We start from the raw sequence: 144179 nt of genomic DNA on the forward strand, positions 1-144179 counted from the left end.
ACGGCAACAAAAATAATAGGAACCAAAAAATCCCACAGATGAGAGCAGAGCTCTGGGCAGCCCGGCGCGAACAAAAAATATATTCTTTGTATTGTTTCTTTTTGTCGTTTGTGGTTTCTTGTTGTTGTTGTTTTGTTGGTTTTGTGTGTGTGTGTGTGTGTGTGTGTGTGTAGGTTTTTTTTCTTCTATTTTGTTTTTTTAAACAGCGACTCCGTTCTCCCTGTGCTGGGAGCAGCAGTCCCACCCCGGCTCCCAAACAGCGCGGGGACGTCTGAATCTTCAGTACAAAACGTCCAGCAACACCAAAGGAAAAATAAAACAACAAACAAAAAGAAACAAAAACAAACAAAAAACAAACAAACCCCCCGATATCCCCCCCCCAAAAATAAAAGTGATGCTCCCATAATGCTACAAACCCTCCACAAATTTTTCTAACGTGTCCCCGGTGGTGTCCCCGACCAGAGACAATTCGTTTGACAACGCACTCCTGTTGGGGGTGTTTAGTTGTGGAAGCATTGCACTCTGTTCCGGGTTGCCCAAGTGTCCCTGATCCATGGAGCTAGCCATAGTAACTGCGAGTCCTGGGTGGGGGGAACCAGTCTGGGGCGAGACGTGGTGCGGCGACGGCTGCGGCTGTATCCGCGGGGACGGGCTGGAATGTGGCGGCTGGGACTGGGGGCGGGGGGACTGCACGGGCGCCGGGGACCGCACCTGGTTGCTGAGGGAGGTGGCGATCTGCTGGCCGGGGAGATGAGACGCCTGCGGTTGTCCTGAGAGCATGTGCTGCTGTGGGCTCATGGGGTTGGGCTGGCCCGGGGACCCTATCTGCTGCTTCATCTGCTGCTGCTGCAGGATCCTCTGCTGCAGCGCCTGCTGAATGTTGGGAGCGCCGTCCGCCCCCAGGCCGGGCTGCCCCATCTGGTTCAGCTGTCCTATCTGAGCCATCTGTCCCATGGACCCCCCCTGTATCGATATGTGCTGCTGCATCCGCTGCTGCTGCATGGCTTGAGGGTAACCTCCCGGTCCCTGGGGCTGCTGGAACTGGTTGTGGCCGCCCATCCCTGCCGCCATGCCGGCCCCTCCTTGCTGCTGCTGCTGCTGCTGCTGCTGCTGCTGCAGTAGCTGCCTCCTCAGGATCTCTCGGTACTGCGGATGATTCATGCTCGCCATGCTAGTGTTGTGGCCGGGGTTCATGATGCTCATCGCCTGTCCCTGGGGATTCATAGCGCCTATCCCTTGCTGCTGGGGAGGAACGCTCGGTCTCTGCACTCCTGCTTGCATCGCGTTCATGTTCTGCAATCCCGGCTGAGCGTGCATGCCCGGCTGCTGCATGCCGGTCTGCGGCTGCTGCATGCCGGGCTGGGGCTGGATACCTGCTTGCGGCTGCATCCCGGGCTGGTTAGCCACGTATTTGGCCGTTCTTTGCTTTATAAAAGCTGCCATAAGCTGAGGGTTGGACTTGAGGATATTAAGAACCTGCTGCTGCTGCTGCGGAGAGCTCGGCGATTTCAAGGTCCTCAGCAAGTCCTGAAGTGCATTTGGAGGGATGCTGCGCGGCGCCTGCTGCACGCCCGGCATCCTCGGCCCCGCCACGGCCTGCGCCGTCGCCATGGGCATGACCGGCCTCGCCATGCCCGGCTGCATCGCCTGCTGCTGCGGCATCGGGGCCGACTGCCACTGCCCCGGCTGCATGGTGGACATCACGGCACCGCTGACGGGGTTGGGCCGGGGTACATTCATGCTGACTTGCGGCATCTGGTTCACCGAAGCCACCGTCGGGTTTACCAGCCCCGGGCGACCGGGAGGCAAGGCGTTGCTGATGCTGTTGACCCTGTAGAGCTGCTGCTGCTGCTGGGCGGCCTCTCTCTCGATCTGCCGCGCCGCTTCCACCGCGGCCGGCGGCGGCTGAGCCGGGGGCGGAGGTGCAGCGACCGGGTTCACGGGTTTTCCTGTTGAAACAGTGGTGGGGGGCTGAGTTCTGGAGACGCTGGGAAAGCCAGCCGGTGACATACTTACAGGGGAAGGCTGGGGCTGGGGGGGAGGCTGCGGTGTTTGCGGCGTACTTGGCTGCTGTGTGGGGGTACCGGGCGTTGCTGAGGTAGGAGAAGGCAAACTTTGCTGAGGCACGTTTCGGGTGTTCATGGTGGCCATCCTTCTGCGCATGAGCTGAGCCTGCTGCAGGCGGTGCTGGATCTGCTGCTGCCGGAGCTTGTGTTTGATGTTGAGACAGAATGGCACGGGGCATTTGTTCTCTTGGCAGTGTTTGGCATGGTAGCAGCAAAGAGCTATGAGCTGTTTGCACACTGGACAGCCGCCGTTGGTCTTGCGCTTGCAGCCCTTGGTGTGCTGCACAACCCGTTTCATCTTCTGGCAGGATGGCAAGGAGCAGTTTGCGTTGCGGCACTGACAGGCGTGGACAAGGGACTGAATGCAGCGCTGGATGCTCAGCCGCCGCGACTCCTGCGGGCTCTTGGACTGCTGCTCCCCTTGGCTGTTGCTCTCATCGTCCAGACCCAGGCCCCACTTAACCATCTTGTGGTCGTGGCTCTTAGTGTTGTAGCAGTTAATGCAGAGGTCGTAGTCCTGAAAGCAAAGAAAATCCAGAGCTCAGCTGCCTGCAAAGCGCGACCCGCGGTGCTGGGAGAGGACTGCAATGGGAGCCTGGTGTGGAAGCACACTCTGTGTTTCACTGGGCACAAACGGAGCCCAGAAGAAGCAGGACAGGACAGACACCCTGTGCTGTGAGCAGCTGCTGGTTTCCAGTTATGCCGGGTGTGCTGAAGTACAGAGGTGACTGCACAGCCTACTCAGGCCCCACAGCACAACTGTGCCTTCACTTTTAAACATCATCACTGGTTTGTGAATCTCCCCCCCCCACCCCTCTCCTTTTTGAGGATGGCAACTTTACATCTCTGGGATGTCTGCTGGAGTGGCTACACGAGGAGAGCCAGAACAGTGCAAACAACTCTACCCTAAGTGCTAAGAACTAAGGGCTTGCTCTCCATTTTAACTATTCTTGGTGTAATTACTGACTAATAACTACTGACCTGAAATGCGTTTTTTAATCCCTAAATCAGCCCTCGAAGCAAGTGCAAGTTTCATGGCAAGACAGACACTTATCTGAAAATCTGCTCAAACACCCAACCTGCCCTGCACGACCTTTTTCTGTTCTGCTGGAGAAAGATAATTCTCATTATACAGGAGCAGCCAGAAGAAACCTAATGGCCTCACTCCCTCTCCCCACTGAATTCCAGCCTTGTCTCAAGAAGCCCCGTTCAGTGCTCTCCCCAGAGGGATTAATTAAGACTCTTCACCCACGAGCCTGGCAATAACGTCCAGTGTTAAAATGAGGTTGCACTCATTCAGTTCAGCTCCAGCCAGAGGTCAGCAGCAGCCCTTTGGAGGACACCTTCCCCTCACGTCCACCCATGTAACTCCACATGTCATTGCTCTCTAATGTAGTAGAGTAGAAGTGACCTATACTGTAATAGAGCCAGACGTTACAAATACAGAGCCAGCTTAGGAAGCAATTATTTGAGTTGATACACAGGGCAACCAACCTCCAACGCTGGGCACAAGTGGCACTCAGTACCAAGCCAAGTGCCACACACAGCACGGAGCCAGCTTCTGTCGTGGCCATCCATTCTACATGGATGAGCTGGTCCTGCAGATTCCGGTTACTCTGACAGTGCCAGGCTCCACCACTCAGCCCCAAAATCCTGTCACGGTAAGCTAAAAGCCTGGCTATGCAGAGGAGCTTACTGACGTGGAGTAATTCAGCTGCAGCCACTTACTCTAGAAGGGCAGCCACCTTCCCTTGAAGCTTCACTCTGCTCGCATCAGGACAAGCCTAACTTTGAGGAAACCGGGGCAAGAATAGCAGCCCCAGGTGATACACACGTACCTCACAGACAGTGCAGTGCCACCTTGTCTCCACGTGATGCTTGCACTCATTGCAGGTATAGACGAAGCGATCCTGCCCTTGGGTGTGGAGCTCCACCAGCATGCACAGCGTGGACCACTTGGACCGGCGCAGCGAGGAGAACTCCCAGTGCTTATCTCTGGCCAAGGTGAGGAAGGCATCGCGCCCATCCATCAGATCACAGCTCAGCAGTGGGTCGGGGTCCACGATGGGAGGCAGAGTGTTAATTACAGGCCCAGCATGTAAATGAATCACAAAAAAGACCTACAGATAAACGGGGTGGGGAGAACGAGTCAGTGACGTTAGATTACCTCGCAGGAAAAGCTGCAGCAACAGAATGCTGCACCTCATCTAACTGGCTTTGTTTACAGTCATCTCTTCAGTACACTGTTACACCCAGCACAACCAAAACCTTCCCCCCCCATTTCCCAGTTCTACCACTACACCTCAACCTCCAGGAATCAAACTCTCTCTGCACGTTTTGACAGTACCTCTTTATGCTTCTCCATGGTGGCATACAGCTTCTGAGACAGATCGTTGGACACGTTTGGCATGCTGGGTTTCTTCTTGTTCGCTCTGCTGATGCTACTCTTATTCTTGTTGGTTTTTTTGTTGTTCTTTTTCTTGGCGTTTTTGCTGTCACCCTGACTTCCCTGCAAGAAACACACGGGGAAGACGTTCACCATCACGGAGCTCCCTCCCATTCAGTGCAGCTGCTGTCAGTAACAGAGCTTGGTTGCAAAGCCTGCAGATCAGCCACGCTGTGCTGAAAATATCCCACATCCCAGGAAAAAAGTCAAAACCCAAACCAGCAGGGAACAAATTTCCAGTGTGGTTTAAAAATAGTCTGGATTTTTTTTTCCAAGTACACAAACATTAAATAATCTGTGCCTTTTTTTAGTCCCTGCTCACTGTACCTCTCTTCCCTGCCTTGCACATATTTCAGAACAAAATATGGTAACAATAAAAGGGACCTTTACAAATTCTGCTATTGTGCTCTGTTGTGCATTCAGGACTTCACACACTTGCTCGGTATCTCATTAATCAGTTTAAATTGAACAGACTGAGGGCTAATGCACAGATAAGGAAACTAAAATGAATCCTTTCCCACCCTGAAGATGTGCTACTGCACATGCAACTCCAAGAAAACCCTGAACACTCGATGCCTTCACTTATGTGCAAGTTACAACACAGGCCACAGTGAGCACAGACTGAATGCTAAATACAGGCAGGGCAAAAACAGCAGCCTGTGCTATTTGGGTGACCTGGGAAAACAGAGATCAACGAGCCTGAAAAATGAAATAGAAAAGAAATAAAGAAGCCTCCTGTCCTCGTAGCAGGGTACATGCCACCCTACCTGCTATGATGCTGGTCTGTACAGTGTGAAGAACAATCCTCCCATACATACATATACAGACAGAGGAAAATGTGTATATATACACAAGAGGAAAGCTCAACACTACGTGCAGGCCAACAGTTTGATTTGCAAATGTTCTGCTCAAACAAACCAAAAAAATTCCAACTGAGGAAAGAATTGTGTGTGAGGACTGCGTGCCTCGGTGCCATCCTTCCTTCCATCCATTGGGTTTGGACACAGTGGTGGGTGACCTTGCCCAGGGCAGGGGGCTTGAAACTACGGTGATCTTTGAGGTCCTTTTCAACCCAGGCCATTCTATGATCCTATGACTCTGTATCTTTAATTTATCTTTAGCCAATCACACTATTCCAAAATGTTGAAAAGAACATTTTCTTCTTGAAAAGAAGCTCAGCTTGGTACTGTTCCACCCTGGTACCATCTCACAGATCCAGCCAAGCTTTGGCAGAGAAGCCTCCAGCACGGATGGTCAGAGGGCTCTGTGCCTTCAGAGCCTTTCCCAAGGACCCCTGTATGTCCCACCTCTCAGAACACCTATCTGCCCCTTGCAGCAGCATCACACCAATTCCTCTCCTTTCCAGGGGGCACACTTTCCTCTACAGCCATGTGGATGCACACTCAGTCCTGCCACCCCAAGCAACATCAATGCATTATGTGGAACACACAGATGCTAACGGGCAAGGCTGTGTCTTCCCACACGAGGCAGACAACTCATGTGAGTGGAACAGCTGTTTGTGACTTTTCAAAGCAACTTTTTCCTCACCCTTAGATGTATGTGTTTACACTGGTCCTCTCTCTAGAAGGACAAGCTATGATTTATTGAAAGCCAAGCCTTGCCTTGCAGCTCCTTCTGTGCAGCTGTTGGCTGAAATATTTCAACATTTTAAAGTACACTCAGAATAAAAAGGTGAAAGTCATTAGCTCTCCGGCTCCACGAAAACAGCAGCAAACTACATTAGCTTTGAAGGAGCTGCTAGGGTTTAACAGGAGCAGTTCCACACCGATCACACGCAATACATGCTGCACACAAACTGCCACAGCACATAAGCTGAGGGCAGTTTCTCCCCAGTCAAAGCTCTGTGGTTCCACCCTGGTCTTGACTTCAGATTTTCCTCTCTATTTTCAGATCATCTTGCTGTAAATCCCAAGTAAAAGGGACAATATAAAAGCACTGTGACCATCTGGTTACGGATCCAAACAAATATAAGATCACCTTTGCAAAGGTGCACACCAAGAGCTCAACCAAATGACTGCAAGCAAATGCAGCAGTCGTGGTGTGACCCTGAGTGCCTCAATACGTTTCCCAGAGAATATAAATGCTGAACTACAAAACTCACTTCAAATTCTTAGAAAATAACAACAACGCACCTGTGTATTTCTATCCAAGAAAAATATCCCAAAATACTGACAGAGGGAACCCAGATGTAAGAACGGCCTTTTCAGCTGATTAGCCAGTAGAGTGGAGAAGTGATAACTATCAGCTTTATGATCCAGGAGCAAGTACAGTGTGTGAAGGTAACCCACCTCTGTTGTTTCACTAGCTGCAGTGCTTTCTTCCTTCTTCCTTTCCTCCTCCTCCTGTTCCAACTCTTTAATGCTTTCTTCCAGCACATTGGGCCAGAAATCACCTTCAAAGTAAGGCAGCTCCTTGGCACTTGTCAGCCTGTCTTCAGTTGCTTGTTTGAAGATGTCCTGTTAAGGGTATCACATAATACCAAGAATATCCACTTAGAAGAGATGGCAGAACCAGAGATACGACCCAGTGCTACACTGAGCAGTGCTTTGTTTTTATTTTTATGGGAGTAAACCCAAGGTCTGCTCCTTGCAGGTTGGGGTATGTGTGCAGTATTCCCCAATTACAACAGCCACCCTTGTTCTACAAGTGAAGAACAAGATCCTGTTTACAACGCACTGACTGAAACCCAGAAGGAGTACACATTTCTGTCCTGGGTATTTTGGTAACACCACTGCCCAAAAGGTTCTAAGAAGATTCCTCTCCTGGTGAAATTTGGATACGGTGGTTTTGTCAGTAAGAAATTTTCTCAGGGCAGAAGCCAAGCTTAGGGAAATTTCTATCTGAAAGGCAGAACGTCCAGAAAATTGAACAGAGACACCAACTGAGAATAAGAATGCCTGCACAACACTGCCACTGCTGCACACCTGATGAGACCGTATGAGCTACCTTCAAAGGAAAAGGTGGTAAGAATTCAGCAAGCAAACAGTAGCAAACCTTGTAGTCATGAATGATTCTCTCAGCAAATGCCTTGTCCAGCATCTTCTTATACCATTCTTGTAAGCGTTTGGGCTTGGGAATTTTCTGATCGGGTGGATGGCAATGAAAAATATAGTCATCTCCTTCACTTGGGGGACAGGCCCAGATGTGCCCTGTCACATACCTGCAATTTGAGCACACAGAAGATCCTTAACGACACTGACTACCATCTTAAAAGTTAACTCAGCCAAACTGCAACGTAAATTCAGAATTCATTTTTTCCCCTTTTTAAACAAAGATGGTGAGGCAACAACCTCTGTTTGCATGAGAGATGGGCAAGAGCGTGGGATATGAGCATGAAAAGCTCTGGGGAACTGGTGACACAAAGAATGAGCCTCAACAGTGAAATGTTTAAGAATCCTTACTGACAAAACCCAAACTCTCTCCTCACTGCAGAAAAGATGTGTCAGTGGGCAGAAAGGAAAGAGTGCTTTCAGGTGCAGGCTACCTGGCATTCTGGACAAACACAATGCTAAGCAAAAAGACTGCTTGCTTTGAGAAGACTTCACTTACCCAAGTTTCTTCACGTACTCCAAATATCCAATGAGGATCTCATGATAAACTGCAGTTCGGAGACAACGGGGGCGGAAGAAATGAATACTATCTAGATACGATATGTACACACGTCTACAATAATGAGAGAAGAATGATAAAAAACATCATGTCCAGCTGAACTTCAGTGTTATCTACTGAGAACTGACTTTTACAGCAGATACATACACAGCCACGCTGAGCAAAAAAGATGATTACACATCATTTAATTGAATAAGTAAGCACCTTAACATAGTTTACATAGTTCTCACGAGTAAAAGATGGGTAATGCTTTTTGGACAGCAAGTATGTATCTCAAAAAGCAAAATTAGACAATAATAATAAGATATTGTCGATTGTTTTGCTGTGATATTTGATTTCTCCTCTGAAGTTGCCTGCAGTCATACAGCAGGACTCAGAGAATCACAGAACTGTCTGAGTTGGAAGGGATCTCTGAAGGTCACTCAGTCCAAAATCTGAACACCTCTCCCAGTCTTCTGTATTTAAAGTGAGCCTCCAGTGAATGTAGCTAAACATCCCCCATATGTATGTGTGCCCCTGACACAGAAATGAAGGAGTACCTTGTATTTGGAGGGGGGCAGTCCGAGCCATACTCCTGCACGTGCATGCCAAAGAAGCAGACATCTACTCCATCTATCTCCTCAAATGCAAACAGAGCTTTGGTACGGTAAGGGAAGGACTCCGACATCTCACCAGAATCCACAAATCTGAAGAAAAGGGTGACAGGAAGGAAGAAGAAATCAAATAAAGCCAGTCACTAAACCACTATCCTACCAGCAGAAGGAAGTTTTTTTGTTGTTTTTTTTTAAATAAAAAAACCCAACAACTTCCTCTTAGCTCATTTGAAGCATCTATACAGAAGTTAAAGTAAGGTCAAAGCAGAGCTGTATTAAAACAGAGAGCTGTCAGTGTAGGGTCTGTTGGCTGCAACACTCACGCTGTGTTAACACACGACTGGATAGGAAAGCAGTGAGTACAAGAGCACCCTCAGAAACCAGCAGCCTTTAACTACACTGCAGGGTAACAGACCGTGACGCACTGCCAGGACGTGACGCCAACGCTGCCTCTGTGAATTAAACCCAACATACTTCACAGAATAAACATTTCAAGCTCCTCATTTATTAAGTAGATTCAAAATAACTTCTGAAAACTGAAGTATTTATCAACAAAGTTGCAGGAACAGTATGGAACAGAATCCGAGCAATCTGTTCCAAACCAAACACTGAATTTGGTCACATTCTGTCTTGATTAAATATGATGAAGCTGCAGCACCATACCCAAACCCAGGACATCCCTCTGCACGCCCACCAAGCAGTTCACACACAGCTGCCATCCTCCTCCAGGTCCGCCTGCTACAAACTGCTTTTCCTTACCTTTCCTACGCTGCCCGCTCATGCAGCACTCCCAGATATTTGCAGAGGGATTTAGGTGCAAATCGCCACATTCATGCAGGAAAACATAATCGTAAACACTGAAGACTGCATTTATTGTAATTAATGAACCAACCTGGATTTCATCCCTGGTTTAACTTCCACTGTCTTATCTGAACTTGCTACCACTCTGACGAAGACCTCTCCGGCTTCAGGATGATTCTGCCGCCGCAAGAACTTGTTCACTCTATCTTCCAAATGGTTTCCTAAGCGAGTGGTCTGCAGCCCTGGAAATGAAGAGGGGGAACACAACAGCACAGACATTAATGGCTGTGAAGTGTGGGGTCAGTCACCACGTGTGTAAGGTGTCTCAGTGCTGCGATGGGTGGCACCGTGCTCTCCTCCTTTGCTTCACCTCCATACAAAAACCATCACGCTTTCATTTCTACAGCCAAAACTGAAAAAAAGCAAAGCAACCCGTGGGTTTTTAAGCAAAGCTCAAGTGTCCATACCCTCACGTGGAAATCAAAACCGCTGTAGTGGAAAAGTTACTCAGTAAGCGAGCTAACCAAGGCGGCTTCACGCAGCAGCTTGAAATTTGCGGGCTTATTTTACCAACGCTGCAAATGTTTCCTCCCAACAGAAATGCTTCCTGGCTGCTTGACAGAGATTACATCACTGTGTAGATCTGGCTCAACGCCACACCTTCACAAGCAAAGCAAAGCGAACCAAGGGAAATGAAAAGCCTTCTGGCTCCAGCGGAGATTTCGCTGCTCCTTCTTTTATTTTCAGGAGAGCTCTTAGATGGAAAAGTTACAGTAATCCGCACAGAAAGCTTCAACAGCTCTCACACAGCAGCAGAGGACTGTAAAGGTTCAAGCTGACATACTGCCCAGACGCCGTCTCCAGCTCTGCACGTGCACAACTCACTTCTGTGCATACAGCTGCTTCCCCAGCGCTGCACCACGCGACGTTTCCAAAGAAACCCACGACAGATTACAGAAATCAGCACGAGAATTTCACCTTAAACTGGAAAAGCAGAAGCAGCACACTATTTTGACTCGAAGATGAATGACTATGTCTCTTATTCTGCTGTTTGTGTGCATTTTACCAGTGAATACTTCTGCTTCGTATTACGGTGCACCTACAGAGGCTGCTGGTGCTTCCTGACTACTGAGCTCACAGAACGCTACGGAGAAACGTCTGTGCTAAAAATGGTGCCTGGGCACCAATCCTGAAAGGAGCCACACACACTCAAAGGAAGAGCTCACGTTGTAAGGAATTTATACAGCTGGATGCTTATTTTGCAGTCAGTTTACACAAGCTATTGAAGATGGCAGCCCTGTTTTACATCGTTTTACCTGCTTCCTTGTCCAGTTATAACATTGGCAGTTATACTACAGGCAGCCATGATATAATTTGAAAGAAGGCCGGAGTAAAAATATTCCCTTTACCATTTTTCTCTATGCTGGCTGGAGATACTGGGCTTTCCACGCATAACAGAAGGCCGTTACAAGGAAATTCAGACACATTCTGAAGAAATGATTTGGTTTTGTTGATACCCTCTCAAAACAAACGGGAAAACAGAAATAGCTCCATTTCAGCTAACAGGCCGGTACCATTTCAGAAAGCTCTTTTAGTTGAATCTTAATGCATTTCCTTTCTATCACCTTCCTAATGCTAAGCAACCAAAGGATAACTCCTTCCTCCTTACGCTGTAGCACATAAGGATGTGAAAAATTAAGAAAAAAAAAGGCCAAATAAGATAGATTAAAAAGGCAGCATTCAGATGATACGCACTATAAGGGATGGATCAGAACCCTGGGTATGCTGATACGTCACAACACAAGAAAGCTTTTTAAAAGCACCTGTATTTTACTCCTTAGACACATCTAGCACATGTCCTTCCAATGAAAGCTCAGAGCCCAATTCAAAAGATAGTTCAAATGTGAAAAAAGCATCCACGCCACCACTGAAGCAGCAAGCCTTCAGGCAGCCTGCTGCAAAATGTTTGCTGTTCTAGCAGTAGCAAACATCTGGGACTGGATTCCTGACTGCTCACTCAGTCCCACCTCTGGCTTTACTGGGGCTTTTTGTCAGGATGCTGCTTCAGGTGCCCTGCTGCCAGGCTATCCTTAGGCCTTGAAGCACTTCTCCATTTGCTACTGAGCAGTATTCATACATTTCCTCCGTAAGAAAAAACACTTCACAAGATAGGAATTTCAGAGCTGAACACAGCTGTGCACTGGTTTACAGGCTGTATTTACTCTGCCATCACTCAGCTTTACGCAACTTGTTGCAGTGAGGTTAAGAGAACCGCTTTCACTTAACACACATTAGGAGCAGCTTTCAGCTGATGGATGTGCTTTCCTGGCTGCCAGCAGCAATGCCATGCTTGAAAGACTGCAGAAATCCTACTGGTAACTTAGTATGGGTTTTTGCGAGGAGCAATAGAAAGGGGAAGGAAACAATGCTCCCAGATTTCACCACTCCTTTGTTTTTAGGTCAGAAGAAGACCACGTTTCGACAACAAGAAGCTGTCCTTCCCTGTTCGTGTATTTCCACCAGAGCACTGCCGAGGAAAACAGGTCCCTAGTGCTGAGCTCACCAATGGGCTACAGCTGGCAGCAGGATTCACTTCATCGTGGGAAAAAGATGAAGGCAAGGAGCAGGGAAAGGAGATCAACAAAGGGAGAAGCTTTCCATTACTTCCCCCATCCAGATGCCCCAAGAACAAAACCATCACTTTAAACTACATGCTGGTTACTCCAACTTTTTCAAGCTGTGTCACAGAAAAACTGCACGCTTGTAAGAAATTGCACATGTAAGAATTTAAATCAATACACACTGTAAAGTCAGCATGTAAAAGGAAAAGCAGCTACTTAAAATGGTTATCTACAATGACACTTTTATTTCTTTACCTCATTAATGTTCTCTTACAATCTTCATCACTCTTTAACGAGAGTAATTTTAATCTTTTCAACAATACTATTCTGCATGTGTCAGGTTACCCCAGAGACAGCTCTGATCACTGTAACCTGATAATGCTACACGAGCCGTATCCCCTCCCCATTATCCTGCTTCGAATCTCTTATTGTGTTGAAAGAGCAATCAACCACACACGATCAGATAAAAAACTTAGTTTAAGGCAAAACTGCTCCTTTTATTAGAAGGAATTTGGAAGACTCAGGCTTGCAAACTTCTAGTACAAAAAACTAACACCTAGAAATTCAAATGACTAAAGAAAAAGGGAGAAATCAAGCACAGCCATAAGTTCTCAACTTTGAAGAATTGGAAACGAACATCTGAATCACTATTTCTAAACTCAGTCATCTTCTACTCTGTGCTGTCGACACTGCATTTCCAGTGCCAGTCCCTGCTCTTTCTTATTTTTTTTGCCCTCCATGACATACAGAAGTTATCAGGTCATGCTCTCTGATGTTAAGCACATGCCATCAGTGTAAGGATTGCTAAAGAGATGGAGACAACTTGGCCCAGAAGCTTTGGGCACGCATCTTTGTGACATTTCCAGCGTGACAGTGGCTACCTGCATGATCTAGATGGAATACTATCAGTTACTTATTCCACCTGACAGTTCTCCTATCACAGTCTGCTCAAGGAGTGAGAAAAGCGCTTCAAACACATTAGTGTTTGGCACCACCACAACGCAGCTGAAGTGCAGCACAACCTGCTCCTGTGTGTTATTTCAGGGCACAAAGACGATGGTGATTTACAGTAACTTCAAAGCTACACAGAACCATGTCTAAGAATAGACAGTAAGTGCACGCAGCCTTATTCTGTTTCTTTTTTTCCCTCCCTTTTCTTTTTACCTTCTCCCTCTTGTTTCTTTTGCTTTCTTTTTTTGTCTTGGAAAAATAAGCACGCAGATGCCAAAGACCTCGGGCAGCACTAAGGCTGACAACAAACTCATATCAGGTCTTGAAAACACCGACAGCCAGCAAAGCCTCGGTGACGCTATTCCCCATTTTGCAAATGTCCCATACTACGTATCGTGACAGCAGTAGGTCTCAATCAGAAAGGTAATATATGACAAATAGATGCAAAGGAAGAAAGCCTTCGGCAGGGAAATGAAAAGAAACACACAAATGGAAACATCAAACTTACTTTTAGCACTGAACTTGTTTTCTTTGCGCGTTCTACCAGTTTTCTTCAGACAGTTGTCACAAACAAACCTGAAGAGAAAAAATAAAAGTGCCAAAAACTTGACAAATCCAACTCTGGCTACATCCAGCTCAAAGACTGAACCTGTAATTTTACCCATCAACATGGAAAATATTTTTCACTGGATTCGACCCTTCCCCTCAAGGGCCTTGAAGCCCTTCTGAGTTGGTTTAAGTCTGTCAAACAGCTACACCTGCACGTGTGCTTTTTAGTACACAAATCTACTGTCAATCAGCTCCCACTGTTCATCGCTTCGAAACCACAGAAATCTGAGTATGTAGCATGTTTGTTTCATACACTTTTTCATCTGTACATACAGAAATGAGACCACAGGTGCAAAAAAAATAATTTAGAAATGCTTTGTCCATTTGTATTCAGCTACTAAAAGACAGTGATGCATATTAAAAAGCAAATGCAGAAAATCTTAATTACTGAAACAACACCAGTCTTATCATACAAGGCTTAGGAAGCTAACAAACATCTTACCCTGAAGGCCAAATAATATCATAATGTAATACACAAATCTGGTGCATCTTCCGACCGCACTCTTTGCAGTCCACAAACCTGAGAAGAGAAAGGAATAGCCCATCACTTCTGTTGCTAGGCAGGTAATTTTCCAGAACTCAGCTGGAAGAACAACAGCCCCACCCTCCACTCCTCTTTACACGTATGTAAGACATGCAAAACCTACAGAATTTGGTAGTTACAAGCGTCAGATGTGAACTACGAGTTCTCTGTTCGAGGTGTTCAGGAAACGTTTACACGTTGCACTGAGGGACGTGGTTTAGTGGGAAATACTAGTGACAGGTGAATGGTTGGACTGGATTCCCTCAGAGGTCTTCTTCAGCCTTGCTGATTCTATGAGTCTACGATCATACGATGATCATACGATCATTCTACGAGCTCTGAGTTCTCCCAGCTTCACAGAATCCTGCTTAACAATACCTTCACAGATTGGTCAGTTGTTGCATCAACCACAAGCTGACTAAATGGTTGCTCAACTTACTGCAAATGTAAAAACGAATCATTCATGACTAACCACGCTGAGAGGGCATGTATTAACATGCCTTTGCCTGCGTGGGTCTGCCGTGGAGTTTTTTGATATATTTTTTTAAGACACTTTTGTCTGGGCTGCCAGTGTTTATGGACTCCACCGCAATGGTGAGCTCAGCAGTCTGCCTGTAAAAGGCAGAGCAGCTCTACCATGTAGCTTCAAGTATGAGAAAAGAGGATCAAACTGCCAGAGAACAAATGAGCAGGAAGATTAAGTCTTGCAGCAGCTACTTAGGGACAGCAGGAAGCGTCATGCTGCTGCTACAGAAATAACCCACGTGACGTTCCCAAGGTTAACAAACCCAAGTGAGGAGGATGCCCCTTGCAGTGGCTAAGTGCCTAGGTGAAGTGAAAAATGAGCTTCACAAGTCTAGCTAAACGGGGAGAGGAGAATGGCAAACAGCAAAGTGCTTGGGATGAAACGCTCAGTGTGATGGAGGGCCACCCTGAGCCAGGCTGCGCAGGGCAGAACACACTTCAGGAACTACTTAAAGCCAACAAGTAAGTTACAAGAAAGTAAGTTACTTCAAAACACTTGCTCACTTTGCTTCATGCAACCTTAAATTCTGTCAAGGTTTCTACCTCACTTCTTGCAGCAAGGATGTTTCTCAGTGTTCAGCATGTGTAGCCCTCTTAAATCGAAGGCTTAAACAACCCCTTCTGCTAGAAGCACCCGTATTTCCAACCTCCTTCCCTCTGGCCACTTGTTAATACCTAAATACTGAGGGGAAGAGCACAGGCACTCAAATGTAAAGATTTCTATTTCAGCCAAACAGAATTAGGAATGGCCACTGAAACAGGCTCACACTCGGGTTTTGGTACCAATGGCAGACACCACGACTGCATGTGGTGCTATGACCTCTGGAGAAAGGTTTCAATGTCTGCTTAGGCAGAGATGAGAGAAAAAGGAAGAGTTCTTTATTCCCTCTCCCATTTCTGAAGTGTTGGTTAGAGGACAAGCGAAAGCTGTGAGTGATCTTACAGCAAGAATGGCCTAGTTACTTACGGCTCAGGATCTAGCGTGTCGTTCTTCTTCTTCTCAAACTGATCTTTAGAGATGGTTCTGGAGACAAAGAGTTAACATGAAAACTCAGCAGCAACGTTTTACCACAGGCTGAGACTATATCACACTACTCAACTGCAGCGAACGAGCAAACCAAATCTGAAGGAAGTACATCAGTTTCTGTTCTCTGTTCAGAGAAAGCAATTCATTTTAAGCTACAGAAAATACTTTCCCCATTTCATTTTCTGAGGTAAACTAAAAACAAAATAATAAATAGCGTATATATGAAATTAAAATATCAAGAACAAGGGAAGGTACAGCCAGTAAAGCAGCCACCTTCTGAAGCAGCTTGTGCTGCCCATGCTTCTCATGGTGTCTTTTTTGGCTGGGGTAAAGGCAAGCCATTGGTTTCATAAAGAAAAGCTGTGCTTTGCAAGGTGAGGTGCCAGGACTGGCAGAAACCTTTCATGTGGAAAGAGTAGGGTTCAGGGACAGCCACTGCTTCCTCTTCCCCCTCAGTGTGCTGCTCAGGGCCAGCCCTGCAACCTGGGGCAGCTCTCAGGCAACACAACTGGGCACGAGTGGCACTTGCACGCTCGGCACAGGAGCAGCTGCCTATCACCAGCTACTGCAAGAATCTCCCACCAGTGAGAAAGACAGTGTTTCCCCACAGACACAATGGGCCAACTGTGCCAAACCAGCCATCAGAAATACCCACTGCCCCTCCTTTAAGAACAATAACTAAGCGTGAAGAAAAAAGAAAACTACTTACGTTTGAGGCTGGGAAGGGTCATCACCCAGGGTGACATTCTCCCCCTGGATTTCAGTGAAACACTTCTCACAGAAGTGATACCTGTCAGCAAGAAGGCCATATTTGGGTGAACTGGTCCAGCCCAACACACAGCCACCCAAGCACGGAGGCAGCAACCAGAGCAGGGCAGATCGCACGCCGAGGGGGGTTTGTTGGTTGATTGGTGGGTCAGTGTGCACAATGAGGAGGAACAGGGGACGGCAGGGTTAGAGAACAGGGGAGGGAACAAACAGCACAGACGTAAGAGGTAAGACGCAAACACCAAGACAACACAGAGCAGAAAGCCAAGGCAAAGCACAGATTAGCATTCGGTCTCATTTTATACATTTCGGCCATCATTACTAACAGAGTGGAGGGTCAGATTCCAAATTTGGGGAAGATTAATGCAGTAGCTACCAAGCGCTACCTTTACAGAGGCCTCAAATTTAAGAATTTGGATTTGATTTGCATCACTTAGGAAAAAACCCGCTCTGATTCCAGGCTCGAGACCGGCCGGGTTTCCTTCGGTTAAAAAAAGCAGCCTGTCAAGAAGCCTTAGGAACACACTTTTACAGGTTTAAGGAATTAGAAAATATGCTGAAAGCGTTTAGTGGTTGTCAGTAAAAACTATAAAAGCAGAAACACTTGGTATCAAATAAAATATATGCCTATTAAAATATTCAATTCAAAAGTTATTTGACTGTAAGAATAAATGTGACCAATTGCTCAGCTTTTATTATTTAATATAAATGAAACCAAATCCATACTCTAGACAAACATTTAACAGAAATGCAATTATGGGTCAGAGTTTCCAGCCATTTATCTATATTAATACAATATATGTATATATGTGACCAACATCAAATATTGTACATACATACAATATATTCAGTGAGTACATTAACGAAGCACAATTAAACTTCACAAATCGAATACGAGACTGGAGAGAATTTCTGGTCCCCAGACCAAGAGCCAATCCCACTACACTCAGCACAACCAATGCTTTAACAAACTCAGCTGAGTACATTGGAATGCAACTCAACAAAAATACAATCTGCATTTGAAAAAAAAATAATCTAAATTTCACAGATTTTTTTTTTAAATTATTGTTCGTTTTGTTTTTGCTACAGATGAACTGGAACCAAAGTTGTCCGGGTCATTAAAAAACAAGAGGCTAAATGTTTGGAAAGGATATGAATTCACACATGAACAAAGGTAACAAAGAGAGGCCACAGCTGTAAAATGCAGGAAGGCCACAAAGGATCATCAAAATAAGGGAGCTTTATGGAGGTTCAAGAGTAAGAGAATATAAGCAGCAATGGCAGCACAGTAAATGCAGTTTTAGTACTCAAACACTACAACTGTACAAATCAGGCATCCAACGAGACTCGGCGTCACAAGGAACCAACAACTGAAGGGATGCAGGTCAACATGGCAGCTTATCCCTTACAACGCACCCTCGTACACTTGAACTGCTTGAGCCAGGGGACACATCCCCAGGACCAAACTTCCCAGAAGCCAACCAAAGCCACTGAGCGGCCTTCCCTGAAACACACAGGTCAGAATTTCTTCCTGCGACAGAGGCTGGCCGTGACGCCATCGCCATGCACCGTAAAGCACGATGCGAACGGGACCCAGTCCTTCAGCACCCTGAGCGTTGAGGGAAGGAGTTCTGACGAGTGCCACAGCCAGGGCCGTGTTACTGCAGCACGGTTCATCTGAACCTTCCAACTCCTGCACGCCCTGCCAGCTGGCTCCAGCTCCAGGAGCCGCCCTGCTCACCAGGAATGCAGCAGCACACTCAATGCTCCTTTTACAGTGGGGCTGGGCACGCAGTGACACAAAGAGGAAGAAGGTATGGGTTTTTTCTAGTTAACGTAGCCCATACTGACACAGCCATGTAATAACCTTACCAGCAGGGCAGCTGCAGTTTTGATAGCAACCACGTGAGCTAAGATGTCTGCTCCCTGCTCGCAGCCAGCTGCACGCTAACTGCCCGTGCCTCGTCTCCTGCAGGTCAGCTCAGCTGGGATCAAACACATCATCCTATCAAGCAAAACCAAGGCTCTTGGAGCCACTAATGCAACAGAATGAGGCCAGCAGAAAAAAAAAAAGATCGGTTCTGCTCATTTGTAGTCTTTGGGCTAAGTGTTTCGCAGTGAGTACAGAGCAATTCTACAGGAGAGCTTTTCAGGTGTGGGCAGTGACACCACACCCCACTCGTGCCTATAGCCCACACTGCTCAGGTGATACAGCACCTCCCAGCCTCATTTCCGATTGCCCCATAACAGGCAGAGCTTGTCTGCTTATTACACACTGCCCATGAATTCTTTTTTCTTATTCTGTCATATCTTCCTTAATTAAAAAACCAACAAAAAAAGCCAGTGAACTCACAAACAGTAACTGACTACTTCAGGACACAAATGTGGAAGCACGGAAACACAGGAGCACCCAAACAAAGAGGTGTGTAACCACAAAAGCCCCCACGCAAGACTTCCGTTCATACTTTGTTCCATTTAAGCAATCCCAGATGCAGTTCATTACCACTGCTGCTCAGAACAACTGACATGATAACCCCAGTGCCAGGTGTGAGCCCACAGTGAGCTGTGCTGCTCCGCACTGCAGAGCTGGGCCTAGCACTAGCAAGAGTCCAGCCTTCATCCGTGGGATTAAGATGAAGAAAGAAAAGTTGAAATAGAGTGAAAATGATCAACTGAAGATCATGAATACTGGTCCATAAAATAACCGAGGTGAAATAGTACCTCTAAGTTAGTATGAATATGGAGTGCAGAAATGGAGACCAGCTCGTAATTTATTGGGTTATTTTTTTGCATGCTACTACAAATATTCACCGAACACTTCAGGAAGGACACGATATTCTGCTGTAACAGTCAGAAAGCTCATGGGAGGTGCTTAATGCAACACGTGAAAAACGAGAAGCCTTTCAAATGCAGACTGTCCAGGTGACTGATTCCCATCTATCAGAGACCAGCCACATTATGGCTCATTATCAGCATCCTAGGAAGGCTCAGTCTGTGTCAGCATGTCCATTTCCAACTGCAGTTGAAGTGCACTTGGAGAAATTTCAAGATTAGCAACTGGACTCATCTGAAATACCGTGTTTTTCAAATGGATATCCACAGAAAAAGTGTGTTCTCTGAACACCTGCTCTAACCAAGCTTCTGTGCTATGCATGCAAGCCGAACAGCTCTGTTCTAAATGATTAACTTTTAATCACTGAATTGCAGTGGCAGAGTTCATTTATTGAACGGTGCCTAATTATTCTTAGTTGTAAAAACACTGGGCTTCCAGTAAATCCAGTGCTATCTGTTCTGTACCCTGAAGAAGACAGCAACATTCAATCAACTACAGTTCTGCTGGAGTGACAGTATTATTCCATTAATCTCTTTGTTAAGAGCAAATTAATTTGTGAATTGTTGTAGGAAACCATTTGACTGTTTTAGAGTGATGGAGCTGACAAACAAGGGGTCTCTGTGATCTGATCGGCCAAACGCGCGCTTAAAAATACAGATCTTCAGAAATAGCTTGGTAAAACAAACATAAAAAAAGAACTGTCTCTTCATTTTAGCAGCCTGAAATACAAACCTCAAAGCAAACTTACAAGAAAGCCCCAAATCCTTCCACTCTTTTTCCATACGCCTGCATCCATTTCAGCTCCGTTACTGCCCAATGACACCAGGCTGAACTGCCCTTTCCCACTGCCTCTTTCCCACCTGTTACCACCACTAAACCTTATGTGAGGGCACTGCCTCACCCCTAAGAGGTAGGAAACTGCCATGGTGCACGGCTGAGCCCTGAGGAACCCACTGCTGCACCAACACAGCCTTCCACTGAGCTGATGTGATTTAACACCCCAACAGTTTGAAAGAGAAATGACTTCTCCAATTATTTTTGAAGTTGTTTTTATACACCACACTACCTGGATGTATAATATGGAAAGGATTTTAAATCCTACCACACAGCACCAGTATTTAAGGACCACAGTGACCACTTTAGTACCATCCATTTAAATGCATTTTATTGCTTTTTATTTCTCTTCAGACTGACTTCTTTGAGATTTCAGAGCAGCTGTATAAAACCTTTTATGAGAGCTTGTGAATCCACATTCCTCCATAACAATGCTATCTACATTCCACTGTAACAACGCAAACTACCTCAGCCCCAACGCCCAGTGCAAAGCAACACCTTTTCATCTCCTGCATTTGTGTTGCTCCAGCTGGGTGCCTCACACCATCTTACAACGTGTCTGGTGACATAGGGACGGCCTTCAGGGAGACTAAATACAAGCACTGACTGCCTAGATTCATTCCATAACTCTGCTCAGACAACAACCTGCTGTGCACTTCAAAGCTGGCAAGGCTTACACACTGTCAGACCTTCAGAAAGAACTCTGTAACTTTGTTTTTAAACAGATGCCACTGATTAACAATCATACTAACATAAAATCCTTATGGTAATTAAGAAAAAACTTAATGTAAAATAGTATTTTCTGATATTTTCATGGAGTCCAGGGAGTTTTTAAACAGTAACTCAAAGCTAGTTTAAAAAGAATTCGGTACTAACTGTGAAGAGAGTGACCACTAGGTTTTATTGCTGTACCATTTATTTCCAAATTCTGACAGTAATTCAGAAACAAAACTTATGTTTTTGTAATTCTCCAGACTAAGGCATAACTGACTCGGTCCCTTTTGGCACGTCTACCTTTCTACCTCCAGTATGCCCTGCTATTGGTTTTGAGGAAAATATGGAGCACTTCCACTTCAGCAGCACAGCCGAGCCAGCAGCAGGCAGCTAAGCATCGTGTCTATCTACCTGCAGTACAGCCAACTAGAGGGTCACCTGCAAAAGGACAGCATGCAAGGATAAACAACCAACTTCCCCTGACTTAGCAGGCAAAGGAAAGAGAAGGTTAATAATCCTCCTCCACATTTGCAGAGAACACAAATACTGCTTTTCTGAATACAGCAAAAGAAAAGGAAAAAAAAAAAAAGAAAACCAAGTAAAGCAGCCAAGGACTTACCTATTCTGGTAGCTGTAATAGGCAGCATCACGAGGGATAGTACACAGCTGCTTGCCGTAGCAGCACAAGGTCTGTGGAGAAAACTCATACTGCAAAAAAAATGGAGAGAAAGAAAATGTTAAGAGGTAACCTTTTATTAATTGAGTATCTATTAGGCTGAATCGAGGATATTCTAACACGCTGTTATCACGCTTTCCCAAGCTACTGTAAATACACTAGCAAAGCTCTCTTAATGGAATAACAGTGATTAACTTTATGAGATGATAGAGCTGACCTCTCTAACCACCTACTTGATTGCAATAGACACTGGAAGCAACGAATTTTAGTATTAATGTGATCAGAAAAGGTATTCTCTCTCTGAAGGAGAAAAAGACAGTAACAGAAAAGCAGCAAGAAGGGTATCATCTACTGCTTTATTTTTTTCCAGCTCTCAGTGTGGTGATGAGAAGTCAGACTCTTACAAGCCCTTTTCCTTATTTCAATTAGAAAAGCAAAGAGTCTGCACAAAGCACACACTGCCTCTGTTCAATCAAGCAAAGCTCTCTGCAAAAACACGACTCTGACCGAGCCCCTGGAGCACATACCTTGCGCCCACAACAGTAGCCAAGGGATTGCATAACGGGATCAATTTCTTGTTCAAACACCTCCGCGAGTTTAGTGCAAAACTTATAGACCCTGGAAGTCTTGCGATTGTACAGCCAGGCGTTGTTGAACATCAGCCACACATCGTCCACGTACTGCCAGGGCTCCTGGTACTGCCCCGTGTCTAATTTACGTTTGATGGTTGAAAGGTCCATGGGATTCTTCACGATGTCAAAGTAGTCCTTCAAACAAACACACGCGATTTTTTTTTAAGATATCAACTGTTCACACTGTGTTGTGCAGAAATGATGAAATGTTTACATGAGCAAAGGCAAAGTATTAGAGCAGCCCGTTGTGTTTCAGTGCCAACTCACCGGAATCCCTAGGAGCTGTGGGTCCACAGGCTGCCTGAACGGCAGAGACTCGGGGTCCTGCCGGTACAGGGCTTCCAGCGTAGGCATGAGCGCCTGGCGCAGCTCCTCGGGTTTGAAAACTGTTAATGAAAGATGGAAAGGTTAGAAGAATTCCTTCTGGGTACCATATCCGCTTAGTTCCCTAAAAATAAAAATAAAAAAAAATAGAACTATTGTTGCAAACAAATCTTACAAGCCATTACACCTACATGGCTGACTAAAAGCAACACTTATCACCAAGAGGCTACCCAGCAGCTTCTGCGTTTAATCGAATCACACTGGATTATGTTCTCAGTATAGGGTGATAAGAACAACTTAATGATACATTTTCCAGAGGATGCAAGATTTATCCAGAAGCAAATTAAGCATCAATTGCTTCAACACCAATGAAGCTTCACTCTTCAGAGAAGAGACCAGCTGCATTTTCTCCTTCCTTTCTGACTCTGTCAGCTGCTCCCGTGACCAGATTCTTCCAGCAAAGGAATCCTGGTGGGCAGGGCCGAAGAGCCAGCTCTCCAGAAGGTAACCAGATGTCCTGAAAGCTGACACAGGGATTTTCTGGCCATGGCATACAAACAGTCCTGGTCTGATGGACTGTTAATTGATTTTGAAAGTGTTAATACCTCCAAGATTTATATGCATCATTACAACCACTTGGCAACAGTGGCATGGCAACAGCCACGTTTCCTTCAATAGTGGATGACAAGGACAAGAAAGGCAATGCATTTTCTGAAAAATAATGATAACTTGGAGAGCTCTTTGAACATCTCAGCGGTGTAATTACATTTATTTCCTTAGGAACAGGGGTTTTAAATAGGGAAGAATGCCTATTATTCAGGAAAAAAAAGACAACAACTAAGAAGAGCAGGATAGCATTTAATATTTATCTACCTGGCTGAAACGAGAACAATACCAATAAAAGGGAGCAATTAGGAGTTCTCCTGAAAGCACTTAAATCAGTTGGGCTACAGTGACCCCTCTGAGGCTGATCATTGCTTTTGTTGCTCAGATAGTGCTTTATTAAGATAAAAATAGGCTCTGGGGGAGCATTCTCAGTTAAAAAAATAATAGATTTTTTAATTTTTATTTTTCGCCCCCCCCCCTTTTTTTTTAAATAAACATTGTATTTCTGAGAGGAATTCTTTTCATCTCAACCACACTCACTGAAATTACAAACAAATTAAAGCACAAGAAATTAAGTTGGCGCAACTCAACGATTTCTGAAGCATTAAAGTATCAATGTTTTGAGGCATCTGTGGACACTGAAGCTCCTGGAAATTGCTAGTCAGGATGAAAACAGTCCCTGCAGAGCAAAGGGAAGCTGGAAGACAGTTTGAATGAGTTGCCTGTAACTGAGAGAGGATTGCCAGCACAGCTCAGCCAGCTAAATCATGGCAAAGGGCTACGCAAGCTGCCAGAGGGGCTGCAGCAAGGCCCTGCCACACAGCTGCACTGAGACCTCATGCTGCAGCTGCTGAACTTGAACCCTTCAGTAATCTATTCTGGCCATCCACTTGACATTGCTGTAAGAAGTTTCCCTGCACTGATCCACACAACAATATACCACTAGCTAGAGGAGCTTCCTCAATAGATCTGATCCTGATTTAAACTGGGACAACAGAGCTTCAGCAGAACTTTTGCCAACTTCCTTAAAGAATAACTATAATTCCTGTGAAAGTTATGATCTACTTCAACTTTGGCTTTATATACATATGACTCAAAATTCAGTTATTTAGAGTTATGACTTCCCCTAAAAATGTTAAGAAAAGTCACCGCCTTCTTTAGTGGTAAAGAAACTTTTCTGCCTCTAAGGAGGGTGACTGATAACAAGAGATTTGAACACAGTCTCTCTCCATATGCAGATTGAATAGGAAAGCTACTGTTCACTCCTCTTCCTCGATTATATGCTCCTGGTTCTCCTCCTGTAGCAGATCTCTGTAAGGGGCTGGCATCCAGTCATCCCAATTTTGTTTGGGTGCATAGGTGGAAGAAGGAAAAGGGAACTCTGCCTACATTATGATGTGCTACCTGCCAGAAAAGACTAAGACACTCCCTTTTTAACTTTTAAATAAGTTTCATTTTTTCAAACAGGAAATTCTGTTTATGCTCACTGAGAAGAAAATTCTGAAAGGAAGATGAAGACATCTTCAAAACAGTAAGAACAACACACCCAGGAACCTTCTCTCAAATGAGGACTTGCATTATTATGACTTATAACAAAGGAAGAAACCAATAAAACCCATCTTGAAGGCAATCAAGCTATAAGGCAGGCAGCTATAATGAGAACAGGTGACAGGAACACCTTCTTTTGCGAAGACTACAAGGAAAGAAGCAAGCAAACAAAAGCCTTCCCTTCAGCCTATGGTGTTCAACACAGCTGTATGTGTGGGGTATAGACAGACTCCAACTCCACAGCAGAAGCCACTCAAAAAGACAGTCCTTTAAGGCACAGGTGAATCTTTCCAAACATGAAGACACCTGGCCACTATTTGCTAAATGTTGATCTGTGTCCCAGATCACTTTTGTAGAGCATATCTTCATCCTTCCCATGCTATCAGAAGTCTCAAACACCAATGGAAAATGAAACCAGTGTAATGAATGAAAAAACATGAGATGAGTTTCATAAGCAGTTTTAAGATACCATAAAACCCTTAATCACACTTCACTGTATTTGCTCTTGAATACCACTTGGTTTATTTTCTATTTAAATGCAATCACTCCTTTGAAGTTGGATGAACTTCTCAGTGAGAAAATGGCTCAATTTAAAACTGCATAGGCAGTTGTACCTGCCTGAGCTGCACACACATTACACTCTGGCTACTTAGTGACAGTATTTCTAAGACAAGAATTTTGTTACTAAATGAGGTGCTGGAAACACACAGTAACCCAGACTGAATCACAAGAATGACACAGTATAGCTCTGCACAGACTGACTCTGTAAGAACCATTTACTTGCAAGAATACTTAAGGAGAAGAAATGATTCTTCCCACTTGGAACTAAACTTGTTTATAAACGTTTGAAGTAGGCTCTGCAGTTCGCTCTTGTTTGGCTGGCAGACTGTGCTACAAACTGAAATTAACAACTACAGGAAAACGCACTTCACTGTAAGAAAATCGTGTCTAATAATGAAATGCAATACAAGGCAGATACAAGAGATCAACATCTAAGCTGTACAACCTAAAACTTTATGATTTCTTGATCACATTCATACACTGTAACGTTCTTCTAATGCAAGTGTAGTCTCCTTTGAAAGAAAAGATGAAATGGAATGTAGCTTTCCTTTTTTCTTTGACACATTATATTGAAAGCATCAAGACAGCTAAGGTTTCTGATTCCAAAACTTAATTCATTACAATAAAGAGTAATTTCTTTTTGGCCGTTTTCTTTAGTAATGGATATTTCCTGGTTACTGCAAGCACTGTATCTACACTGAGCTCCTGTGGAAGAGCATAGGCCAAGATGTAGAGGGAGAGATTCATGCACATCACCTAAGCAGCAACCACTCCCTTACCACCTTAGTCCTTCCGGGCAGAAACTGGATGATGCTGGCACCAAGAGCACAACACGCTATTCTCACCTTTAATTCAAGTAACATTAAAGGAATCCTACTTTCAAAAATAAAAGTTTGTGTTCCTGTCCTCCCAGCAGGAACACAAACTGCAGAGAACAGAAGGGTTGTATAAAATAATGCATGCAAGAAAAAGGGATCAGTTTATATACATACTTTTTTTGCGGGGCTGAGATGGTGATGTGGACTGTGAAGTGGTTCCATTAGTGCCACTTTCCTCTTCCTCTTTAGCATCTACTTTTATTTCAGGCTTCTTTTCTTCTATTTCCATTGGCTCTTGTTTCAGTTCAGTTCCATCTGCTTCCTCTTTTGTTTGTGAAGATCCTTGTAAATCCTCCTCCACCTTAAGAAAGGAGGCAACAAGACACATCGTTACATCTATGACTCAGGCTTCAGTCCGTCAAATATTAGCTTATGAGGCTGTCAAAGCACTCTCCATCCATGGCTCTCCTCAGGACAGTTACTTTCCAGTAACTACCCTCTTCTCACCCCTTAGCTCATCAATCCAGACATATCATTAAGTGCTTTTAGAGCTATCACTGCTTTCAGTTAAGCTGTATAGAATCTCATTTACCTCAGTCTTAGCTTCCACTTGTGTCTCACTAGTCTCTGGCTCAGTTTCTTCAGTTTTAACTTCTGATTTGCTTTCTAGCATTGGTGCATCTGGTCCTAGTTGCTGGGAATTCGTATCAGCACTAGCAACTGAGGCAGGGGTGGGGACCCTGTTATCAATACTAGCTGCTGCCTGGGATAGCTGTTGTAAAAACAGTACAAAAGAAAGACACTGCATATATAGAAATATTTTCCTTTACTAAAAAATGAACAGCACAAAAAAAAAAAAAAAAAGAGACATGAGATGATATTCTAAAACAGTGCAGAACATGGATATAGGAGCTCACTGTAGTCAAGTTTCTACAGAACACATTCAGTAACTCTGTTTTACAGAGTAAAAGCAAAGGAAGATTTCTGCTCCAAACAAAGAGGCTTCTTTTACAGAGAAAACACCTGCCCAGTAAAACACGGTACAATCCTTGACATGTGCATTCCTCCTGACTATAATGCTCAGAAGAGAAAAAATCTAATCAAATTTTATGATCAGAAAAGATTGATTCTGATTAAGGCCAAATATTGTATCAGGCCTGATATTCCTCATCTTTCTAAACACTGCTGCCATTTTTATTTTGAGCAGATTGAAGTCATTCATTATGCCCCCCCTCCTTCAAACGATGCTGAGATAATCTGAACACACGTTTTTACACATCTGTATAATGAATCCTTTGCTCTACAGTAGAAGCTACTATGGACAGCCATACAACACATATGGATTCTACACATTTCTGACGTGGTGCTATACATAGGGAGGACTTCTGTGCAACACCACTACACAAAACACAAGTAGCTGATACTTACTGGAGTGCCAGGTGGCTGTGCCTGCACAGATGTTGGCTGTTGCTGGGATGGCTGAGGGGTTGGCACAGACTGGGGCTGAACTGGGGTCTGAGGCTGCGGTGTGACTTGAGCCTGTGCTGCAGTCTGCCCCGTAGGCGTGCTTTGTGTCTGGGTTGCGTTGGGAACAGAGCCCGGGGTCGGTGTAGGGGTTTGTCCTGAAGATGAGACTGGTGTGGATGGTTGAGTGGGTGCTGCTGGCTGAGGAGGAGTCATTCCAGTTGGTGTTTGGTGCTGAATAGGTGGCATCCCAGCAGCGGTGGACACAGGAGGTGTAGTTTGATGCAGAGGTGGCTGGGTCACTGGTGGGCATAGCTGACCACTCTGTGGTCCTAGCATGTTCATGGAGTTGGGAAGAGCAGCACTGGGAACCTGCCCCTGCTGGAAGGAGAGAGATTCTCTTACAGACACATCACTCCCAAAACTCCAGGAATCACAATTAACATTTAAGCACTGACATAATCTTTAAAACATGCCTAACTACACTACGCAGATGACTGTGCCCTGATTTCTCTAATCATTTTTGTCAGCTTTTATTCAAAGAGCTCCATGCTAAACTTAGCTGTGCTTCACACGTCACTTTACATGAACACTACTGGCACAGAGGAGGAATCCTCACAATCTCTGAGTAACACAGAAACCTGCAGACAATCTCTACATCATGTCATTAGCTGGGCAAAGGTCACACTTTGCATACATAACAGTTTCAAGCAAATACACACTCTACTGCAGGAGGTCAGAGCAGTCCTGCTCTGGAAAACAGTTCAGTGCATTTAATGCCTACCCCATCACTCAACACAAGATTTAAGATGTTCTTTTTGTTTGTTTGTTTTTAGTTTAAACTTGCTTCTATATTGTCTATCTAAACTCAGTTTTAATGAACTAAAGGATTCTTCTTTCTTTCTTTTTTCCCCTGAAAAAGTTGGTCAAGTAACTGAATCAGGGCCCAAGAAACTGTAGGTGCTTCATCATTAAGCTGCTGAAAACCTGCACTGAGATAGCTCCTGCAATTTAAATTTTCTCTCGTTTGACAATGGACTAGAGAGCCCCAGAGGTCTCAGCTAACCTACCTGCATACCAAGCAACAAACAAACAAAAACAACAAAAACCACCCAACAAATCTCTTGTTGGGAACCATGTACACCCTGGCATCATAAGCTATCTTTTACTTCATCGACAACTATTACAACAGCAACAAAACAATCTTGCTGGAAAATGTTTTCTGCTTGGAAGCAGCAAGGTTCCCAGCTACTTTACTGCAATTCTTGATTTAAAGTTGGCTAATGAAGTCTGCACAAAACCAGAAGTGCATGCTCATACATGCCCCATAAAATAATTTCTAATATTCCCCTAAACATCTCAACAGCACATTTTTTAGAATTTACACTGAGACACTGCCCCTGAGTTAGCATGTGGAGGTAGAACTCCTCAAAGTCAAGATGACTGCAACAGACAATGATACATAGGGATACACAAATAAAATACACCGGACCAAAATAATTAAAAGCATTTAACCTGGATATTAGAAAATCCACTCTACCTGTGCCACCCCTGCCTGGGCTGCTGACTGACCCATGCTGACATTGTTCACATTCATAGCCCCCGTGGAAGCTGGAAACTGATTCTGGGGCAGGAATTGGTTCTGGGTAGGAGCCTGACCCATCATGTTGGAATGGGCTCCCATCATGTTCTGTGGCTGAGGCATTCGGGAAGGAGACATTGCCATCTAAAAATTAACACCAGAATAAAGATGTTAGCATTTATGTAGCAAGACAAAGGAAAATACCAAAGTAATGAGCCAAAAGATGTGACAAAAAATAAAAGGAAAACTGGCTTCAGTAAACCAAATGGAAGTGGGCATAAACACATAATGTTAGCATTTGTTTCATGGTATTCAAGAGGGAGTTACTTCAATACAATCTATTATTTAAAGTGTTAATAATTTGAATATATGGGCAGCTTTTTTTTCCTGAAGAATAAAAACATGTTTTCTTGGAGGAATAAAGAAAGTACATATACTGAAGAAAAACAGCTCCTGAAAGGGCTCAGCTCTTCCACACACTTGCAGAATATTGCAACTCTGATATTTACCTCTCCAAAGACATCTCTTTTAAAACACGTAAATAGTGAAAACAAATGCCTCAATAGAAGCTTGACAGACTTGGTACATTTTCATGAAATTATCCTACAATTTACAGTACTGATCTGTGACATGGCCTTTTCAGAACAGCATTACACTGTTAAATATTATCAACCAATTTTGAGAAGAATTTGATAACAAGTACGAACCGCAGGAACGGCGCCCATGTTGTTCATTTGTACAGGATGGTTCATTGGAGAAGCTGCACGGGGTCCCATGGGTGCTTGTGGCATCTGTACATTCCCTATGGACATGGGGTTAAACTGATTCATTCCTGCAAATGCACCCCCAAAACAGCTCATTAGGAACAAGTCATTAGAAATTACCTATGTACACTCTATTATAAAATTCACATTTCTTATGGCTAAAATTAAGTGCCCCACACATCACCTTTTTCCTTGAATGCTGCTTGAATTACTTGGCTTCAGAAAAAAGCCAAGATACAAAGAATATTTAGAAGACCGTCTGTCAGGGAGTATATAACTAACAGTGGCTTAAAAATGATCAGGAGTGTGGATGATCTGTAAATACACGATGCTGTATGTATGTAATACCATAGGGTGGTTTCTTGATATAGAGTAATCTGGGATACTCTTTTGGGGGAAGCTGAAACATCTAGAAATCTGAGACTTGTACTCTTCAAGAAAAGCTACCCCACGATCCCACAGCAGCCTAAATTAGTGATGGCAAACATCAGTTGCAGGAATAAACAAGAATGGCTTTTTAAATTGGCCTTCCCACCACAAAGCAAGACAGAATATTGTCAGTTACACATATTCCAGGATGTGCAGGATTAAAGTGATATGTTTCCAGCTACAGGTGTATCTGGGGCTTATTTAATGACAGAAACATACCAAAACACTCCTGCTCCGCAGTAAGCATATTTTAAAACATCTATTATTATCTATAGTACTTCTCCTTGCCCTTTCCTGTTTGAAACAACTGAACTACTTCCCAGTGGCTAGCAAAGTACGAAGTACCTACTGACTTAGATTTATGTTAGATATAAGGAAAAAATCTTGTACATGAGGGTGGTGAAACACTAGAGCAGGTTGCCCAGTGATGAGGCTGATGTCTCATCCCTGGAGTCTTTCAAGGTAAGGCTGTATCAGGCCCTGGGCAACCTGACCTAGCTGTGGCATCCCTGTTCAATGCAGAGGAGTTGGACTAGATGGCTTTCAGTGGTCCCTTCCAACTCTAAGGATTCTACAATTCTAAGACTGCACTGAGACTGCTACTGTCTCTCACAGCATCAACACAGAATAATGCTGAAAAAGGGAGACCCAGTAGTTAACCCCCACAACTGCAATTCCGAGAGAAAAAGAAATGATTAGCATTTCCCCTAATGCATCATTTTGCACCCACAAACTGCTGCTAGAGAAGAAATTATAGGTACCTTGAGAAACCTGCATTCGACTTATAGGCACAGTTGTCATGGACATAGGCCCATCTGCAACAGAAACAGAAAAATGGTCAGAGAGAAAACTTAGCATCAGCACACAAGATTAGCCTACAAAGTGCAAGGGCACACACCCTGCAAGGCTACAGCCAAAGCATAAGAACCAAACAACCCTGTTGTCCCACTTTGCTTTCCTGGGCCCCTACCCTGATGCAGAAGCACTTACTGGGAGGCCGCACAGGCTGTGCCTGGCCCATGGCAGCAGCCACCTGTGGGATGCCAGGGGGCTGAGGTCCCGGCGTCTGTAAGGCTGGCTGCGTTCCCAAGATCCCTTGTTTATGCAGACGAGATCTCCGCTTCTCTTCTAGCTCCTTTTGTATCTTATAGATTTTTTCTGCTAATAAGTGATAGTATTCATCCTAAAAAAGAAAAATGGCACTGACTATCAACTGTAGGAAAGCAATGACAGAAGCCGAGCAAGTCTACCTGAATACTCAGCTGATTTGGTTTTGTTTCTGTTTTTAAAGCATGCACCTGCCAAGCTGAACAGGAACTATTCCCTTTCAGAACTGTCAAACTGAGACAGTCTCATCCCTGCTTTAATGCAGAAAAGCACAACCAAGCTTCCAGGAAACACTTAAGAGACTTGGCTTCATGACTATTCTCCACATCTACATTGTGGAGATTACACAGAATCACAGACAAAGGAGAAGACAACCAGGCCTATTGCTTGGAGAAAGCAATGTGTTAATGATTTATAAACAGTATTTTCATAACCAGCATTTCCACCAATCCAGAGATTAAAAAAAATGTCCCCAGAGATACAGTCATGCTCAACAAACTTCTGGAGACAGGTGCTAAGGAAGATCAATTTTTAAACATAGATGGGAACCACTTTTCCTAAAGAGTCTGACTACTGAAAGGAATTGCAGGGAATAAACAGAAACAAAACCCCACAGCAATGGAGAAAATCAGTGCAAAATAATCCTCAGGCACAGACAGCTGAACACTACATCTACACAAGACAGAAAAAAAAAATCAATTTCACTGAATCTATCCTGACAACAGATCAAATAAGGCATCGCACTGCACAGCAAGGGAAACAATTCTGCTTGCCAGCAACTGCTGGACACATCTGCCAAACGTGAGATTACACACCTGTTAAAGGCAAAAAATAATGCCACAAAGCCTCAAGATCACATTTATTTTGTGGGGACATCCGTGCTCTTAAACCCAGTGTTAAATGGAGCAGAGTCCTAGCAATGTACTTGTCTCAAGATTGTTTTATCTTCATCAGACTGAACTAGAATTTGTTATTACAGCAGGATCCAGTTCACTTCAGAAAATAAGGACGAGATGAGTATCTCTCATGAGTCTTGTTAAGAAAGCCCATCTTTCTGCTGTCCAGACTAAAAGCACTAGGAGCCCTTTTTCCACTTGGACACTTTTTTTGTAACTTCCCACTTGTGCATTTAAGATTGAGCTACACCCACATTACAAAGACTCCTGAAAAGGGATGTATTTACAAAGAGCATATACTACTATGCAGTTTGGCACTGTATACTGACCCGTTTTTCAGTGTCAAAGAAAAACTAATGCTCCTCAAGAAGAACGATCCAATTCCCCACGGAATCATTTAGAATGTCTTAACTACCCCCCCCCCCCCCCTTCTTCCAAATTCACTGCTTTGGAGCCAAGTATGTTAGACCAATTCCCATAAAGCAGACTTGTGCCAACAAGGCTCTGACAGCTGTTTTACGTGGTAAAGAGAAGATACTTCTGGGTATACATGTTTGACAGAGAAGACATTCAGTATTAAAGCCAGAAGTCTACTACTCTTATTCTTACTGACAATGCACAGAGATGCATATGTATGCCTACGAAATTCTCATTTTCTCTCAAGTTTTTATCTGAAGCTATCAGAGTGCTCAAGGGTGATGACCCTTGATCAAACACACATCTACCCAAGCTCTGAGTAGCCAAAAGGAAGGTATGATATCGTCACCAACACAGAGTTGGTGGTGTTACAAGTACAACCACTGCCTATAGGAAACAGAATTCCCATTCAATTTGATGCTCTTCTGGGAGCTGATCTGAGAGGAGCAGAATAAGTGTTCTGTCTTAACTGGATGTCTGTCACACAAACAATGCTGACTACTCTCTTTACTTAACTCTTATCTAATGACAGTACCCCATGATTCTAAATGGGTAAGATTTCATAAGCTATCAGCACAGCACTATTTTTACCTGATGAAAACTTTCAGGGAGTGGTTCCTTGAAGGTGGCAGAACTGCACTGATATACAGAAACAGTATGTTCAGTGTGTCAATCAACAGGGTTTTGTTCTCTGAGTAATACAGATTTGAGCTGACACCTCACTGGGGACAAGGAATTCATGAACAGGTAATTCTGACTCGTTTCCCATTCACAAGACAAACACAGGCAAACTGATTTCTTATTCTGTTAGTTGAAACTGCTATTTGTCTTAGCCAAATCATTCTCAATGCTGCTGAGTAGCAGAGAAATTATTGCAACACTAAGCAGCTTAACATGGCTGGGTCCAAAAAAAAGGTCTGATGGTAACAGGCATCAGAACTCTTATCTACAGAGATTTTCATAAAACAAAATGTCAGCAAGGGAAACATCAAGAACTGTAAGCAGTGCTCAAGTTTTCATGCACATCAGTCAGACTTTTAGGAGGAATGGAAAATGGGGCAGCACAATGTTTTCACGGACCTGAAGGAGGCAAATGATTTTGGAGTGACATTAATCAGATAGCATGGGGTCATACAAGCATTGTCACAGACAGAAAGCATGACTTTGTTCATCAACAGAACAGTGAAATAGTTCTCTTGTGGCTTCCTTATGCTTCTAAGATTTGCAATATTACAGCTCTTGACCATATTCTGAATACCCAGACTGAAGCAGCATACCCTGCTGTTGGCAGATTCATACATATCTCCTTCAACTTTCCTTGCATAAGCCACCAAGTTCTCCATGCGGCGATCCTTCAGTGCTGCTGGATCCGGAGTAGGGAAGATGGCTTGGACACTTCAAGAGATAAGAAAGAATAAAAGAAAAATTCTTCAGAGAAAAACTAATAATTCTGTACAGCTTCATAACCTTCACTTGGCACATTTCCTTATACATCAGAGATGCAAAAGCATCCAAAACTGATAAAATGATATCTACGTTGTATTATTCCCCACAAGTTTAAAGCAAACTCAGTGATAAAAGAATGTGAGGTTTGACGATCTAGAATCTGAATACTTCTGTTTACTACAGCAGAACAAATTTACTAGCCATATAAACTACACCTACTCCATCCCTTAACGAGCAAGAAGAACGAACTGGAGAGTTAAGGACAGTAGCTCACTATTCAATGGTACAGTGTCAAGAGCATCACTACTTTCTCCTTAGCAACTTTTCAGCTAGGAGAACTACAATACTGAAATTATTTAAAAACATTCAGGGAAAAAAAAAATGTGGTCTTGGTGAATACTTACAGTTTATGCACTAAATGATTGCGCAGGTCCTGAGTGACATGTTCATGCCATGCTTTCCTTACCCCGGTACTAGAAGGAGGTGCAGCCGTTGGCATTGAGCTGAGGTTTCCAACATTGCCAGAATTTGTGCCATCATTCATTAGGGGGCTAAAACAAAAAAGGAAATGGACTGTTAGAGTACAAGAAAGTAAGTCTCTAAAGTATGCCTGATGCAAAAATAGCTTTTAAGTAATTGCTTTCATCACTTCTAGATACTGCATCAAACATTCTGTAAGTAAAATACCGATACCAATAAGCTACAAAGCATACAGCAGCAAAGCTCGGGAGCTCAGAAGACACAGTGAAAAAAATCACAGCTGTTAAGGTATTTGTACATCTAAAAATACAACATATTCTTCCCTTTGGAATTTATTTAAAACTGCTAAATGTTCTGGGGATCTCTTGGGGGACCTCTTCTGGGCATCTCTAATGCGGTGAATGTAGAACTGAAACATGAAAGAGAGTAACTATAGATGTGAGTGATCTTCTCAAGCAGCAATGCAATTAGTTTCTAAAGCACGATCTTTATTTACATTCATAAAGCATGTAAATAAATGTTTAAATGAGGAAGAGTGAAAATGTGTGCATTACTTATTTGTCCCAAGGGATGTTGGAAGAGCAGTTTCAGAAATTAGACTAGCTTGCTGGTCTGTTGTTATTCCTCCTGCGGGAAGGTTCATCTGGTTGGCTCCTTTGAGACAAAATTAAACATCATTGGTACCTGGTTCACTATTTTGACAACAGAAGCACAAAACTGCATTTAACAGACAAAACTGGTTAACAAATAGTGTACCGAATAAGCACTTCTATGTTAGTATCCACTATGGTGCATATACACAGCTATTTCACATGCCAATTCCAGTCTGAAGGTCTCTTCCTAGGAAAAAAAACTAGTCTATGCAAATTCAGAAGTCATACACACTTAGTATTAGTTCTAAAAGGTAAAAAGTTGTTAAGAACTAAGTTCCTGAAAGAAGATAGCATTTGTGATAGAACAGCCTGCTAGAACAGAGGAAACAACAAAAATCCTCATGGAATTCTATCCAATCACCTTACCCACAAAAAACTATGGACTGTTTTAGAGGGAACTTAATCCACTACCATTTGGCAGAAGGCATATATACACAACTTTCTAATACTCAGATGTGAATGAATAGTAGTGTTTGAATAGTATAATTTTAAAGTTACTAATCAACAGAAAGTCACCACTCTGTTTCCATAAAATACAGTTAGTCCTAAAAATTCCACAGCTTAATTTATTTCAGTACCTTAGTTTCTTCACATTTTTTCCACCTACCCAATGCATTAATGGTCCTCATTTGCTGGTGAGCCTGAGGTTGTGCTGGCTGTTGGCCTTGTACCTGGGGCTGCAACTGTGTCTGAGGCTGGTTGCCATATGGGAGCCCAAGAGCAGCGTAGGCTCGCTGCATGGAGCTGGGGTCAATCGGATTAGGATTACTTAGTGATGGATTATTCTGCTGGCCTGTTCCAACTGAACCAATGGAATTCTGCATTCCACCAGCTGGAGACCCTAAGAGGGCTATAAAAAGAAAGAATAATAGAAAATGAAACATCAGTGAGGACAATCAAAAACACGATCCCATAAATCAATACAACATGCATAGTTACACGCCATATATTCTTGTTCCAAAGGTCTGAATGATGCCTGAGATGCCAAGTGGGAAACTGACTCCATGAAGCCACAGGACAGAAACTACCACAGCAATTAGTATGTACAGTCTGAAGAAGCACTGTAAATTTTAAATTACCATAATACACGTGAAGTATATTTAACCTCCAATGTGAGGTTCGATAAGTCTTCTTGGAAGGGCAGACTAAGGAAAAAAAATCTCTACTTCTTTCCTTCTCACCAATCCTATTTTAGGTCAAAATATTTGGCACCAGAAGAGAGATCCCAAATTAAGGATCAGCACAAATACAGCGTTCTTGGACACAAAGCTAATACTGAACATCTGTTGGTAGGAATTTTCATTCTCAACAGTCATCAGATGAATTCTCTGAAGTATGAAGAAGTTACCCTATAACAAAGTTTCTGAGAGAGCTTGAAAGCCCTGGTAAGTTGCAGATAGAATCTAAAACAATGTGGAGAGTCAAAGCCTGCTGCAGGTTTTGGTAAGCAATTCCATCATGGCATTTAGGTACTCAGTAACCTACATGACCACCACAACCAACTGACCACTTTCACCACAAAGATGTATGGAAGAGCCATTTCCACCTGAGACAGGAAATTGAAAGTACAGGGAAAAGTAGTTTTATACTAAATGAGAACTGAACAAAAATCTGTATTCCAGCCCCACTTCAGCTGCCATTCCAAGCAGTACTGTGCTTCTCTGTGAATGACACATGGAGTACCCGTCACTCTGGAGACACTGCACAGTGGTAAGTGGGGTTCTCATAAAGGAAAACATACCCACATTTTCCCCCTCAAGTAATTAAGGACGTAATACACGCTAAGGATTTGTGATCCAAATATTGCAACGATAGCTTTTAATACAGCAACAACAGCAGTTTTACTGAAGCATGGAGAGGCATGTGGTTAGAGAAAAAAATAAGTAAATCAGGAAAACAGGCCTTCTGAGACACTAAGTGCATCCTAGGCTTTCTTAAATCCTTACCACTACGGAAACGGATATCACTGAAAATGATGCACGCATTTTCATATTCTGCCCAAGAGAGAGGAAAGGAAAAAATATAACAAAACCAAAACTGCCACGCGTATCACAGAAACAGAGTTTACCCTCTCCAGATGGGAATTCAATTCTACCTCATTTTCTAACAGCTACGGACAGAGCCACTGATCCCACTCTCTGCCACCAGTCCCACAGACACTCAGTGACGGCAGAGGGGATACTCCAGTTCTTCAGATGAATGTTCCTGAACAAGGAGCACAGTTCAACAATTCTAAAAGACATTCTGGGAGGAAAAAGACTCCTCCTCACCAGGATTTCTCTATTTCTGAAATCCTCAAAATGCACAAGACCGCTTAATCTTGCAGGATGTGCACACGCTCTCTGGGCTCATGCAATCTATGAGAAAGATGCCTTTGCTCTAGCATCAGCCAAGAAATAGGCTTGGAAACAGCCAAGAAAATGTCCTGAACAGGTTAAACCACACAAAACTTGTGGCCCTTTGGGATTCCAGAAGCCTTGGAGGCTGCTGTGACCACAAAGGACTGTTTCAGGACCTAATGAACGAGCTTGTAAAGAAAAGCAGAAGAAAGGATGGTATTTCTTGAAGAAGCCATGACAAAAGCCCACGTGCTTTCAGTGTTGGTTGTAAATCAAAGCCACATCTCCATGGATGCAGCACAACGAGCACAGGTGAAGCTGAAGTTTGTGAACAGCAAGAAGGCATCTAGTCACTGCTCTGAGGTCAGCCAAGCACCTCCCCATTCCTTGTGCTCTTCCATGGGATTAAAAAACAAAACAACAAGTATTCTTAGAAAACCGATACCCCTTCCTACAGAAGGAAGTCCTGGCAACCTGACAGAATCCAAGTGGTGGGAGATGAGTATAGGCAGCACGCAGGCAATTCACAACACTAATGATTTCCAAGAAGTTCCACGCGCGTGCACGTACCTACTGAAGCATGCAGAACTCCCCAGATTTGGTAAACAGCCAAACACTGCTTCAGTGCTTCAAACTGGAAAGGCTTCTTTACAGGACAGCCTGCATTCTTACAGCTAGAGGTATGCTTACCAGGCTGAGATGTGGGCCCTGACTGCCTGGGGTCAGCACTTCTGTGTTTCATAGCTCAATAGCAAAATGCATTACGTATTTTCACAATAGAAGTAATCCGACTTTCAAGATGTCCTCTTTGTTTATTTTCACTGCTTTTATATATATATGAATGCATGACATCATCTCAATCTCTCCAACAAGATGGAGGAAGACAGTATTAAATTCCACACTGGACAGATCAAGTGCAAATTAAGTCCTCTGTGTCCAATACCAGAGGAAATCAAGCCAATCAAAATAAACACAAAGACTGAAACAAGCAGGAGTTATCAAATCAGCTTACTTGCTACACGGAGCAATGTCTACTGTGATTTTTCATTAACTGCTGTTTCAAACATTGCTAAGTTCAAGACAACTCCATTCTTGTTCAAATGCTTTAAAGACAACCAAGCTTCTGTCACAAACTCACAAGTCCTCATGGATCTCAGGAGTGAAGGTGCATACAAGCAGAAGTGAAGCGGCAGTTATACAGACTTCTTGGCCATACGCATTAGGATTCAATCTAAATGACCAAGCTCCCTTACCTACAGAATTCCAACATCAGTGTGCTATGATACTGACAGTCTAACTGTACGTGTTTTCTAGAGGCAGCCCCCCTCAACTCATTAATTTTAAATTCAGAATCAAAATGCCATTCTAACTGCAAATGGCCAGGACTTCTCTAACCTGACCGTCTCACCAAAGGGAAAAGATTAATACATTTGTGGTAAGTCTGTTCTAAAATGTTTGCTTTGTTTCCATACTTTGGAATTAAAACTCATTCAGCAGTGCTGAAATGCTCTGTCCTGCAGCTCCTCACCCTCACCATTACATCCCTTCTAAGAGGTTGGAGCAAAAATTCTGCTGGGAACCTCTGCACCAGGCTGTCCTGCACCCAAAATGAGGCAAGTGCACAAAAGGTAAATATACATGATCAGTGGACTGAACGTTGTATCACGGATCAAATCATGGGTGAATAAAGACTACACAAACAACTTAAAGAACTGTCAGCATCACATTTTATCAACAGTGCCATTTAAACGTGGTCTTTTTTTCTTTTTCTTCTCAGTTGAGCAATAAACTAAAAGCCTTCACGTTACATTGCCATCAGTCAACTGACAGAACTGCATGGAATAACTGCTAGCTGGTTGGTCACCACTGTGTGTGATTTCCAGCACATCAAGGGGTTTGGAGAGGGTTGAAAAGGGTATTCTGTTTGCAGAACTTAGTTACTTACACTAGGACTTGACCAAACTGGATTTAATTTCCAGCTTCCACAGGAAACAGGCTCCAGTGAACAAGCTGCTGCTCACTGTCTCTGAGCACGTATTTCCCTGCACCCAAATAACTTCCTTCTCCACCACAGGTCAGTACCTGGATATTTGACATCCACAGCTTGATTTTTCACAGCCCATTCCCTACAACCTCCTTCCTCAGCCTGCTAGTACTGAATTTCTTTTCCCCCATCCCATTCTCACTCCTCATTTCACAGTCCGTATCATCTGAATTTTTGGCCCTGTGTGCTCTAAAATGGCATATTTTTCAGATGAAGATTAGTTGTCTCAGATTTAATCTCTTAATTAAGCTTTTTCCATCTTTATTTATATTTTTTTCCATGTTCAGCAATGCCTCATTAATGCTTCAGTAATAAAGAAGTACTTCTTATCAAAAACAATCCTCAAAACCTCAGGCAGCTGTACCAAATTTCAAGTTATTACTTGCAAACACAGTCCCTTAACCTGTTCCAAAGAAAACCTTAAATTCACATATGCAAAATAACATAGCTTTTTGGCAGCTTCTCCCGAGGCCCTACCCTAACCATGGTACACATGAAAAGATTCATTCGGAACAGGAAAAACATTTCAGACCTGTCCTTTGCACTTGTCCTTATGTGTCCTGTTAGCAAGCCACATTCCTGCTCATAACAGCACAAACATCCCTGGAAAGAATCTGGAGTGAGACACCTCTAAAGAAAGAGCTCCTTTCTAACAAACTGAAAATCAGGATTTCGTCAGCAGCAAGCGTAACATTCCCAACTTATTCTGCCACACAGAGATCCCTCTCTCCTCTCTCAATTAGCAGAAGCTGTAATTATTTGCTCCTAAGAGAACATACATTCTCTTCAGTTCTTACGCTAACATAGCTTAGATTCATCTTCATCTGATCAAGCACAGCGTTTTCAAATGCACCTATTAATGTAAATCGAACTTTCCTGGATGTCTAAAACGTGTTATACTTTACAATACACCTAAACAAGTAGTTTTAGCATTCATCTTCAATCTTCAAACAATCCATGAGGTCTCACATGTATGACTCAAGACCTAATTCAGGCTCACAAGACTTGCACACTGAACAGTACAATTTCATAGCTACTGCTGTTGGACTATCAATTACTTGAACAGAGAGGGAGATTTTTGCATTTATTTTCTCCTGCATGTAACAGGAACACAAAAGGCTGTATTTATTTACCCACTGTAATTCTACTGCAGTTGAAAAAAGACACTCTATTCCATCTCACAATGAAGTTACTGGACTGTTTTTTGGTAAAGTTAGCTAGGTTGTACGAATGATGCAAAAGTAAATACTGCCCATACTAGTTTTTACTGAAGCTAGTATTAAAAACAAAAACAAATGAACAACAACAAAAAACAACCAAAACAAAATAAACACTTCTATTGTGTTTGGTAATAACTGTGTTGCATGAATAGGTTATGCACAGACTGTGCCATGCTAGAAAGCAAAGCTATCAGCACATTTTTCAGAGACCAAACATAACTAATCAAGTGCAACAAATTAGTTATCACACACAAGAAATATTTTGTTTGTGAAGGAGGTATCTGGTCAAACAAAAACAAAATCCTTACCTCCTCCAAAGTAGTTCTATGACTTAATTTTTTTAATTAATATTTTTGGAGGGAAAAAAAACTCTCCTGAAATTATAATGACAGCATCCTTACTGGTTAACATGGACAGACTTAACAGCTTTTTTTCCCTTTGCCTTAATCTCACCTACACTAACAGCTCTTCTCTATCCTCCAAGGTTTATTACCTTTCCTCACTGCAGTCTCAGCCTAAATGGAAATTAGCAAAGCACTTCTGATACAACTCTAACTTACAAGCTTACAAGTCCTTCAGCTATTTCCCACTTCTTAATCCTTGTTTAAATGCACTTAGGCATAACATTACTTTGAGTTCTAAAACTTCTGCATCTCTGCAGCCCAGTTTGAAAAGAACCTAACCTAAGCTCAGTATTTTCTGTTTCAGAGCAAGAGGAAGAAACGCCCTAGAAACCAACCATCCCTAAACATCAGTTACAGCTAAGCTATAATGAAAAATAGGCATGGGCAAAACCACGATGGTTTGCAGACATTCAGCTAGTGAACACCAGCATTATATAAACTTATTAAGAAGCCCAGACCATATATTTTTCTGTGCAAGAATACAGTTCTACAAACATTTTTAATTACTGTTAAATAAAAATGCTAGTAAGACTTCTGGAATCTTAAAAAAAAAATAACTTATTCTTACACTGAACACACGATCAACTTCATTTCAACAGTATAACATCATTGCAGCAGCAGAAAACAGCTACTTACGCTGCTGGTTTCTCTTGTCACTGGCGTTTTTCAAGGGAAGGCACACAGGACAGTCGTGCCGAGTACAATTCTTCCAGTGGGAGATGATTTGTCTCGAAGAAGCACAATGAGCAACTGCAACAAGGGAAAGCAGTAAGATTAAGGGCACTTCCTAGTTAACTGGTATGAATAAACTCTACATTTTTCAGTGCCATTCTACTCTCTCCTCTACAAGCAGTATTTTATGGATGACTAAAGACAGCTAAATGCAACTAAACGTTTTTGGGACTTACGACAATGTCACAGTTAAGTGTAGGAAGCAAATGAGCTTAAGACATTCTCCATGACTGAGTTATGAACAAACACATTACAAAAAGAAGATGAAAGGTTCTTAAGGCTACTGTTGGTGATATCCTACTCTGAAAGGCAAATACTGCATTATGTTTCCTAAACAGAAAAATGCAGAGATCAGGAATGGAAACCAGGTTAATGGTAATGAAAAAGGGAGACTCTAAGTAGTTACTACACTCATCTGTGCTGAGTACAGGAGTCTTCTTGAGAAAAGAGAAACACTGCTGACAGCTACCCATGAAACAGCACGTGGCACGTTCACGAGCAGCTCCAGGAGTGTGCTCTCACCTTGGCAGGCCTTCCCAGCCTGGCAGTGCGTCATGTGATTGAGGACATTTTTCATGGTCCGGCAGTGTGGGAGAGCACAGGCTCGCACCTCTCCGTTTGCCTGCTCACGCCTCTGACATTTGTGGGCATGAAGCAGCAAAACCAACTGCTGCTGGATCAGTTTGCGCTTCTCCGGGTCTGCTGTTGGTCCAGTTGCCATGGCCTGCGTTGGTACTATGCCCACTTGCTGTACTTGAGTTTGCATCTGGGACTAAGAAAAAAACATATAGTTTAGCATTCAAGTCTCCAAGTCTGAATTCTGATCTTCATCTTGTATAGTAATTTGGGCATCATAAGACCGTCCTTACATTACAGGTTCCACGGAGTATCACACCACTCCGCAGCATTCTCAAACACGTTGTATTCTCATTTCAGAGCATTAAAAGCATATTGAGAAATTCTTCCGTTAAAAAATTTGCATTCAGTATTTTTAATTAAAATGACAACCAGAATCTTCAGTTTATTTGACAGATCATAACTGCAACAGGTACAAGCTCCACTGTCACCATTATGTTTTAGTACTGCAGGTGCTACACACATAATACCGTATATAAGACGCTTCAATCCCAGTTTGCTCTAAATGGGATAAAGAGTAGGTCAATAGAAGAAGACCATGAAATTTACATGACTGTCTCAATATAGTACAATAACAAAAAAGCTGATTTTCCAGGTCTAAATTAGCACTTCTGCTCCTCACAAATGAATAGTGACGTTCCTTAGGTAGCAAAAAAGTTCAAGGTAGCACACATGTAGTTTTCTTCCAGAAAGGGTCAACTAAATCAGGACTCCAGTACGTCCACTGAAGTGATATAGAGTTTACTACAGAGCAATGCTAGGTTGTGTCAGCTCTTAGAAACTGCTGCTTTCTATGTCCAGCATCCATTCCTCACAGACACATTTGTGCAGCCATGCCCAAGTCCTGCCTGATGGAGCTGGCAGACACATTCAGACGTCAAGTCCAAGACATGGCTCCTAATGACTGCAACACTTCCTTATCACATCATTTCCTCAGCACAGACTTTGACGCTTTTTAATTAACTACCTTCTTAGACTTCTGAAGGGACAACAGATGTAGAAACCCTATCTTGAGGATGTTCTTATCCCAGAGATGAATCCACTCACCAATGACAGCTTCACTACAAGCAGCAGACACAGCAAAAGCACTTAAACCCATATGATTCAGAGCCTGAATTAATCTCATGGACAAAGATTAAACTATACCAAGGATCACTTTGATTATGTGCTGTTACCAGAATAACACTGTAAATTCAGGTTACCAGCAAAAAACTTAAATTCCCAAGCTACCTAAGAAAAGCTGCCATTTAAAACACACAAGTACAAAGTCACAACAGGATTACACTGGGGACGCAGCAGGTGAAATGCTTCAGTGCTGTCCACAGAGCTATTGACCAAAGCCTGCTTCCTACATTTAAGGGTAATCAACCTTATGTGACAGGATACACCATTAGCAGCCTACCTACTTCTGACCTTTGAGAAACAATTTTCTGGTAGGAGTCACTGGAAAATACAGTAAGAGAAAAGAGGCTGAGGCAAAGCTATCTACTTATGCTCCCAGGGCACGCAGATATGATTTTTAAGCCTTCAATTTCTGCTATGAACAAACGCATGTGAGCAGACAGGTTTTTCTGAAACAATCTGTAGGTCACAAATAGGAAATAATTAGTTCAGCCAATCTGCAGAAAAATACAAGTGTGTGCCAAAGAAAATCTTGTTGGAAGTGATGCTTTCATCCCAGCCAAAGAATTGTTTCCCCAGTCAAAACCTACTTCTGTTACTGCTCTACCAGTGAACAGGCACAATCAGTGCTTTCTGAGCACTGATACAATGCCCAGACCCAAAGGGGTTTTCTGAGCAGAGAAGAACAAGCAATTTTGATCAAGCTGAGAATGCCTGCAGATAGGAACAACCACAGTACTCCGAGTTCTGCCAAAGCTCAACAGGTTTACGTCAGTCACTGCTTCAACCCTGCTAAGTCCTACAAATACAATGATCTCTTTCCCATCTCACTTCCAAGGCACAGCTGTTTCAGGAAGTTGGTCTCTTCCCTTCTGACTTTCAAGAACAGTCTGCAGTGCAACATGGGAGATGTGCCGGTGCCATGAAGTCACCCAAAGGGACAGAAACCCTGCACAACCAGCAGGAGCCTTCACACAAGTGCACCCCAGTAATGAGCACCTTTCTCAGCAAAGCAGGAAATTCAGGCACCACTGCTCCTGCAGCCCTTCAACGGTCAAATGTGTGAGCAGGAGATAGTTCTGTTTCTCTTGCCACCTTGCTGATCTCCACCACAAATCAAACACACCAGTAACTGAGAGCTGGCCAACAGCCTCTGACAGGTGAAAGCTTCGTTAACCAGATTTCTAGGAACACAGTAATACAACATCTCTATAGTGTGCAACGATTAATATCATTTTAAATTATGGAAGCTCTATATCCATTCCTCAGGACTGCTCTAAAGAGCACGAACACCTTGTGCTTCTTGGTAGTGCAGATGCGCAAGTACCTCACGCTCATGGATGCAGAGGATGCAAAGTGCCCTGGCAGCTTTACCAAGATGACCAGTAACCCTCTGAGTTTTGATGTGCTTATATTCAAAAGCATTCACCATCTCCTGAGATCAAGCACCACCAACTACTTTTCTGAGAAAAGCCAGCACCAATTTCAGTAGCATTGGCAGTCTCTCAACAGGTAAACAGCTTCATACATAAGTCACTGTCTGTCAGTCACACTTCTATACAGCGTTACATTTTTAAAATAGACTTCCATAAATTCTTCTTATCCACGTGCTCTTCCCTACTCCCTGATGTTAACAGAAAATTGCCTTCTGCCATCACTGCATTAGACTAAACTGCATTAAAAAGAATGTTTGTTAGTTCTTTAGGATAGGTTTGTGATCCAAGTGAGACCAGACTGAGATGATGAAGGAGCTGCTGCCACAGAAGATGCTCATTTGGATAGAGATGTTTTGCTGTGCAGAACTTTCATTGCCCTAACAAGAAAACAGGCTGCGTCAGTATGTCGGTTAGCACTTCATATTCAGGAACATCTCAGTCTGTTGCCATCCAGGGCTAAGAAAAGGTGGTTACTTATCAGTCACAAGAGAGTTGTTGCACGTCATCCACATGTGCATTCTATCAATTAAGCCTCTAAACACCAAGCCTTGTGGTGCCTGCAGCAAGGCTGCACTCCACCTCTGCTCGTGTCAGAGCCGCAAGCACAGCATACCTGAAAGAAGTCCTGAACCAAACACAGCCTCAGAAAGTAGCTGTCTTCTTTGGCGGGAGATCAGCTTTGGTGGTATGTCAGCCTGTCAACAGGCCAAACCTGAGAGCCTGCAATGCAGTTTGCAAGTGAAGAGAGGCAGGGTGACACTTCTCAGCTCCCGCACCCAAAGGCGACATGATGCACAGGCCTGACATGATCAGTGTGCTTGAAGTCCAATACTCATTTCTCTATTTTAACAGCTTAAGCAGGAGGGAAAACTCTGGTTTTATAGGAGAAGGGAGGGCTTTCACATCAAAAGTGAAGAGCAAGATTTCAGTCTTTCAGCTTTCACCCACTATCTAACTTCCATCTCTGAAGCTGGTACTGGGGAATGAGCCATATAAGACCTCGTAACAACCACGGAAATGAGAATGCTCTTATGGTCGTGCCACAGAAGGAACCCTTCAGACTGCCCTCAGTGGCTTTTAACCCCTCAAAGAGTTTTCTTCCAAAGGCAGCAAATGCCTCACTCTTATGCAGCTGAGCGAGCTGGGAATCAATGTCTGTCTTATGGATTCACTTTTGGGGTTTTATCTCCTTGTCTCTGGAAGCTCTTTGACTCAAAGAACAAGTGGCAAGAAGAACATGTGAAATAAGTTTCAAAGCAACAAAAAAAGGAGAAAAAACAAAAAGTGATTTATCAGTCTGCATACAAAGTCCAGCTCTTACAGACAGGTAACAAGATTTTAAGAGGGTGATAAAATGAACTGAGGAATGACTAATATTACAACCCCCAGGTAGCAAGTCTACGGACGGCAGATGAAAGGGGAGTGGGTAAGTGAAGGAAAGCCATGTTCAAAGTGCCTATCACCTCAGCTGGTGGAAAAGGGCAGGGGTGGAACTGGATATTCCCCACCATGCTTCTCCTCTTCTCCAGCTCTCTTTGTCAGCCAGGCACTGTACCTACAGACGGTACAAGAACTAGGATGCCCCACAGCTCTACTTGTGTTAATTAAACCTGGCTTTGCGGTTTAAAAACTTTCTTCTCTTACTTAACAGGCACACAGCAAGACATCTTATTCCCATCTTAGCTAAAGAACCTTGTTTTCCTCTCTTCTGATCAAAATCATCAACAAAGAAATCCAAAGGACACAGAAATAAACAGAGACAAGGGAAAACTCAACCCAACATTGAAAGGCATGCAGCTTAGCAAGAGATTAGGAAAAAAAGAGCAATATAAGACAAGCTGCTCCAATTACAAGCAGAGAGAACTGAGAATAAATAATTTTGTTAGCTTTTAAAAAGTAATATTCTCTCAACTCCATCTGCTGGTCAGAAGGGTAACTGTGAAACCATGCTGGTGGTAGCCAAACTTCACCTGCTGCCTCCTAACCCATCCCAAAATACCAGATGCACTGTTGACGGCCACAAGGAAACCACCTATCCCCATCCCTGGGATACACAGTGCTGCACACACTGCAAAACTGCAGCCAATTCAATGGGAAAGCCAGCAGGGCTCCTCTTGCTGACTGCGTGCCCCAGAGCCCACGAACCCTGCAAGCAGGAGGCTGTACCAAGTGCAGGAATGGCTCACTTCCTCCACCCAGAAGGCTGCAGTGAGACGATCAAGGCTAAGTATGGCCAACTTGGTATCGAAGAAGTTAGTTACACAATCTCCATTTGTTGGGTTTTTTTTGGAAATGAGCCATTTGCTCAAGCCTTCAAGCTGCACATCCTGTAAGGAGTCTGAGTGTTCCTGCAGCAGCTGCACAGAGCAGTAACTACGGCTGCCCACTCCAACACGTTTCTAAAAGTTAGAAACGCACAATGAAACTGCAAGTTGGGAGCTCTGGAACCTCAGGAGCTATTCTATACACTGATTTTTTTTGTCCCTTGCCTAGTAAAATCATAGAAAATGTTTAAATGGGACATCAATTCACTAAAAATAGTCCAGGCAATCAGCCCAAAAGAAAAACTGACACAGAACCAGGATCCACTGCTACACTGTTTGGCCCCACACAGCTAAGAAAACAAAAAACAAGCAAGAGAACCCAATCCACCCTGCTGGCACTGCACATTAATACCTTAAAGCTGACCTCTTAATCATTTTAATACCGTAAGGTTTGTTACTTCTTTCCTAATTATAGAGACTAAACCAAACGTGCTTCTCAGGGCTCAGAGTAAGGTCACAGAGTAAAGCCTCACCGTCCCTTACTCTTCTGATTCACACGCTCCTCGTAGCAATCCAAGTATTTCACATCTGCTGGAATCTGGTTTCTTACCTCACACATGACATGTGTAACCAATGGTTTCATTCACTTGGGATTGTCTCTCACACAGGATATTGGGGGCCCTTTAAGATAAGGGCAGCAGCTGGTTGGCAAGATAACATGGTTCCCACCAATTCAAAAAAAAAAAGCTAGAGGTCCTTTTAACAGAGGTGACATAGCAAAGGGACTGCAGCAAGAAGGTGGGGTGCTGAGGCTACAAGGCTTCACCCTGCTCCAGGGGGCTGCCTCTGCCCTGCATGGGAAGCACATCTTTCCCTCACAGAGGCACTGGGAAAATGAACTCATTGAGTTCAACGACTGCCACAGGACACACTGGCTGCATGAAATGTCGTTGCACACAGCAAACAGCAGCAAAAGCCGAAGGGAACACTGACTGCATGCTCTTCCAGGGGGCACCGTTCCTACTGTACGCTGAATAACGCAACAGCCCTGTGCAAGGAACAGCATATGGCCATGTACACACTATTACCAAACAATTACACTGCTGCCAAGGAAAGGTTAAATTTTAACGTGTCTGGCATTTATTTGTTCTGAATTCTTGGCTTTACAGTAAAACATTCAGACGGAAACTTCTGGTGTTTTAAGCTGAAAGCTCCACCCCTGTCAGGAACGAGCTCTGAGTCCACCCTCCACCCCCCCATCGGTGGGGCTGGGACCACTCAGCCAGAACTGCTCCTGCTCTCTGTACTGGATGGAGGAGGAAAGAGACAGCAGACATACAAAGCTTTCTGACACCTGAGATGCAAGGAAAGATGACTGTGAGTGTCCTCATGGAAAACTCCCATTTTTGATTTTAAAGAAACTGCAATTGAAAATACTAAAAGAGTTTCCTTCGTTTCCCTCTGTAGTTTGACAAGTCTCAATCCTAGTTGGCAACTCCTTTCCGTATCAGAAGCAGTAAATTACAGATGACAAATTAGACAAAGATGTTACAGTGCGACTGAAGGAGAATTAGGAGTTGCTCCCCTAAAATCCTGGAGAAAAGAAGATTACTGCATGGCATTCCTTCTCATCAGTCACCTTACTAGCTACAGGCATGTAGCAAATTCAGTGGTGGAAGAACAACCATGGCTTGTGCCAAAAAATAGCTGCTTTTTGAGTTAAATTAAAAAATAAGCAATTTGCATCTTATGGAAGGTTTCACAAGTTTCTATAGTAACTGCTACCATGTATAAGAATATAAAATGCAACAAGCTGGGGTTTCCATAGAAACGACACAAGCAGTGTGATTAATACACACATACTGAGACAAATGGGAATATTTAATTTTGTTTTATAAAGAAAACTCTAGTAAACAGGATACTACAAATTCGGGCAAGACATCCTAATAACTATCCTCATATGCTTGGGAGCTGCAAGACACACACAGCATGAATTGAAAGGCATGTGGTGTGCTTACTATATCAGATTGAAAGGATACGAAAGCTACTACTGAGCTTTCAGGGAAGTTGATGGTGTAACCAACGCACATTTTAATTGACTGAGAATTTAAACTGACAAGCAATACCTGCAGAGAAAACATTTTCATCCAGTTTGGAAATAAATACACCAGACAAAATGAAAGGATGTAATGTAATCTCATAACAAAACACAGTGCTTGCTGTGGAGGTTGAAATACTGTACAGAAACAGACTAACTTTCCACATGCTCCACAGAGCAGTAGTGAAGAACCGTGGGGACAAGTAGCGTTTAAGTGACCACGTCCAGCAATGCAGCTGAAGCCATTACACCACAGACTTCAGGGTGTACAAACAAGACACTGCCACTGTGGGAAGTGCTAAGGTACAACTCACCATATTGGGCACACTGGTGACTGGAGTACTCTTGATGTCAGCAGGGAAGGCAGACAAACTGTTGGCCATGCCCGGCTTGTTTGGTAACTGAGGATTCACTCCCGTTGCTCCTATCTGCTGCCCTCCAGTTTGACTGAAAGGTTGCCCGAAGGGGCTAGTGTTACCTGCCATTCCCATCTGCAAAAGAATGAAATTATTATGACGTTATAGATTCTGATGGGATATTAGAAGAACAACCACGTCAAATACACATTTTTGTATTCACAAAGTCCAACTTCTGGTTTAAGTTGTTCAAAATCGGGTTCTCAACTTCACAACTTTAATCAAACAACAACAATTAAAAAAATAATCAAACATTTGGCTTTATGCCGTTTCCCTGTGCGCATCTGAAGATTTGCAATTTAACCAACTAAAACACCATGCAATTACAAAGGAGAAAGTAAGATTACTTTTCCTAATCTGCTAAGAAAGAACAAACCTACTTTTTCCAAAGCTGTAAAAACTCTCGAAAACCACACAAACCTCAGACGCACTTTGTTGCATCTGGTGCACAAAGCATGACTTTGTGCACAGAGGTATCAAGCAAACGCTCATCTGCATGTTTGAGTGGTTGAGGGAAAATGTCTCAACAAAAGGCAACCTATGGCTGGTACTCTTCCCAACCTACAGCCCCCAGAGCCTGAAGAACAGCAAGCAGAAATACAGCTCATACTGAACCTGTAAGGAGAACAGCGTCCATCCAAGGAGCCATTTTGTCTGAGCAGCGGCCTCCCGAAGCAGTGACAACTCTATCAGCTGAGCCAGTTACTATTACACCGGACAAAAGGTCCCAAAGACACTGACAGGAATGACTAAAACTGAATTCCCCACCCCTCAAAGGAATGCCAGCATAGAAAGTGAAGCAGACAGGCGTGTTTGTGCTCTTTGCCCCTACACCGGGAAAAGCCCTAGATTACCCTGTCACCTGTCAGAGAGCCCTGAATATGAACCAAGCACTGAGCGAGCCTTTGCTTGAAAGGCTAAATCCCCTTTCTCCCTCCCTTTGACCTCTGCAGCCCTCCCGTGCACCACACGCTGCGCTTCTGCTTCCACTCCCACTTCCCCAGGGCGGCTGCTGGGGCAGGAGGCAGGCCGGCCCCACAGCACCCCACAGCTCTGGCAGTGTGGGCAGAGTCCAACACACAGCTCAGCACTGCACTTTGGCCCAGGCCCAAGGCCTGGCACCGTCATGCACAGCACCTGCTGCTGCATTCGCACACAGGAAAGACTGCAATTCTAGCTCAGCTCTTACACTGAAGGCACTATGAAGCCTAACATACACAAAAAAGAAGAAAAAAAAAGTCATACAAACGCTGCACAGAAAGCATGCCTAAAAAAAGTGTTCCTGGAAAAAAATACCCACCCAACATTCTGACTTGGGTACCTATAACAAAAGCCTGCACAATACTGCCTGCTTTCTATAGAAATAGTTTTCTTTTCTGGACTTGCAAATGAGACAAAGTACAAACAGTCTGAAGTATAACCTGAACGTTAAATCAGTGCTGCTAACACACCACTCCATATCCAAAGTCGTTTTCACTTTTTATATTTAGCCACTCCAACTCAGGCAGAGTTAGTAGCAAAGCATTTAATAAACTTACCCACTTGTCTTAGCCCACTACTTCAGACAAGGTACAAGGAAGGACTGTAATACTCAGAACTGTTCACTCGTACCCTGACAGACTACCAGGTTCCTCTGGATGAGTACACACTATTCCATCTTAAGTTTGCTAAAATTTGAAACCACGGTGACTATCCTGAAGCCACCAGGCTTTGCAATCCTAGCAGGTACCACCATCCTTGCTTTATCATTTTTTAATGTTTCCTTTTCAATGGATTTTGTTATGAATTATATGAGAAGTAAGCAAAACAGCAACAAAGCAGCCCTTCAAGTCACCTAAACTGAGTGCTTAATACAAGGACAGTGATCACTGAGGCACAGATGCCTGACGACAATTCTAACATGTGCCCAGCTGCTCATTCAGCCTGAGCTGGGAACAGACACCCTGCACAAGGAAGGGAACCCATGGCTACAGTTACAGCAAACTACAACTTAAAGATACCACAACAAATATATCTATTTGGTAACACTGTAAACCATCAGATATGCCCTTTCACCTTAGCTTCACTTCTGCATACTACTGCCACAAGACTTGAATTAAAAAAGAAAAAAAAAAAGAGACTGCAGGAAGTAGGAACTCTTATGTGGCAATCTGTGAAGCAAAAACCAGGAGACCACGCACAAGCTCATTAGAAGCCACAGATGTTCCCAGGCTCACCAGCTGTGATACTTTTCAACCCCATTTCACCTGGGAGGAGCTGAGCTTATTGAACAGGACTACAATTCCCTGAGCCCAGACGTGCACAACTCAGCAACAACCCTAGTGAACTCCTACCTGTCTGTAACCACTTTTCAGCTGAGGCCACGATGAATGAGGAGCTCTAGCACAAGCAGCTGCCAAAAAGCATCAGCTCCCAGAGCTTCAGAGCCACTGGGGGAGGAGCAGGGTGTATGCTTCAGCTGCAGCCTCCCCAGCAAGCAGCCGGGCAGCAGCTCGGCTCAGCTCAGGAAAAGGAAGAGCGAGATCCTCTCTGTAACAGGCACTGAAAACAAGTCCAGGCATCAGCTGGCATTTCCCAGTTAGCAAACCGGACATTTACATCAGGTGACCTTCCACGTTCTATGTAAGCCAGTGTTTGTTACTTGAAATCTCACAGACAATGGGCAAACACGGCCATAGGACTGCACACACACAGCCAGGGTATCACACTGCTCATTCATTCTGCAAAGTGAAAGCAGCAGCTCGCAGCAAAAGGGTCGGATTCCCTGCTCTGTCCTGGGGAAATGAGGGAGCAGAGGGGGCAGTGAACCTCTGGGCGTGTGCTTCTCAAACACAACTCCAACCCCAGCTGAGCTGGTTCACAGGGACATCACAGCTACCAGCCACCCAAAAAGCTAAGGCAACCAGAGCATTGAGGCCTGGAAAGCCAGGCAGCAGAGCCACGCTGCAGGGCTGCAAGCACCTCAGATGCACTGTGCATAGCACAGGCAATCTCAAACACATTACCACTACTGAAAACCCATTCTTCTCAGAAATACGATAAATGCTCCTCTCCTCCATGGTGGAAGACGCATTTAATTGGATAATTCTGTTACCCCAGAAAGACAGGCAGATTCTGCTCCCCTTCTTCATCACTATGGAAACTCTCCAAATGCTGCAGCCTATTGCTGAGTATGGATCACAAATCACAGCATTCCACTCAATTCTCACAAGCCCAGGAATTCACCGACTTCCAAGCTGAAGAAAAGCAAAGATTGTGTTTGTCTGACCTGGAAAACACAGGACACCACTGCAGCGCGTTGGGCAGCAGGTGTGGAAGGTTCATCTCCTCGTTTTGCTTCTTAGTTTAGAGCAGAGCTGAGTTCAGTTCCCTCTAGTTCCAGGGCTAGATGATGTCTGTGACCAAACCTACGCATTCAAGAGTTGATGGGACAGAAACATGTCCTCAGAAACTTAACTCCAAGCTACACTAGGACTAGACTGCAGCTTAATGCTACGCAACTTCTATTTTTAAAGCTTACTTGCTTCCTCCTTTCTTTATTACTGCTGACAAACCACAGTATTTCCTCCTGCCAGCACCAAGGAGCTACTCCCCCTTTGTACTCCGAGTGTCTGGGCCATCAATAAATCCCATCCTTTCCTCCCACTCCGAGTTTTTTATTAACTGTCCCCTCACCTCTGCCACTGCTGCCAGCTCTCATCCAGGCAGTTACTTCATTACCACTTACTCCTCAGAAGCTTCCAAGACACACAACCAATATAACATGCTGCAAAAGCCATTCACTGTTAAAAGCACAATTTCCTAGTCAAAATCCAGGTGCTTTTTTCTTTCTTGTATTGTATTACTATTTATATTTCCCCTCCAACACACTGTCATAAACCACATAACTATATATAAGTTCTGCTCCTCACTACCCTTTTTCCTAAGGGAAACTGTGCTCTCTCTCCTTTGTTATCCCTATCCCATCTTTCACACCAGGGCTTCCAAACTTAACAAAACCTCTGGCAGGACAAACAGAAGTTGCTGTTAGCTTTGCTGCAAGAGAGAAAGCTGCCCTCATTTGCAGGCACAGAGATGTGCTAAGGAGCAGCACCTACCTCTGACAACACTCCTGCTCTTATATCACGCATCTCTGTCACCTGGTGAATGTTAAGGCTACATGCATTTCTTTAACTAGTCGCCTTCACCAGATTTAGTTGAAGAAAAGCTGCCAAGTTGAACTCATATCAAACTTTCATTGAGTCCTGAACCACTGACTCTTCTGCACAAGAAAGGAAGAAGGTTATGACAGTCCACTGGTGAGAAACAAACAAGAAACCCAAGCAGATACAGACTAGCTGGATGTTAGAAAAAACACGGAAAGGTTGATAAGAAAATGAAAGAACTCAAAGCAACTTGGGCTCAGTGGAAAACAATCCAGTAAACTAAAAATAAGGTTATCATCAACATATAATTCAGTATCAACTTGATTTTTACCTAGAAAACAGTCCAAGAAAGAAATGAGGTTGGCTTGAAAGTTTGAGTGGACTGGCTCTGAAAGGGAACCTGCAAAGCTCTCCAGCTACAAATGTGAGGTCTCAGTGTGACAGCAGCAGGGTGAAGAGAAGGCTGGCCAAGTGCACAGCCACATCCCCATACTCATGGCTTGATAGGAACACTTCTGCAGCGACAACTGTGGGGCTGCATTAACTCTTCACAGAGGATACATGAAAATGACAGGAATCTGAAAGGCCTCAAGAGATATTCACAGGACTAATAGGCCTGGCTACAATATGTAGTCGAATTGCAGTCTAATAGCCTAATTTATTTAGCTTATTATTTAAGCTTATTAATTACCTTATTACAATAAGTAATAATTCTAAAATGCCAATTTTGGGAATAGAAAGGTATGAAGATGCACTATCTAGCAAAGACATATCAACAGGCAATACGCAAAGTTCTACACCTTCAAAACAAAAATAAGAAAAAGGGTAAGTGACCAAATACCACTGAAACTCTTAAGGTTATACAGATGTGGCTCTAAGAAGCATGTACTTCTACTCGTAAAGAGGAATTAATTCACAAAAGCCATAAAGCCTTCAGTGAAAGGTTTGACTTTGCTGTTAGATGCTCAGCTCCTTATAATATGGAACCTGCTGATAGAAAGGGAATCAGAAGTTCTCTTCTGCTTGCCTAGATAGAACACAGTACCGCAAGAAGAAAACATCTTGCCAAGCAAAACCACGCTGCCACCTCCACTAACCAACCTCAGAGAGGAGAACCAAAGTCCAGGAGAGCAGTGCTGCAGAACAGAAGCCTAAACTTGCATCACCACAGTGCATCATCCTCCACCCTGCAGAACAGAGCCTGGCGAAGCACAGCTTCAGGGGACTGCTCTTCCCAGCAGCAGGGTGGATGCATGCACTCACTCAGCCCAGCAGCAGGGAAGCTGCTTCTCCACACTGACACCGCCTGCAGGACTGCACCAGGCAAACAGGTGCCAGGGCAGCCAGTGTCCCAGCTCCTCCCCTTCCCTAAATCCATGCTTTGCTAACCACTTTGGAATTCACCAGTCAATTTGAACCATTTTTGTTCAAGGCCTCACAGATAACGTTAATTTCCTAAGCTTAATGAATATACAGCTGGACAGGTGAACAAGGATGCTCCAATTAGCATCACCAAGAAGAGAAGGCACAAAGGGTTCTGCCTCTTCTCACAGTGCACAGCAGGCAGCGTCTGCAGGGTGCTAAACAAGCCCTGTTAGTGCTGCCAGCACAGCAGAGGTTATGTAAGGATGGGGCAGGGAGCCTGGTGGTGCATGCAGGGGATCAGGAAGGTCTTGGGCCCCTACGGTAGAAGCATGAGAACACTCAGCCCAGCTACTGGACACATCGTGCTCAGATCTGATCTGTGTGTCCCTGGCAATGGGAAAACACGAAAGGGAGAGCCTCACTTCTACCACTCTGCTCCTGTACCTCTTACTCTGACAGAACAGTTGCAGAAGGAAAATAAAGATGCATTTTTGCAAGCCACCATCATCTTTATATCTTTCTGAATTTAGTCTGTGAGACAAAAGCTGAAAATCAACTTTAAGCTCAGATTAATCACTGACATTATTACGTCCGTGAACAGAACATACCTCTCAGAATCAAGGAGAGAAAACAGAGGCATTCTAGATGTGATATGGTTTGACAAGAGGCCAAGTCACAAACTAAGGGTGGTGTCACCGAGCAGGGCACGAGAACCATGTGTTCAACGGCAGGAACAGCTCCAGGAAGACAGCACTGTCACTGCTTATCCTGCACCTCGCGCAACTGCAAGGAGAGATGCTCCCCGTGCTTCCTCCTGTTTGCCTCTGAAAGAACCCCGTGTGAAACATTACACTAAATGCTAAGCAGCTAATAACTGTTTCCACCTTTCAAGAGCTACTTGCAAAGGATGATTCAGTTTTCTAAATGTTTCAACTAGAGCTTTAAGGTTATGCCATAATCAAGAGCCTAAGACTGACTGAACAGCCGTGCGCTGCATACGAACGCCTCAGAGAAAATGAACAAACCTTCCACAGCCACTGCTACTCAGCATCACACATTTAATCCAAAATCCCCCATTACATCACAGGCACACAAGGGATGTTAGTTTTTCCTTTTAAAGAAACAACCAGTGTGAAACTGGAAGCCTGCACTTTGTATTTTGATCCACAGAACCAAAAAGCATCCTTTGGGCTTGGCATGCATGGGATAATTTCACACAGGGGACAGCTGAGTGTTTCTGCCTGCAAGCTCTGCTGCTGTTGGTCACTACAGGTGCAGGGATGGCCTGAGCTCCTGTCCTTACTGCTACCAGGTCACACACCTGCACACTCTTTTTTCTTGTCCTTCTGTGGCATCACTAGTCAGTCACTTAACACTCTACCATTGGACTAAGCCTTCACGTTCTCAAACATCAAATTACTGAATCTGCTCAAACTGTGGGCTTTCAACAGATGGTTACAAAGCCCAGCACTGTGACCCCCTTCTCCCTTCCCACCCACCGACACATTTTTGCTACCAGAAAGTGTGTCACCTTGCTTCGTTTAAATCATTTTGCACTGTGGTGCCTCAGGTGCTCACAACTGATAAAACCACAGTCCACAGAGCACTGGGAATGCAAGAGTGACATTTTGCAACGCAATGGAGGAACACCAGGAATGCAGGCTGACGGCAGCCACTCTCAGCACTGTTAGTCAGCAGCAGAAGAGGACAGAGCTGCACGTGGTCCCCTCCTGCCTTCCAGCGGTCACTGAGGGAGGCAGACAGCCCCAGCTCCCAGCTCAGCCCCCCCAGTCAATCCCTCCTGGTGCCTGCGAGCCACGGCCCCGCACTTTGGACTCTTATCTCCCTCTGGAACAAAACACAAACCTACAGCACAAGGCAAGGTCCAACTGGCTGATGAGTGCTGCCAGGGAAGTGCTACGAGAGGGGTCCGGAGGGGATCTGTGCACGCTGGTGAGGAGGGAAGGACAGGCTTTCTTTATTATGTTGGCATCATCTTCTATCTGTTTGCTGACAAAAAAGAGCCAAGACTTTAGTAATTGCTGCTTCATCCTATAGGAACACGTTCCAAAAGAAAGTCACCACAGTGCTTGCAATGTAAATGCCAGAGGGACAGATGGAGAAACAAGGAAAAAATTAATCATTTTGTGGCAAAAAGCCAATGGCATCACCAGAAAAAAAAAATAAGTAGAAGGAATTCAGTTTAAGTGCAAGAATGGAGGCAAGGCCACTGCCTTCACTAGGTGAGCACTCCTCACTCACACCAACCTGGCAGGCTGACAAGAACAGTGCTTCAAAAATACTCATTCTAAAGTCAAATAACAATAAGGATGTCTTAAATAAATATGCAGGAACATAAATTTTAAATTTTCTTCTGAGAATTGAACTGTGAGAGACGACTAGCAGCACTCAAGGGAAGCCCGTCCTGTGCCATCTGCACTGCCCTTGCCGCCCACAAAGCTGCCTAATGAAAGCCCACCAAAATGGATCCACAAGGTTCTAGAGCATTTTCACTTCAGTACTAAAATGACATAAAAAGCAAACCCAAAAAAACGAACTGTAAAGATGCAGGGACCATTGTCATTTGCTGCACCTGCTATTACAGGAGGAAAGACTGAGTAAAGCCAGAAATAAAACGTAAGAAATGCCATTACGAGGAAGCCAGGTGTTTTATTACATCTTGCAGTATGACTTGAAAACCTCTTCCAAGAACTTCTCAGAGGTAAAAGACAAATTTAAGCATTCCAAGGCAATGGGATCTCTTAGAAACCTACAAACGTTTCAGCATTATTGCAGACACAGAAAGGACAGAATTTTGTGGAAAAGTTCTTTCAGAACGTCTATAACAAGGGGGAAAATCTCTTAATGCATTTAAGTTGACACCTTACAGGAACAAAACAACAAAACATGCTTGCACTGTATGCATGCATGAATAAAACACTTCCAAACTTCCTTTCGAGAAGAACAGCATGAGCTGACAAAATGGGATACACACAGGAAGAACCAAAGCATTTTCTGCACTATGCATCACTGCCATACACCATAAAAGCACATCTCCAAAGGCTCATGGTGTGGCGTAACCTGAGCAAATGAAAACTTGACACTTTAATGAACAATTAGCAGTAAGTGACCAATGTATTCTAATTGCTTTGAGAACTTTTATGCCTGCCAATCAGAGAAAGACACCAGCAACCCTACAGAGCAACAGGAGAGCGTCTCCAGCACGGCCGGGAGAGGTGCTCAGCTTCCTTCCCTTCCATATGTGCCCTCCTCAGCAGACACGAATCCTATGGGGAATTGCTTATACTGAAGGAAAGAAAAATGGTGTTTCTAAAAGACAGAATTATTGTATTTCAACCCAGAACCAGAGGAAAACAGAAATCAAACCGACAAGGAACAAGTTTCCACTCCAGGTTACAATACATACACAAAAAAGAGTCAATACAGTTTACTGAAAACAACCACTTAGCTTAAATATCATAGCGTGACATTAACAGCAACCAGAGAGAAACCTAAATATAAATATTTTATGCCATTGAAATAATTTGCAAGCAGTAATTTTAAGATCCAACTGTGTTTATTTTGAAACACCACACAGCACGCTGTGCTGCCCTGAGATCTCTGGCCCTCGTGCAGGCATGCTCCTCCCCGAGGTCTTCACAGCTACACAGCTACGTGAAGCTACCCAGAGAGCTCTCGGGAGGCTTTAAAGCCAGGTGAAGATACAATAGTCACCTTGAAAGCATATGTTTAACCTGGGTGGTGAGAACAGAGCAGGCCTGCGCACGGGGCTTGCACTGGGAGCAGAAGGGTGCTTGGAGCTCAGTACCACACCGAGGACAGCCCCAGCCTGCTGAGCACCTGGGCACACAGCTCCAAACCCGGCATGAGTCTGCTGTGTCCTCTGGCCCGTCTCCTCCCAGGGTACAAAGATCTTCCCATTGTAAAGGGGTTATTTTATTTATCCTAATTGCCAAAAGTTTCAAAGGGCATTTGTTCTTGTCTGTTTGAGTAAAAGGGATAGGACACGGAGGGCCCAGCACCATGCTGCAGGAGTTCTGAGAGCTCCTCTGTTTCGCGGAGGGATCTTTTCATCAAGGACCCCCAATATTTAGCGTGCCTTGTTTTCATTAGGACTCATGGCAAACCAACTCATGCACTACTGCATCTCTTTCGTGGCGCTGTATGTTTAGCATCTGCCCAAGCTAAAGCAGATACACACGTAGGAAAATAACACAACATGTGCACTCAGTGCAACTATCACTCCCGGGCTGAAGCAGCACCAGGATGTGCAGCAGCAGCTTCCAGGTGCTGGACCCAGGCAGCCTTTGTAAGAAGCACAAGTTCCAGAAAAGAACACCAAAATCCTCGCCCACCTGTATCTTAATTCTACCAACTACTTCCAGTCTCAAAACCATGACTGGGATTAGATAGGAACACTCACAACACGAGCAGTAAGCGCTGCACACTGCAACAGGATTCCCAAACAAGCATTCCTTACTGCCAAGTTGAGCCATGCCATACATGTCACTTGCAAAGCTTCCTGTTTTCTTAGAGAAAAAAAGGCAAAGCAAGGCACCAGCACACAGTCCCCAGGCCATACCACAGGCTCTGTGGACACATTCCTCTACGTAATTCTGATGCTTCGATTCCTAGTGTCATTCCAGCTCATTACCATGCACAAATATGAAGTGCACCATTAAATAAGAAGTTTTTTAGACCACTTAAAGAGATCTCATCACCATAAGTGCTCCTGCACATTAGGATCTGTATGCAGGACCATGCTCTATTAGAACAGTTACTACAGAACAGACATTTCCTTCTGCATGAAGCAACCAGCATCCTCTACACTGCTGCACTTACACAGGCTGGTTGCCCTCTCTCAGCGAGTCCTACTTCTGTCTGTGCATTAGAGGAAAAAAAAAGAAACAGCAGCAAGAAGATACCTGGAAACAGACTGAACATTAGAAAGAAATCATAATGAGGACCCGAAGGTTTGTCATCTTAATAAACTTTTGGAAACAAGATCACTTTTAGCCTACAGTTTCCCAAGAACTGGTGGCTCTGTTTCACTACTGAAGTCTTCACGTACACTACTGAGAAATGAACCCTACTCCAACACCAGAAACAGAAGTACTATGTAACACTAACTGAAGTGCCAGAGGTGGTGACAAGATCCTTAATGTCAGCAACGTGTTACTACAGTAGGAGACAACAGCACAGTTCTGTAATTCTGCTCTAAAAAGACACCGAATTATTTCATTTTCGTCAGCTGGACGAGTTGATGCAGACCGGCTCCTCCAGCCCGAGCTGGAAGCAGAGCAGAGGAAACCAAGCTGTGGTTTCCCATCAATGCTGACTGCTCCATTTCGCAAATTCTCTCAGCTTGCAGCATTAGTCAGACGGAGTGCGGGGACCGGCGTGAGCGTGAGCAGCAGGCAGGAGCCAAGCGGCTATCGCTCCGAGGATCTTGAGCGGCACTGCACAACTGCAAAGGCAATTTCACTCACATAGCACAAATAGGAAACAACTCAATTTCAGGTGTCAGGAGGGACTGCTGCAGTAGGAGAGCGCTTTAAGCCAGCAGATCTCTTTGGTGTATCAGGCACCAAGCCCTCTGCCAAGCACTGCTTTACACGGCCGTGTTTCAAACCAAAACTGCGTTGCAGATAACTAAGTTCTGCTGTTTGGTGCTTCTGTGTATTTATATCATACTTCTGCTCGCAAAGGCACAGTGAAATATAGCAAAAACTTGGTCATCAAGGCGTTGACCAGAGAGCTGAACAACTGGTCAAGTCGGTGAGTTGAGTGGGATCCTGCAGAGCGTGCAGCAGCAGGGCTGGGTGGGACACAGCTCGCGTGGCTACCCGTGCTTGCCAGAGGCTCTGCTCACAGCCAGCCCGCTTGGCAGCCCGCTACGGACAACTTCGAGGATAAGCAGCAAATTAAGAGCAAGTCATGGTAAAACAATTCAGGCAGATCCAGACAGATTGAGAGTCACCGGAGAAACAAACGGCACCAGCAGGCTGCGAAAACAAACACCACGACTGTGGAATGCAAACGTCTTCTGCTTCTCCATTCACAATCCACGAGTGCATCTGAGTCTGGTACTCAGCAGCACCAGCCTGCTAAGCTCGTCAAACCCTTTGCTTTATTTCCCTCCATCCCCCGTGTTTTCCTTACTCCAGATTCCTCAGAAGGCAGAGTCAAACATCAGAACACACCCAGGAGCCGCGTTCATCAGGGAAGTTCAGTACACCATCAGATTTCCTGCAGGTTACCATCCCACAAACCACTGCTCAGCAAACTACAGGGAGCAGAACCGTGATCGCAGGCTGCTCCAAGGCACACGCACACACACAGCATGCAAACTGCAAAGAGCACAGTCCAGTTTCTATACAGCTCAGTGACAATGTGACACAACCGGTGGTCCTCTTGGCAGACATTACAAGTATTACTACACTGAAATCATAGAGCAATCTAGCATACTAGATCTGGGTTTTGCACATTAGTGCCATCACGAACCACTAAGATTTTGGTCTCAGAATTCTATTACAGGTGCCGCATTCCCAGAGGTAACAGGGCTCAAAGACACTGCAAACAAGCAAGGAGAACACAACCAATCAATTTCCCATGACTGATGTGCTTTCAGGCTCAGGCTAAGACCTGACCAAACAATGACATCCACCTACTGGCCATACAGAGCCCAAAAAGGTCTGACTGAACTGCAAAGGAATCTGATCTCAAGGTAGGTTTAGCAGTGCTGGGATCAGGACAAAATAAAAGGAAACTTTCCAGAGCTTTCAGAGCAGCAATAGTAAGAAGGGAACATGCCCCAGCAAGAGGTTGTGTGACATCCAGCCCATAAGATCATCCTGCAGCCCCAGTGCCAGCCAACAGGAACCACACAGAGGTCAAATCTCCCTCATTTTAAAAACATGAACTTGGATGGCAACGGAAGAGCACGATGCACAGAGCCATGTCTGCAATGAAGTGCTCGTTTCTAGGGAAGCAATAAACCATCTGCTCAGCTTTGCTGCTGCATAAGATGTTCAAAAGCCAACAACCTTCAATCTTCTACACCAACCCCAATTTGAGATGATTTTCTAGATGGTTTGGACCCATTTTCTAGTCCTAATAGACTTTGCAAAAACGATCACAACAGAAAGGGGCAATTTCACTAATCCTGGAAATCACTGTGACTAAACAGCCTGTTCCTCTACCCCCACCAGGGATATTCGTTCAGAGAAGAATTCTTCTGATCTTTTAATCAGATTTCTTAAATAACTTCAACCCAGATGAAAATTATCCTTGTAGCACTGACCAAGAAAACAGGTGCAGGATCCCACAGTCAGAAGCAAAACTGTTTCAGAAGAGTCTGGCAATGATCTGCACGGAGAGAGACGCTGCAGAGTAACAGAGCTCTCCACAATGCATCTCAGACAGGTCAAAATCACAAGGCAAGCACTCCAAACTGCAGTTATGGCCAGTGAAGAATTCAGATTCCTGCTACAGTAATCTGGTGTATCTGTAAGCAACTCACAAAATCTTTTCAGCAGAAATGCTGGTTACAGAAGAACAGACTAAACCCCTGAACTGTTTATGATTCTTGAAGGCCTTCACCACACCTGGCTGACACACATCAGCACTGCAACCCTACTGGGACAAGAAACCCAGGGGTGGGAAGAGTGCAGCAGGATGCCAAATTTCAAATGCCTATTCCAAAAAAGAAAAAAAAAAAAAAAAAAAGTAGAGAACACCTTTGTTTGTGAGAACATTCAGGGAGTAAGCCACTACACAGGGAAATGCACTGCACGAGAGGAACCAATGATGTAAGAAACAGAGATTCTTTCACTACTCTTCTCCAATGTAATTCTTGTTCAAATTAACTGACTTCTTGGACTGATACTGAGAGCACCCAGATCATCTTGCTCAGCCTGAGCAGCCCACCTGCAGCAAGCTTCACACTATGGCTCACATCTGTATATTTGTACTGGCCCATTCCTTACCAGGGGTGGATGTGCTCACAAGAAACCATGAGATCACAGAACCTCTCCCATCAGTTTCATGGTTGGACGGGCAAGACCCTTTGCTTTGGTGTAATTCTACTTGAATTATCTGCATCAAAAATCAGCTACTTCACCACATAACTACGTTGTGGCTAGGGAAAATCTACTCCATCCATTTATAGAAAAAAGAGAGAGGGTAGTGAAAAAAAGCTCCTTTCTTTCTGCGCAGATCAATCCATACATACAGCCAAAGTAAATGATCTGGGGCTGGAGAGGGATGCACTCCTTTTTATGCACTATGACCTCCACTCAGATCACAGGCATCTCTGCCCTACACAGCAGGATGTAGGTGGCATGAGAATACCCTCCGTATCTTTATGTTCAAGGACCAAACGAAGCACCCAGTGCACCACAGTGAAGTCAGTATTTCTTAAGAAGACACAATTCACAACTGGGCTTGCTTTTGTTAGGCAATGCAATTTTTTGCAGAATTCTGAACACAGCAATGAATTAACACACGCACTCTAATGAATTACAGTGATAATGATGAGCAGTGTGCAGACAGATGAAAGGTTAGAGATGGAATTCCCTTCTGTATAACGGAACAAAATGGTTTCACCATCAAAATCCAAGGCAGGAGCTGTACCAATGCAACACAAGAGATGAGGTCCACTGCTATCCAGCCAAGAGAGAAGGAACAGCAACCTCCTCCTCTAATCACGTCTCTAAACCAGGGAAGTAAAGAACTAAAAAGCAATGACCGCATCAAGCAGGGATCACAGCAGTGCCCTTAACACAGGCAGACGCTTAAACAGGAATATGTACTCCCTGCCCCAATCTGCCCCAAGTTGCTCCTTGCCAAACACTGTCCTTCCCTTTTGTAGAGCGGACTGCCAAGCTCATGTGAACATCAAAAGTCATGTTTTCAGATTAGCGCTCCTAACTTTGAAAAACATTCACTGCGCAGCTATTAACAGTGGCCCTGGACAAGACAAGCTCTACACCTCTCCCCATTCCAACTTCTCTAACAGATCTCGCGTCGCTTTGTAACACGTTGTTGTCAGGCAGATAAAATGAGATCCTGCACAGAAGGAATTATTTGTCCCCTTTTCGCAAGATTAAGCTGTTCTTTTCTAATTCACACTGCTAAGATAAAATCCAACACTTAGCTCTCAGGATGCGTTTTTACATGAGTGCCTTCATTTTTCATTGCATGACAAACACAACATAAACACCGCCTCAATATTTCACTGGTGTCTGAAACTGGTAACTGCAGACCTAAGAAAGCACATTTACTCCTACTCCTGAAAAAAGGTCTGTTAATTTTTCTAAACACCTGAGTGGAAAACAAGCAAGTGCAATAAACAGGATACATTAAATTGTATGTACCTACCTTTGTAATTGCTCCTGTCTGTGCTGTGTTCAGCCCGGTGTGACCAGCCATCTGTGGAGATACTTGGGTTAAAGTCTCTGCCAGCACACTGCCTGCATTCCCCTGCATGGCAGGGGCAGAATATTGCATTCCTGCTCCCCTTCCTCTTCCAGCTGCCCCAAGAGATCCATTCATTACCTGCCCTTGTCCTTGCTGAGGCTGATTCATTAAACTGTGACCAGAATTACTGTTGAGAAGGCTCTGGTGTGTCTGACTGAAATTAGCATTCATACATATTCCAGGTCCAGTCTGTGATGTTGCAGGGCTGCTCGTCACCATCCCCACTTGTTTTTGTGCTTGAGAGTTCAGTGTTTGTGATGCAGGTGTGGTAGGTCCAGAGGTGCTGGCAACTTGTTTTGCCAGGCCTGAAGCGGAAGAGTCTCCCTGGTTCAACGGGCTCTTACCCATAGCACCCAGATTACCGATACTCGCACTGTTCGGCTGCCCTTGCACTTGACTCCCGACTCCCTGCTGGACAGGGCTATTTGAGTTCACATTTCCAATTCCTGGGTTTAAGGAAGAGCCACTGCCTCCCCTCAGAAGTTCAGAAAGTTGTTTGTGTTTGGAAGCCGCATCTGGAACGAGGTTCCCACTGCTATTTAAAAGGCCCAACTCGCCATTGGGGATCAGCTCATCAGGAAGATCATTTTCCAAGTCAAACAAAGATCCAAAATCTGCAAGTTAAAACAGAAACACAAGTAAGGAAAACATAACAAGTAAGTGACTAAAGCATTCGTCTACAGCACTTTGTAATAGTCTGAAACAGTTGTCCATTGAGCCCCAAGACCATCAGTGCCGCCGGCAAGTGAGCAACCGTACCCATGACATGAAGTCCAGAGCTTTTCAGAAAGCAGTCACTAATACTTACTGTGTACACACAGAAATAAAGGGTAAAATGTAAGTCATTAAGTAACAGTTTTATTGCACAACCTGGCACAACACTGTAACATGCTTCAGAAATGGAGGTGGCACGAATAGCAGCATCTAACCCAAGTCCCAAATTTCTTGTGCCTAAGCTGAAAGAACAATACAGAAATATCAAGGGAGGTTTTCTGATGGACTTGTTCTCTCCAAACAGCAATTACATCACATTCTCTGGCCTCCTGAGTAATCCCAGGCCACTGCATTTCACCCCAAAATCCTACCACAACACTGCCACTTGGGTTTGCACAGACCTACCAGCGAGGCCTCAAAGCTTTACCAAAGGGAACTACTGCCTCTTGGAAACATTGATCACAGTCTCACACATTGATGTGTTTAATATCAGTTTCTAAGCTCTGTTTGTTTTCTTAAACCACGATACAGTACATCTCAAAGGCTCCTGAATGACACGCTCAGCATGCTCTTCTCACAGTGCCTTGCTTCTCAAACTCTCAACTGCTAGCATCATTCAAATTGCTCTCTAAGTGCCCATCCCTCATTTATCATACCCCGTATTGACAGAGGCAATCCACATATGCTCCAGATGGGCGAAATAAATCAATCAAGTCTTCATTACAGCCCTTGAAGCTTCTCTGCCAGGCTGCAACACTCGAAGTTGTGAAAATACCCAAACAAACATCACACAACTCAGTTGTTTCTGTCTAAAACAAGCAGCTCAAGTTCACAAAAACGTTCTACTGTGCAACATCAGCAGTGTCTGCATGTTATTTTAGGATGCAACTAAAATATGAAGTTATTTCATTGGTACATAGGTACTTCATTACATATCAGCAGGCACGAGAAGTGTATACATCCACGTTAATAAAGGAAACACACAAGTAGAGTACCCCACTCATCAGTTCAAACACACAATGTCCCTGAAAGGCTTCCCAGTCCAGGGACACATTCTAAAGCAACCACTCTTCACTTTTATCTTACAGAACTGCATGGAGACCTTACTGCACCCCTCCAAAGACAGCCCTGAGCAACCCTAATCCGTAGTGGCAAAACTAAACCAAAATGTTCCCAGGTTAGAGTAAAGAGGAGTTATTTTCTGAAGATAAGAATCCCTAATGCTGCATAATCTTGAAAGTTCAACTCAGTGCTCCACCATGAGCAATTAGTGCACGGCTCAGGCTGCAGAACTGCCCTAAGAACACACCACGTTCACGTAGGAACTGAAACAGCAAAACTTGTAGCACATTTAACCTGTTTCAAGAAGCCATGAAGCCTTACCAACAACTTTCAGTACACTGAAACACAACACATAGCATCAGCACTTGAATTCTCAGTTCATCCTAGCTTAAAAAAAAAAAAAAAAACCTAAATCTTTCACTGTGCTGCAAAATGACCACCGAGTGACATACATCACCACAGCCCACATGCACACAAGTTCACCTCCTGCCCCTCTGGAGCAGCATGCAAGGGGTAGACCACCCTCACGCCAAAGCCCATCAGCCCTGACCGCGTGTCCCTCCTGCTCCCTTCCCAGCAGGGAAGCAAAAGGCCAACATGTCCTGTAGCCAACTTTGTTCACTGAAGTATTCATCCTTCCTCTCTTGTGGAATAACTCTTCGGTTGTTCAGCTCTCCTTTTCCACTTGCCTTTCACAGGAACTCCTGGAGCACTACATCTCTTGGTGATCGCTTCACCACCTCTCCTCTTTCACACACAACCCCGTGATATTTATTATGCCACAGTCTGTGCCTCTTCCAACTATCTTATTGACCTTTCCTCTTACAAGCCAACACTAATGTCAGGCTCTCTCCCCACAGCTGTGTCTCCAAGCCCTGCTGCTCTGGCCAGGCAGCTCCTGCTGGGGCTCAGCGGAGTGGCTCTAACAAAGGGGACATGGTGCTGAGGATCTGGGCTGCTCGGGCACCTCGAGGTTCCATGCACCTCTCCAGGAAACCTATGTAAGCCCCACCACAGCATTTGTACTCGCTGCTGCAGTAAAACTGCTCATACTTCAAGAACAAAAGGTGTGCATGCATGCATGGCTGGGGGAGACGAGAGACAAGGTGTGAAGACATTGCTAGAGCTGAAAAAAAAAAAAGAAGAAAAAAATAAGTTTTTTTTTCCAGTTACATTTCCAAACTGAACACTGCACTCCGGCATCCTATTTTTTGGTTTTGCTGCCTGGACACTTCTCCATGCTGTCAGAGCCAAGGGCTGGAAATGTTTTTGCAGCTTATGAGAAGAGTGAAGAAAGCATTTGGGAATACCGCCTCTTAAAACCCGAATCATTCCACCCCTCTTCAGCTCCTGTAAGAAGTCCGTACATCAATGTCAGGCACAGAAAGTTTACAACTCTGCCAGCAGAAAAACACAAAACAGGTAAACAGCTTCGCATGGTAGCTGCCTAAAAACTCACTGCGCTCAGACGCTCGGGCAGGGATTGAGCATTCTGCTTCTATGCTGCAGTCAGAGCTGCACGTGTTAAATTAACACGAGGTGCATTTTACAACAGTTACACAACAGAAAACAGTCTGTTAAGAAAGCAATCTACTTAAGCATGTCCACAACAAATCTGTGAAGCCAAGAGACTGCCTCGGCTGTTAGAGACATACCTATCCACACGAAATCTGCCCTAACAGAACATGACCCACTTCTGCAGCAGCCAAATGGGAACCGACCTCCAGCACAAAGGCAAAAGGCCTCCCCCAGTTCAAACTCTGCCACTTTTCCCAAGGGCCTCCTTTTCCAAACGGAGAATCCTGTGTTCATTGAGCACCTATTTTCGCACAGGAGATAACACGCTTGAGACGCGCTCTCTCCTGATTCCAGTTTTATAGGCTACAGTGGTTTTGCTTTCCTGGACAGCATTTTCAGCAACTGCTATAAAAATACATTATTTCCTCCCAAACATTTTCCAGAAGAAGAACCAGTGCATTCTCAGGTAGAACACTGTAACCCACAGAACTAGTTGCAAATGTTACCAGACTCTTTCCTGCTACAGGCAGCCAGTGAGCTCCTTTCAATGTCACCGTGGCCCCTTTGGCTCTGTCTGGAGAGGTGACATCCTGAGGCATTCCCTCCCCTCTCTCCACATGGTACATTTAAGATGCTGAAGCAGGTGTTCAGCTACCAAAATCAGTCTCAGCTTCACGGCGTATCTTCTGCTCCCAACGTGACAGGGCACCGTTCGTTCACAGACCGCCCACCCATGCACAAGGCTGCTGCTGAAGCTGAGCTGTAGGTCCCAGTGGACAGGCTGTATTCCCACTGCGTCGTTCCTCCTGTGCCAGCAGAGCTGTTACACTGCAGAGGGCCCAGGTTCATTTTGTGAGGCTGCTTTCAATCACGTCAGACCCCAGCAGACAAAGCTCTAACAGTTCACGGCCCAGCAGGTATCCTGCTCAATGGGCACACTGTTCGGGGTGGGCAGCAGCTCCCACACCCACCCCACCTCCATTCAATGGGCGACAATCCCGTAATTTACTGTTTCATAAAAGACAAATAGCACATTTGAAGTTCTAAGAGCAATTAAAAATACGCTTACTGAGGAAAAAAAAAGAAGATTTCCAGTAAAGAACTTTTACACGAGTGCCTTCACCTAACGAGGCAAACAGACACCAACCTGATGCACCCAACCTGGTGTTCAGCTACCAGGATGGGACAGACTGCAGTGGCCATGTGGGGTGGGTAAAGAGGCCTGAAAGGCTGAGGGGGGCAAAGGGGCAGGGATTTATGGCTCATACTTCTCCATAAACGAATGCCACACAGGGCACAGACATGCAACTATGCAGTGATAAGTTCTTAAAATCAGTCAAACTGGATCTGTGAGGTATGTCCCAGTAACCAAAAAGGATGCTACCGGTTTAGAATCCAGCTCACCGCAAAAACAAGGTGAAGTAGTTTCAAGATCCTAAAAAAAAAAATCTCACCACTTTCCTCAGACTTCAGCGACAAAGTGACTTTTCAAAGCTGAAGCTCATTACACTAAGCAAGCAGATGAAGAAGGTAATGAGAAAGAATCCACTCTGCCAGCACTCAGCTTTAGAACCGCTCCTGACAGCAGGCTGACAGCCAGGCTCCTCGGGATGGCAAAAACTAACATAGCTGCATCCCCTGCCCCACAACCAACGTAAGCAGCGCCAAACAGCCACCTGACCCCGGGATGTTCAGCTGCTCTGCCCCACTGCCTTCTCACCTCTTGAGGGGAAAAAGAACACAGACAAAAAAAATCCAAACCCACAAAAAACGCGTGGCAGGAGAAACCCAACGCGGCCTTTTCTGGAAGCATCGGGTGGCAAACAACGCATTCGCTCTGCTTTCCTCCAGTCCTGCAGAGCCCCTCCATAACTATTCTTCCTCTTAATTGCTTCCCAAGGCGTCTCCACTGTTTTGACAGTGTTGCTACACCTGCCCTCGCAAGCAGCTTCAAATCCTACCCAGTAGCACCAACAGCAGCACGCGAGCACCGCAGCGCACGCAGCTCTCCGGCAGCGCAGCACAGCCCGGCTCCAGCGATCCGCCTTGCTGCAGGAGCAGCGTTAGCTTTGCTTTCAGATCACCCCGAGTAGGATTAAATACTTCAGGGTTCTCGGAGCACGTTACTGGAACTGAGGCCTCGCTTTCTCACCCTACCACAAACACGTGCACCTTTCCTGGTGTCCTAATTTAACAGCTGACAAAACGCTGAAGTTCGAGATGACCATTTAAAGCAAAATCACGTGAGAAGCCGGTAACGAGCAGCGGGCACTGGCTCAGGGCAGCACGGAACACACAGCGAACCAGTGTCAGCACGGGAATGCCCTCAGCTGTCCCACACCACTGAGGATCCACTGCTCCACGTCAAGGCTGTGCCACCCTCACTGCTCATCTGGAAAAGAACCAGCAAGATAGCTCCCCAAGATGCGCATTATCTCGACAAGCCTAGTGCTGGCTGTGACATCCCCTGCCTACAGGCTTCTTATCAAAGACACAAGGTGCCGCACATTTTAAATCGTTCGGTCCTCCATCATCCCCAGTATGAGTGATGGCAGCGGGTGGGAGAGCTCCGTCCTTTCCCCAGCCCTGCACTGCTGTCACGCAGCAGGCCGTCCTCTGCCATGAGCCAGACAGCGAGGATTAACGTGCTATGAACCAAAAGCATTAAATACTACAAAAAATTACAACAAAAAATGAAGTCTGATGGCTCCTTCGTGATTTGCAGCAGCCACAACAGCCACGCTTCCTTCCTTTTTCCTTTAATGCCCTTTTTCCCTCCCTACTTCTAGGACCGAACGATAAGCGAGGGCAGTTTGTCAGCGACCGAAACGAGTCTGAGCAAAAGCACACACCACAAAGCACGTGTGAGGAACTCACAGCACACATGCACTTGAAACTTTTTTCCAAGTGTATTTCACTCTTCAAAAAGCTTCCAACTGTAACCGACTGAACACAAAACGTGCATCTGCTCAGATCTGCCTTACTGCAAAGCGCTGATTTCAGCGAGCAGAGGCTCTTCTGAATCACCCCCATTCACGCTTTCCTTAAGGAGACCACGAAACTTAGGAAATAACCTCACAGCCACCACAAAGCAGATTTACAAGCAAGATTTCCAGCTTTCTCTGCCCCACCAGATAGAACTACATCGGAGATGACACAGAAGCCATGTCACCCACAAAGCGACACCCACTACAGCACTTATCTCACATGGACAGGGCCGGAGACAAGCTCATGCTCCCCAGGTGTAACATGGAAGACAGGGCCGGAGCCTTCCATTGCATGGCACAGGGAGGCCCAGCCCAGAGACAGCAGCTCCTACTGACAGCATTGCCATCCCCAGCCAGCTCCCACAGCCTCAGGAACGACCCTCAGAGAGGCAGTTACTTCAGTGCATGCGTGGGTACGAGCATTAAGTTATCACAAACCAAAGGAATTGTACCTATCTATATAATGGGAAAGTCTCCTATCTCAATGGCAAGATAGCAAAGATTTTGAAGAGTGCGTGCGTGTCTGAGTTAAAGATTTAGATTCTGAGCTCCCAGCAGCTAAATTAGCGTAATAATGAAGTTTCAGCTTTCTTCTGATTCACACCGTGATTCTACGCAACACATAATAGCATTTGTTCAGACATCTCTATTAGAGACAGCATTCCAAATAGAGGAATTAGGTTCTCTCTGCATCTCAGACATCTGAGAAGACAGATGGGAAACATAACATATGTTAAAAGGAAGATTTACAAAGCAAGAATTCTTGAAAGTGTAAACCAAATTAGGATGGAAGTGTCAGATTTCTAAGTCATCCCACATGTTTTTTCATTGTATAAGGACAAACTCTAGTATTTTTCCAATCCCATTTTTCAGCTCCCTCTGAACTACAGCGCTGTGATAAGACAGCAGCATGTTGCCCTCTGTTAGCAACTAACCTCCAGCCCAAACAGGAACCAAGAGGTGAATTTTTTAATGGAAAGTTACACACAATCTGAACACGGTGCGTTGCCGTGGGAATCATTAGCGGCACTGGACCGGAGTTGTAACTTCCAGGAGCATGTGGACAGAATAGAAAGTGAAAAACTGACATCAGAACACTGGGAATTATCTCACAGGCAATCAGGAGATCTCCAGGATCCAGCGGGGCTAAACCCTGAGCACTGCCTTATTTACTGCTGCCTGGCTTCGGCCCAGCATCTCCGGCAGCTCTACTGCCACTGACCAAGGCAGCATGCTCATTCGTTGTGTTAAGTTCAAGTCAAAACAAGAAGCGACATAATAAAATCCCAGCTATATGCAACTATCACTCAAAGTATGAATTCAAAGAAAAAAAAGCGGAAAGGGACAACCGTAACGCTACAGACATGAAATCAGCCTGGTGGGTTATGTGCTCGACTCCTTCACCTTGTGCAGATGTCAGCGTCAAACTCCTCGGAGGAGGAAATGCCACCCCCAAAAAAGAGGAACAGTACATGAAGGTGCTGTCTGCAGGAAGGAGCCGCACTGGGTTTCCAGCAAAGAAACCCATTTCCAAGCTGGCAATCTCCTGGCGCAGATGACAACTGCTGGAGTAGGGTGCAAAAAACGCGACTTATCTCTAAGTTGGGGCAGCTCGCATCTGCGCTCGGCGTCGGGACCTCTCATCCACCATTACGCATCTAGGGCAAGTCCTGAGCAACAATACAGCCATAAACTACCAGGCTACACGCTTCCCATCCTACAGCGCAGGCACCATGAGACAAAGGGAAACCCCGTGAAATAATCACGACCGCACGCACCCCTGGAAAGAAACGGGTGAGGAGAAAACACTTCTTCCCCCACCCGAGTCAGCTCGCTGACTGCTCCTATCCCGTCGTGAGACGGAAGAGCCAGGCGGACCGAAGCGTTCCTTACACTGACGCCAAAGTTTCGCACGCAACGCGAGCAAAGGCCTCCGCCAAACTTTCCGGCTACGCGGGAACGCGCGTTTCTACGTCCGCACCGCGACGCCGGCACGCACCGCCCGCGGCCCCGTCCTCCGCAACGCTCGGGCCTCGGCCGGCCAGGCCCCTCCGCTCGGCGCCCGCCGTTTCCCGGTTTCGCCCGAACCGAGCCCCGCCCGCCCCCCCCCACCCCCCCGCTCGCCCCGCGGCCTCACCTGTGCTATCGCTGGCGGAGAAGCCCGGCGAGTTGAGCTTGGCTCGCTTAGGGTTGGGCGGCCCGTCCAGTAAGTTCTCCGCCATGCTTTAACCGCTCGCGGCCCGTCCGAGGCGCTCGGGCGCTCCCGGAGCTCGGCGAGAAGGGAGGAGGAGGAAACCGAACAACAGCGCCGCTCAGTGCCCGGCCGGCGGCGGCCCCCTCCGCTCCCCCATGGCCGGGGCCGCCGCCGCAGCAGGCCGCAGGGAGGAGGGCTCGGGGCGGGCTGGGGGGAAGAGCCCAAGCGCCCCCTCCCTGCCGGCCCGGCTCCTCCCGGCCGCTCCCCCGCCCTGCAGCCGCGGTGCCCGGATGGCGGTCCGGCGCTCACTCGGGGAGCATAGCCGCCTCCCCCCTCCGCCGCTCCGAGCCCCGTCCCCTCCCCTCCGCGCCGGGGTTGCGGGGGAGGGGGGGGGGAAACGCTCGGCCTCGGCCCCCGCCCGCCGCCCCCACCCCGCGGGGCGAACCGCGGCCGAGGGAGGGCGGAGGTGGAAGGGGGGTAGAGAAAGAGGAGGGGGGAGGGTAAAGGGTGGGGGGGGGGAGGAAGAAGGGAGGGGGGAGGAAAAAAAAAAAGATTAAAAAAAAATTACAAAAAAAAAAATTCAGAAAAAAAAAAAATAATAATAAAAACGCCCCAAAACAATGAGCCCAACGCCGCCGCTCCCGGTCCCGCTGGCGGCGCCCGTTCGGCCCCGGCCGGCGCTGCCCCGCTGCCCCGAGCCCCGCTGCCCGTTGGCGGCGCTCCGCGCGGCTGCCCCGTGTCCCGGCGGGCGGCCCCCGCTGCCCCGGCCCGGCCCGGCCCGGCCCCGCTCCGCTCGCGCCGCGCTCCGGCTCCGCGACAAGATGGCGGCTGTTGATTCCTCAATTAAAAAAAAAAGTTTTTTTTTCTCTTCTCTTTTCCAGAGACCATGGGGGCGGGGACGGGGCGGGGCCTACGCGCTGCGTCACCGCGCACGGGGCACGCCCCCCGCCCCCGCCGGAAAGGCGCGAGCGGCGCCGGAAAGAGCCGAGCTCGTCCTCAGTTGCTCCGCTGAGTCCTCGGGGCGGGCGGCGTAGGGCTGCGCCCCTCAGGGCGCCCCGCTCCCGTCGGGCCGGACCCGGTGTGCTTCGCGGTGCGTCCCCTCGCTGCCCGCTCTCAGTGTCTCCGTCCGTGTCCTAAGCCCTGCAGTCCGCCCTCAGTTTCCCCTCAGCGTCCTTCGTTCCGCTGTGTCTCCCGTCGCGGCGCAGATCGCCCCCCCCACCTCTCGGTGCCATCACCTCACGACCCCCACCGCCAGCGCTCTCTCGCCGTCCCGTCCCCGCATCGCGGCGGCCCGGCCCGGCCCGGCCTGCTGCTCCCGGTGCGGGCCGCTGGAGCCGTGCCAGGCTGTGCCCTGCCTCACCCGCTCGGCCTTGATTCGGCCTCAGGGCCCGGACTGCTCTGCCCGCTCCCCCCCCCCCCTCGTTGTCCCACAGCCCATCCTCGCCCTCCTGCCCTGTCAGAGCACCCAGCCCAGCTGACCCCACGCCTGCACGAGGCCGTGGCCGTACTGAGGGGCTCCTTCCTGCGCATCTGCCCCAGCAGGGATGCTAGTCCCCAGCTTTCCACCAGCACAGCCGTGCACAGGGCAGCTCTCGGGCAGCGCAGCATGGCGCCGGGCTTCGGGAACACCTGCGCCCTGTCTAGACAGACTTCCCCGGCCAAAACAGGTTTGTAAGCGCTGGAGCTCATGTGCTTCAAGAGGATTTCCATACTGGTTCCCAACCTGAGAAGCAGGTCCTATGAGCACTGGTGACGTGCTGTGCCAAGGCAGCAGAGCACCTCATACCCAAACTAGATGCTTGGGGCTGTTTGCAGCACCAATACATCGATGTGTCCCCAAAGACAGCAGAGGACAGACTGAAGGAGGGTGCTGACACGGTGCTGAGGATGCTTGTGAAATCCATAAGCTGGGACAGATGGACCAACACCTCTGCACTGCTTGAAAGGAGATCTATAATGACACCTTCCTTAGCAAAGGGCAAGCCTGTCTTTTGTTTATGGCCAAACTCGTATTCATTACATTTACTTCTGCATTTACATGCATTTCATTACATTTACTTGCAAATTCTGTATTTATTTACATAGTGCCTGTCCAAGCTGGGGTCTGACTACAGTCATGCCAGAAGAGGTCTCTTACAGGCCTCTGCTTCTATCACTCATCTGTTACATGGGCAGTGCTCTCTGCCTGTCTGCTGTACCAACGTTTCCTTCAAAAGCAGAGCCATTCCCATGTGCTGTGGGGCAGGGCTTTGGAGGCTCATGATTCTTCCAGACACGAGAGTGCAGGTTCTGAACTGGGTCCTGTACCAGGGGCACTGGTCTTTTGTGTGGAAAGCTCCAGCTGCTTGCTACCTGAACACTGCTGCTGGTGGGCATGGTCTGCGTTAGCACAATGGGACACGAGCTTTTGGCTTCAGGTCTCAGCTACTGCCCTGGGTATTTCAAGTCTAGGAGCAGGAAAATGTCTGCTTCTCCATCATCTTAAAAACGAGGGCAACACCATCACAGAGGAACACTTCTTCCTTTGGTCGAGTAGGGCACCTAAAACGCAGAAATGAGGATCTGCAACAGCTCCTGTCCAGTAGTGTTTTGCTGCAATGTAAGGCATTTGCCTCACTTTAGGTCAAGGGACAATGTCTTGTTCCTGGAGATGGGTGGATGGAAATCAGGTCTGATTGTCTGTCAGGCACAGCAGAAGACAGCAGTGCCCTTAGCTAACCACTACCTGAAATTTCTAAAAGCGTGGTCAGCACATCAGGAGCTGCAGCTGGGTAACTCTGTGCTCCTTCTTTGCCCATTGCATAGCTTGTGGCCTTGTGAACAAAGGGTTTGCTGGAGCAGCTCAGGAGATCCCCAAAGTGTTCTGCCTCCCTCTAGCCCCCTCCTGTGCTGCTGCAACGACTCTTCAGCCCTGCCATAACGTCAGGATGAGGACCTACTGGGGATAGAACACAGTCGGATGCACAGCTCACCACCAGGAAGGTGTTTGTGCTGTCTGGCTATGCACTATCTGCTGATACTGAACCAATACTACAGATCCAGCTGTAAAGTTGCTGTGTAGAGGGTGCTCCCATATCCCAGAGCAGCAGAAGAGGGAAGAGAATCCCATTGCTACTGTGTTGAGGTCTGCTTAGGGTGGCCCCAGCCACCTCCTGCCATGGGATCACAATAACATGGCATTCATGTCAGGAGGAAAGGGAAGACCTTGACCCTTAACCACTGCCAGCCCTAGAAACAGGGCTATGATTACCTGCACAACAGGCTGCCCAAATAGTATTGGAGGACTTAGGGGAAGAAAGGTACTGCAGAGCACACGGATGAGTCCTGGCACTCCAAACTCACACCCAGTACTACCAGTTGTGGCTCCCAGCTCCCCGCTCCCCCAGCTCAGAATTAAGCATGGATTCCTGAGGACTTCATGGGCAGTGCTCGGGAGCAGGTGCTTCATGGATAACCCCTTTATTCAGGGACCAGTTCCAAGAGAAATTGCATAATAAACTCTGCACTGCTGCAGCCCATTTCCAGACTTCCTGTCTCCAAAACTAAGCTGCTTAAAGACACACTTCCCGTGATCCTATCTTACTGCCCACAGCCCAAACAGGGAAGTATCATTTCTATAGCAGGTGACCCCAGATCCTTACAGCCAAACAATTAACAGTGTCTGAATAACTGCTGAGGAGCTCTGCTCTGTAACTTGTAATCACCGTGGTATCATCAGGACAGTTCTCATGGGGAGTAAGAGTCCATTTTTCCTGGCAATGTTATGTCTCACCATTTGGTTGCCTTGCCTGCCATGTTTGCTGCCCGGTGGGGCTGTCCCCTGCAAACACACAGCCCCAGCACCCACTAGCCCTTCTCCTGCTGCTGCTGAAGGATGTGCTGCCCATCTGCCCCAAGCACACCTGTCTGCATAGGCACCACGGGGCTGTGGAGCAACTGCATGCGATGTAACTGCTGTCTCAGGCTTCTGATGTTCATCGCATGTGTGAATTCTTGTTGTGTTCAGGAAGTGGTGGTAACCCCCAGGACCGCAATCGTAGCGCTGTTTTGTGTGTAGCTGTACCTCTGTGCACTTCTACAAATCCTCAGGCTCTGCAGCCCAAGGAATTAACATCCCAAGCAGTCTGCTTCCTTCCTTTTCTGTGGAAGGAGATATCTGCAGTCAGCAAGGCCTGCTTCATGGGTGCCATCCAGTAATATCACGCTGTCAGATATCAACCAGATGCTGTCCTTGTCTGTGGGCATTTATCATTTTAGAACAGTAAAAGCCATTCCAAGTGTTGAACAGAGTCATGTAGGGATGGGATGTAAATACGAACTGCTCAGAACTCTGCCCATCATCTGCCAAGAGCATCAGTGTGACCCCAGTGCAGAGGAATTTTAACAAGCACAGCTCTCACAGAAGTGCAAACAATGGTTCAGGATGTCATGCAGTCTTCTGTCACCAACACAAACAAGTTTGTCCCTCAGAGTGGTCCTTCCTTCTCACATCCCAGATGTGAAGCCCTTCTGCTGGCACTGGCCTGCAGTTTGGCCAATGCCTAATGAACCATTATGAAAAATATGTGTAAATGTTCTTATTCTGGGCCGTTGCTCTTAGAAGTCGTGGTTTGCACTTTGTCTGAGAGACAATAGTCCGTTTGCTTTTTAAAAAAATAAATCATTTTAAGTCAAAGTGCTATGAAAAATATCTGTCCTTGGGCTCGGCCACACTACAGCTTTGTCTGACTGCCACCAGCTCACACCCAGCTTCACAATCCATCTGAAAATCATGTTTCTATCCATAAAGTGGTGACTGCGTAATCTCAGCAAGTTCCGTGTCTGCCAGCTTCCTCTTAGCAGTTGCAATTAGTGGTTTATGTGTGGCTGAAGCCACGCAGGCCAAAATAATGACACAGAACTTTTTTTCCCCCTGCTGATCACAGCGAAAGATCCCTTCCCTGAGCACATGGGAACACAGGGTGCCCCCAGGTGCACTTGGCCATTCAAGACAGATGATGTCAGAGGTTTTTGCCTCCTTGCTCTGTGCCATGAAGACCTCACCCTTCCCACCACAGCTGTGGCCCGTTCCATCTTCCATTCACTGCTCAGCACTTGGAGCAGTGACACATCAGCATACCCATGAACGTGGGGGATTGGTTGACTGCCCGCTCCTTTTTAGGTGTCTTCAGATGAATTCTTCCTCACCTGTTTCTGTCCTCTGCCCTTTCCATGACGCCTTCTACAGGGACAAGATAAGGGCTCAGCACATTTTACCCCACCAAGAGTAGCTCCATTCGATGAAATGCAATCCCAGAGTTTATTAACCTCATTGGATAGACTGTGTAGGTCTTTTGTGAAAGTAAATTCATTTCTCTAAGTCTCATGGTTCATCTGTTTTCCCTCCCTGTGCAAAGCTTCCTTTTTGTATTGGTAGCATTACTTGCAGCAGTATTGTGGCTTCTGTGGAAGTGCCCAAGAAGGTATTTGGAAACCATAGAGTTGGAAGAGACCCTAAAGTGGGTCATCCAGACCCCCTCCCCTGCATGAACAGAGACACCCACAGCTCCATCAGTGCTCAGAGCCCCTCCAGCCTGAGCTCAGGTGTCTCCAGAGATGGGGTGCCCACCACCTCTCTGGGCAGCCTCATTGTCCCTATGGTAGAGAACTTCCTTATATCCATCTCTCCTTGCTCAGTTTGAAACCATTTCCCCTTCTCCCATCACTGCTAAAGAGTCTTGCCCTCCTTATGCTGTGGTTGACAGCCCTTGTTTTCTGCTGCCAAAAAAAAAAAAAGGATTGTCCCATGAAAACTCCACCTGAGCCCTTAGTCTCACCTCCATCCTGTTACAACCTGTGTGCAGAACTCCAGGCATCCTCAGCCCTCTGAGCAGGGCCCAGGCGCTCTCCTGTCGCAGAGGGAAGGGCCCCCCAGGTCCAGGAAGCCTTCCTGGGCTGGCTCTCTGGAAAACTGTCTGGCTGAACCAGTTCCAATTTGTATAAAATCCTTCAATATTCATCAAGGCATGGAGCCCATGGAGCTGGGTCGACAAGGTGAATACATTAACCATGTTTGTTCCTCCGGTCTGCTCTTCCTCTAGCACAGGGGCTCCTGCCTGGTTTTAGACCAAAAAAACCCAACTTCCAGGGGAGAGAGGATCTTCCACGCATCCTCTCTCTGATCCAGAGTCAGGAACTGGATTTCCTAGGAGAAATGAGAATAATCTCTGGTCTACTCCTCAGCATTTTTTGGGTACTGAAAGAATTGGGTGATGTTTTTTTCACCTCTTTCTAGCCAGTATCACACCACAGAAAAACGGTGCTTTTCTGCAGGTAGGCAGCTTTCATGTGTTTAGGTACTCAAGGAGCATTCAGAAGACCCCTGGGGTTCTGTCTTTGGGAATTTGGGGAGCACTGAAGCACTTTTGATCCGTTCATTGACAAACAACTCATCTCCATGCTGCAGGAGCAAAGTTTTTAAAACAGCTTCTAGCACTGGAGCCAGGAAAACAAAAGGAGTGAGAAATGACAAGTGAACCACATGGTATTGCTTCTCCAGCTCTCTCCTCCCTGGATTTTTCACATCAGTTTGACTCAAACCAAATCCAATATTTCATTTTAATTAATTTATTTATTTCCCTAGATATGGCAACGACAAGTTCAGAGCACCCACTGCCTCTCCGACGCCACGGTTCCCTTAGAGAGCTCGCTGGGTAAGGTCTGGATGTGCCTGGTTTCCCTCTGACCTGACCTCCCTGGTGCCCCTGCATCTGGCAGAGCCAAACCCAACCCCGTTCTGCTGATGCAGCCCAAACACAGCAGCAGGGCTTCAGCTGCAAAAAAAACTTTTCAGCACAAATCACCTTTTGCAGTGGATTTGCACAGCATCCAAGTAATGGGCAAGGGCCAAAACAGAAAACAACTGTCATTATTGCTTATAGCTCAGGTTAAGGGGATTGGAGCAGGGCAGCAAAGCTAACTGGAGTGATGGGGATAACCAGCACTGGAAAATCCAGGGTAATTTCCACTGGAAAACCTGTGTGAGAGCAACTCTGATGAGGTTCTCTGTTGCTTTCAAGGTTATCAGAAAAAATGATCGCCCTCTCAGCGGCGATGTCCCATCCTGCGACATTAATGGCAGGAAAATTTAAAGCCAAAGGAATCTCTTGGCACAATAAGTAATTTGCCCAGGGAAATGAGCTTCAAAAAGGATCACAAAGTTAAATACTATCGCTGGGCTGAAAATGAAGCCGAACTATTTTAGAGCCAAAATAATATTTTCCTCTGATAAATTATGAAGGAGGCAAGAGTAATGAAATGTTGTGCTCCAGGGGATAACACCGTCCCCGCAAAGGTCACCAAGTGCTTTTAATGCACGTGGCAGCTCATTAGCCCGGATGCATTTTAATTGGCTTGGATTTTGTGTCCTTGGTTGGACGCAGCACTCGTCACCTGGAGTTCCTCCCAGCCCAACACCCTGCTGCACTACTGTCCCCATACATGCATGCCTCCTGCCCCCTTCCTGCACGACTCGATGCACCCTCAGTCTTCGTGGTACCTCGCCCTCTGATTAGCTGCTCAGTCACTTCGCTGTTACGACATCGCCCCTAATGACAGCAGGATTCACTTTTCAATCCGACCCGCACACCGCATGCAAACCGCTCCCGACAGCACCGAACTCAAGGGGCATCTGGAGCGCTCTGCGATACGAGAAGGAGGTTGGTGCTCATCTGGGGCAACTTCCCGAGCTGGTACAAATTTGAGAGCTCTGAAGTACTCTTGTGAAATAAAAAAAAGCAGAGCCAACGTTTTTACAACGGCTTTCAGTGACGTGCTCAGCATCCTGAAATGCTCAGGTGGAATTTGCTTGTGAGCTTTGAAAAAATTACCCTCTAGGAAAGAGCAAATAGGGAAGGATTCAAGCTAGGAAAGCCCATTTACATTACTGAAGTGCTAAAACAGGACGGAGCTGTTATCTTGAATCCGTGCTACAAAAGCAGCTGAGGACAGCGTGAAATAGAGGATTTTGCATGGCTGGGGACTCTGCCAGGAAGACTTTGTAAGGTAAAATAGCACAAAGAGTACTGCAGCATCAGCCCAGTCACAGAACCGCGGGGTCATTCTGCTGGGAGAAGAGCTCTCAGATCTCCAGGACCAACCCCAACCCATCCCACTGCCTCAGTGCCACATCCCCACTGCTGTGTCACCACAGTGACTGTGACTCCCCCACCCCCCTGGGCAGCAGTGTCACAGCATCACCGCTCTATCTGAGGAGAAACGTTTCCTAACACCCAACCTGAACCACCCCAGTGCAATTTGAGGCCATCACCTCTTGTCCCAGCCCTGCTACCCAGGAGCAGAGTCCTTAGAGCAAGCTCAGTGCCACGATCCCAGCCCTCGTGGGGAGAGGCGGATAATTAACTAACAGGCTACTAATTAGAACGGAATAGATTTAGGGCCCAATCTGAAATCTCGTCACCATGGTTGGTATGGACGGCTTTTCATGCTGTTTGCACTCTCATTTCAGAGGGCTTTAACCCAATGCCTATCCGTAGTGTTGTTTGTACACTGGGGAAGGGGAATGGTGCTGAAGAACCACTCTGAAGTCAGGATGCAGCCCACACACTGCCACACTGCTACACTGCTCTTTCAGAGCTAGGTTGGCCAGAAATAATTAAACTGCTGTTTCTTCAATGATATCCCAGTGAAATGTTCCCTGATGAGCCCCTTTGGGTTCCTCCTGTTTGCCCTTCTGAGATCTCACCTATCATCCCCACGTCCTGGAAAGCAGTAGCTAGATGTGTCCTAGGGACATATCCTGGACAAGAGCTTGTCCTGCTTCCCAGAGAGCTCTGTACGCAGCCTGGCATCCAGGGCTGCTGCCTCCACAGCTCCTCCTCCTGTCAAGGCCAGGACACATCCCCACAGCTCTGGCAGTGGGTGGGCAGCTCTGGGCACGGAGATCCTATCCCTCCTGCTGCACACCCTGGGCTTTTTAGAGGAAAGAAGTCTCATTCTCCATCTCTCTGGGTCTGTAAAGTGGTTGCTCTCAAGACACAGCCTTGGTCTTCTCTGAGAGCCTCAAATCTCACTGCTTCTTTGAGAGCAAAGGCCCCATTCCCCCCTGCAGTGACCTGACGTTCACCTCTCCCTGTGCCAGCAGTGACCCTCTGCTCTCCTGTGCCAGCTGAGACCTCCTGCTGCAGCACCAGGACACCCCTATACCTCTGGTGATGAGCTTGGCCGATTGGCTATCCACGCTGAAAGCATCAAGCCCCACTCCTGGCTTTGTATTCCCCTGCAGCACAGCTGATACCAACAGACGAGCTCTGGGTGCCCTGAGAAGTTCAATTAAAATATGGGCTGGTGGTCCCTGGTCACATCCCTGCGAGTGCTCCAGGACACTGCAGTGTCACAGCAGAGCTGCTATGCAGTTATGGTCAGGGTTGGGTTCCAGCACCCGCTCTCCCCATACCCTCTTCTTTTTGTTGTTGTTGTTGTTGGTTTTGCTTTAACATTTGAGAGGACGTGTTTTATTTTTCCAGCTTTTCTTTGTGACTGCAAAGAAGAGATGCATTCCCTGCGATGACAGCTGCGCATCTCACGAGTCTGTGTGGCTGCAACCAAAGGCTTTGAAAACAACTTCAGCTCAACCACCGCCCAGGATCCATCCGTGGCTCACGGGGCCAATGTGCATCAGAGCTGTTGACACACAGCACGGAACACACGAGCCCTAACGTACCTAAAATTATCTGCTGTTATCCTCTGAAAGCGTCTCCACCCTCCATTCAGAGTGACGACTTCTGGCAACAACGGGAAAGCAGAAATGACAGATGGTGACAAAATCTGGTACCCAAACATGGCGGTACGCGATGGAACGAACGTGTCACCCACTCTCACTTGTGCTCATCGCCACTTCTGAGCCACTGGAGCTGAGGGCAGACAGCGTGGACCCAGGGGACAGAGTATGCAATGCCAAGGGGGCTCCCACCAGAAAGCAGAGTGAAGCCCCAGCGGGGCAGTGTAGCCACAATCCCCACTCCCTAAAACCACACTGTCCCCTGCAGAAACAGAAACAATTCCTGCCCTGAAGGAGGTCTGTGAGGTCCTTTTGTAGGATCCAATGTTAACTTGCCCACAACACCATCAGATACCACCTAAGTGCCATGAAATGCTCTCTTCTGGGCCCAGAATCGACAGGTACTCACACGAGAAGCAACTAAATATCAGCCAAAACAGTTGCTCATGAGGAAAAAAATGATTGTGCGCTCTCAACAGATTTCCAGAGGGCACTTCTGCAGGAAGCACTTCTGCAGGTCGTGCCCTCGGCCCCAGAAGGGGCACACGCATCTCCTGTGTGGGTGCTCCATGGGCGGACGCCGCTCCATCGCTCTGACCAGCCCCGTTCTCCAGCTCTACTTCTTCCAGCCCCTTATGCAAGGAAGTATAACTATTGTTGATGGTTGGACCAGACAATCTTACTGGTCTTTCCAATCTTAAGGTTCCTATGATTTGTTGGGGAATCCAGCAGCAAGGAGCAGCTGAGCCCAAACCCACCATGAATACCGGGGCCTTCTGTTCTGCGCTCTGCATTCCTAAAAGCAGTGCCCCAGCCCAACCTGTGGCCTTGGCAATGCTGTGGGATGAACACCAGCTGTAGGGCTGGGGCCTTCCACAGGTGCCCACGTGTTCAGATCAACGGCCTTTTGGAAACATCCATCCAGGCTTGCTTTATCTGTGAGTCACTGCTCATCTTCCATCCTTCCCCTTGCTCTTAGTAAGATCAGTTTTTGCACAGGGTGCTGGTGTCCATGCAAACCGGGGTGCTCACTGCCCGGCTCTTGGCTGCAGACAGCACTGTGCATTTCTGCTGGGAATCACGGGATGGAGACTGTGGAACTGTGAAAGCACAGCATCATCTGGGTTGGAAAAGACCATCAGGATCACCAACTCCAACCACCCACCTGACTGAGTGCCACATCCACACCTCTCTGAAATGCCTCTGGGGCTGGGGACGCTGGGACCTGGGAGCCTCCTGCCCAGCCGAGCCCAGTCTGTGTTCCCAGCCCGGGCTCTGCCTGCCTGCTGGACATGCTCAAAGTTCACAGAGCTATAAATACCCCACGCAGGGCTTGGCAGGGCTGCCCGGCCTGGGGGGTTAGCATTAGCGGCTGCTAAACCGGGGTTTAATTGCAATTAACCCTTTGGCTGCCTGGCTCCCCATTGGTGTCTGGAAAAAAGAGGAATCCTCGGATTCCAAGCTGCTTTTAAAGCCAGAAGAGTGCAGCAGACTGCTGTATTGAGATGGTTCCTTCTGGAAGACACCCAGGGCTCCTTCCCCACTGTGGCACTGGGGGCACGCAGGCTTTGGCCCTGCTTGGGCTGGGGGCACCGCTGGGGATCAGAGCACAAGGTGCTGGGGTTGGGGTCTGCCCCGCAGGATGGTGACATGGGGCCAGCACCACTCACGTTCACATCACCTCAAACCACATGACTCCACGTGGCCCCACAAGACCCAGCCCACACCTGAGGGCAACGCAGACATGGCCGGGTAGGACAAGGCTGTGATTTGTGTCTCTCCCCATCATGGGGCACACTGACCCTGTGTCCAGTGCATCCCCGGGCTTTGTCTCCACCATGGGGACAACTCAATTCAAAATGGAGAGCATGGGGCATTTCCAGCAGTGGGGTGTGAGGATGTGAACCACCATGGTGCTCCCCGTCACCCACAAACACACAAATCCATTTTCTGGTGCCTGAGCATCCGCTGCTCCGCCATTCATCTCAACAGAGCTGCCTTACCCTGGCCCACAGAGGAGAATCCTTATCCTGGTCCCAGCACAATGGGAGGTGGGAGCGAAGGGCAGGGGCAGCTCTGTGGGTTGGGGGTGACCCTGCAGCTCTGCTGAGGCCGGGCATCATTTGGTGCATACATGGTCCTTGCCCCCAAAGACACAGAAAACCTGGTGGGGTCAGGGCCTGGGTCCAAGCTCTCCTTTCACTGAGCCACGTGGGGACAGCAATGAAGAAGCCAGAGTCCCACCTTCAGAACTTCACTTTTTGGGTACCTTTGGACCAGGCATTGGTGCCTTCATGGCTCTGCTCAGCTCCCTCACTGTTCACTGGCCTGGTTTGGGGGGTTTGGGTGGTGGCTGCTGCCACCAGCACATGGTGAGTGCCAGGCAGGGTGCTGCACCCCAGCTGTGCCCAGCTCTGCTCCCCGGGGTGGCACTAGGGGGAGGTAAAGGCCGGGACATGCAGGTGCTGCTGGCACTGTGTCCCCATGTCCCCGTGTCCCCAGGGCCACCCTGCCCCAAGCTGCAGCCGTGTGTGCTCGGCCGGGTCTGCCCCGGTGCTTTGGGAACAGTGCCCGGGGCTTTCAGGCTTCTTGCCTTCCCACTGCAGGTGGCACAGGGGCTCTGAACAACAGCCCCGGCAGAAGGAAAGCAAAGCATGCCACACAAAGCAGGGCACAGGGGGTAAAAAAAGGCAAAACTCCTCTCCTTTCCAAGAGAGCAGTAGCACACAACCTCCTTTAACACAAGACACAGAGCGATAACCCCACACCGTGTAGGTAAAGCTGCAGATGGGTCGGGCTTACGGCCTTCCCGGAGCCCAGGACGTGAGCCCATTCCTGCGGGATGGGAACAGCGCATATCCCTTCTGCCCCTCCGCGGTGCGGACGGACATTGGCTGCGAGCAGCTCCTGCACCCACAGCCGCACCCACAGCGCTGCCCACCCCGCGGCCACATCTCCGTGCTCAGGGTTCTGCTCCGTCCCCAGCACCCCGCGTCTCCAGCCCTCACTGTCGTTCAGACGTTTCCCAAGTTCAATCCCACAGCCGTTCCTCAACAGCCGCTCTTAAATCGTGCTGCAGGAGAGCGTGGAGCTGGGAACCCGATGGCGATGCTGGCGGTGGCCCAGGCAGGCCGCATGAGGAACGGCGGCGGCCCTGGGCTGGGTGACACTCGATGCCCCGCAGGAACAGTGCGTCTCCGCCACGGAGCGAGCGGTGCCGTCAGCGCTGCGCTATGCGGGGCAGCTCCTGCTCCCCGGCCACGTGTGCTCACAGTGCAGCCATGCCGTCCCCGGCCTCCAAACCGAACGTGGCTGCTTGTCCCACAGCACGGAGCACAGAGCGTGCGTGGGGCGGAAGGGTGTGCAAGGTGCATTGGGTAATGAAGCACGGTAATGAAGTCCATTTGCATCTAGCTCTTAAATTCCCAGGGACTCGGCGAAGCTGTGAGATGAGAATCGCTGCTCGACGCCACAAAGCAACAAAAGTTTGTTACTGAAAGACAAGCAATGATTAACACGAGAGAACAAAAGCCCGCTGCAACCTCAGGCTGCCCACAGCCCTGGTGTGTCGGAGCTGGGCTCAGTGCTGGCTGAGGGTCCATGGGCTGGGGGGAGCCCAGGAGCAGCTGGAGCTTGGGAAACCCCAAGGAAAACCCCACAGAATGGGGCACGGGGTGAGTGCAGCTTGCTCCCACCGCTCGCTGACCCCAGGAGCTGACATCCTTCAAGAGTTGTGTTGCACATGTCCTTCACCGTGACCTAAAGCAGAGAAAGAGGAAACCCAAAACCGGGGCGATGTTGGGAGAAAACAACACAGACCTGGGAAGGAAAACAGACCGAGCAGGTTTATTTGAAACACCATCACGCGATTTATTGCAAACCATCCCTTGGCAGTTCTGTCACCTCAACCTACAACAGAAACCCGGTGGGGAACACCCGAGAGCTTCCACTCGTGGCAGCAGGAGCCAGAACGCAGCTGCCCACCACTGCACTGAGCCACACGGCACTCCACTACTTACCTCATCTCTGGGAAACCATGCTCACAGCGCGGAGCGGAGCATCAGCACTCGCAGAGGGACCAGGGGTCACTCCTCCACAGCTGCAGGACAAAGCTGGCAGCAGTGCAGACCTGTGGCTCCAGGATCCGCACAGGAGGTCCAGCACAGCCCCGGCACAGAGGGAGGAACAGGGACGCGGTCACAGGGGTCCGTGCTCAGCACTGCCAGGGGGAGCAGAGCAGTGGGGCCGGGGTGGCAGAGGTGCTGCGATGCCGAGCTGCCTGCAGCAGCCCCAGCTGCGTTCTGCTCTGTCTTCCTGCAGCGTAGACCCGCGGGCACAGCCCGGCTCACCTTCAGGAAAGCGGATCCTCGTCCCGTGGGCTCTCTCTCCAGACCTCCCCACACCCAGCACAGCAGCTCCGGGCAACAAACTGCTAACTACACATAACCACGCTCCTCATCAGACAGCAGCCCGGCGGCTCCGGGGCTCACGGAGGAAATGCTGCGATAAAGCCACACGGAGAAGCGAGGCCTCAAGAACCGCTGCTTCCAACCCCGGCGCTGCGGAGCAGCGTGCGACGGCACGGGGCTGAAGCAGAAAGAAACCAGCCAACAAACTTCGGGTTGACAGAGTGTATTGTGGGTTACGTTCTCGGCTTAACTACATCTAAGGCAGCGTGAAATGACCTGCGGTACAGCAGAATGGTTTAATATACAATTGATTACAGATCCGTAGCAGCGAGCCGGAGGTAAGACGCTGTTAGCTATGTACAGGGAGAGCTCTGACACCGCTCGGCTCCGTTCCTGCAGGCGGGGACGGTGCTGCGGGGGGTCCTGGGCTGCCGAGAGCCACAGGGCCGTGTGTGCAGGGCTGGGAGGATAGCCATCACCCACCGGAGCAACTCTGGGCCCTTCGTGTTGGGATATGCAGATGCGGGCAGTGCAAGCAGCTCAGGTGCTGAGGAACAAACAGCACTGAAGGCCGGGGCTGGGTCCACTCAGGAGCGGGGGACAGATAGCAGGGTCCTCACACAACCCCTCCAGCCCAAGCTGGAGGCACATGGGGGAGACCTACACACAGCAAGGACACCCGGAGCTGCTGAGAGGTGCACCCTACAGCCGACCGCGGGTGCTCTCAGCCTTTGCAACGGTGCAAAACAAAGGGGTGAAGTGTGCAACTGCTCCCTTGCAACACAGCACAATGAAAGCCTAAGAAACAAGTTACAGGTGGGTGATTTCCAAGCCTCAAGTAGGGCTACCCCAAGAGTTACTTCCTGAGAAGCCCTTCTCCAGGAGCCCAGCAGACCGGCCCGGCTCTGGGTGAAGGTTTTGCCACCGGAGGATCCTTCTAACAACACAGTGCCTTCTGAACCCATCTCTGCAGGAGCTGCTGCACACAGCACTGTGCTGCTGCTGGGCCCAGGGGCCGACCCTGTGCTGTGCAAGCAGCAGGCAGGGCTCTTCTCATCCCCAAATCAAAACCGTTGGGCATAATCCCACGGGAATGCCATCTCCTTGTTTTCAAATGAGAAAATGACTGCATTTCATGGAAACAGCTGTGAGGAAATGAGGGCTTTTGGGTGCTGGATGAAGGTAACACCACAGAACATCATCCTCCCGGCCCCGTGCTCCCCACAAGCATCCCATGGCACACACAGCCCAGCAGCATTCTCCTACTGTAAGAAAAGAAATACGGATAAACTGGAAGGAGAAGCCTAGAAATGGTTTCAAATACATAAAATACATTCCTCGGATGCAAGAGGTATTTGTGGAGGTATAGGACCTGGAAGTGCAACCAGCTGCAGGCAGGGGGTGGGTTGAGGCTGGTGAGAGGGAGGGCTGCTGTCAAACCCCGTGTTACTGCAAACTTGATAGCACTAGCCTGGGAGAAATGGCCCCAAAAGAGGCTGTGAGAAAAGAGTGTGGGGATGTGCAGCTTGGTTTTTTTGTATACTGGGAAAAAGTGCAAGACAGATACATCCAATGCAACTGAGAGCAGCAGCTTCTGTGGCTGGTTGAGAGTAAGAGACCCAAACAGCCCAACTTTATAGTGACAAAGGGCTCTGTGCCCACCAGGGAGCATGGAGGGAGCACAGGTGGCCAAAGGGGAACGTGGCAGTGTACTTACTGATTACTCAAAGTCCAAAAATCACATCAGGAATAAAAAGAAGAATCAACATATATTCCTCTGAGAGGATTAGGACACGGAAGGATACGCAGACAGCACAGCACAGCACGTCACCAGCTCCTCCCTGGCTGAAGAACTTCTGCCAGGCGCAAAAACTCATTCATTTTATTTGGTGCTGCAAGGAGACAGTTATCCGGAATAGCTGAATAATGAACCGCAGCCAAAGTGGGGCAGCAACGCAAGGGGACGGAGCGATGGAAGCACACGGAGGGGGAACGGGGCAGCGCTGCTCTGTGCGTGCGGGCCCCACACGGCCGCTGTGGGGCAGGGACAGCATCGTACTGCAAAGCTACCCCAGGACTCCGCCCTACTCCTGCTCCCAGCAGCACGCAGGGAGCGCGCTGTCCTATTCCCTGCTGCAAGAGCACAGCAAAGGGGGTCCAGCCTCAAGAATACACGGTGCAGCCCCGTTAGCTGAGCACAGAGGGAAGCTGGGATGCACAGAGGGAAGCTGGGATGCTCAGCTGCGCCGGTTCGGAAACGAATATTGCCTCGGTAACATCCTCACAGTGCTTGGTAGCTCAAAGAGGCCGAAACGCTGCCTTATTACTCCCGTTAAACCAACGAACAAACTCAGCTCTCCTGCTCTCCTCCACGGAAAAAAAAAAAAAAAAAAAAAAGTAAGTAAAGCAAAACAGGAAATAAAAATAAATAAATAAATAAAGGCATCTCCAAAACATTTATTTGACTTTTCTCTCTCTCCCTCTGTCTCTGTCTCTCTCAGGTCAGAGCAGCCTGGAGGCACCGACTTCACCTACCTTCGCCCGTTCAGCTAGCGAGCGGAGCAACACGGAACGCTTTTAGACAAGTAAGGCCCAAGCAGTGATGCTCTTCTGGGCACCTGGCTGCTTCTGGAAGCCTGTCCCGAGAGCTGGTGCAGTCCGAGCCCTTATTCCGTTCCCACAGATCAGTAACTCAACTCATTGGCTATATGGAAAAGAAGTGCATCCAAAGCACACAATGGCACGTTAAGTTTGAAGAAAGCATCGGTAAAGGAGAATAAAACTACAGCAGTTGTTCAGCCTACTCTACCTAAATGTTGAGCCACTGCAGAACTCCTCCTCCAGCCCAATCCAAAGGAAAATGTTGTCACCCCCTTGCCAAGACATTCGGTCGTGGTACGTTACTGGCACTTGATGTCAGTCTCATACGGTAGATACATGCACGTTTGTCTGTGTGTTTACATACAAAAGGTCTGATAACAGTAAAATATTGTTCAGATAGATATAAAAAACCCAAGGAGTTGCATTAGCCAAAAAAAGTGTTTTGTGAGAAACAACAATAAAAATGATATAACCACAGCTTTTCTTTAAAATTAGATAAATACCCAAAGCTATGATTTCACTTGGGGCCTCTGTACCTTGACAGGGAGTCCAATGGAGTATATCTGAAGGCACTTAATATCCTCTACTCAGCTGTAAGGTGGTTGCACAGGGAGCTGGGGAGCTGGGGATGTGATTTGGGGCATGGAGGAGAGAGATGGATGAAAACGAGCCCTGAAGAGCTGTGATCCACACAGCACCAGGCGCCGAAATGAAAACAAACGTACAACCCAGGTGTTGAGAAGGTCTCTCTTGAAAAAGAAAACTGCCAATCGCAAACGTCTTTGTGTTTCTATTGACAGAGCACTTCATGCAACTCCGACAGTGCATCATACACTCTTAGAGATATTTAGCTTTGTCAGTTCATTGACCTCCTCAGTTCCCGCTTCCTCACAGTCAGTCTTCTCTGCAGCTTTGCCAAACCTGCACCTCTCTTCTGCTTTCGTCGACTCTTTCTGGAGCTTCTTGGAGGAAGGAAGAGCGTCCTTGGTTTCTGAGTTATCTGTGCCATGGGCTACCTTATCAGAATTCTGTACAGAAGGCACCAGGTTGGCGATCTCGTCAGTGGGAGACCGCCCAATGCTGCCATCCACTTGAACCCGAATGTCTGGAGATATAGACAACTGGTGATGTGGCACGATCCCGTTGTCCATGCATTTGGGGTACAGGTAGGTCTTCATCTGACCTTTCCCCTTCACATTGACCGTCCCCCTGTAGTCAAAGTCATACCCCATCTTGCTCAGGATGCGGTAGCTCTCCTCACTCACCTGTATGCGACACTCGACGCCGGTGGTGTCCATTCTGCTAGCGATGTTCACAGTGTCACCCCAAATGTCATACAGTAACTTGGTGGTGCCAATGACCCCCGCGGTCAGGGGGCCGTGGTTAAAGCCAATCCGAAGTTTAAAGTTAAACCACAGCATGTTGTTGTTGAAGTCATCCACCACTCGCATCATTTCTTTGGCAAATTCAAAAAGGGTCTGCAAATGCCCGTGGGGATGGTTGTTGTCCTGACACTGCGAGGTGTTCAGTCCCGAAGCAGCCATGTAGGTCGCCCCAATTGTTTTGATTTTCTCAATGCTGCTGTAATGCGGTTTGCTCAGCAGCTCATCAAAGTCCCCGATCAGTTCGTTCAGGACTCTGTAGCACTCCTTGCCTCCTTCGTAGTTCTCTTCGTAGAACTCGCTGAAGTTCACGATACTGGCAAAGATCACTCCGCCGCTGTCGTGGTTTTTGGAATAGCTCTGGGAAACCTTCAGCTGCTCGGCCACGTGGTACGGAATGATGTTCCTCAGCAGCCAGTCAGCTTGATCCCTCATGCTCTGAATTTTGGTGCGATGGAGATCAGCCTCCACGTCCCCGTGGTAGTGGAGGCGGTAACTGACCTCGAACTCTCGGTTCAGGAACCAGACCAGGAGCAGCAGGAGGAAGAAGACCAAAATCACTTCCTGACCTATCAGGTCTGCAGGCCTCTTCACGTCGTCTGGCATCGAACTGTTGCACGGACTCTTCCTGGAGCTGGAAGCAAAAGGAGGGGAAGGACACAAAAGGTGCATTAAAAAACACAGAGCTGGGGCACTGCAATGCCTGCTCCTACGCTAGGAAAGCATGGAGAAGGTGAAAGGTACCACTAAATTAGAAAATATGCTTGGAAATCTTCCTCTGCTATTAAGACGGCCAGAGAATTAATTTCATTCTTGAACTCTCCAAGCGGTGCCTTAAAGGGAACCATCAGGTTTAGCAACACAGAAACTTCCCCACCTCTATGGCAGCGTAAATTTACAACAGTTCACTGAGGAGGCAGTTCCTGTCATATACATCTGCTGAAGGTAGATGGTAGAGAAAGCAAGTTCCTCATGTAGACAGAGGAGCACTCTGAATGCTTCTGACTGCCTGTGCACACTACAGAGCGCTGATGGCACGCGCTCCCAGTGCCAAACCACCTGGAGCAAGGAGCCAGCTGCAGTCTGATCTTCCTGGAGAGATGTGAAGATGCATGCAGTCTGAGGAGAGCTGCCTACTGACCCTGGGAGCTCCGTCTGAACCTGGACAGGTTGATACACAGCGATTCCAGAGTCACTTCACCACATTTTTTCCTACAAGCACACCTCTGCCGAGGCATGAGCCCGGATAGGACAGGTGCACATTGAGGCTTTCCAAGTTCAGAAATGGTCTGATAAGGGAAAGCATCACATCCACGCTCTGCATGAAAAACAGAAAGACAACCCAACCCATATCTCAGTGTCTGCCTCTCAATCTGATGACGGTGTGCTAGCAAAAGAGATCAAAACTCAAAGCACAGCAGTGGCAACAGATCAAGAAGACTCTGAGTTGGTTTCTGTAACACAAACACATTTCCAGGTTCAGTTCATTACTTTATGTCCACGAAGGACACGCTTCCGTTCCTGAAATCAAAGCCAACACGTTACCAGCAGAGCCACATTCCCAACCTGAATTCCTTCTCTGGATGCTGATTCTCAAACATCTGACTGACAGTACAGCCAGGGAGGTGTGATGGTGCAAAACCAGCACACGTGAACACACACCATCCCTGACAACATTTGCATTTGTCTTTTCCTGTATACAGCCCCACTGATGAACATCCTGGTGAGCCTGCGGAGGGAGAGGTGCCTGATGTACAGCACAGAAGCTACAGGCTGAGTTCCAGATTGATGATAAGGCTGTGTGTTACGCTGGGCATCACGCCTTTGTTTTTTCAGCCATAATTACACACCTCCCAGGAGAAAACAGAACGCAGGTGAGAGTCCAGCTCTGTGAACAAGGAAGGGTGGAGGAGGTGGGGAGCAGAGCTGGGCCAAGGAGCACGACGTGGGTGGTGCTCAGGATGGTTGATTACTTTCTGCATCATGCGGGGAAAGATCTGAGCAATGCCAAGTTACTCCTCTGAGAGTACACGAGTTTGATTCAGATAATCTGCTCGAACATCAAACATCCCTGCCACCGGGATTTATTCAAGTCATCAGAGGCATTTTATTTAGTGTTTGTTGTACAAAATAGCCCTCAAAGTACTTTAACTCTTCTGAAATAAATTAGGAAAGCATCACACGCTCTCCTTAACAAAAAGTGGCCTGCATGGAATGCCAGGGCCGCCTCCAAGGGGAACGGCTGCCCCATTCAGCAGCACTGGCACCTCCAGCTCTCAGCCATCTCAAGCAGCTGCCTGACCTTGCTCCCACACAGCCCAGAGATCTGCATGTGAAATGAGCATGACTCACTTGTAAGCTGACCTGATTTCATTAAGAAGGTAATGGGTTAGTATCTCAAAAAGGAAGGTGTGGGATCTCCTCCAGAGCGGGCGTTCTTTCACCTCTGCATGCATGGGAACAAAAAGCCTCAGTGCTAACCCAGCAGAGGAAACGACCACGACATTGGTCTGAAAAGCAGACTGCTTGGACGAGGCAGCAAACAGGCTGCAGGGCTACAGGTCATCTCACACAGTCAGCATAGCCGACCCTCTGCCCAACGCTGCCCTGGGTAATGCAAAGAAGAAACGAACACCACGCTTGGAGCGGAACAGGATCACACAAAGCCAAATCCTCTGTAAGCTCCAATTTTACCAAGTGCTGCAGCAGAATGATAATTTTGTATGTCATACAAACCAAAATCTTGAGCTGATCGTGTTTCTTTAAGTCAAACTTCTGAGCCCTTCCTGGCACAGATGTCAAACTATTAACTTGGCACCTCCATCCAGCCTGGGTTGAATATGGAACAAGCAAGAGCTCCAGAGATAGAATCTCCTTTGGCTTGATCACAAATCGTAAAGATAATGGCTTTCTACTTACAAAGATTTTTGGAAAGCCATCCTGCTTCTGAGCCAGTAACCTATGTTTGGATTTGGATTTCTTACTATATTTAAAGTGGATGCACGCCTGCCGGTCTTAAAAAAGGCTGTCACGGTGCAAGGGCAGAAAAGGGAAATCAAACAGCTGCTTTCAAGGAAGAACATCGTAAGGAGACACACACTGAAAGACTCCTAACATCAAGCAATAAAAGGCTTCTGCCCTGAGCTGCTCCTGCTCAAGCCACTGCCCCCTGCAACCACAACTCCACCTGCCCTGATGTAAGAAATGAGTGAGAACAAGAAACACTCCTTGCTTCGAACACGAAATGTAGCAGTACCTCTTCTGGGCTGAAGAACTGGTCTGTCTGGAAAAGGGGACAAATCCCATATTTGGATTTATTGAGGACAGTGCAGACAGTCCAGAGATGAGCTCTGTGCTAAGCCTTCATTACCATTCCCAGTATCTTCCTTCCCATGCAGTATTAATAATTATCTCCATTCTTGATCAAGAGAAGGGAACGGCTTCACCAAAGGCACGCAAATTAAGTTTGCCTGGTCTACTTGGAGCAAAGGAAAAGCTTTTGTGCGGACTTGGGTGAGCACAGAACCTCTTTTATTTATCCATTTCAATGAGAAACAAGCAGCACGAAGGTTTGTTAGGACAAGATGGTTTCAACCTTTTATTGGTTGAGAAGGTGTTCACTCAGAACTCCAGTGTGTAACAACACACTCTATAAGGAGATCGAACACATCCAATTCATCTGCAAAGTGATGCTAGAAACAACAGGATTAACCCCTAACATCCAAAGCAGAGAAAAACAGGGTCAGTTAGAGGGTCTGAAAGCTCCCGATCAGCAGAGCCGTGCCTGCTGACACCACTGGGTGAGACTGGTGCAGATCCTGCACTGAACTGGAGAAGGACCAAACGCTGTGGAGCCAGGGCTGCCGTGCAGGAAGGGCAGCACAGCGTGGCACCAGCACGTGCACCATTTCTCCAAGGGGGGAAATGACAGATGAAGAACAAGTGTTGTGCCACCTCATGGCAAAAGCTTAACATGAAGTTTAGAAATGCTTAAGGAGCTGGACATTCAGGTCACTGCTTTGTCTGGTACTGAAGCTCACCTGCAGTCATGGCCTCTGCAAGGTTTGGGTCTACTCACCCAAACCTCTACCTGCCACGAGTTAGAAGCTGCATTCTTTGAAGAAAAACATGCACACTTGTCAGCATGTCAGCTCTCCTTTGACAGCTTCCTAATAAACTAAGATGTAGAAGCAGATGCCGAGCAGAAGTTCAGGCTGGCTGAATGAATTTCTGTTAGTGACGAGGCCAGGAGCCTGCTACGCTGCTACCAACAGCAGGCAAGGCACTGGTCATCCTGAGCAACACGAGACTTCACAAAGTAAGGATGAACCACAGAAGACCCAAATTCAGGTCAACCCCAGGACACCACTCTCAGCCATCCCTTTATTTTGTACACTGCTCTTCCAGCAAACTCCTTCCGTGCTTTGCTCTACAAAGTCAAGCAATGCCTGTTCTTTTGGCTTTCCCCTTCTGGACATTCTGGCTCCAGTGAGCTAGAATTCCCTCACAGAAATCAGCTCCTCTCCAGTTCTACCTGGTATGAATTGAGCTTAAAAAGAAAAGAGTATGCAACACAATGCAGGGACTGCAGCTCTCCCATGAGCCTTCTTGAAAGGAAATTATGAACACAAGGAGTTTAAACACAACCTGGGGAAGCGATTTGTTGGATTCCCAAGTGTACTACCACGACACAAAGTTTTGCTGCATACAACCAACTGGAAACATTTCTCTCTCTAAACCTAAAGATGGTCATTTGATTCAAGCTTACCTGAGGTTCTGTGCCAAGTCTAGATGCAAGGTTTCCACAGAGCTGAAATAAAAAAAAGCACTGACATCAGAAGGAAGCACAAGCAATAAACAAAGCATCCTGCCAGAATTCGTGGTCCATTTTAAACTGGTGCAGGCAGTGGGAGCACGAGCTGCACTGCACGTGGGATCAACTCCAGGCAGAGCAGGAATGTGACTTCTCTGCACCTTTTCCTTGGAAGAAGCAACCACGGTCAGATGGAGAGATGCAAACACCTCTAAGGAGTACCTGATGATAACGAAAGCAAGATGATGCCTGGAACAGGTCCTTGTTAGAGGATCCAAACTTACCTTGGAAACAGGGAAAAGCAATATCAGAAGTCTACAAACCAGCCACACCTCCGTGCTATCTGACCAACACAATACAAAGCTTGGTGAAAAGGCAAGAACACAAATAGAGAGCCACTCTGAAAATGCTGTGAATGACAACAAATAACTCAAAACTTGTTTTTTTTATAAGGGAATTAGGTATTACTGCACTGAGAACTAGTTGCTTTTGGAAAAAGAAAAGTATAGAAGGGATTGGCCTGCAATGCACGTGCATTACTGCTGTGACAAAAAGCAGTACCCAGACTATTGCTAAGAGGGGAACACAGAAGTCATTATTAATCCAGGCAAACCACATTGTCTTTGTCCACGAGCAGTTTCAAGGACCGATTTTCAGGTGTGCAGAGCAGCTACATCTATCACTCAAAGCATTTTTTTAAGATGCAATGATAACACGTTGCATGAGTTCCGAACTTCGCCTGTTATCAGTCACCACAGTCATATCAGTTCATGTATGAACCTGAGCCAAACATACATTATTTTTAGGAAGATTTCTTAACCTAGCATTTCTTAAACATTCATAACCATGCCTTTAGCAGACAGCAAAGGTGATGCTAGGAACTGATGCACTGCAGGTCTCCACCTCCCTGCTTGGGAACAGCTTTTCCCAGCCCCTTCATAAAGCTGACATGCAGCGAAACCTGTGTTACCTCCAGCTTTCAGTCCCTCCCTCTGCACATCATGACACGGAGCCTGTGTACACACTGATCTACTAATTGCACCTGTAATTTGTTGTGAACAGAAACTGAACACTACTGCCCACCTCAGAAGCCAAAAAAAGCTGCCCTGTCCTTTCTGCCAAGACAAGAAAGGGATTTCCTTTAGTATGATCTGGAAGCAGTTCATCAATGGGCACCAGTTTGGAGCTATTTCTTTAAGCAGGGACAGGCCCTTCCTCTCACAGCCACCTCTGAGTTACCAACACTCTGAGCAGCTGTTAATGGATGACTTTAATTCTGCCCTTTTAATATAAATTAGACCAAGGGTAGAAGAGTCCACCAAGCACGCTCAAAGAGGGGACTGAAAGCTAAATATACAAAACATGCACCTGAAAACTCTTTATTTTTTAGGGCTTTTTCACCATGTGGTACAGCTTCACCCCTCTGGAGAAGGGTAAAGGAATGGGTTTTGAGAGGATCTAGCATAAAAAGTCCTTGCAAAGTCCACACTATGGGATGAGTTCCCAAAGCTGTGATATTTCTTAAGGCATCAAGAAGTACAGGTTGATTCCAAAAACACTGACAACAGGAGTGGGCAGATGGCTGGAAGGAGCCCCTTGACTGTCTTGGTGAGAAAATAGCAGGAGAATAATGCAAACACGTCCTCCTATGGAGAAAGCTGTTCATCGGAGGGCAAACAGGAAAGCCTTCAGGTTACTGCATTCACTTTATCCCTTTGGTTAATGTTTTGCACGCCCCCTGGAAAGGCAAGAAAGTGAGAAAGGAAGGACAGCACAACTCCATTAAATCCGAGTGTCTTCTTTCTGCAGTGAAAAGCTCCTTCCAAAAAAAAACCAAAAAAAACCAAAACAGCTCTCTCCCCAGACCAACTTACTACGCTTGAGATACTAGAGGAATTCATGGCAGATACTAAAATGGCATGCACAGGACCCCTCATTTCACTGGCAGAGAAACACAAATTTCTCACCCCTGATAACAGGCCGTGAGTGCTGGGTGTGATGCTCACCTGTCTGGACACAAGGAGACGTAGAGCAGAATGAGCAGCACTGCTCCTACCACAGTTGCCAACAGAGATCTCATCCAGGAGCTAAGCTGGCAGAAGTTGCAGTACTGCACAATGGTGATCAGAATGGCACAGCACATAAACATGGTGTACTGCAACAAAGAGAGAGAGCACGAGTTAGCTTTGTCTTGCTGACTGCAGCCCTTCTGAGCATAAGCAGCAGCGTAAGTGAAGGAACGTGCGATATGAAAGGCCTCATTTCCTTGTGTGATATGCACATTAAGTTGTGTCTGTAATGCTGTGCCAGTAACAGGAGGCAGCACTTGATGACAGAGGTCTTCCCTTCAGTGAGCAAGCACGCTTTCAGCACGTACAGTTTGTCACAGTTTTCCCTAGATGGAGTTCTGCGTTACCACATTACACCAGTTTCTATGCTATTCAGTGCCTCCAGCTTACCTCTGCAAAACACTCAGCATCTCTTCTTATTCAGAATAAACAACAGAAGAAAGAAAAAGGCAGCAAACATCACGTGAATCTCTTCTCTAATTACCACGATTAGATCCGATGTGCTTTAAACTGGACACCCAAATCCTTCTGTACAGGAAAAGTGGAACACATTCACCCTCAGAAACACTGGCTGGCTGCCCACCCTTAAAGCACTTCTTGAAGGTGTTAACCTCCAAGATCCTCCTGCTGCCCATGAGAAAAAGCTGTTTTGATTACAAAAGAGAGGTGAGAGCTGGTGCTCAGCAACACCACCACCTGTGCCTATCTGGAAGGACAGCATAGGGCGTTTGGAGCGGAAAACCCAATCTGAGAATGCTTTCTCTTCTTCCCCAGATAAATAAAAGGTGGAACAGAGCTATTCCCCACATGTATGAGCTTCCCTGAGGAAGGGAACTGCACAAGTCAAAGCTCTCAAGCTGATGTGGTTTTATCAAGAACACTGATGACCATCCAAGCTAAACCAGACTCCCAGCTGTGTGCTGCAGCTCTGCTGCCCACTGCACCTTACGGTACCAAACGATCCTCCTCTCCCATTTTACATTTCCTTTTCAGCTGAAACGCAGAAAATGCAGATTAGGAATACTGTCACATAACAAACAAGTGTGTGATTTGGAAGCACACACAGCGTTCAGGGAGGAAACCTCACAGAATTTCCCATTTTTAAGGCAGAACCATCAGATGGGTTTTGCCGTTTAATTTAATGACTCAAAAATTGAAAAAAACCTTAAAACTTACTTTTTTTTTCCCCATTTCAGGTCTCCTAAAGTGGCAGAGCACTGGTTCTCACTCCAAGTGATGCCCCAGCATGAAGCCAGTCTACAGAGGGTCAGTAAGTGCTGTGTTTTACTATGTACGCATGGCTTTGGAAAGTTTTTTTTTTTTTATTAATCACTTAATTTTTATTTCAATTATTTTATAGCCAGGGAAGGTATCAAATTCTATGAGTAAAAAAAAAAACTTTGCAAAACCATGTCATAGTAAAAGCTGACACGTACCTGACCCTCTATAGGTTGATTCCACTTCCTAGAGCTCCATGACTGATGGAACATCAGTGAGCACAAGACGAGTGGGGACATCTCTGGGAGAGAGAATCAACAGCCCCACGACTCTGGAGGGCCTGCAAGAGGAAAGAAAGCAACCTTCATTCCCAGCTCAGCAATGAACAGTGCTGTCTCACTGCTGCTGCCTGAAGCCTTTAGACTCAGCACCTGGGAGGATGACCTACTGAGAATGCACTCAGCGTGGCTCTTCCAACGCTGCTTTTACTTGTTTGGAGAGATGACTGTGGACAGTGATGATACAGAACCAACACACAGAGAAGTCTGAGAGATTTGCAGGCTTTCAGGTCCCGTCAGTTTAAAGAAGACAAAGCTACCATTAGTTTGAAGGTGATCACGAGGGCATCAAAAGCCTTCAAAACAATACAGCTTTAAAATAGTTCACTTTGCTTAAGTTCAGAGAGGTAAAAGCTGCAGATGATTTTAAACATGAGAGATCCTCAAACCTGGTCCTCTGCGACTGAATGTCACAAAGTGTATGTTTGTATCAGAACGTCTGCTCCACACGTTCCCATGGAACACGTGGCATCTGTTATGTGTGATGGGAAGGAGGACCTGGCTGGTGCCTGTGCCAGGGCACTGCCACAGACCTGCGGGTGAGCTCCCTGAAGACCCTGGAAAGGAAGGCTCGCCCTCTCATACTTCAGAGAAACTAAGTTTGCTCTCAGTTTCTCATCCATTTTATTCACAAAGTTCATAAACACTGATGTTATACTACTCTTAGCCTTTCAATTAAACTGTTCTACTGTTCTTATCCTCCTCAGTATTTATCTCCTCACCCTCAAATTTCTGACTGGTTTTATCAAAGGAGGCACCCAAGCCCCGTGACCACATCTCTGGCTGGGCCAAATAAGCCACTCTCCTTCAGCTCCTTCTGGGAAGGTATTCCTGTGATCCCTTCTGTGCCCCAAGAGCTCTCTCCTTTCAGTTTCACCACCTAACTGCACATAGGGGAGCCCCAGGCTAAGCCTGGCCTTGCTGTCAGATTCACTAACACACATGCAAATATTTTAGGTTTACAGATGGCTCAGACTACAAACTCCAAATCAAAAAAGCAGAATCAGACACATCACCTGCGTTAGGATAAGCACCTGCAGAAGCATTTGCAGTAAGGAGAAAAAAAAGGTACATATGCATGCAGGAATTCTTAAATATTCCTCTCATCTTTTGCGTGAGAGTTTTCAAGCAATGGACATCCAAAACGCCAGGTTACAAAATGGAGCTCTGCAACTTACATGTATGTTTGTTTCAAAATCAGAGGTGAAGTGTGAAAAAACTGCAAGAGCTGGGAGAGACACCAGGATGGCACCGAGGAAATGCCGCGGCAGCCAGCCAGAGATCAGCTCCAGGAGACGCTTGGTGCAAGCCATCACCTCCTCCAGGAAGAACACCATCCTGGAACAGACAGAACCAAGAGTTTGGGTCAGTTTCAGTGCACTGCTTCCTAGGGCTGATTCCCTGTAGTGACAGAGCTGTGAATCCTTCCCGAGGGCAGCTCCACAGAGAGGCTTCTGCCACGAGAGCTGTTTGTGTCATTGGAACAGACAAACAAAGGTAGTGGCCTCTGCAGAACTCCAGGATACTGCATTTAAAGCTGCTCTTCTTCTACACAAATCATCAGTATGCTTCTTTCAGCCCAGAAATAACTGCAACTGCTGTTCCAGGTTTTATTTTTATGGAGAAACAGACAGGGGATGCAGAGCAGCTACCTGCATTCCAGGGGCTGTGCTGTGGACATGGAACCACACTGCATCTCCAGTTGGAAGGGACACAAACACACAGTCCAACGTCAGGCTGCACACATGGCCACCCAAACCCAAAATGCTCCCACGTAATACACTGAAATCTGGAAAACAAACCTAAATCCAGAGGAAAAGAGAAACGTGGGCTGTGGGAAAAGACGATGCTGTAGGAAGGAGGATGCTGTAGGAAGGAGGATGCTGTAAGGAAGGAGGATGCTGTAGGGCAGCAGTGCCCCACCAGGGGGTGCTCACAGATCTCTCAGTTCTACCGAATGGAGATCCCTCGAAGCCAAAACCCACAGCTCCACATCACAAAAGAGAATTTCCAAAACGCACTGAGACAGAAAACTGCACAGAGAGACAAATAAACCCGGAGCCCCGCAGAGTCGTTCCTGCGTTTCCTCATGCACTGCCCTGCAGCCTCCCGTGGCCGAGCTCACCGTGCCTCCAGGCTGGGCTGGCACCCAGTTGACAGCCCCAAAAATACAGCAGTCCTGCAGCACGAGCCGGGAGCATACGGAGCAAGCAGCAGTGAGGCACTGCTCACAGGGAGCTGGGTGCAAGCCCCCGCGCCACAACAAATCCCTGCCCACCCCCAAACCTGCACTGCTAATCCCAGCATGAGGATGCTTCTTTATCTAGGCACTGCTTTCCTGGAGAAGGCAGCAGAAGCTGCAGGACAGCTCTACGTTCCCCAGCAGTACCATTTACCTCTTGCACTGATTTGTTTTCTTTTTTCCTTTTTTCTTTTTTCTTTTTTTCCTCCAGTCCAGGATTAATTGCAGCACTCTACACTTTGGAGCTGCAAACCCCATCCTTAATGGGGCAGTGAAGCCCAGGCCTGCAGCACAGCTGTCCCCTTGCACAGGGGACTGGTGCAGCGGGGCAGGCAGCTCACTGTGCTGAGATGCTGCAGTGCTGGGTATGCCTACACAAGCTGAGTCCAAGTCAGTAAGTTGGACATGAATGATTAATGGCTAATGGAGAACGTTACTGGCATTTCCTGTGCTTACTGGGAGTTGAGAATCGATTCCTGTATTTTAAACTCAAAGCTTTTGGGACAGCAGCAATTTGGTGGGACATTAAATACCGAAGTCGCAGCCCATAGACATAAATAAAGGCAAACAGAACGTATCTCCTGCCTTTGCATCGATACTCCATGCGTGTCACACTGCTAACAGAACCACTTCAGTGAGCTCCAGCTGCACAAAGTGATTCCTGCTCCTGGTCACAAGGAATTTTGGAAGAGCTGGTTGGCCGCAGGGCTCCAGCAGCAACCAGGCTTCAGGTGCTACTGCAGAGGAGCGGGCAAAGCACAGCCTGACCTCATCAGACAACAGCAGGTTCCCATCTTCCTGTTAGGACCACGCTTGCTTCTTTTTTCAGCTGGAAGATTTGGTTTGCCCTCTGCAAAGGTAGGTGAGAATGGCTGACCTTCTTCTAAATGTGGCTGCTCAAGGACCCAGAGATCCTTGCTGATGGGTGCTATCAAAAGCAATGCATGTTTTATTGATATATAACAAGAATTCACTTGAGAACAAGAACTGGAAGCCATAGGGATCTGGCTAACAAAAACCTTATCTTTACACCTAAAACAGTGGGCAGATCTCTTCTCCCTCTATTTCTGCAATGCACTCCTAAGAAAACCCAAGTGAGATCTCACTCGCTGTCATACATTCAATGACATTTCCCAAGATATTCATATAAAATACCCAAACTTGAAGACCTCCTGCACCCCAACTGAACTCACGCAAGCCCAAGCAGTCACATTCCAAGCAGGCAGAAGGACATTCTTTGCACCACATCTGCAGAACCAGAGGTGACACGCTCCACATGCTTACAAATTAAGCACCACTTTTTGCATGCGGCGCTGAACAATTAATTTTAGAGTGTCACTCGCGCTAACAGTGGGATCCTCATCTATTGGTACTCCAATAATTTATTAGCAAGCACTTCAGAGAAATCAAAGCATCCTCCTCTTGCAAGTCTTGCTCCACAAGGCCTTCTTCCCTCACCCAACTGGTTCTTCCTCATCTCTGATCTCGCAGTCAGACTTGAGCCCTCTGCTACCAGAGCCCAGTCTGAGCACTGGATTCAATTAAAAGTCAGACTGATTGGAAGGCAGGGGTGTTGTTCATCACAACAATGAAAACACAATGAGAAACTCAGGCAAGAATCTTTTCGGCCCAAAATAGTCCCTTTCCTGAAATTCCGGGATTGTGCCCAGCATTGTAGGCAGATCCACTCCCTTAAGATGGCTCTGTGGCATTCCGAGATCATCATTTGGGATGGCATTTCTACACAGGAAGCTCCATGCTGTTCCTGTGTATAACAGTCAGAGCGAGCAGTCCTTGCTTTGAAGAGGAAAAAAGAGGATATTCTTCTTCCTGCTTGAAGGAAGAGATATGGAGCAAGGGCACAGCGTTGTGCCCATCCTCCTGATGCCAGCAGGCCCCACGCTTCAGCAGTGCAGAGCAGAAGGTGGTGAGGATGAGCCCGTGGTAACACACTGCTGAGAAACCTAACTGCAGACAAGAGGAGTCTTCCTCAAGTTCGTGTGAAATAGCAAAAGGTAAATGCAAAGATAATAACATGGAGCACTAATAGTATTTTAGTAAGGCAACCCAGTTCCCTCCAAACACACCCGGAGAGCAGAAGTGAGCTCTCCTACAAAGTGGTGGTTGAGCTTTTCAGAGCTGAACAAACTCAAGGGTTCAATCCCTGAGGCCCTGGGCCCAAAGGAGCTGATCACTACTGCCCTTCTGCTCCTTGTCCAGAGCTAATGGAAGAGCTGCCTGGACACAATACCCCGCTCCAAACCTTTACCATCCCAGTTGCTCTGCAAACTCTGCAACTGCAATACAGTTCAAGCTGTAACAGCAAAATACACCTGGTAGGAAACACTAACTCTATGAATACTGACACTGTTGGTAAATGACATCTCTTTACTCCAAAATTCCAGCTTTGCTTGCACACCTGTGTAGACACACTTGAGTTACAAGCTTGATTCAGTGACTGAAGTACAAATTACTTGCAGCTTGATCCTGAAGTCAGAGAGGAAGATCCAATGCATCATCTCTTCTGAAACAACAGTAGAACTGCATCTAACTTGCAATTACAAAAGGATTTTTATTTACACACGCCTGCAAAATTTGTGGAACTGCTGCAAGTAAAGATGCACATTTCCACACACCACCCATAAAACACGCTCCTGTGGTGGTGAAAACAGAATGAGGGACAGAATCAGCTTGCAGTCACAAGCACAAACTAACAGCTGTTATCAGGCCTATACCTGGGTTAATAACACGTTACATGTGGTATTGGCACACAGCAGGCAACACACCCAGGGGAGAAAGAGCTGTCCTGAGTGCACACAGCTGCAGTCTTTCACTGTCCCTAAATGTATTAATAAATCAAGGGGAATAAAGTGTGTGGGGAAAGCCCACATAAGGTAAGAACTGCATACTAAGGAATCCTTGATGAGTTCACACTTGCTTTACCTGACTGAGATGACGAGGGACAGCACCTCCAGCAGGATGGCAATGACAAACACCACGACAGCAGCAGGAGGAGGAGGGGATGCCACCATGCCATGCTTCAGGAAACACGTGACAGAAAGGATGAGGAAGACTGTGGTGGAGAGGAACACGTCCAGGAGGGAGCTGAAGGTAGCACTGGCAAACGTCTTCACAGGAGCGTTCCTTATCACCTGGTGGAGAGATAATATAAGTACAGACTCTCTTACTGAATTCACTGTACCACAAATGGCAGCTCACAAAAACAGCAACACAGAACACTTTGCCACTTCATTAAGCCACTGTAAGTGCTGCATTCAAAAGATAAAAAAAAAAATTTAAGAAAGCAACAGAAGTGGTGGTTCAACAGCATCGAGGTCCCTGGGAAGAAGCCTGGTTGGCAGCACAGCCCCAGGCTGCCCTGTGATTACTGTGACGAGGATGCTGGCATTCTTGTCTTTCTGTTGGTTTTGTTTTGTTGTTGTTTTTTTTATTATTTTAAACAGAATATTATGATACAGAAATAAACAATATAAAAATTGCCAATTCTACGCAAAGAAACTTAACTCATTATTACCAGCTGGAAGATTTCTTTATTTCTTCAAGTACTTTCATTTAAACTAATAATAGATCATTCAATAATTTAAAAAATATATATAATCCTTTGGGTTCTAATGAGTCTTTAAGCAATCCCTCCCAAAGAGCACTCAGCAGAACCAGCTCCTCCCTGAGCTCCAGTCCCCTCTCAGACAGGATTCACAGCAGCAATCAGGACGCTGTGTAATCTGCATTGATCTGTGGACAGCACACCACGTTCTGCTCCTCCCTAACCCCAGCCCACCCCGTGCTGGCTCCAGCACCCGTACAGCTGTGGTGTGTGCTAGTGCAGCCAGTCCAGCTGAAACCCAGGCCATGAGCTCCCCATCCCATCTCACTCTAATCCTGCAGTGTTTCTATCTGCCCAGGAGAGCAAGTTCCCAAGAGAAACAAGCAGCATGCTAAGGTTGCTGCCACGAAGCAGCCCAGTGCAAGCACTGCGCTCATTTTTCAGGCAGAAGTTTCTTTTGCTCCTCAGAATGTTATCATGGGAAATGAACTTGTTCCTCATTTGTACCACTCTGCAAACCCATATATCCAGCCAGCATCACTTCTGTGCCTGAGCGGCCCTTTAATCCGCACTGCAGCACAATCCCTTTCACCCACACACAAAGTCACACAAACTGAACTCAAGGAGTGAGTGCTGCATCCAGCAGTGACAGCACTAAGGGTGCCCTAATCATACTATGGAGTGCCCAGCTTTCCAACCAAGAACAGTCTGAGCAAGCCCTTGGGACATGGAACAGCTTGGGAGTGATGGCAGAGCGACCACGCAGCCGGCAGCACAGAATCAGAGGTGCACCCACTGCTGCTGGAGCTGCTCTCAGCAGCACTGCTCTGCAAGGAGCTATGCCAGCAGCCGTGCTGACAGCCATCCCACTCCCCAGGAGAAGATCCTTTTGTTTCGTGCTGGACCACCATTGTGCTTTAACAATAATTAAGGCCTTAACAAGTTTTGCCCCAGTGATACGGAGCAGCTTCACAAAGCGAAGATGCCCATTTTCAGACAGGTTTGCATAATCGTCCTCAAATTAACAGCTTATCACCAACAAAACACACAGACCTCACTCCTGCTCCATCCTCTGTGAATTTCCTGCACACCCACATTAATAGGCCAATCTGCACTGACAAGCACCACTTCTCTTTCCAGCTTCCCAGTTGGAAAGATATGGGTTTATTGTTTTCTGAACAGACTGTACGAACTGGGCTGGCAAACAGTGGTATAAACACTGTATAAATGCTGATTTATGAAAAGAGCAAAAATAAAAACCAAACACTCTTTAACAGTTTTGATTCGCTCTTGTTGCACTCGGTTCAGGATAGAAGGGAAAAAAGCCCCCAAGAGCAAAACAAAACAGATCAATATTTTATGTTAGTCAGGAAAATGAGCCAGCTCACAGCACCAGGGCCATTAGGAGGTGTGGGGAGCAGGAGGACCAGTAGGGGAGAGCAACTGCCCTCTTTTCAGCTACTGAAATTACAGCCTGAATTAGCACTGATGCTTGGTGATGCTACATGCAAACGTGCAGCATCCTGCCAGCTCCTCCCCACGGGGCAGCAGTACCTGCTGCCAGGGAAGGTCTGCAGAACTGGTAGCTCCCAAGGGGGAAAAGGACTTTCTTTTCATTCACTGCAAATCCCAAAGAATGCACCGAGTTCCTTCCAGTTCATGCAGTGCTTCTTCCAATTGCAGCATTGTGAACTTCCTCCCTCTGAACACTGCACACTTATAGAACTTATGATACTGAGTTTAGACATGGTTTGAGCATCATGGAGATAACCAGGAGGCCGTGGCATGACCGAAGATGAAATTCAAAGCTACCATTCTCTGAGCTTTTCTTAATGAGAAGGCAAATAGTCTTCTACTTTCATCTTCCATGATCCTCCGAGCTGCCTAAAGCATTAACACATTAACTTGAAAACAGAGAAGAGGCAGATGGGGTGCTGAGTGTATCCTGGTGGGCTGTGAGAACGTCCAACCACTTCAAACATTGGACTAGACTCAGGGTATGGCACAGGACAGGGAAACTGAGACTGTTCTCAGAGGCAACGATATTGAGCAGTGCATCACAAGTAACATTTCATAACACTTGTCATCAGCTGCAATGAAATGTGTTAAAAACAATTACAGATATTGCTTGGACAGATCGCAGAAGAAAAGCAACGCCAAGAGAAACACACCTCTTCCTGATAGCTCGTCCTATAGGCCATCTCCAGATCCTGATCCAAGAAGTTCAGGCTCAGCTTACTGATAGGTGGTTTAAAGAAGTAGTCCTTCATGAGGCTAAAGAGAAAAAAAAAAGACACCAGTGTATTCAGCTGCAGAGCCACCATTCTGTGGTTTTGCTTCCAGGGACACAGGCACAGCCCTACACTCCTGTGGCTTTCCTCTGCTCTCAGCCATGGCACCCTTCATCCAGAAGTGTGGCAGAGCTGACTCTGGAGACATCCAAGACCTGCCTGGATGCTGACCTGTGCAACCTGGGCTAGGGAGCTGCTTTGGCAGGGAGGTTGGACTCGATCTCTAGTGGTCCCTTCCAGCCCCTACAATACTGTGACTTCTCTGTTTTCAGGAAGATGCTAGTAAGTTCTTCTAGAAACTTAACAGCTTGACTGCAGACAGCTTCAGATAGCTGTAATATAAGCTAGAGGATGGTAAAGGTTAATTGCTGCCAGAGACGTGCAACCCTAGGAGACGCGTGGCTGCGGGTTATTTATGTCGTAGGTGCAATTCTATCGGTCAGAGCAAGCCAAGGATGATAAAGGTGACAGTGTTAGGAAAAAAAATCATCCTTTTTAGAAAACAGCATTGTCTTGTTATTTCACAGGCACTGCAGTCACGCAGTAACTCAGCTGGGAGCCTTCCCCAAACCATCCAGGCTGCAGAATAACTTACCCGAGGTGATGGATGGCTTAAATTTACTTCTGCCACAGAAACGTGAAATTGCCTACTGGTATTGAGAAGCATTGAAATGAGCAGAGGAGAAGCAGGAGGCAGCACTACCAGGGGTGCCTGGGCACTCCTTCCCCTTGTCTTCCAGCACCAGGGGCAACAGGAACATACAAGAGCCCTCAAACACTGAAAACATGAAAAACTTGTTTCTGTTTCCTGCCTTCAGGAACAAAACCAGAGTGTCTGGGGAGTTCTGCGTGAGTTGTAAGAGGTTTATGATGAAAGATTCCCCGTGACACCAATGACACTTGGCTGGAAACTTCCTTTTCCCAGTAAGTGCCAAAGCACGGCAGGGCTCAGCTCACCAGCATGGTCCACATTGTGCCTGTGCTGTCACAGGAAGGTCATGCTTGCTCATGCCATTTATTTCTGGGATAGCCTGTCATCCTCTCATCTGCCCTGTTGTCAGATCTGAGACTTCAGGGAACCTCCTCTTGTTTTCAAGTAACTGATTTTTGTGGAGTTGGGTGGTTTAAGCTTAAGCATTTTGCAATCTTACTGCCTCTCGTACCATAGTTACCTTTCATAATGCACAGTAGCATGCAGATTGCAGTGACTAAATGAGGGTTATTTTTATTGCGGCTGTAGCAAAGCCAAAGTCAAAGCTCAAACTCTGCACTGTTTGCCAGAGACATATAATCAACTTCTAAGAAAAGGCAAACTGATAACTTCTATGAAAAGGATTCTGTTGCAACAGAGTAATGCAAAAATGCCACACCAACTCCAGCTTTATCACTATTCCTATTTATTACTTCTATTGCTATTATTAAAGGTCACTGGAACTGGACAGAGATATCAGCTCCAAAGCAAAATGTGGGCACAGCAGGAGAGCAGCAGCCCCATGCACTGCTGGAGCACAGGGAGTGCCAGCAGCTCCGAGCCCCCTCCATGCTGAAGAGCACTGACTCTGCCCTGGGACGTGTTTAACTCTTCCCAGCTGTGCAGGAAGCCTGCATGATTAATTTATACAACTCATCACCATATCTGGGTTAGACATCTTCTGTTAATGCCATGCACCATTTCCATTGCAGATCAGGACACCTGTGCCATGCAACAGGGTGCAGATCACCACCCAGTGCCAGCAGAAGCTCCTGCTTGATGCTGCAGTGCCATAACAGCAGAGCAGCAAATCCCTCTGTTAACTTCTGTGAATAACATCAATCTTCACGAGAGGTGACCAAGTTTGGATGTCACCACCTTCCCTGAGAAAACTCCCATTTCCCATTCAAGCATCCTCACTGAGGATCTGAGACAAACCACATGCTACATTTTACATCAGGGGATCAAGAATGTTTTTCAAATGACTCATTTACGGATAACTTAACATTGAGAAATGTTAAAAAGGGTCGACTGAAAACGGTAGACTTAAACCATTTTGAATAGACCTAATTAATCCAGAGATTATTTTTGGAAAGTTATGTTTACATGAACTGAACTCGGCAGAGAAGTTTCCCTGGCAACAAGAAATGGCCCACTTAATATGGTAACGATGATATATAATTGAGAAAAAATGAAAAGGCTTTGACTGATGCCAAATCAGTCCCACTGTTTCCTCTTGCCGAATCAGAAGGAAGTACCCATTCTGTATGCGGAGGAGGAAAGCTCCAGGAACACAGGAGCTGGAGGTGGGTATCTTTAGCAGTCCAATGGTATTAACTTGCCTCCGTACCTTAAAATTTGCCGTATGCTGGTTACATTTTAAACAAAAATCCAATTTGTTCTTCCTGATTTCTGCAAACATTCCGACTTTCACAATCAGTCTGTCTTCTAACATTCTAAAGTACCAACTAAATACCTGTTCTTGACCATTAATGACAGAGCACACACACACACGGTGCAAAAAGAAACCTGAATTCTTACTGAAGCTGCTCCTAAGAGAAAGGGAATGTGAAAAACAAACAAGAAGAGAACATACTGGGGAGGGACTGGAGTCCCCATCTCTCATTCCTCCCTTCTTTGGTCATGTTTTCAATTAAGACAACAGTGTCGCTGCTCCAAACAGCCAGGAGTATATTTGAGCATACAGTTTCAAGGATATTTAGATAAAACATCCCTAATCCAAGTGGAAGCAGTGAAGCAAAAATAAGAACAGTCATAAATAATAACAAACCTATGTTATCAGTTCAGCTGATCCCATCAAATCACTGCCATAATAAGGGAGATAGAGTTGTGTGTCTACAAAAGCACACGCTACTGAAATTTGGAGAACACACTTTCCCCTGCCCCAAAGAAATGTTTTAGTTTGAAAAGCAGAGAGAGGCTAACTTCCTTAAATGCTGTAGCTAGCTAACAGGTCTGGAAGAATTCACTCCTAATAACTCTGCCCCCAGGTATGACTTCTAGGCATTAGTTAGCCACACTATGTTATCAGGTGTTGCTCCCAAAAATGTGAGTTTTGTGGTTCAGACTGAGTGTCACACTTTTAACCACAGATGAAGGCACGCTCTATGTGTATTGGGAGAAACTCTGAACACAGAGTTCAACTTCATGACAAGTCATTGAAAGACTGCTTTTCCCTTCTAAAGACTCAAAGGAAGAACACCTGCTCACCATGGAAGAAGAGCGATGAAACATGTTATACGTTATGTTACGACTACTGACATGATATAAAAAGCACACAAGTACTGGTTAAGTATCAGGAACCCCTGTTAATGCCTTCTCCCCTCCACACACTTCTACTCTGTGAAGTATTTTCCTTACCTGTCCTCTTTAATCACATCCACAAAGTGGGCATCTGTCTTTTCTCTGATGTTTTTGAACCTCAAAGGGAGGAGAGCTGACTGATCCAGGCTCACTCCCCCCCATCTTCCTTTCTCTTGCAACATTTCATAAAGCGAGGTTTGACTGTTGCTGAGCTTCTCTTCCTGTGGAGGACTCAAAAGTCCATTCTGAGTCTTTGGACTATGTCCTCCCGGAGCCTGCACAACAAAAAGCAGAACAGACATAGGGAACATTAATGGTTGAGAAAAGAGACAGGATAAACTGAACAGAGTTGAAGTCAAAAGGAGCTTTTTCCTCAACACACAGAACATCTACCTGGTCATTTCAACGACCTCCCTCCACCTGCCTTGGAATCATTCATGTCTACCAGGAGGCCATGTCTAATTAGGTCTCATCCTTTTACTTTCTATGTCCCTCCTCCCAAGGCACCAAGCACATTTTTACACGTGCAATAGAGCCCAACCACAAGCCCAAACATCACTCATTCATCTCCAGGTCAAGCTTCTCCACCAAGTCTTCTCAACTACCCACATGAACGGTGCTACCTTCCCCCATGCCATGAGCAGCCCCTCTGCTGGCTGTGCTGCCCTTCTGCTGACCACCACAGCCCTGCTGCTGTCCTAGGAGCAGCCCCTGTGTGCAGCTCATTATTATCCTGCCAAAGCCACATCTTCTCCACTGAGGTACAGCTCTTTTCCTGTCATACTGATAATGTATCTTTGAGTATTGACACCAGCTTGCAACACTGCTTAAATGTGTAGTATTATCGAGCCTGTCTTCATTCCTTTCAGGAAAGAAATGAGTTTCAGCCAAAAAAATGTTCTTTTTTTCATGGAACTTCCAGTTCCTTCCTTTACATTTTGTGGAGACCAATATGCACTGAAGCAAATCCAGGAAATTAGGCAACTAAACTCAGTTGGAATGAAAGCGAGCTGCTGTTAGTCAGGATCATTTTATAACTTCCAAAAGCAAACGTACCAAACTTAGCATATCTGAATGTTCATCTCCCCTCTCCATGTCTTATCATTTCCCACGTATCATCCATCCCCATCCCCAAGCCCACTCCTGACAGAAGTTTCTTCGCTGCTGCCCACACTGCAGGCAGCACAGCTCCTCCTGGACGTCCCTCGGTGACCATAAATATCACATCACCCAATCACGCACTGAAATAAGTTACAGAGTTGAGAAATATCTGATTTATAGCCATGCAAAATTAACTGAAGCTCCTTGCGTCTCTATCCTGTAAATCAAACAAGCACAAACACAGGCAGGTGTAGCTGAATGCACGCTGGCGACTGTTAATATATAACATCTTCCTGTCAAAAAAATGGGAAATAATAATTAAAAAAACCCCACTCCTTTACCATAAGCATTTCTGGTATCCACTTTTCTAGTTGAGCAAACACAACAAAAGCACATTTTGTGCACATTAAAAACCTTCATGTCTTACTTCTCCCATAAATAATTACCAGTGAAGATACTAGACAGCAGCAGCAGAACGTCTCCATGAGCAGAGAAGAGTGAGAAGCACTGCTCTGCTTGGAAAGCAGTAAACGAGGGAATACCACTTTCTGACTGAGCAGCTCAAAGAAAAGCCCTGTGTGCTGTTTGCTTCCCGGCCTGTTCTTTGAGCTCATCTGAAGAATGCAGTGAAAACGTCTGCTCTTTCACAGAAGGTCAGCGTGGACTTCTCTTGGCCTTTTCTCTTCAGCTCTTTGGCAAAGGCTCAAATCCCTAAGAAAATTCTTCCCTCAGTCAGCTCAAGGTTTTCCTGTGCTGTCTCCATTCTGTTAATCTTAACAGGAGGGGATTAGAGATTGAAACTGCTTGTGTGTAAGAAGAAAATCCCTACTTAATAACTGCTGCTTGCTCCAGCGTTGCTGTGGTTCCTGATGGCAACAGGCTGTGAGCTCTGCTGAGCACAGCGATGCGGTGCACCACGGGATCACCTCCTGCTGGGAAGAGACGTGGGGGCTTCAAGTGACACGGGGACCCACCTCTGGATGGGGCCTTGGGCAACCTGATTGTCTCATTCAGTTGTTGGCAAAGTGTCTGTGGCAGGGCTGGAACTAGATGATCTTTGAGGTACTTTCCAACCCAAGCCATTCTGTGAAGGCCCGAGAAGTGGTTAACATCATTTTTGGAGATGAGAGAACAAAAGGGAGCATGAAAGCTGCAGGACCAGGTGAAGTGACATGGAGACAGAAAAGAGCAGAGGGAGCTGATGGCTCCTGAGAGGGCACTGAGACTGCGAAGATCTGTAAAACCTGTGCCATGGCAACACCATGAGTGTGGCTTTTGCTTGGATGGGCATCCCAGACCTACTGGATAGCAACAGAGCAGCTCCAGGTCTGGACTAGCTATACACAACCTGAAAATACAGGAGCAACACATGATCTGTCTCCACTAGCTCGTTTCTTCCACTGGCACTTTATTCAGTGTTGCAGACTCTTCCCAACAAGGTCGGATGACTCAGTCATTACTGTACTTGAGGTTAACGCAGCTGTAGTAGAAAGAAACTTCAGAGAATAACTCTGGTGAAGACAACATATGACATCAGGTGAATGGCAGCAGAGGACAATCTGTTAGCAGTCAGCTTCTGCAGGCCCTGGGCACGAGGGCAGCAGCCAGGGAAGCAGCATCTTGTGCTCACCATCTCAGCAGCCTAGGAAGATGTCCCACAGCATTCTTGCCTTGAAGATGTCACGCTGATCAGAGCCCTGTACTTTCTTGCCACTCTGCTCCATCTCCCTCAGAGCTGAAGGGTCTATTTTTTTTTCCTTAGGCTGTTTCTTAGGAACCCCAGCAGAGAACACAGCCAACCATGCTACACACCATTTACATAAACGCTGGCAAGTTTTCCATTAGCACTATACACAAGTAGAGTTTTACACACAGACAGGAAGAAAAACAACCAGATAACATTCTCTGAGCATGTTTATAAAGCAAATCTCCCCAACAAGGGAAAGCATCAAACTTATCTCAAAGACTAACAGAGCTGCTGAGCACCGCCATCAGTCTGCATTTAGGCAACTCCATTTTCTAGGAGAGAGCACAGAGACTACTAAGGCCAGGAACAAGACGACAAATAGGCAGTGTCTGGTGCTGCAGAGGGAGTGGGTGGCTTCAGTAAGAATATCTAAGCAACAAGCACAGAAAACAGTCTCGGCAGCAGCATGGTGAATATGTAAGATGCTGTATTTATCAGAAAAAGGATATGAACGGAGTTGGGGACCGTGAATTTCTGCTGTGTGCACAAACAGGAATGACTCTTTTAGAGCTGCAATACAGGGGATGCTGGAAAGGCACTGGTGGTGACATGTGGCTGGGTGACATGCAGGCAGCCAGCATAAACGACATAGAGTGATAGCATTCCTTGTGCCTCTTCCACTGGTTACCCTCATCATAGCTTAGAGTCCTAATTTTAGGTCCTTCTCAGTATCAGAACGGGCTCAGGAAAAAAAAATCACTAATTGTTTTGAAAATTTGAGGGGGGCCCAACTAAAGTTCAGAATGTAACTGCTCAAAATTGGTGCTGCTGCTGAAGGGCTCGACTAAAGGAACAGTGATGCAAAAAGAAGGATGCTAACTGAAGCAGAGAAGTAAGGGAAAAGAAGGGAAGCAATAAATACTTCAATTACCTTCGTACTGTTTTTATGCTCATCCTGACAACCATTTTGGATAGCTCCTTCGTCTATGCTGACATCGCAGTGGGGAACAAGGGTGGTACTACATGAAGGGCAAGGCTGCAATGAGACAAAAAACATTTAGCTGGGAACATTCTGGTGTCCCCATCATGTTATGCAATTTATAATGTGGCCCGCTTGTACACTTGCTGCATGGTTAAAAACAAAGCAGAAGAAAGGGAAGCAGGGAACAGAATTTTAAAGCACCAAAATCCACCATTTCAAAAACACATCACAGATTTTTTGTTTAGTAAAGGCAAACTCTATCCAGGAAGGCTCTACTGCTGATACTCTGGAATCACTGCTTAATGGCAAAGGACCACCCTGAGAAGAATGAAATACCCTTCAGTGACAGAAGTGCCATTACCTCATCTAAAAAGTGTCTGCAAAAGGATCTGAATGGCATTATGACCAGCTGAGCAAAGACTGAGCACAAAATGCAGCACATTCGAGCACAGAACACCACAGCACATTATAAACAGCACAGAGAAACGGAAAGCAACACATCTGAAATTAATAAGGGACGATACTTTCTCATAAAGCCATAACACAGCGGAATGGAGCTCTGTCTGAGGAATGCTGCTGAAGCCAAACACTGCCCAAACTTCACAGGAAACAAGGAAAACAAAACTAGCAGCACTTCTAACTTGCAGGTTACACATTTTGGAAGCAACCTAAAATGTCACCGTTCGGCTTTTAAAACAACCTATCCCACTGGATTAAATGTGATAACCTTTAGAGGAATTAAGGCCACACCTGATCTTGCAAAGTCCTTCCAACTTGTCTCCCATGCTTTCCACGTGCAGGCAGGGTACTGCACAAGAGGGACCCCCCCCTCCAACTGATCCCTGTCCACAGTTCCTCCATTTCTGAGACAGTTTGTGACCAGGCTTGCCAAAGGACTACTAATGGAAGCAGACAGCAGCCCCCAGAGCAGCATGCTGATTTTGGCACACTGTACTGTATGATGGGTTACCTGCAGAAACTTCTTGATAAAACTAGCAACTTGAGTGTTTTGTTGTCGACTTAACAGCCCTGTCCATCTTCTTCCCTCTCAGGAGGGACTGCTCCGAGCCTCTGTAGTACACCTATTCCAAAGTCTCCACAGCTTCTCCCTTTGGGTTTGCTCCCCATTTCACAGCACAATGTGTTTGCCTTTTCAGAATTTAATATTCACCCAAAGCCCCTTTTCCCGCTTCATTTCACACTGAAGTTTCCAAAAAGATTCACAAATCTTAACTTCCATGTTGTCATGGCACACCACTTCTACCAGCCCACTCTTCTGCTGCTCCACCTCATCACTCAGCCCAGCCTCTCATAGGCTCACAGGAAGAGCCTGAGCCCCCGAGCACTCAGCCCCATGCACACTGCTCCCCAGGAGCACAGCTTCCTCACCTGCCAATGGATGAGCAGCCTTCATCCAATGCTGAACTACTACAGCCTCAGAAAGTAACAACGTGCTTAGAGAGAGGAAGAAGTTGGTTTGTTAACAGAACCATTTAGGAACCATTCGATATGGTGAATTCCTTCAGCACTCTGTGGAAAGCGATCCCCATTTGATGAAGCAGCAGGACCAACCTGCATGCTTCCAGGGTTACACCAGAAGACAATAACCTCAGAAGAGTAGCTTGATCTTTTGAAAAGAGGTTACCTGACTTACACCACGTGTCCAAGCCAACATCATTAGCTTCATTCTCTGCTGCAGACACTGACACGAGCTCCGTGCAGACGTGGCCCAGTCACAATGAATAATTCAGTAACATGCTTCCAGCAAACACCAAGACAAGCAAATGCCCCTTCTGTTTTCACACTAACAGCCTATGATCCCCACTCAAGTAGAGGATTTCACAATATATGAGGGAGAAAACAAATTGATACTAAAGTGGTAAAAAAAATGCCATACTTGACTAAGCACGTTAGGGTGTCCACGTGAAAAAAATCAGCTGCTAATAAAAACTTCTGTTTCCAGCAGCTTTCCTCTCCAGTTTAGTTGTGTGCCCACTGCACACCCTGAAAGTGGCCTTCCACTGCTATCCACACTGCCAGGAGAACTGCAATCAAGTTAAACGCAGACACAGTGGAATAGAGGAAGAAATACAATTCCTGTCATGGATCAATTACTGTTGCATTCTCCTTACTGACCTTCCTTAACAGATTTTGTCCAAAAGAGCATCCATTCAAGCCCAAAATGTGAAAGTCATCCTTCTCATCCAATATGGCAACTTAATCCCTTTGAAACAGAAATATTTCAGCTTGCCTGTAATTTTGCCCCTCCTTCTTAAGTCTCTTTTGCAGAGTTGAAGTCATCTCCTCCCACACTGACACTGCTTACAGCTTTGTATTTAAAACAGTTGGCGTATAAGTCATGATTCTTCTGCAAATTATCATGATTCTTCTGCAAATTCTCCCTCCAGACCCTACCAGAAGGCTGCAGGCTTCAGAGGAAAAACACTGTAAAAAAGAAACCCACTCCTTTTCGAAAACTGTGTGTGAGCTGTAATTAAATGGCACAGTTGTTCTCTGTGGATTTTACACTTATATCATATATATACACTGTACATAATATACGTAATGAATAATAATGACAATTTATTATTATTATTGCTCAATGTGATTGCTTCATCACTATGCTACCACGTTCTGACACATTTTGTGGCACGCGTTATAGGGATGCTCAAACCACAGGGGAAAGCCAATTCTCAATTCATTCAAAATTTACGCCAGCATCACTGTACTTTGGGGAATCTACTGCTTCTGAGGTGGTCTGTCCACCTGTGAAATCACCGTAACACCTCCAGAGCTTGTGCTGATGGACAACACAGCGTGCCTACAAGCACAGATCCACTGCAGTGGTGTACAGGGTATCTGAGAAGGCTGAAACTGAGCTGGCACTTGCTTCAGAAGAGCATCTAGGACAATTTTCCCTCTTGAACAGCCAATCTGAGCCTCTCCTTCACTTATCTGGATCGCCGTGTTTGCACTACTGCAGTGCAGAAGACCAGCATCAGCACTCAAACAGCAATTAACACCCAGGCAGGACATCCCAGACCAGAACAAGGCAGAAAGGTGATGAGCAGCAATCAAAGCATGAGCCAGCAGTGCGTCCCAGCACAGCACACTGCTGGTCAGGAGCAGCAATGCCTCTGCTACCTGTCCTTCTGCAGACAGAGTCCTCCCTGTTTTAGAAAACACAAACCAGAGGACAAGCTGGTCCTTAACACCAGATTACGTCTTGGACTTGGGTCATTTGAACAAGTACCAGAAGTTAATGCATAACAAACGCTAGCAAGGCCCAGCTGCAGGCAGCTCAGTGCTGAACCTTGCTGCAGTTTTGCTGCTCTCTGATCGAAGCTTGCTTCACTGTCTGATGTTAACATGGCACGCTTGTTTTCTCCCCAAATGGGGCTTTCAGTCTTACTGCTACATTTAATCTCTCCTCTTCTCCCACTGCTTTGTGGATGGGCCTGCAGCATGCACTTGGGGCTGTCACAATTCCTTCAATTCCAGAAGCAGATCAGCTCCTACCTGTTACTGCTGCATGGGACCTCTGCACATCCATGCATGTCACAGCACAGACACTCACCATAAGAACAACCATGAGTGCTCCACGATGTGTTTTCCTGCCTTTTTCACTTGTAGGCAAGCTGTCATCTGAAGGATGACAACGTGCCACCCCATTCTTACATGGGAGTAGGAGTAGAAAGGTATCACCAACCACCTGGGACCAGTCAAACCATGCACAGCCCATACTTTGGCTAGACACAAAGATGGCCACAGCTGCCTTCTGTATCTATACAGTCCTGGTCTGCTGTCAGGAGTTCACTTAGCTTTGAACAATACTTTTGGATCAGCCTTCCAGCTCATCACATCCACGATCAAGCATTTTTACTCCAGAATTTAACCCAAGCATAGTCCACGCTTTCCTGACACAGATGGAGTTGCAAGAAAGTCAACTGCCAGCAGCTCTATGAGCTGAATAACAAACCTGTGTTTTGTTATTCTGTCACTGAGAATAACAAAACCTGTGTCACTGAGGCCTTCCCAAGACTGACCATGCACTAATGCCTAAGGACAGTGACCTGCAGACAGCCTGGCATTAGTGCCCCACTCAGCAACCCAACGCCAGGGACTCAGCACAAACAGAACAGGCATTTGTTGTTTGGGAAGACTGAGAGTAACAGCAAAGCTTCGAAGCAATACACACTTTCATAGATTTCCTTGTCAAGAATTCTCACAAGAGGTGAGAAGGTAACAAAACATCATTTCCTTAAGCTGCATCCATACAAATCACTGCCCTCCATCCTTCATATAGCTTTCCAGAGCAAGCAGATAAAACAGCCTACCAGAACATTTTCTCCTATCACACAAACAATCCTCATTATCTTTATCTTCCAGTGGCTATGTCAGCTGCAAGCTGAAAGGTTCCCAGGTTCACAGTGCACCTTATAAAGGCAGAAGCAGAGTGCAGCAAACAGAAAATCATAAATGTTACAGCTACAGGAGCTGCATGCAGCATAGATGTTTTTCCCCATAAAACCAAGACCGCTGAAGAAGCAGCACTGACCTCAGTCCAGAAATACAAACACTAAAGAAATCATTTACCTGAAAACACCTTTAAGAAATATCCACCTTACTTTCCGGATTGCTTGTTGATTGCCTAAACATTTTATGTTCTATTTTTTCTCCCAGAGCTAGATTTTGTGTACGTAGATAAACAAAGCAAGCAAGGCATGAGCAAACTGCAGAGGTTTCCCCATCCACACGTCTCCCAAGACACAGTCTGAGCTCTCTGCCTCCTTGCTTTGAAGCAAGCACTCACCTTTGGCTTTTCCACGTGTTTGAGAGCCTTTGTGGAGTCAGAGGCGTTCTCAGCCAAGGGAGCTGCCTGCGTCCTGGCTCCAGTCCCAGCCTCCAAGCTGGGAAGCAATGCTTGAGAACAGCTGCAGTGGGGTTCCTTCACCTTCTGACCAGAGATCAGATAGGTCTTCAAACCTAGAGAAAAGATATAAACAGTGAGATCTGCAGGAAGACAAAAATAACACTCCTCTGGACTTCCCAGATAGGAAATACAGTAGCTAGCAGAGCACGACCGAGGCTCAGGAACAGCACAGAAGGAGTATCAGGGAACAGGCTCTGGAACTGTGCAAAGTGGGTGCAACCAGGATTGCCTGACATCTGCTGCCCCGCATCCCAGAGACTGGGACCCACAGCAGCAGCCATGCCTGACATGTGCTTGCTTCATTCCATTTGCACTCAGATACTTTGGAAAAAAGAGCTTAGGCTTTGGGCATTAGCTTCCAAGCTGTAATTTGAGATGAGACATTAACTCTTTAATTTTGGAAAGGATTTACAGCCTGTTTTTTCAGCGAGGTCTGGGCTGACACCACACTTCTGCAAAGCAGTACACGTTCCTCCCCTCCTGCTCTCCATTTCTTGCAGAGATGTTGTGGAGTTCCCTGAACGCCTGGAAAAGGAAATGGCGTTTGAGTGCTAGGAATTCTGACGGGTTTTCATAGTCAGAACAGACTTCACATTTCTAAAGAACAAACTCAATCTCTCACGCCCACATGCACGCTTTGCAACTGTTGCATGAGCCGAAGGATAATTGGAAGCCAGATCCCTTATTAAAGGCCAGACTGGTAAATGCTGTGCTGTACCAGGCTGGTCTGTACCAAAAACCTGCTCAAAAAACAAGGATCTGAGTTTTGTTCAGAATATTCTTTATTTTCCTTCCCTTGTCTAGGAATGAAAACTAAGGGGCTACTAATCACTCCACTTCCTACACTGCAACAGGTTGGTTTGTTACCATCATGTGGGAAACCTCCCACCTAGCACGGATGGGCACTGCCATGCTCTGTTGACATTGAAGGCATCAGCTCTGAGAGCTGAGCAGTTCCCCTGGGTTGGGGTACAGGCTGGTGTAGGGGCAGTACCCCTGGGTTGGGGTACAGGCTGGTGCCCCATGCCATCCTAAAGCTGAATGCTCACTGCCTGACATTGATGCCAAGGCTGCTGGTTCTGCACTGGGGTCAGCAATCCGTCCCCACGCACCACCCGTTTCGGGATGTCTATCCCCTGCTCCCATCCACACACAAGGCTTTCCTGATGATTGACCATGTTCAGCTGCCTCCTTCCCCACAAAGGAACCTGGAAGCAAACAGAGAGCTCCAGCCCTTGGAAGGCAGCAGCTTTCTGTCCCAGCAGCAGCTGACATTACGATAAAGGCCATTCTCCTAAAACTTTCTTTAGAGAGATTCTCTAAACATTTTTTCACCCGTGACACAGAACACAGACAGTACTTTGTCTGTTAGCTTTCCAATAAAAATAAGTTGGACACACTGATAGCAGTTTTTCAGCTCCTCCATGTAATCCCAGCACCTCCAGCCCAGTTCCGTGCAAGAACTGGCACCCATGTAGCCACATGCAGGTGCTTGGGGCCATGTGCATCCCCTTTAGGGCCGTGGGGTCCCGATGCTGGCTGCCCCAAGCCTCACACACACCCTGGGGTACAAGCATCAAGCTTCCTACTCCTGTTTTTAAAAGCTACCTTAAACCAAGACAATTATATTACCACTGCTATTATTCCTCATTTTTTTTCTGTATTGCTTTTTCTTTTTTTCTTTTTAAATAAAGTGTATTTTCTTTGTTATTTTTCCATGCTTTTCTTCTGCCTTCATGCACTGTGCAGAATTATTTTGTCAACATGTGGCATAAAGGTAAAATTACCTCCTGTTTGAGCTTTGTGCTGAGGAAAAAGCAAGAAGAGCATTGTGCTGCTGTAACCTACCTCATTTGGAAGAGCAGCCTCACACCTTACAGGAGCTTACTACCTAATACTGGGTTACTGAATCCTTCTTACCATAGGAAAACTGTACGTGCTTCAGTGCTGCTTGCAATTTGGCTGCACAAAGGAGCTCCTGTTCAGTCTGAAATGCTTTGGTATATAACAAAAATTATTAATTCAGCTGAACTGCATAATGATGTAAGTAACGTGCATTACATGTGAGCTAATACAGCCACAGAGCCATCTCCCATGCAAACAGCACATGGAGGGAAGAGCACCCCCAGGACCGTGCAGCAGGCTGAAACCAGAGAGGTAACTCAGCACTATGAAAAGAATAAACCAGCAACAAAGGAGCTGCTATTTTATGTGAAAGGCAGCAAATGGTGCGAGCTTTGGGTGTACTGCTGCACAACGTCTCAAGACACTACGGGGAGGAAAGAGCTATGACATGCTGGTTCTGCCACTTAGTAAGGTAAAGCTCATGCTGCCTCCTCCTCCTGCCAGTCTCCATTTGATAATGATCCCCTTCTCCAAGATTTACTCCAAGTAAATGCCAAAAAGAGCCCAAACTAAGCTGCCTGGTGGCCAATGCATGCAGGCTGCACCCAGAGATGACTCCTGGAAGCCAGGCTGGGAGCTGGCTGACTCCTGCAGAGACATCCTACAGCTGGCTGGGAGCACAGCAACACAGTGCACACCTCACTTACGTATCATCTTCCCAGGACAAAATAAACCCCACTGCTCACCTTGGAATGGCATGAGCTGCTCCTTCACCTGTCTTCTGAAGGTGCAAACTCATCGCAATACTAAAAGTGTGCATTCCACACCAGCAACTGACACGGTGTGTGTGCATCCCCCGAGCACATGATTTTCTGCATGCATATAAATAAACAAAATTATAAATAAGGCTGTGCATAAACATCCCCATGGGTGAGCTGGTTCCAGCAGCGTGAGAACCACTCCTTTGGGGAGCACTGGTTGATATCGGGAAGGAAAACAATTCTCTGTCAAACTGCATCCTCCCATCCTCTCTCTACCCTACAGAACTTCAAATGCTTTTGAAACCCTTTACAGCACCGATTCCGAAGCGGCACCAAAAATCACAGCAGTATTTCACTCATGGTTCCAGTGCTTCCTTTAACAAAAACACAATCCTATTATTCTCAGTTCCTCCCCCAAACCACTTCACCCTCTGTGTGCCACCAGGACCAGCAGGCAGTGAGGAGGGTCCTACCTTTGCAGAACAGCCCCCAGCAGCCCCCTGTTCTGTAAGGGTGGGACGTCCCCTCCAGCAGTGCAACGAGCTCCACATCATGCCAGCCATGCCCAATTTGCCAAAAGGCTTTCTATTAATGATTCTCTTTCATTATTCATCTCTCCGTTAATTTCCCTTCAGAATCTATGCACTTCAATCACTTAGTCGTATTTCTTTCCAAATAATTACTAAGTGTACGTTCACAAAATAGTTAAGAGAGCTCTGTTTCCATAGCCCCCTGCTTTCACATTATCCACTGTGGGATCTGCAGAGCTGCCCCAGCAGCAACCACAGGCCTGCTGCCTCAGTCATTTAACAGCTCGTTTGGTACAACTGATACAAGCACCTAGCAGCTCACACAGAAAGCTGAGCATTTCAGGATGGGCTTTGGCTCCTCTCTTCACAAACTGGTCAGTGCTCACTCACTTTCGGGTTATGCTTCTTAGCCATCAATCATTTCTCGCTTTCACTCTTTGATAAAACACAATACAAAGTTTTCTCTACACCCTTCGAAGACAATCTCCTCACCTGACCCCAAATACAAGAATGAAAGAGCTGCCATCCCGCGCCTGCCACTGCAGAGAAAGGGAACCAAGACCTATGATGGGGTTTCCTTGTATCATAAAATACACTGCCATGCAATTTAATGCTCCATAAAATCAAATATCGACTGCAATTATTACCACTGGCATCCACAGGCACCCAAAGGAGCTGCTGATCAGATCCTGCTCGCTGTGAGGAACCAATGGACAAAGCTTTCACCTCTTGCAGAGCACCCAAGCTCCTTCTCAGTCAGTCAGCAGGATGTCTTCAGAGCAGGACCCAGAGCAGTGCCAAGGAATGCACAGCTTCAAATGAAAATCAGGGATGCTACCGCTGCTAGAGTGACAATCTCTTTTTCCCCTGTTTTGCAATCTTCATTTACCAACAGACTGTTAGGTTCAAGAATGAACTTCTAAGAGCTTTCCTCCTTGAACACTCCAGTAATTTCACCACTCGAGGGTCTGTGTGCACCGAAACAAAGTGAGAAGCAAAAGCTCGGAGGACCATCCTCAGCTGGGCAGCAGCAGCTGGCAAATACAAACTGTATGATCACAGGGCTTGGGATATCCCTGCACAAAACCTTCCAGCCAACTGAACTTCCCAAGGCATGAGAGCACAAACACCACGTGCCAGCGATACTTCTGCAGCTCAACCTGCTGGAGCTGCTTAGGATTTGAGGTTTTAGGAATCCAGGCATGTGAAGACCTACGGGTACAGTCCGAATGTAGGGAAGCTGTAAGGCTGCAGCAGGTCCCCCAGCAAACCAATGGGACATCCCCTGCTGCAACACATGCAGCCCTGATGCCTGCACTCATAACAAACCAGCCTACCTGGAACAGCATGTTGAATGTATGGAGCAACATTTCCTGTGGCTAAAATTAGAATGGAATTTATGAGCCAACTTGTTATCTTAGGCCTCTGGAAAGCAGAAACAATGATAATAAGAAACAGAACTTCCCAGGCTGGAAATACAAAAGAAACTCCCCCAAAAAAACCAAAAACCCAAACCTATCCTCCATAATCCCAGAAGAATTGCAAAGAGACAAAGAAACCAGAGGCATCTTCTGTGTTATGGAAAACCAGTGTTTTCCTTATGCCTCTGTTTAGCAGAGCACTTACTTTTGATCAGCTAACAGACAGTGGCAGGCTTAGAAAACACTGATCAGCAACACGTGTGCAGTTCTGGTACTCAAAATCTGCCAGCTGTAAGTGGGAGCTCTGTACCTGAACCTCAAACACAAGTCTGGAGCTGTGCTGTGGGCAGGAGGCTGCAGCCCACTAACCAGCTCATTAATGTATTTAGAAACATCTCTAAACTGGATTGAGAAAACAGGAGACAGGATGGTGAGCAGCACTGATAGCACTGAGGGCTGTAGGGCTGCCCTTGCTTGCTGCTCCACCAGCTTCCAGCTGCTTTACCCACCCAGCACACTGCCTGCCACGCTTTGGGGAAGGAAGTAGAGGTTTGGATCAAAAAGCAGGCTGGGGATCTGGTAATCCTGCCTGGGAAAATGAGTGCTCTGCACAAGAATCCTAGGGCCTGGCCCGCTTATGAATGCGTTGCAGGTAATGCATGATCTCCATCCTAAGGATTCCTCCCAACCTTCAGAGACACACGGCATTCCTTCAGGTGGGATATCAGGGATGAGCTGCTCCAGATGCTCCCTGGCTTGTGCCCACACCACTCAGTCCACCCAGAAACCCTGCTGCAGCCTTGGTCTCTGTGATAGCTTCAGAAACACAAATCCCACAATTTGATTACATCTGTTAATTAGGTGGGCTTCCTGAACATCCGAGCATCACAGCCACAGCCTGGGGTGGGCAGAGAGGGGACCCCACTGAAAGTTCAGGCAGCTCCAGGGTGCTTGGGGAATCGATTTCTTTTAAACACAAATGGCAAGGACTGACAGAAAGCAATTAGGATTTCATCAGCAATTCAACCCTGGAAAACTTCACCCAGGACTAGAAATTGCACCTATCCTTGCAATGGGTATTTTAGAAATGAAACAAAGCAAGCATGCACAATGCACGGAAGGATGCCAGTAAGAAACAATAGTGTGATGCAACCGAGCCCGTGCAGGCACTTGGTAACGGAGCGAGCTATTGTGGCTCCTGGTCCTAACAGAGTTTTAATAGAATCCAGACAAGAGCATGCAGCAAACAAGATTTGAGAAGCCTCTGTTGTCACATGGCTCCAGTCCCTGTGTGCTGACAGGGCCACAGGCAGGCAGTCACTTCCCCCTGCAGCACAGCACATGGGCAGGCTGGCTGCCCTGCACTCACCCAATGCACCAAAACCAAATCTGAAAGGCAAGCAAACCTGCCAGGGGCTGGAGGGATTCCACAACGTGCTGCTTTTTTTTTTTTGGTTGGAAACTGAAAACAACTGGCAGCCTGACATTTAAAAGGTAAAGGAACAAAACAAAACAGATGCAATCAGCTGTTCTCTAATCACTGTTTTTTCCCAAGCAACAGATCGAACAGTATTGAAGGCACACAGCAAGCTCCAACATTTTTGCTTCGGTCATGAGATCAGATCATCTCAAGGATCTTGTGACTGCAAATAGGAGAGCGTTAACTTTAAAGTTCCCAAATATCCACCATGTACAGGTAAGAACAAGCCCCCTCATATCAGAGCTGGGTACCCACATCTTCCCTCTGCAGAAAGCAGCAGCAGTGCCTGCAGCAGGGAAGGCACTGCAGAGCTCTAAGTGATCACTGCCTCCCTCCCACCTGCTCCTGCTCAGTGCCTCAAAGATCCCCTCGAGCATTTATCTGAAAGAACAAGACAGAAACATCCTTTGGACAATGAGAACATGGTGTGAACTTTTACCAAGGAGCGTTTTCTCAGCGTTAACGCTGAGAAAAGTTTAGTTAACTTGATTATCCTAAGTCAGCCTCGAGAAGGTACAAAAAGCATCCTCAGGGGTTAAATCTAAAGAAGTAAGTTTGCTAAGTCCATCTTTTTCCCCATGGGACAATCTCAGCTGGATGCTGCAGGTAGGCTGCTGGGAATGGGACACTGCTGCAGGCAGTGGTGTCAGCTCCCCGCAGGGCTGCCTGCTGCAGGAATCCTGCTGCCCTCAGGACTCCCATGCAGGCAGGCTGCAAGGGAGCAGAGCCATGGCAGTGACAGCACACTGCTGGGTGCAGGCACGGCACAGTCCCACCCCCTGTGCTGTGCCTTGTGCAATACAGGCAGGCTTTTGTGATTCAAGGTGAGCTGTTATGAATAGCTCATGCACTGCTTGTTTACACATGATCCAGGGTTTTAAATGGTTACTAATTCAGGACTGAAAAATAAAACGCAAATAACAGTGCTGCAGGAGGTACTTCGTGCAGCTCCCATACGTTGTTATTGCAAACACAGGTAAGGTGGGGAAGAAATGAGCGCAGCTGCCATGTAAGCACACATCACTACGCAGCTGCATTTTCAGTTTAACTGCAAACTTCAAGCATAGAGCATTCAAAGCCCTCCCCAGCACAAAGGACAGAATCACTGTGAGCCACTGCTAAGGAGCTACTGCTGCCAGACAGAGAGCGTTGTCTCCCAAGTGCAGGGCATCAGCTTTTCCAGCAGCTCATTGCCCCTCCTTAACGAAGAGATCCAAACAACTGAGCTCTCCCCAAAATAAAGATCCAGACTCCAGCTCTGAGCAAGAGGCATCTCAGATGTGCAAAAAACACTGCACGAATAATGCTGGTTACATTGCATGCTGGGAGCTAACCACCCTGAGCCATCCGATACAAACCAGTGTACAAAACAAGTATCAGAACATGCTGAATTCTTCATATTTTGCAAGATAGAAACACATATTTTGGGATTTATTACAGCAAAAGCAAGTGTAATCAGACTTCTGTAATCACCACTCCGTAGTGAAATTCAGGAATCATTTACAGGCAAAGTCCCTTCAATGAGCAATACATACAACTCCTGAGCAGGCTCTTCGATGCTACCTTTGCCCTCCCAGCACTCAAGCATGCTCCGATCCTTACTTTGCAAGGTCAGCTTGTTTCAAGATACAAATGACTACACTTACTACGTTCAGATATTTCGATGCTACTTTGTTAAGTGCTGGGAATGGATACATCAGCCCTGGAGCTTGGTTTTGGCAGCTGGGGCCAGTGCCTTGCCGTCCCTGTAAGCTGAAATCCCTCCTTGCTAAGATGGGGATTTCAGAGAAGCTTCAGCATCACCTCGACATAAGGTACAGGGGACACCAGGGAAAAAGTCACATTTTGGGTCTCCAGAACAAGCTTCATGTAAAACTGCATATTCAACTGTCACCATACCTGTGATAGAAGCTAAAAACCACCCAACCTAAAAACCCAGGTGAAAGCACAGGGACGAACACAACGTTCCCTCCCCAGCAATGTCTATATAGGAAAGCAACACCCAAGGAAGGCTGAGCATCTCCCCAGAGCTGCTGCAACCCAGGCATCCAAAAACAAAATTCCTCAATGGAGAATGAGGCATTCTGTGGGATCACTTCCTCCCTGAGGCAAGGAATCAGGGTTTCTGAGAAATGTGATGAATCACAGTGGTTTTCAGCTTACTCATCTTAAAAAGCCTTTTTTTTTCCCCCAGTTAAACTGATAACTTTTGAAAAGAAAAAAATAAATAAAAAGAATTGCCTGTTACCTAATCTAAGAAACACTATGAGCTCACTCAAATGAGAACATGCTTTTTGTTGCCTTCACATATGCATACACTATTTCATGCTGAGGGAGCACTGTAGAACTGAGTGCTGGCACTTTTCAGCATCTCCCTGAGCTAAGCAGCCCGAGCTCTTGTTTTAGAAGCAGCTGCATATCTGGAATATCACAAGGCAGATGCAAAACTCACAGAGATGCATGGGAAGCCTCAAAACAGGAAAACCAATGGTGTTAAAAATCTCCTTTCAGTTTGCACGTCTTAATTCCAGGAATCTGAAGTTAAAGAGCTGACTGAGTGACGATAAAAGCACGGATATCATAAAATGATATTAAAGAGAGTGCACAGCCTCCAGGTTAGCACACAGGTTATCCAGGGCATATATCCCCCATCCCCAGCATCAAAACTTCAGCCAGACAAGTCAGTGTCTCAGCTTCCTCCTTGTTTTTGCCTGCAGGGAGATCTCCCCACTTATCAGCATTTCCCCTCCTCATGGGGAGGCTTCTGGCTGCACTTCTTCCCATGTACTGAGCTCACACATCCTTCATTCTTAACAAGAAACATGAAGAACCAGCAACATGGAAGAACTTTGCATCAAAATGAAGTGTCGTACCAAATGATTGAATCTAACAAGCTTTGTTAAACTTGATTAGACATTAGAAAGCTAAAATTAGACAAACACCTCAAGAAAAGAGATGATTTTTAATATATGTCATTGCCATGGGCAGCATGTAGGGGAGAGAGACACCACAGGATACCTTAGAAACAGCAAGAAAATCAGAGCTCTAAATCAGAACATAGAGATGTGCATCGCTAACATCCAGTCTTCCACTGGAGCTTATCTAAGAACCACCTTCTTGGCAGCAAAATTCAAAGCCATAGTAAACTGGGCAAGGAACACCCACCTGCTCCATGCAGCATCCAAGCTGGACACTGTGGATCCCCCATCAGGCAGGCAGAGCCCTGCAAAATGGTGTGCGTGGTCAGTGGGTTTCCCTCCCTGCAGACACCTCCCTGGGCTATGAAGACCTCCATTCACATCTCTGAGAACATGAGACTTCAGAAGGAGAAGCATCATCCTCCTGCAGAGCACATAATCCAACCTAAAGCAAACTTCCTGCACTAACCCGTAATTCAATGTCATTTTTCCAATTAGCTGTTGGGTCCAAAAAAGGACATTTTAATTTCTCGTCAATCCAGGCCACTGGAATTTCACATCAGAGTTCACTTGGGAATCTGGAACAGGACCACAAACTTATAGCCGAGAAAGGAAATACTTTCCTAATAGTTACTGGAGGGCTCCACTGAGTCACAGCCATCTACAGAAGGCATTACACAACAACTGGATGTCCTGTTTGGAGAATCCGAAGGATACATAGAATATGGAGATCACAGTGTTACAGAATTTCTCATGCAAAGCACATGTAGTCCTTTTTTTTTTTAAAACCTATGAAGCTGTCAGAAGCTTAAGGAGCAAGCTCTGGTTTTGAACAGAGGTGTGTTTTTCATCTTTTATGTCAAAAGCATAAGAAGTGGTTTGCTTTAGAAGGAAATGGGTTACTTAAAACCAGCTCATCAGCACCCAGGCACAGCATTTGTCTTTCAGCTGGGGCTGCACAATGCACATCCCCCAGAGGAGCTGCACTTTCCCCAGGAGGCAAAAAAACAGCAAGTACAGAAGCATGGGAAAAAAATATAGCTGGAAAAAAAAAAGCGTCAGAAAAATGAACCTTTCGGTGAGAAGGCTGAGTTGATTTCAGATTGCCACTTTATCTACTGGAGGGTACAGCAAGTTCAGGCAAACGTGTGCCAAGTCAAACAGGGGAGGGTGCAAGCTGCAGCATGACAGCCGTGCTGGGCTGCAGGCAGTGGGTGCTCCGGGGGCTCAGAGCAGCACCAGGAACCAAACACAAAAACCTGGTCTCAGGACAACACAGAATAGCTGCTGCTCTCAAAGCAAACAAATAGACACTGGGTTCTACTAAAGTACATCGAGGTCTATTTTTGCCTGAAGCACTAAAAAAGAGGGACGAGGAGGCTGCAGGATCTCCTTCCTCAGAGACATTCCCAAGGGAGCCAGGCAGGGAGCAGCAGCTCCAAGCAGATCCCTCGGAAAAGGGCTTGGGGCCAGGAGCTCCAGAGGCTGCTTGTAGCCTGCACAAGCCTGTGTGAAGACAAACAGCTGCCACGTAGGGAATCATAGAAGTTCTCCTAGTTCTGAAGATGTATTGTGTACCCATGGATCCAGCAGAAGAAGCTGTAGAAACTTGGAAAATTCCCTCCTTTTCATTGTATACTATTTAAAAGACCCTCTTCGTGCCCCGATTGTACAAAGACAGGTCACAGCAGGTCAGCTCAACAGAGGAACTTCTTCAGTTCAGGTAAATCACAGACTGACCAAAACCACAGCCTAGCCCCACTCCACAACCACCACTGCAATTCAGCACAGCAGCCTTATAGATATCCCACCTTCCATGGGATGGAGTGCTGCAATATCCACTGCATGCCATAAAGCATCTTCAGTTTCCACCTGTTTCCTCCAAGGAATTACTGCTGGTTTCAGAAATAACACTGCTCAATGTCACCATGCTCTGCTTTCTGGCTCATACTTTCATGCAGAACGCAGACCCATCTACACTGAAATCATGTGTATGCACTGAAGGCTTTGTGAAACACCTTCGGTGAGTGGCCTCCATGGAACAAGTCCTTCCCAACCACTCCTGACAAGCAGCCATGAGCTGGATTTCGACTCCCACTGCTGGGAGAATGCAAACTTGAGATGACCTGGCTCATCTGATCCAAAGCACAAAGGTTACACGTGAAAAGCTGCAATTTTACATGCAGAAGTAGTGATTTTCATCGCTCCCACCATGGTAATGTAAAGCAGGACAGTACAACTAACATCGCTCAGTGCTGCGTTGCTGCAATGCAACAGCAGCACAGTTTTCTGGGAGCAGAGTGCACAGGAGGCCAGTGAGCAGCTGAATCCTGTCCACCTCTTGGCTGCACAAACCCCAAGTTATCCCCAGCACCTTCCTTCTGCCAAATGCACGCCTTTTTCTCTCACTGTCTCCAAATCTCCAGCTCTCATGTTCTCCACGACTCCGACACCAGTTAACAAAATGAATAAAAATTAAAAAACCTGGGAACAGCTCTCACAGCTCCAAAGCTGCCATGCAGATTTTAGTGCTCTTTCTCACAGACAAGCAGGGTGTACTTGAAGCAGCTGCTTGCCTTCCAGTTCAAAAGAACACAAAGCTCTTATCTCTGCTACCACGCACACTTCCAGGTTGAAGGAGCATCCAGCCCTCAACTCAATGAAATAGCATTCAGATTCCTGCTCTCCACGCATATCTCCAGAAGCTTCCCCCCCTCTCAGGGTGTGTGTATCACAGCAATACTCCTTTGGTTAAATGGATGGTTCCTGTATTCCACTTGTTTTCCTTTAGAAATCTGCAAAATCCGTGTGTGTTGCAAACAAAGAGGCTGAAAACCATCAGGGATTAAGAAAACTGTGAACAATGAAATCGTGTAAAGCCTTCGTGGTAAAGCCTTTCTGAATTCAGGTTTAATTGGAATATAGCAGCCTAGGAAATTATGGCTCTAAACCACAACCAAGCGAGGGAATGTTCAGTAACCCCAGGCAAAAATCCCCTGGCCTCTCACAGCACAGTTCAGGCTGAAGCTTTACATCTATTTATAGACCTTGGGCACATATCACTACAATAGCTGATTGTGCTTTGCAGCTGTTTTGTATATCTAGAAGGGCAGGAAAGAACAGACTGCACTTTGATCATTCCCTTTTTTGGAGTATTAAAACAACAACAAAAAAATGCCATTGGAAAGGACTCGGTATTTTTGAATCACAAGGGTACCTGTTCCAAGAGCCACAGCTCACGCTCAGCAGGGAGCGCTGGGCCACGCGGTCCATTGCGTACCATCGCTGTAAGTACGGGCTGCAGAAAATATTTGTTCTGGGAGCATGTAAACTATTTCACCTATCATGAGAGCGTATGCCCAGTCTACTTATAGGGACCTACTCCACAAAGCATCTGCTGTTAAGTGACACACGCATGGAATTAAGATTCAAACTGAAGGCTGCTGCATTACAAGTGAGTGCGGAGCATTGCCAGGGGAATACGAGAATGAAGCTTTTGCTCAAGATATTGTTGTGGGATAAGAATTAACTACATGCAACCTGTAAAACCTGTTGGTATGAAAGCTTTCAAAACACGTGTACTGAGCTAACACTGCCACAGACAGAGGTACAAATTACTCACAAAGCGATGTCTCCTGCGCTGGGAGCTCTGTGCTCAGGGCACTATCCATCCTCTGCTCGTGCCAGAACAGCAGCATGTGCTGCTTTGTTATCCATCATCCTGCCTCCTTAGCTCTTGCTCTAACAATATGCTAGCCTGGTATTTTAAGAAGAAAATACAATTGTGATCAACTCACTCTGACACAAGATGTTAAGTCATAATCAGAGGAAACGGATCGAGTCACAGCCGTGCTACGTGCAGCATCGTAGCACTCACACATCTGGAAGATGCTCACTGCTGTGGTCAAACAATTCTCATTTCTCGGGCAAGAGGAAGAACAGAAGTGAACACCAAGCAGGTACCTGCAAAGATCTTACAGTACCATAGCCATCCTGCCAGAAGAACATTGCCAAGCAGTTTCTGATTATTGCAGCAAGATGTAAAATGCGAGATCCCATGCACTACAGCTGTCCACGTGAGTTTGAAAGTTCATTTCCATGCAGCCACATGCACTGAAGCACGAGTAGCTCAAAACACAGCAAACAAGCAGCCTGCAAAAGTGATTAAATTAAGAGAAAAAGAGTGCCATAACTGAGGGAGCTGATATGTACCTGTGCTGAATCTGTCTTGTTTATTTAAAGCACAGTTCACAGGAATAGAAGGTTGGGTTTCTTTTTAATGTTTGAAGACCACTTCAGAAAATGTTCTTGATCTTCCTTAAGGCTTTCAAGCATTAGTATTATTATATAAAGTGTATTCGCCATTAGAATTCTATATTATATATCATAGATTGTATTATATAGTATTGTAGTATATACATTAACATTAGCCACGTTTTGACATCAGTGTACATTTATAAGTGAGTTAGAAACAAACACATTAGAAGTTAACTAGAAACTAAGATATAAGAATTCACTACATATGTTATTTATAATAGGATAATACCAAAAAAACACCACTGTGACCACAGATGCAGCAAGCCCTCGTGGCTGAACTTATAGCCAGGTTTCCCCAAGTGCCTTTGAGCAATGCCTAAGAAGACCCTGGAGCAGTTTTCCCCGGGATCCTGCTGCAGGCACTGAGCTCAGCAGGGCACGGAGAGGTCCCATGGCTTTGGTGCCTTCCCCTTCCACACTGCAACTGAGGGAAGAACTTGTGCATTTTATCTTTTATGAGCTGGAAAAGCTAAAACTTAGGAAGAAGGTCACTCATGCTGTTTCCTTCTACAAAACTTCCAGCCAATGGTTTGTTACCTATAAAATGAACTCTTCCTGGCAGATTTAACCATGACCATCACTGGAATCAGACAAGTGTTACCTGTGACCATGATAACTGTTCAACAGACAGACACCTCTCCATAATGTCACTTTTAAAGCAGAGCCCGCTAAGCATGAATGTCAGGTTGGCTTCATCTGTACCAGATGTCAGCTGGGAGCACTGCAGCTGCTGCACGGCCTCAGCATCACCAGGGGCCCACGCAGAGGCACAGCCCACACCCAGCCCCTAGCTTGTGTCCCCCCTGCTCCCCACATCCTCCCGCTGGCACACCGGCCATCGCACCACAGCCACCACAAAATGGTAGAGTGAGGGCGAGCTGCAGACTAAGCGCACAGTGGGTAGCAAACTGCACCAGGTGCAAATCCCTGATCCTGCTGAGCACGAGCAGCAAAGATCAGCCTCCAAAGAGCCAGCAGAGCCAAGCCCTGGCCCAGTGGGATGCCCAAGACCAGCAATACCAGCTCCCAGCAGCCCATCCTCCCAGAGGGCAACAGACCCCACAGTCACACTCAGGCCCTCCACGGACTCAACACTGAGGAACCATTTTCCTCCTTGGGATCAGGAAGCCTGCCCCAAGCCCAACAAAGGGCAGGGACACGCTTGCAAGGCCAACCAGCTCCTTGCCCACTCCCTGGGCCTCGGGGCCGTGTGCCCAGAGCTGGCACAGCAGATGGCAGCCATCCCAGGCTTCCCAAAATATCAACGCAGCTGCTCAGGACGCTGCCCTCAGATAGGCCGTGGTGCCTACCAGCAGGGCTCAAGAAATATTTTTACAATTAAGACATTACACACACTGACCACTATTTATACTTCAATATGTCAGCCTTAAATATTTACTTTTCCACTCACTCAGTTTGCATTATATGCCAACAGATTGCTTTCTTGCATCATTTAAAGAGCTTATATGTACTTCAAATTCTCTCAGCAATAAGGCAATAGCGTTACTGTAAAAAAAACTCAAAGTAAACAACGAGGAAAAAAAATCTTAGCTACTTTTTGTCTAAAAGATTTCTACTGCAAAGATGAGCCATCTTTTTCAAATAATAGACTTGTTTGCCCTCTTCCCCATGATAAAGAAAGACAGCATTTAAAGAAAACAGAGCTGTTTTGAACTTTCAACCTCTGCCTGGGCTTCACTGTGCTGCACGGTGCCCACCCGTGGGCTGGCTGCATCCCACCCTGCTGTCCTACAGCCCTGGAAAGGATGACCCTGGTTAGGGCAAGGAAATGTTTGCCCTTTTAACCATACCACATCCCAGGGCTGTGCTGGCAGTTACTGGACACTCTTCCCAGAAAGCAGCCTGCTTGGCAGCCGTATTTCAACATGAAATTGTTTCCTTTTGCAGTCCCAGAGCAGAGCGCTGCTGTGGGTGTGGGCACAGCCTTGCATCTCATACACAGATGATGCCCATCACCATTCTTGATCTTCCTTTCCCATTCCTTGCCTGCTGCAAAGTGCAGAAGAGACACCCCAGGCTGGGTATCACACTACTTCCATTTTGTTTTGCTTACTGCAGATCCCCTAAGTCTAGAAGGGAAACAAATCTGCTAGGCTGGGAAAGGTCTACAGGTACCTCTGAGCTAAACGGAGCCAGGCTTTCCCCCAAGAAGGAACAGTTATCCTCATTGCTTCTTCTGCCATTAAGAATCACATCTTTAAATTTTCCTGCTATTAAAACCAGCTAAAGTAGTTTTTAGAGAATAATGAGCCTTGAGATTCACTGCCAATCCATCAAAACGCAGATTGTGTAACGCTGCAGATCATCTCCCATTTAAAATCTAAAGGATGACCGTGACCCTTTCCGATCAAACTTCCAGCTCTTTCCTTGGCTATCCCATCCTGAAATACAGCAGCTGTGGCACTGCAAGGAGAGAACGGCTGCCCACGGGCTCTGCTGCATGGCTTCCAGTCCCCTTCCAGCTGCCTGCTCCCATTACCTCACCCATTCCTGCAGTCAGCCCAGGCGCTGCACCGGCCACTTCTGTGCCTTCCATCTCCAGCTTCAGAGCGGAAACCTGGAAGGAAAGGCTGGAAGGAAGGGAAAAGGCACGGGGAAAGAGAAGATGCTGGAGGCAGGCAAGGAAATAGTTTCTAAGATTCTATTGAAGCTAAAACACTTTTTCCAACTGGCAATCGGAAAGCAGAAGTAATCCCACAAGCCTAATCTACACGGAGGGGAGAAGCCAAAATCCAGGCAGCCACTGAGCATCACCTGCATCACATTGCCAGCACAAAGCTCACACATCCACACCTCACTGACAGTGCCTGCTGTCCCTGTAACAAACAGCACAAACTGAAGTTCTGCAAGAAGGCAAACTACAAGCATGCATGCATTTACCCTTTTGTTTACTTAATTTAACCTAACTTTTATTCAGGTTAATGAGAGGGAGGCAAAGGGGAAAAAAAACCCAACCAGCAAAGAATGCAACAAGCAGCAGCAACTGTGAGAGCTCCCAAGGAGTCAGGGCTGCAACACACCCAGCACACCTTGCTTTCTAGAGAGACACCACCAGTGAGGTGAGCAAAATGTAATTAGAATTTACTTTTTCCTCCCAAGTGAGTTAGAAACTTGGGTGTTCACAACCTGCAGGCAGATCCAAGCGTGGTAAGGGCAGAGCTCCCACAGTTTCACAACTGAAATGCCAGGGACAGTCCAGGTAAGATCAGTGTAATACAAAATGTTTCAAGTGCAACAAGGTTCAATATAGAAATTCAAATAATTATATGCAGCACTGCCACATTAAAAGTGAAAGACACAAGTTCCAAACTCAAAAATGTATGTATAGAGGAGACTGGATGCAAATACACAGTGCAGCCTCTAAGTGTGAAACAGGCCCTAGCGTAGCTAACTGAGGAAACTGAAGATAACCAAAAACTAATCAAGTGGTTTAAGCTTTATTCCATTTCAGCTGCCTGAGTTACTGTCGTGTTGGCCCTTCTTTCATGGCAGGGATGTTCATTCCTGCAGATAGGCTGTGCTCACCTATTGCCAGCAAAATTCTTAGGCTCATCAACCCCGCAGAGCACCCTCCTATACTCACACACAGTTTCTACCACTTGCCATCTTTGTCTCACTCAAGTTTATTCTCTTAATCTCTGCTATGAGCACTTACCTACTTACCTGCTTATCAATAAGCAAGCCTATACAATCGCACTACCAGATAAGGATAAAATAAAAATGAGAAGAGAAAATATTTGAGAACACGCCAGCACTGGCATGAGGTCAGAAAGGACTGGCTTTCCCTGCTCCTGGGTCTTTGGGCTTCAGACCCAAAGCACCTCCACTTTTATCACATCACTGACAAAAAGCAGTAACATTGAGGACTAAACAAGAACCCCCTGAAGCAGTTCCAGTTGGTTGTGTGCAGATCCCAGACCCTCCCCACGCCAGTGCCCCTCCAACTTTCCCTTCCCCACCACCCCCTATCATCTATGGCACAGAGCTCCTCACTCCTCCGCATTCTCAAAGATAAAATCTAATGGGTAATTACAGATACAAAAGAAAATTTAGGAATAACTATTTCCCCTTCGCAGCTTCCGTCCCGTTAAAATATTTTGCTGCTATAATGCCTATGGGGCTTATCTTTGGTTACAGGAGAACAAAGAAAACAAACAGTGAGCATTTATCTAAACAAGCCGCAATATTTTCAGAGAAGCTGCCACGGGACCTTGGGAATGCATGTGAGAAATTGGTCAAAAGTAATATTGCTGTTATTTCTACAGTAAGAACCCATTTTAATGGTAACAGTCAAAAAGCCTGCCTCTCTCATGTCACAATATATCTCCCATCAGCAAATGGCACTGAGATGTTAGAGCTCATACCACTAAGTCCTTTCCCACCCCCCACCCAGCTGTTTACCCTTCAGAATTATTAGCAAACAAACAGCAAAGAGCATGAAAGGGCACAAAAAGGGGCAAATAAACTACAGCAGTTCCATCAAATTGGCTGCAGTAAGTTGTAAATAGAAGTATACAGTCATTTTCAATGGGGAGAGGGGGGGGGAACTGCTGGGTTTGTTTACAAAGGAGCCTGGTGCTCCTCCAAGGTCCATGCTCCAACCTGAAAATAACTCCTTCCAACAGCTGTCAGGTGGGGAGGGAGGGGAGGTGACAGACGGGAGCAGGGTCCTTCCCCAGAGCACACAGTGAGCAGCAGCTCCCTGGGAAAATTCCTCCCAAACGGAGCCCCAGAGCCAGGCAGGGGTGACCAGGCACCCAGAAGGGGAATGTTCCCAGGAGGGAACCCAGCATCTGGGCATGGGCAGCAGGAGCAGCACCACCCCACACTGAGCAGAACCTGTACCCAAAACAGCCCAATACAAACTGGATAAACAGACCAACCCAATCCGTTCCTCCACATGTGGGGCAAGTGGAGGCTCTGCTGAGTTTTAAAGGTCTCAGAATGTACCTTGGGGGGAGGCTGCTGAAAGAGCAGCAGAAAGCTTCTCGGCTGTGCTGCTGCAGTTTGCTCTTTCTGTCCCCAGCATCCAAAACGCTCAGTTCTGTTCCAGGAAATGTTGTGAATCGCCCCAAACGCAGCAGAAAATGTTAGGCCATTAAAGAATCACTTCCTTCCTCCCAAATAAATGTCACTTAAAAGCCCTCTCCTTTCCAGAACTGCTGTAACACTGCAGTAGGAGGGATAAATCATTATCTGTTTTGTATTAAAGGAAAAAAAAAAAAGCTGGAAAACAGCTCTGACAGCAACTTCTCCCTTCCAGAGGTGGAACACTGGGTTCCCACCGTGAGCACAGAGCTGAGTGCCAAGCAGAGTGCTGCGGAATGAGCTGGACAGCACATGGTGTCCTTCACCCCAAGTGCATTCGGGATGTGGGCACCTATAGGGCCAAAGGGATTTGAACCTGCTGAGAGCTGCAGTATAGAATGCATGGCAGGAACTGCAGTTTGGGCATGAGGCCTATCACTGTGACACTTTCGGGCTGTGCCTGGTCACAGTCTCCCATCAATGATGGAATAGCAATGGACCAGGGCATAGAAGCAAAGTGCTGCAGCAGCTTTGTTGAAGCAGGCAGGAGCTGCGCAGAGCACGACCAACAACCCCTGGTTGCAGCCATAGCCGGGGGTCAATGAGAGCTGGCATTCCTCCATGAGCAAATTATTGAGCAGGCACGTCAGAAACTAACCCACTGCAATGGAGGGCTGGCAGCTGTCTTTCAGGTCTGGGCTGCACAGCTGCAGATGGGGAAGGAAGTATGTAGAGCCTCCAGACAGCTCCCAAAGCAAGCCTGTGCCCCAGTCCCACCAGGGCATCCCCTACCACCCCCAGCACAGCAGCCTTCCCAGGTCCTGCACTCTGCTTCTGCAGCTTATTTGTATCCCCAGACAAGAGAAAGGAGAAATCAGAGTAACATTTCATCCTCTTTTTGTTATGGTCCAGCTATAAAGTATCCACACTATATATACATTGAGTTTACTTCAGGCTTTCTTGAAAGAAAAGGAGCTGGGTTTTTCTTCAATATACACAACAGGGTAAAAATCACTGCTCCCTCCACTAGTCAGAACAGCAGCACAGAGAGAAAACTACCACATCCCTTACTGCAAAGGGGTCAGAAACAACATGCCATCAGCACAGCCCAGCACCACACGGCCTCTGCTGCAGCCCCAGCTCACTCAAACTCACAGCTGTACCTTCTGCATAGCTGTGTATGGCTGGTACTCACAGAATCATCACAGGATGGTTTGAGGCGGAAGGGACCTTCACAGCCATCTGGACCCACTCCCCTGTGTGAACAGGGACACCCACAGCTCCATCAGTGATCAGAACTCACCCAGCCTGAGCTCGGGGTCTGCAGGATGGGGCATCACTGCCTCTCGGGGCAGCTTGTGCTGATGCCTCATTGCCCTTATTGTGAAGAACTTCTTCACATCCAATCCAATATTAGGCTTATACAAGTCAAATCACAGTCTAAGATCAGTCCCCAAATATAATGTAACCTGTGTTGCATATACAGTGGGACTTGAAGTGTGGAAGCTTAACACGCAAATATATCCTAACCTGAAAAACCTTGCTTCTACATTTTAAAACGATTTCCAGCTCTGTCACCTCTTGAAACCTCAGATACAGAAACATCTCCCGTGACTCTGACACTTGGAGCACAGGAGATCTCTATGAGGTCCCAGCCAGATGAGAAACTTCAAGGCATCATCTCCAAGGACCTATACTTGGAGCTCAGTGGGGTGAGGAGATCTAGCCATGAAGATCACAAGGCCATTTACTTAATCCAAGCTTTTCTTATAGGAAATCTCAACAACAAAAAGCTTCTCTTTAAAACATATTTTAAAAAAAATACCTATCTGCCACAAAAAAAGACAGTGTTTGTACAGGCTTTCCTATGCTTCCATTTAAACAAATGGACAAACAAAGAAAAATAAACCTTACTACCACACAACACATGGTACATATTCAAAAACCCCAAACAAAACTCTGCTGCAGTTTTTCCTTCAGAAGACAGACAGACCCCCAGACAGCACACTGGAAATCCAACCACAGATGCAGACAACGCTTACACGCACAGCAACACAAAGCCTTAAGGTAGGAGAAGAAAAGAGATGGGGTGCCAAGTTATCAGAGAAACTGAAACCAAAACTGCAGAGATTCCTGGCAAGCCAGCACGCATACACTAACACACGGCCACACGACCTAGGCTGAACGCTTTGTTTGGGTCATCTTTGCTCTTTCAATTTGCATGATCTTTTCAACAGGCAGGACTTCAAGATGACATATCCCTGTTTGCTTCGGTCTGGAGGTCACATGCAGCCTGTGGAATGAGACTTCAAGGTCTTCAGACAGTAAACTGCAGAAGGGAAGCCTCCCCCGTGCCACAAAACAGCTCTTCAGATGAGAACTGCCACTGTGACTTCTGGAAAGTGCTGCAGCAGTGGGCACCCAAACCTCGTTACTGCCTTCAGGGGGACACGGGTGTGAGGCTCAGCTCAGAGTGCTCTCAGGAACACCAGGCTGAGAGGATGACTCTCATGCAAGAAACACCCTAAGGACGGACAGCGTTTCAGTGCGTGCATATATACACCAGCAATAACTCAGAGCCATTTCACACAATAAAGATTTCCGTGCTCCTTTGGGAAAAGCTGCCATCAAATACCAACGTGTGAGCAAAGCTTCCCACAGAGGTAGGAGCACGTGACTTCGGCAGCGACTCGGGACCTTCTGCCTACAGCTCCATACCCATGGCAGATTCCAGCACCGCGATGTTTCATAACCGAAGACGTACACGATCACTTCACATCCTCAGCAGCAAAATTCAATTAGCGGTCGCTACGGATTCCAGAAAGCAGAGTGAGGCGTGTGCTTCTCTTAAATGCTTTATTGGGATTATGAAACAACTATTAATACATTTTCTCATCCCCGTGTGGTATTTTTAAGAAAGCTCCCCGTTTCCAGTCGGTGCCAAGCAGCAAATAAAACATGAGGTATTATCCATATTGTTTCATTAGTAACTTACATGTACATACGTGATAAAATCTGTTTCGTAACGTTTCACAGGAGTGACGTTAGTCCCAAGAAGAAGACAGCCAACTGAAAGCAAAACAAGTGAAAGCCTTTTATATAACGCTATTAAGTAAGAACCAAGCGTTAAAACCTGGGGATGGATAGCAAAGGCCAAAGTCCCAGGCTGAGGCCTGGCAGCTGCTAGCAGCATGTCTCAGCAAGGTCCCCCTTCTGGAAGCTGTGGTCGCTCCTCCTGCTGGTGCTGACTCCCTAGAAGCACCCCCTCCTGCCCTGCTCCTGTTGTCCAAACAGCGGAAATTCGGCGCTAACAGCACACTCGGTCTCCCTGCAATCATGCCCTCGCAGCAGCGTTTCCTCGTGACATCCTGTCCATAACACTGGCTGTGGCACAGCACTTCCAGGAGATCTACCTGTTTCACTGGCGTCCAAGTCGGTCAGAGGATAAAGATGCCTCGTGCCCCATGGGGCAGGCCTCACGTGCCCATTAAACAGGAGTTAAAATAAATAACTGCGAGAAGTGGACACAGGAACTGCTTGGAGCAGCCATCAGGGAGCTCTTTCAGAAACATACCTAACACAACATACGGAAAAAAGCCAATGGCTTCACGTATCAGATACAGTATTAAACATCAATGCTGCATATTAAAAAAAAAAAAGCATTTCAACTTCTGTTTGAGATACTGTTTTCCTAAGGAACATAAATAATTAGGCATCCAGTATCAGAATCAGAAGTTGCCCCTATGTTTCCTATAGGCTGAATCAGCGTTTCAAAGAATCTCTTATTACAAAGACTGACTTCTCTTTTTGCTTATTGTGCTGTTAAGCAGCCAACCAAACCGTCATTGCTTTGCCTTCTCAGATGTACCAGCAGTTATAAATATTGATAATGTAATGCTATAACGTGATGGAAAAAGCAGGGCAGCAAAGTCCTAGGCTGCAGCAAGCAAGGATAAGCCCAAACGCAGCAGCTGTGGACACAGAAACAAAGGAAAGAAGCTGCTTACCCCTGGAAGGCCTCAGGTATACAGAGATCTTCAGTGAGATCCCCTCACCTCTAACTGCCAACCCTTAAATGAGGGCTGGGAAGGGGTGGATCCTGGCTCCAGCCCTTCTGGTCACTCAGGTTCATTGCATGCACCCGAGCTCCCCTGGGCTGGCCCTGCCTTCCCACCAGGTGCTCCATCACTGCTTCAGGCCATGACTTAGCACTTCTACTACAGACAGTATTGATCATTGACTGGTTTTACTTTTCTTCTCTCCTCCTTTTTCTGTTCTGCAAACATAAGGTCCCACACCATGCTGGCAGACTTGAATGTCCAGCCAGTTCTTCTTCCCTGCTCCAGTTTTGTCTTTTTTCTCATCAGCATTGCAATTTCATGACTATAACGTGATGTCCAAATGTATCTAGCAAGCTGAAGACAACAGCTTGAGCAGTGGTTGAAGACAACAGCTTCAGCAGTGCAACACAAGGAATGGGAAGAGCTGTTGGAGAAATAATGACTTGCAGCACGTATTTATGGGTATTTATATGGTTGGTAAAGCATTCCCACCTAAGCTACTGGAGCAAATACAAACCCAAAAGTTTTCAAGCAACTGTAAGGGGCACTTTGAACCTGAGGGCTGCTAGCCAAAGGGAAACAAGTGGAACATCTTGGAACCAAGAAACTTGTCTATCCCTACAGACATGTACTAGGAGACAGAGCACTCCAGGCTAAAACACTTGTGGAAAGAAGGAAAGAGAGAACGCGTTCAGCAATACCAGCCTGGGCTGAAGGGCAGCACAGAGACTCTTGGCTCAGCAGTCCCATGGCAAGCAGCTGCACTGGCACAACCTGCGCAGCTTTCAGTCAAGATCCAACTGACTTCTGCAGGGCTGCCCAACAACTGCAGCAGTAACACACAGGTAGGCACCAAGAGTCCATTGCAAGGCGTTAACGAGGCAGCGCCAACGAGCTGGCTTCTTCACAACAGCAGCTCCTGCTGGAAGTTAAACATTTAAAGGCTGGGATTTTTTTTTCTTCTTCTTTTTGAAGGACAGAAGTGAGATAAAAAATGGCCTAAAAATAGCAGGGAATTTTCAAGTGTCAGCTGCAACGGAAGCAGGAGTCGCTGTCTCTCCTTACAGAGCCAGCAGGGATGGAGGCACTCACCATTCAGGATCAAGAGAGAGACAGCCACACACTGCAGAGAGGGGAAAACAGTTTTAATTCACCCAATTGACGTTCTACAGCAACTTGCAGTGCAATGAAATCAGTGCTTTCAAGTGGTAGAAAGAAGTTCCTACATCCTCCACTTGTCAGAGGGTAACGCGAAGCACGTATTGTGAAATAACTGAGGGAAAAAAAAGGTTTAAAACTATCTATTCAAATCATGTATTCGTCATGACAGGAGATGAACATAAATTATGTGTCTTTCGCTGTGTTTTGTCTTTGCCATCAATCTTTCCCCCGATAACCCACAATATGAAGGGTTTCACTTAAAGAATAGCAAGTTCTCATCCATTTGAACAGTCCCTCACACTTCTGATGACTGAATGGAGTAAATGGAAGGGAGTTCAGACTTGTTAGCTATGGGGCACCAGTTTGCATTTCAACAACTATATTTCAGGCA

At 46.5% G+C, this 144179-nt stretch overlaps 2 protein-coding genes across 8 annotated transcripts in view; both read right to left on the reverse strand.

The window, feature by feature from the left end:
* Positions 1 to 361: 361 nt before the first annotated feature.
* CREBBP (CREB binding protein) lies at positions 362 to 73921 on the reverse strand. Of its 5 annotated transcripts, XM_065732448.1 has the most exons (32): positions 73485 to 73920; positions 65145 to 65680; positions 64968 to 65018; positions 49954 to 50130; positions 42606 to 42855; positions 41988 to 42101; positions 35952 to 36194; positions 35246 to 35345; positions 34616 to 34762; positions 34043 to 34160; positions 31336 to 31528; positions 31107 to 31160; positions 29860 to 29984; positions 29111 to 29296; positions 27535 to 27951; positions 26699 to 26878; positions 26281 to 26467; positions 22517 to 22635; positions 22145 to 22384; positions 21561 to 21649; positions 16502 to 16582; positions 15733 to 15789; positions 14160 to 14237; positions 13617 to 13684; positions 9628 to 9778; positions 8682 to 8828; positions 8083 to 8196; positions 7528 to 7693; positions 6822 to 6989; positions 4414 to 4575; positions 3905 to 4186; positions 362 to 2583 (listed from the first exon to the last, which is right to left on the reverse strand). In XM_065732448.1, the coding sequence occupies exons 1-32, from the start codon at positions 73567 to 73569 to the stop codon at positions 409 to 411; spliced, it is 7260 nt and encodes a 2419-aa protein (XP_065588520.1). In that variant the 5' UTR covers positions 73570 to 73920; the 3' UTR covers positions 362 to 408. The 5 variants fall into 5 exon arrangements, with proteins under 5 accessions (XP_065588520.1, XP_065588518.1, XP_065588519.1 ...); XM_065732446.1 differs by having other exon boundaries at positions 27535 to 27948; positions 64968 to 65680; positions 73485 to 73921; XM_065732447.1 differs by having other exon boundaries at positions 29860 to 29954; positions 64968 to 65680.
* Positions 73922 to 91062: 17141 nt separating this feature from the next.
* The window catches only part of ADCY9 (adenylate cyclase 9), a 58899-nt gene continuing 5782 nt past the window's right edge, over positions 91063 to 144179 (reverse strand). Inside the window, exons 2-10 of one of the 3 annotated variants that reach the window (XM_065732452.1) lie at positions 120126 to 120298; positions 115262 to 115366; positions 111600 to 111817; positions 108128 to 108230; positions 105335 to 105543; positions 101328 to 101487; positions 98531 to 98679; positions 96480 to 96521; positions 91063 to 92345 (exon numbers count right to left, since the gene is read on the reverse strand). In XM_065732452.1, the coding sequence (XP_065588524.1) occupies positions 91157 to 92345; positions 96480 to 96521; positions 98531 to 98679; positions 101328 to 101487; positions 105335 to 105543; positions 108128 to 108230; positions 111600 to 111817; positions 115262 to 115366; positions 120126 to 120298 (2348 nt within the window). In that variant the 3' untranslated portion in view covers positions 91063 to 91156. The remainder of the gene's footprint in view (positions 92346 to 96479; positions 96522 to 98530; positions 98680 to 101327; positions 101488 to 105334; positions 105544 to 108127; positions 108231 to 111599; positions 111818 to 115261; positions 115367 to 120125; positions 120299 to 144179) is intronic. The other 2 variants (XM_065732454.1, XM_065732453.1) reach the window with 2 other exon arrangements.

This window comes from Cyrtonyx montezumae, unplaced genomic scaffold (assembly GCF_038088225.1).
Source record: "Cyrtonyx montezumae isolate F1298 unplaced genomic scaffold, pur_monq_1.0 scaffold_16, whole genome shotgun sequence".
Lineage (NCBI taxonomy): Eukaryota > Metazoa > Chordata > Aves > Galliformes > Odontophoridae > Cyrtonyx > Cyrtonyx montezumae.

What these genes read in the sequence shown, in the direction of transcription:
- CREBBP (XM_065732445.1), bottom strand. Translation starts at nt 73,569, where the DNA reads ATGGCGGAGAACTTACTGGACGGGCCGCCCAACCCTAAGCGAGCCAAG. An exon ending in CACAGCTCCTAGGGATTCCG is followed by an intron (nt 22,385 to 22,516) that starts GTGAGTTGGCAC and finishes GTTTGTTTGAAG; the next exon opens with GACTACTTTGACATCGTGAA. An exon ending in TATTACAGCTACCAGAATAG is followed by an intron (nt 16,583 to 21,560) that starts GTAAGTCCTTGG and finishes TCTTGCTGACAG; the next exon opens with GTATCACTTCTGTGAGAAGT.